General features: G+C 39.1%; 1 long non-coding RNA gene and 1 pseudogene across 3 annotated transcripts; one reads left to right on the top strand and one right to left on the bottom strand.

Annotated features, from left to right (window-relative positions):
- Positions 1-73772: 73772 nt before the first annotated feature.
- LOC143673295 (uncharacterized) lies at positions 73773-135888 on the bottom strand. Of its 3 annotated transcripts, XR_013170312.1 has the most exons (4): positions 135792-135888; positions 89245-89336; positions 82877-83020; positions 73773-74463 (listed from the first exon to the last, which is right to left on the bottom strand). It is a non-coding gene; the product is annotated as an uncharacterized LOC143673295 (long non-coding RNA). The 3 variants fall into 3 exon arrangements; XR_013170311.1 differs by lacking the exon at positions 73773-74463 and having other exon boundaries at positions 78426-83020; XR_013170313.1 differs by lacking the exons at positions 73773-74463; positions 82877-83020 and adding an exon at positions 87001-87287.
- LOC143673301 (UPF0561 protein C2orf68 homolog pseudogene) lies at positions 91024-99722 on the top strand (annotated as a pseudogene).
- Positions 135889-144179: the final 8291 nt, after the last annotated feature.

Genomic DNA, 144179 nt, shown 5'->3' with positions numbered 1-144179 from the left:
AGAGTGTTTAGGGCATCTGCTTTTTATAGAAAGAAAAGCTTCATTACCACAATCCACACTGTATTTGGGATTGAGTCAGGAACAAAAGCTAAAGGTTTCTTTCATCCATCTACAAAATTGCCCTCTCTATAGCATAAAACCTAAAGACAAAAAGAAGAAGCCTTAACAATGCTTTGCATTGAGCTTTCAGGTTCGTAGCAGACTCAGAGTGGGGACCACAGGAGGAGGTTCAGTCCTGGATGGGTGGTTTAGAATGAAACAAAATGTGACGAGGGAAAATTACAAGGTGAAAAAGGCTTTTATTCATACAATGGAACATAATTTTGTAGTAGACATTATTTAAGCTAGTATTGTATCACACAGTGTTCCTTTGCAAGATTTCATGTGTTGTCATGTTAAAATAAATTTCATTTTTTCCCAATCAATGAATCTCCCCACTTGCTATTACCTACCGCCCTTCCTAGTAGCCAGGGATCTGGCTGAACTCCATTACTAGCCTGGCATGAAAGTAAGTCAAGTTGCTGGTGTCTGTCCAAATGTTCAATCGAGGTAACTGGAAAATGTTGCCTACACATGGATAATTTTTAAATTCCATTTTCTGTGCCTCTCTCTCCATGCTCTGACATTACCTCCAGCTTTTTTGTCTGGCTAGAGGTTAATGGAACACCAATAATGTTAATAAGACTTTCTCAGTGCAAGTTTTTTCAAGAAAGAGATATAATAGCTGTTTTCCTTCCCTTTTAATCTTTGTCATCATTCTAGAGTTACAGGCTGAGACAATTAACAACTTGTGCAGCTCTGTCTCCCTGCTTAGTCACAGCCCAGTGGGGCAAAAAGCAGGAGCCTATTAGACAGGTTCACATGTCCACAGGTGCGATTGTGTGGATGGATGTAACACACTGCTCTTGCCAGAAGGCATAATGCTATTCAGAGAGAAACAAGGGAAATTAACAATCTGTTGATGAAGCTTTTCCATAGCAGACAGGCAGCAGGAGCTGTCCAGAGTACTGAAGAGGCATCATAAATCCCTCCCCTTTCCTTTATTTAGACTGGGGCCTGCAAGACAGCCACAAATTGAAGCATCCAAATATTTAGTTACTTAGGGTAAACTTATCCTAACCTCATAGGATCTGGCTAAAGAGGGGACATGACATGAAACAGGTTCTTTTTGGAGATATTTCCCATCCTCTTGGGCATTTGTCCATTTGGTGGTGCTTTGTTATTCTGTCCTCAGCTTTGGAAAGTATATAACCCATATGCACATGGTAAAGTAAAACATGAACTCATGGAGGCATTAGGATTGAGGAACATGAAAGTAAAACATGTTCAAGATTTGGTTTTGACTCAGCTGGTGTTAGGTTTTATTTTTATGAAAAGGTCTATAAATGCCTTCAGCAAATGCATCAAGAAAAATTCAGAGCGCTCAAGGGAGAGGGTTGAAGAATGTGACATTTCATTTTTATTCAGATTGTTGATATCTTTTGTATCTAAAAGTGGATTTTAATTAAATGTATCATGGTTCACAACCAAGCTATAGAGAAAAATATTAAATGCCCAAATCAAAATCAGAAACTGTAGCCATAATTTTTTGATAAAGGTCACTTTCTGTCAGAATCCAACCACTAATGCCTGTTAACCCAAGAGGTAATATAAAGCAAAATATTATTATGATGAAATAACTTGAACAAATTATGTGTTATAGATGTATAATGGGTTGTTAGACAAATTAAGAACCTTATATGTGTCCTTAACCTTTATAGTTTAGAGATATGCTTGGTAAAACAATCAAAGGTTTGTTGCTCACCTACTATGTGCATTTAAACAACTCTACACTTGATGAATCAGTGGCTAAAAATGAAGTGCAAGCCCTAGAACTAGAGCACCTGAAAAATGGACATCTTGGGTAATCAAGAAAGCAGATAATTATGTAAGTGTGGTGTTAACTAGAAACACAAAGTTCAAGGAAGAATAACTTTTATTTTACTACCAAATGTAGTGGCTGAGGGCTTCATTGAAGTGGTCATGAAGTAGCAATGAGATTTATATAATTAAATGGTACAAAAAAGGGATTTCCAGGTTCAGGAAATATAGAAAAGATATGGATGCCTATAAGGCACATGTCAGAGCCATTGATTGATGAGGGAGCAGATGCCAAGGGTAAGGAGATTTCCTTTGAGATAGCTGCAAAAGTTCAGGGATAGTTCTAAAGTAGTGATGAAAAGAATATGAATGTTAAGAGAAGCTCTGAAGGAACACATTAGGATTTGATGACAGATTTGATTTAGTAGAAGAAGAAGGATGAAGAGGACTCAAAGAAGATTTTGCGTTTTTTAGCCAGGGAAACTGAAATTATTATTCCACAAACAAACAAAGAAACAAACAAAAGGAACAATTTTGTAGGAATATAAACCTGTTCAATGGTGTCATTTTGAAGTAACAATACTTTATCTGGGTCCAATATGGGTCTGGCCAAATTGGACTATTCTAATATTCATAATTCCTAATTTCCAATTTGAACACTTGCTCCAACTGCTAAATAACACATATATATCATGTCAAGTTAGCAACAGTTTTGTCAATTTATTTTAGGCAAAAACTCATTGGAGAAAATGATATTTCATAGACCATATGGTTGGGTCTTATTACCAATGTAGGTTGAGACTGTCCAATTGGGAGAGGCAGGATTCTAGACAGCAAGGATGGCACCCACTTAGCAAACTCTTGAACACTCAGTAGAGCACCATGAAAATCCATAATGCAGATTGTCTGCTAGAAATATGATGGGGGCTAGAAATATCCTCAAAGAATTTGTCAAATACCTTAGATGGTAAAATCAGAGCTTAAGCTTTTATGCACACACATCCTTGTTTTCTAAAGAAATAAATGAACCCACCAGCAGTTTAAGGAGCGGGGCTGCAGGGCTTATAGCAATACATTACATCCAGATGGCAAATGGAATGATGGTAAAGCCAGGATGAGGAAGCAACTAATGATACTTCAAATAGCTAACTGCAAAGCAAATGTAAGCACAAATGACATATCCAGCATCCAACAATGGAGCACATCTCAAATTCAGCTGCTTGGGTGGGAGGAGGAGGAGATTGGAATGAAAAGTAAATATACACTACATAAACATAAATACAAACATATACTCCTTCAGAAGGACTCGATGCCTTTCAAATAGGCCATTCTTCCCTACTCTTGCCTCAAACAGTTCTATTCTGCCTAACCCCCTCAACATGAAATAGGCCATAGGCCACTTAATGCCCAAAGAAAGAGCTGAATTCTCTATGGATTTTCCTGAAGAGAAGACTCTCTCAAGAATGGCTGCTAATAATTCAGCAGGAAATAGATGCCTTCTCATTGATATATTTCAGTCATAAGCATCCATCCCATTTGGAATTTGAGGTAAACAAGAGTTCAAACTAAGAACTCTCTCTAACTCCAGGCCAGAGCACTCTTCTCCACCCAAGAGGAGGACAACAAAGGAAGCTTAATCTGTGCAAGAAGTGTGGCCACTTTTGTAAGGTAAGAGGGTGCACGAAAGGCTCTAATGTAGATAGAAATGCCACAGAACACATAACTAAATTATTAACTGGAACTTACAAGGGTTGAAGAATTTTGTTTACATTTCCATTAGAGGATACCTATCTGCATTAAAGCTGTTGCTCTCTTATAAGTGAGAGGGAGAGCAGCCTTCAAAATTGCCTGGACAAGCACTAAGATAATGCTTTTCAACCAGACAAAATACCCTCACTGATTTATAGAGCCATTGCTGTCTTTGTCAGTGTTTCTGGAGCTCCTGATACAGGCTGGGAGAAACTTCTCAACACAAATGAACATTTCTGGACCCAACCTATTTATCCAGACAACCTGTCAGCCTACTGGAGCCAGATCTCCTGTTGTCATGGACAAGACAGTAATACAATAGCTGGCTTTCTTTTGATCATGGCTACTGTTCACCCTTCCCTCTTCATAGTCACAGATGCTTTATTTAAGCAGTAACAAAGATCCTCAGTGACTCGGTTTCCATTTTCATGTTATCATTTCTTTCACTGGCTGCTTATTTATGACTGACTGCCACAGAGTGCTTTCATAAAAAGAAGCCATTATAGCAGAATGATGCTCTCTTGACATTGAAGATTGGAATCTACACAAATGTTCTGTAACAACTCATTTTAATGTTTGCCTACTTGTCTTAATTTATTTTTTATTTCTTATTCTCAACTTCCTTGAGACAGAGGGAGGTTTGCTGTAGCTCAGGGAGGCATGCCACAAATCTAGCTGAGACCACAGATGGCGTGGGTTGGGTCAAATACCTCTTTTTCAGGCTTGGAGTGGCTATCGGTATGCAGAGCACAACCACATGCTCATCAAGACTGTTAAAGGAAAGGGTTTAGGACTCACAAAGACACAGTAGCCAAGTTATTCTTGTTTATGGCAGGAGAAGGCTCACTTTAGATCAAGATAGAATTATACTAATGAAGAAATAAGCCTACAAAAAAGGCTTTAAAAAACTCAGATAAAAGCTGGTATACATTTCTTGATCAGTGTAAGGGTATACTTTGAGGATGAGCCAAGAGGTGAATTTGATGTGAATTAGTATGCGATTCTATTTTCATTCTACATCCTTAAAAGGAGGTTCTTCTTCTATATGACCATACATTGTTTAATTGTGAAATTAGAATTAGAATTAGAATTAGAGACACTTGGCAACACATTTACTTGGTGGGGTGTTGATGCACTTGTGATCTAAGAAAACATAATAAAAATTCAACTCTTAGTATTAAAATTGCAGTCAACAATCATTAATTCTCCAAGGAGGAATGGACTCTCTGTCTCCTGTCCTGAGTCCAGGGCATAATTCTCTGCACTGGAGCTTTCCAGGTAGATAGAATGGTAGTATTGGTGTAAAGTGGCCAGTGGTGTAAAGAGGTCATTTTACAAGTTAGACTAATGGTTTCATGATGATCCCACACTAAGCATTCCACCTATCCATCCCTAAGGCTGTCATTTACTTTCTTTTATTAATGGAATACCAATATATCCCCCTCACTAGATTTTATGTTCCATTGAGGCAAATATCATATCTAATTAATCTTCATATCACCCATGTTAATAAAGAGAGCATGTTGCAAACTGTAAGTGACAGAACGATGCACATTAAATACATAAATGAAGCATACCTTTCTACCTACACCAGGTAGGGAAATGCTTTGACTGTTTCTTGAATGCATAGCTCAGTATGGTTCTTCTGCTTAAAGCCCCTACTAAGCCTCAATCAACAAAAACTCATACCCAAGCACACGGCTTCAAAGCAACCTTTCACTTTCCTGCTCTCATACTTATTTTGCTTTCTAAATACATACTTGCATTTTTCTCTGATGTTCTGACTACTCTGCCTGTTTTTTGTCTGCATTAATTTGTCTCTCTAGCTCCAGAATTCTTCTTTCTGTATTCTCTAGTTAACTCCTCATCATCTCCTCCCCCACCACCACCATTTTAGCTCTAAGAATGCTTTTCCATTAGTAGCTTACTTCCTTGGAATTGTTTCAGGACTTGTTCATTAATTTTCCCTGTCAGGAAGCATTGTTGACAACTTCTCCATTTGGGGGATTCCTAATATTCTCACAAGCAGCAAGGACAACCAAATCAATAGGCTGAGCCCTCATCTTGGGTTCACATCTACAAAACTTATTCCTATAAAAGATAAGCTAAATCTACTCATAATTATGCCTAAGAGTCATCCCAGAGAATTTCTTTTATTACTCAGATATGGCCTCTCTCTCAAAGCCAACTTGGCAGATGAACTCACTACCCTCTCCAGCCCCTCTATATGAGACATGATTCCCAAAGGTGTAAATCTCCCTGGCAATGTGGAACAGAAATCCCAGGCTGAGCTGGGACCTGGTACCATGGGACTGAGAAAGCCTCTTGGCCAAAAGAGGGTAGAAAGAAATGAGACAAAAAAAAGTCTGAGTGGCTGAGAGATTTGAAACAGAGCCAAGAGTTTATCCTGGAGGTTATTCTTATGCATTATATAGCTATACCTTTTTAGTTTATGGTATACTGGAATGACTAGAGGGAAACACCTGAAACTGTTGAGCTGTGTTCCAGTAACCTTGAATCTTGAAGATGATTTCATAACTATATAGCTTTTACAACATGTCTGTGTGATTGTGAAAACCTTGTGTCTGATGCTCCTTTAATACAGGGTATGGAGAGATGAGTAAAAAAATAAGGATAAAAATATATAAATATTGGGGTGATAAAGGATAAAAAGTTAGGTAGATTGAAATACTGGTGGCCAATGAGTGGGAGGGGAAAGGGTAATGGGAAATATGAGTTTTTTCTTTTTATTTCTTTTTCTGGAGTGATGCAAATGTTCTAAAAATGATCATGGTGATGAATACACGATTATGTGATGATATTGTGAGCCACTGAGTGTAAACCATGCATGGACTGTATGAATGTGAAGATTCCTCAATAAAAATGCTTTAAAAATAAAAATAAATAAATAAATAAAAGAAGCATTGTTGAGTCCTGGAAGATCAGACCCAGAAAATAGGTGAATCATTGAATTTGTGAGTGAGAAGTTAGAATTTAAAAATCCAACTCTTCCATTTTATAGGTGAAGGAAAGTGAGGCAAGATCAGAAAGCAAATAGAATGTGTAGTATTAAATCTCAAAAAGCTTCTAGTCCAGTGGTTCTCAATTGATGACAATTTTGCTCCCATGCCATGGGACATTTGACTTCCATGACTGGGGGAAGATGCTACTGGCATTTGGTGGGTAGAGGGCAGGGATGCTGATAAACATCCTATAATGTATAAAGCACTGTTTGGTCCAAAAAATCAACAATACTAAAGTTTAGTTGAGTCCACTAATGCAGTGTAATGCCCACAGCAAAGGTTGAAATAGAAAAGGTAAACTTTGCATTAGTGGGTTCTGGAGTGTCCATTCTCCACAAAGCACTAACCTTAGAATGTGAGGTGTGCTCAGTTGTGAAGATGTTATGATTATGTATAAATATTAGTGAGCAAAAGCATAACCAGAGAAATCTAAATTCTTCAGGTACAGAAAAGTCTTGTCCTTCTAAGTCTTGCTTCACCTTGGGATTCTGAGACTCAGTCATGCATTCTTAGAGGACTGAACACATCACAGAGGGTACAGTGCCCAGTGGGTAATGATACCCTTTTTCCTGAAACTAGAACTGGACTGCCATATTGGTGAAGGAAGTGGAGAGCTTTGAGAGGAAACTTGACATAAAAATCAAGAGACTCATCTCTTAATTCCAGCTCAGTTGCAACTTTCTCATGACCTAGAATAAGTTGAATTACCTCCATTCTGGGACTCAAGTTCTCTATCACCTACTGAGTGTGCGGGCAACTTTGGACCATAGATTGGTAGCTTCTGGTTGTGATAATGTAAAAGATGCTTTTTCTTTCATCCAATCCTTTCTTAGCTCTAAGTGCCAGGTGACAAACAACCATTTACTGGCATGTCCCATTACACACTGGAACCCCACCAAGGAGTGAAAATAGGTAGACAAGGGGGTAGAGGAATTTAATAGGGCAGCAGAATCTTGTACAATTGTTAAGATCATGAACTTTGGAGTCATCATGCTTTAGAACTCTGACCTTTGACACTTATTAACTCTTGGCTATTAACCAGTTATTTAATCTCTATAGTCCTCAGTCTCCTCATCTGTAAGATAGGAATAATAATACCTACCTCATACAGTAGTTGACAGGGAAACTGAGACAATACACAAAAAGTGTTTAGGGTAGTCCCAAAGTGAGGGGTAAATAAATGGGGCTAAAGCAACCAGCCAATGTAATTTGGTCTCAGGTTAAAGGTTATGAACCTTATTTTTCTCTTCGAAGTCACTCTGTTATCCATAGAAAATAGAATTCTGAGCATTATTTTGAGTTTGGGTAATGTATTTAATTTTCTGTGAATGAGAAAAAATCATAAATATATTATAGTCTTAGCAGAATTCATTTATACTATTTTCAATATAATAATAATTGAAAAATACTCACTGGCATTATAACTAGTTTCTCTGTCTATTCTATTTCCATGTGTCCCTTCACTGTGATTTAGATTAAAACCCAAATGTCCCTGGATGAATATTGTTCCCTGTCTTTTGCTTGTGGCAGAGGAGAAAACCTTTCCAAGATTATAGTCCCCATGTCCCACAGCACCTCCAAGAGGTCACTGGCTCTTTCTTTGGCATGTTTCTCCAATATTAGTTAGTGCAAGTCTCTCTCTGATACCAGCTCTCTCAATTAGTTCTATTGTTTTCAACAGCTCTACAGCCACAGTATATGTAATATTTAATACCCAGGAGGGAAGTGTTGCACTCAGATGATTCTTTCATCATCTCTGCCCATTTGGAGCTCCCTTTAAGCTCATGGAGCACCACCTGCCTAGGAAAACAGTGGATTTAGATGACTTTTCCTTTCCTATGCAGATTAGGGCTTCCACAAAACAAAGTTAATGGGAGAAGAGGGATTTTGGGGGTAATGGGGAGTTGATCCTTTATAGATTATTTTGGTCCTATCATTTCCTAAGGTATTACATTGAGATTTGATTAGATTTCCACCTGTGATTGACACCTGTTAATAACCTGCAGGTTAGGTGAAGGATGCTCATATTGTCTTCCAGAGTTATCTGTAAGACTTTATTTTTCATCAGTTTTGTCACTCAAGGGCAGTGGTGAAGGATATTATTCCTTTTTTGTCAAGCTTTAAGATGTTGTTATAGATCTACTGATGCTGGACTGGGGGAAATTGCCCCGTACATCTACTTTCATGCTGGGTCTTGGGAACTATTCTGTCAGGATGCATGTAATATTTAAATAATCCATTTATGCACTTTTATTACTCTGGTTATGTTAGGTGAGAGGTAGGTTGATGGCAAAGCTATTTATTCCCCACATTAACTCTAGGATTCTTGGGTGGTTTTAATCCAAGTTTTTTTTAAATCAGACTTTGTACATTTAAAAAATTCTAAACCAGGTTCAAATTTTCTGAAGGTCAAGTTCATAGACTCGACCAAAATAATGAAAACACAAAATGGCTAAAGAACCTATCTCACAGTACTTGGAAAACCTTATACACAAAAAAAGAATGTTGATCTTAAAAACAAGCTCTTAAAAAGATTGATTTTGACAATAAAAAAATATTTAAGCCCTCTAGCCTCCTATATTCTGGAGCAGCTAGAAGGAAAACTATGAGAGGATCATACAGTAGCCTATGAAAAACTCTGGTTGTTGAAGAGTGCTTTGAAAACTATTGCTTTGTATATATGTTATACTATACAATAAAAAGAGTTAAAAATTTAAAAAAAGAAGTAACTATCCTGAATCTGGAATTAGATAGGGGTGTCCAAGAAATAGAGAGGTGGCTAGGGCCCAATGAACAAAGGGTAGGGGTGAGGGAATAAAATTAAAGAGGTAGGCAGAGGCCAGCCCTTCATGAGCAGTGGGAAGATATTGGAGGATCGTATACAGGTGAACAATTTGCTCTGATTTCTATTCTAGAAATCTGATTGCTTGTTGTAGGTTGTAAAATACAGCTATAATTTCCTCCAATCTTTGTATGCATACCCTTTTAGTGTGATAATGCCATTGCCTTCATCAAGAGGTGTTTATTTCTCCACCCATTTGAATCTGAGCTGAGTTTATGACTTGCTTTGATCAATAGAACTTAGTGGAAGTGATACTATGGGAGTTCCAAAGCTAGACCACAAGTAAGACACCATACAGCTTACATTCTTACCCTCTTGCCACCTTGAAATATGGAAGCTCAGATTAGAGGATGAGACCACCTTGAACTATTCTACCTTACTATGGCTGAATGAAGGGACACCAAATGAGGCTAGAACAAAAACCACCCAATTGAGCCTGACCCACATTTCTGATCACTGAAGGGTAAGAAAATAAAATGATCATTGTTTCACACACACACACACACACACACACACACAAATAAGCTCTTTTGATGCTGGGTGTATATGAGGTATAAAATGAGCAGAAAAATGAGTAACATTAAAAAAAATTAAAAATTCAACTGTTTCAATCTCACTTTTACCCAAATCACAACATCTTCAAATGATGTTCTAGCCATGGGTGAAAAAGAGCTGCTCTTTAAGTATTTTCTTCTTTCAGAGGGATGAGTAAGATTGAACTTTTTAGAATAAAAGGGGTCAGGGTCCAGTGAGCCACTGCCCAATGGAAGACCTAAGACTAAGGTGGGTATTTGCCCTACAGTTTCACAAATCAATGTCCCCTAGGTTTAGTAAATACTAGCTAAGGAAGAGAAAAGTTGCATCTTTCTCTCACATTGCAGTTCAGAACACTGCCTCCTGTCCTTTCTACAAAGTATATTCCCCTGTCACCAGCACTTCAAGAGCAAGCATCCAGGAAATCCAAGGGCAAGCAAGTTAAAGTACACTGAAAACTCTTTAATTACAAATAGCTCAAGGAAGAAAAAGCTGTCATCCTCCTGCCCATTGAGAATTTCACTGTGCTTACATCAGTCAGCAGCTCCCAAGGAAAGACACATACATCTTCCACTGGCTCCATGCCAGACCTGGGCAGAGCCTGGTATTTATAATTACCATCTGCAATTAGAGTATTTGTGCCCTTTTATCTTCTAGCTCTTAAGCTAAAGTGAGAATATGCTGAATGCATTTTAAAATTACTCCTTTAAAGCCAGATTTACATGCTGGGCATGTTCCCTTCATCATGCAGAAGAGAAAGACTTTTGCCCAGAGGTAAACTGGATGGGTATAAAAGTTTTTCTATCTGGTTCCATCTGCTTTATTTGGGATCTGTTTTACCACTTTTCCATGTGCTTCATTTCTTGGACCTACCCTTAAAGGAATGGAAACATCTGAAAATGCAATTCACTACAAGAATCTTTCAAATCAATCACCCTCTAATTTGTTTCCCTAGAGCATGATCATACACCTGAGCATTTCAAGAAAGAAAGGAAGGAGCAATGAAGATGGAGAGAAAAATAATAGAAGTGTATTTTGTTTTGTACTTTCTAATGGTTTCATGATTGTATATACTCATAAGCTACTGATGGATAGGTATACCAGAGATTATCACACTGAGGAAACTGAGTTCAAAGGGCACAAAGAGCCAGGACTTTAACTTTGAAAACTTGGAGATTTTCTGACTCCAAGTCCATTGTTATTTACACAATAGTGTAGAACGGTGACTTGGGAAGATAGCAAGGAGCCAGAGATAGGGCTGAAAAGTGTTTGAAACAGTGCCGGCAGCTAACTGATTTCCTATTGTATTAAAGGAAAAGTCAATTTTACTTGATGACTGAGGACCAAAGAATAAATTAATTATAAAGAATTTTTTAAACCACCACATGAAAACTATTTATGTCTCCCACCTAACCCAGAGAATGAGGAAAGCTGTTCATTTTCATTATCCAGCACAATGCGCTATCCTCTGAGTTTCAGATACATATTGGATTCTTCCTTCATCAGCATAAAACTAAATGCTTTGTCCATTCCTTTAAGAGCCATTCTTAGAGAAACCTATGAGTATTTCAGATCAAGCTGTGTATTCCTGGGGGAATCTAGACCTGTGCTTAGAAACAGGGCATAGTATTTGCTAGCATCTATACAAACCCAGCTTTTCCTTCTTTAGAAATGGACAACAGAGCTATGAGTTAAAAAGAATAATAATTTCTTATACTCACAGTTTGTAAGGAATTGTCACATGTTTTAGAATCATGATGCTCACAAAACCTTATAAACTAGATTTACCCCAGTGACTCCCACACTGATATCTCCATTGTGTACCTGCCCTCCTATGTTGAGATGCTCCTGTGAGCTCTATTTGAATGACTAACTGGCACCACATCTGAGCTCTTTCCCTCTGGTTACTGTCATGGTCCCCCAGATTTGGTAAATGGCAGCCTCCTCTTTCTAACACTCTGACCAAAATGTGGGATCATTCTGATCCTCTTCTTTTTCTCACATGCCATTCCCTATCCACAACTTATGTGATCAGAATTTCTATCAAGATTTATCCAGAATCTTGTCATTGTTCATTACCTCCACTGCACCAAACCATGGTCTCCCACCAATCTCTTGACTTTCTTCCATTTGCTTCTAACTCTTTGTTTTTTATTTAATTAATCTTTTTTGAAAAAATAGTTTTATTGACAAATCTTCACATACATATAATTCATACATAGTGTACAATTAATGTCTCACAATATCATCATATAGTTGTATATTCATCACCATGATCATTTTTAAAACATTTGTATTATTCCAAATAAAAGACATAAAATAAGAAAAGAAAATATTCATGCATCACACACCCTTACCCCTCCCTCTCACTAACCACTGGTTTTTTGGTTTTTGGCATGGGAAGGCTCTGGGAATGAAACCCAGGTCTCCAGCACAGTAGATGAGATTTCTGCCACCGAGCCGCTGCCCAAGCACTAGTTTTTCAATCTGATCAACTTATATTACCCTTTATACCCCATATTATTATTTATTATCCTTGTTTTTTTTTAACTCATCTGTCTATACCCTAGATAAAAGGAGCATCAGACATAAGGTTTTCACAACCACACAGTCACATTGTAAAAGTGATATCCTTATATATTACCTTCCAGAAACATATCTACTGGAACACAGCTCTACAATTTCAGGTATTTCCCTCTAGCCACTCCAATACACTGTAAACTAAAAATAGATATCTATATGATGCATAAGAATAACCTCCACAATAACCTCTTGACTCTGAAATCCCTCAAACATTGACACTTTATTTTGTCTCATTTCTCTCTTCCCCCTTTCGGTCAAGATGATTTTCTCAATCTCTTGATGCCAGGTCCTGGCTCATCCCAGGAGTTCTGTTCCATGTTGCCAGGGAGATTTACACCCCTGGGAGTCATGTCCCATGTAGGGTGGGGTGGGGAGGGCAGTGAGTTCACCTGCCCAGTTGGCTTAGAGAGACAGAGGCCACATCTCAGCAACAAAGAAGTCCTCTGAGGGTGAATCTTAGGCATAATTATAAGTAGGCTTAGCCTATTCTTTTCAGGAGTAAGTTTCATAGGGGCAAGCCTCTAGATTGAGGGTTCAGCCTAGTGATTTGGTTGTACCTACTGCTTGCTAGAATGTCAGAAATTCTCTGAATGGGGAAGGTGAATATTTCCCATTTTTCCCCAGTCCTCCAAGGGGAATTTGTAAATACTTCTTTATTCACTGCCCAAATTACTCTGTGATGTATCAGGGAATCACACTAACCTGGACAAACCAACAAGATCTTACTCCCTATTCAAGATTCCATGTACTTATGGTATTTAACTAAGCTGACCATACAAGTTAAATTAAGAAATGCACTACCTAAAATATAAATTTTGCACCAGATAAACATCTCTCCCTTTGGTCTCACACAGAGGTTGAAGTTTTAAAGTATGGGCAATATCATCTTTTACCCTGTATTTTGATCTACCCTACCCCTATCCAGATCAGTTTCATTCATCTATGTCATCAAAGTCTGATCACTTTTTTAACTTTTTAAACAGTTCCTATATTGGGTAGTGCTGACTTTCATAGCTTCAGAGATCTGAGTCTCCGGTGTCTCATGAATATCCAAAGTTTCTGAGAATGACCAGGTTTTATACAAACAACTCAGTATTTGAGAATTTAGAAATGATAATTACAACTTCTGAATATATGTGATTAGTGTAGGAGCTTACAGTTGAGGACCTTTTATAATAGGTCCCAACCTGAGAACCCATGCTCTCAACTTAAGTTCACTAAGTTTTTATATTGTAGTTAGTCTCTATGAGTGAGTCATGATAATATTTGTGCTCTGGTTCTGTCATTTCATCCAACAAACAGTCTTTAAGTTTCATTCACTTAGTTGCATGTCTCATGATAGATCTCTGATTTTAACCCATGGCCAGAGAGATCTTTTAAAGGTAACAGGTTGGGTCAAGTGACTGCTGTTCAAGAACCACTTTTAGTGGTTCTGCATTCCACTCTCAGAAAAATGGAACTCGAATACATGGGCTTTAGGGATCTTATGTTATCTGCACCCTACTCATATAATGGTTCCTTTTTATAGGATCTAAGAGCCACAAGGACAGGAAATGTGGTCTAATTTTATAATTCCAGTGCCTAGAATAGTACTTGACATAGAGTAGTTGCTAGATAAGTGGTTGTTGAATGAATGAATATGTAGGAAAGTTAGTCTCAAAGGTTAGGTTGAGAGGTTCAGAAAGAATGGTGGTTAGGAGTAAGGAATGGAAGGGATGGAGAGAAAGAATATTTAAGATGTTTTGCTGCAAATTATAAAGTAATCCCTTCCTGTCTTATTTTGCCAGTGTGCTAGGACAAATATCATATAATAGTTGGTTTGAACAACAGGAATGTACTGTCTCATGGTTTTGGAGGCTAGAAGTCCAAAATAAAAATCTTGGCAAGTGACACTTTCTCCAAGAATCTGCAGCATACTGCAGCAGGCTTTTCACAATCCTTGGGTTCCTTGGCTTACATCTCTACCTCCATCACATAACAATTTGCCTCTCTTTGTGTTTACTCCTCTTGTCACTGCTGACTTCTAGCTTCTATTTCCATATACAATTTCCTTTGCTTATAAGGACTTCAGTCATATGGATTAAGAACCTGCCTGAATCAACATGGCCTCATCTAATTAGGATCTACAAAGATCCTATGCACAACTAACAATAACATCTTTAAAAGGTCCTATTTACAAGTGGGTTCACACACACAATACATGCGTTAAGACTTAAACAGGTCTTTTGTGTGGTCCATGATTCCATCCCCAATACTTTCCTTTCATGTTTTCTTAGAACAGTATAAAATCTGAAGGTGTTTTTTATTTTATCATTTTATGTCACTGTACTCTGTGTTTGATAAGACACTCATCAAAGGTTGGGTCTTATAGGACTGCAGTTAAATTCTGTGCCTGTTATTTACATAAGATTGAGTGAGAGGTCAAGGAGCATATCACAAATCAACACTGAAACATTTGCCTATATACCAGTAACCCCCTTGTTCACAGCTGTTCACTATAGCCCTACCCTGTGGCCATCCAACAAGGGTATACACTTTCCTCGGTCACCAAGGAGACTTGCTTTCTTGGTTGCAGATCAAAAGCCTCATTGCCTGTCAGGTTACAGGTGAACTAGAGTGATAGGTGGTCCTGGCCTACCTCAGAGCAGTGGCTCTGGGGATGTTCCTCTAAGCCCTTTGGAGACATCACCCTATGTGCTAAGGGATTACAAGGCAAATGAGTACTGAGAAGCTGGTGTCCCTACAATAGAAATTCAGTGCCTAGAATTTCAATTCTGAGCCATCCTGAGAAGAGAATGACCACTTCGAGTTCTGCAATGGTTCAAAGCAGATATACTTAATGGAATGTCAGCCTCTGTTTCACAGATGTAAGAAACTCATCCTCTGTGCATCTTGGGAAAATAGTCCATTTTCCCAAGACTAAGGGACTCCAAATTCAGTGAAATTGTCAGTGTCTCAGGTCTGCTTTGAACTGTGATTTTTTCTAATCTGCAAATTTATAATATAATTTTGTGCTTATAGAAAAAAATTATAAGATCTCCCTTCTATGCTTCATCCAGAATTCACCAATTGTTAACATTCTGGCCCAGTTTCTTTACCACTTGCACTTATGTGCTCACTTCTTTTTTTTTAAATAATTAATACTAAATTTGAACTTTCAAACACATTTACTCCCGAAATACTTCTGTGTATGTTTCCTAAGAAAAAGGATCATGCATAATCACAGTAAATTCAGGAAATTTTAGCATCAATATAGCACTATTATCTAATTCATGATTTGTATAAAGATTGAATTGATTATCTCAATAGTAATCTTTGTAGCACTTTTTCCTCAAGTTCAGGATCCAATACAGAATCATGCATTGCACTTAGTTGTTATGAATCTGTAATTTTCTAAAAACTGGAATCATCCCTCAAGGTTTCTTTATATTTATCTTTCAAATTTAATTGTTTAGAGATGCAGGCCAGTGAATTTGTTGACTGTTCCTTAATGTAGCACTTGTCTTGGTTTGCAGATGTGCTGTCAGTAATGGCAGGCACACCTGAAAATATCCCCATCTTCTTATCTGCGCCTCTCATTAAGAAGTATGTGAGATAGGAGTATCACGTTACTAGTGATGTTAACTTTGATTACTTGGTTAAGGTGGTTTCTGGCAGATTTTTACTATGCACAGTTGAAATATTTTTCCTTTCTAATTTATAAGTAATTTGTTGTATGATACTTTAACACCATGCATGTATATATACTTTCCTCATCAACTTTTTATCTACTAGTTTTAGTATCCATTGGGGATTAATACTAATTAATACAGGTTATTGGGTCTGAAGCAATGCTTTAATGGACGCAAATGGTGATTTTGTGATTCCATCTTTTCTTCTACATTGTTTGTTGGGATTATATTATCAGAGTGATTTTCCCTTTTTTGCCATTATTCATCCATCCATCCAATCATTCATTCATTTATCTATTTAGTTTTGCATGGACTCTTTGATTCTATTCAATTGGTTTTAATAAGTCACTACTGTCATTCATTTTGATACTCAGATTGTCCAGTGGGATGCTTTCAACCCAGACCTGTGTCTTTTCTTATGTCCCCATTGTTTGTTGGTTGGTTTTGGGGGAGGGGTGCATGGTCTGGGAATCAAATCTGGTTCTCCTGTTAGAATGGTTGGGAGCATTCTAACACTGAGCCACCCATGCACCCCCCACCCATTGTTTTCTGAGCACTTCATTTTGGGGCCTATGAAGAAGTTCTGTGCTCATCTCATAAATTCCTTACCTCACCAAGGATTTTGGGGTGTTTTGAATGGCTTGTATGGTTTTCTTCCACCACATTAGTTTCCTTAGCCTGGGAGTTCAGGAGTTCTGACTACACTTCAGGAGAGCCTGGGATCAACCAAAGCTTTCACTGAACTTCCCACAATCATGGTCTTACAGGGCTCCCCACAGATCTCTGAGAGGAGTCCTACAATGTGCTTTTCAAGGACCAGGGAGACCTGGGCCCCAGTGAGTGGGAGTTTTCCTCTCTTTTTAAACTTTATATGACTGATTCTAGTACAATTTGCTAATTGTTGTTATACTCACATGAGAGAGGAGAGAGTGTGAATTTAAACCTAAAGTGTGGGTCAAACAAGAGGAAATGACTGGTTATTGGGTTCAGAGTGATCATCCTGATAATTGCTTTCAAAGTGAAAAAATGAGAATTGTAAACTGCACTAAATAAAAGTGTGAGAAAGCTACAGTTTTCAATGGAATGCTAGGCTAAAAAATTGCTTAAATCAGAAGTAAACCATGCTCTGACTCTTGGATAAAGGCCATATTGCCAATGATAATGATTATTAAAAATGTCACTGGAAAGTCTTCCAAGTCCTTGTCACATCTCCAAATAATATACAAGAAAGTGTGTCCAAAAGGGAATTGGTACTGCCCAGGATTCCCCATCCTTGTAGAGTTGGAGATGGATGGAATACCAAATAGCAGCTTTTGTGTTCTATCTGAGGTACCAAAGTTTGATGCTTCTCCAGCAGGTGAAAATGATCTTTACAAAAAAATCCATCACAGCCTGAGTCCCACCTCCCCTATTAGATAACAATGTCTGGGGTGAAAATTCTGGGCTACAAAGAACTGCTTTTGAATATGACTCTAAAATTAAAGGTCAGCATCTGCCTCAATGCGTAAGATGCTTTGTTCTTTCTGGAGAGTCTATGTCTGACAAGATATACCATCCTAGGCTTTGTTCATATCATAAGAGTTGTAGGAAGGTTCTTTCTACACAAAATTTTAACTTTTCGAGATTCAGTGTCTAGGGTTGAATTAATGGATTAAGTAATTTCTTTAATAATGAGTAATACTTCTTTAATAATAATCATCATAAGGGTTGACTTCCCTTTCACGGAGTTTACCCAATGGTCCTGTTTAAAAAGGATAGACAACTAGAAGGAGATGGAAAGGACCATGCCATTATCTCCTTTGGTCAAAGAGAGAATGGAGAGACACTGGCTCAGGAGCAAAAATCCTAATGGGATAAAAAGCAAAGAGGATATAAGGTGAAGAAGCAGTCTCCTAGAGGCCACTTTCATGGCCATTTGTCTTCACAAGATACTTTCTTCTCACATGAAACAGATTTTTACCATATCAAAAATGTCTCTAACCCACTCACAGTTTCTGAGCTTGGCATCACTACTCATCCTTTCAGGAGCCCTGAAGCTCTAAAAGATGCATGGATAAGGCAGGAAGCTGCCTGACAGAAAGGTCTTCCTGGCCCAGTCTCCTTCTCTCCCCAAAGTGCACTGGCAGCCAAGAATATACCAAGTGCTCTTCTTCACAGACCCATGCATGAATGGGATCCCACTACTACCCTCCATTGAGCAAATGGCTAACCTTGTTTTAAATTCAAGTATTAAAATAGTAGTAATTTGGCACTGATTAGCAGTGTTAGTCCCAAAGGCTAAAGGAGGATTGGAATTCAATGTGAAGCTCTAAACAATTACTTCCTTTAGATAATCACTTTTTTAGAGGCCAACTGTGCACATAAATATCACATAATGCCAGGCTGGCATGTTTTTATCAGCATCAACTCAGGCAACTTCCATGGCCATAAAGCCCCAGGCTCTGGAAATGGCTCATCCCTTCAGTCAAGCCAGGGACAGATATACTGGACAGAAATTTGCAGAGAAGAAGCTTGTGTGATATAGGCAGAACTCTGCTCTGAGCTCCACATTCCTTTTCTTCCTACCAGGGACGTGATCCTTTGCAGCTTTCTTGCGTCTAAGATATTCTTGGATATATATTATCCAAGAAGGACCTTCCATCCTTGATGTGTAGGAAACTGGAACTGCACATATTAGCAATATCTGACTTCCAAGAATGTAACTAGAGAAGCTATCCCCCATTCACTTGTGGGCTAATTCAACAAATCTTTATCAAGCATCTTCTTGGTACCAAGCCCAGGACTGGGCACTGGGGACACCAGGACTAATAATATATTTGAATAAATTTACAAAATTCCTATTTCAGGTGGGGAGATAAACCTGTTTCAGTGACTGAACTACATCCTCCCAAAGATTTGTCCAAGTCCTAACCCTGAGTATCTGGGAATATGACTGTTCTAGTTTGCAAAAACTGGCAGAATGCAATATGCCAGAAATGGAATGGCTTTTAAAAAGGGAATTTATTAAGTTTCAAGTTTACAGTTCTAAGGCCATGAAAATGTCCAAATTAAGGCATCCAGAGAAAGATACCTGTGGTAGTTAGATTCAGTTGTCAGCTTGGCTAGGTGAAAGCACCTAGTTCTGTTGCTGTGAACATGAGCCAATGGTACGTGAACCTCATCTGTTGCTGATTACATCTGCAGTTGGCTAGGAGGTGTGCCTGCTGCAATGAATGATGTTTGACTAATTGGCTGGTGCCCAAATGAGAGAGCTCAACATAGCACAGCACAAGCAGCTCAGCATACCTCATCTCAGCACTCGCAGCTCAGCCCAGGCCTTTGGAGATTCAGAAAGAAGTCACCCCAGGGAAAGTTGTTGGAACCCATGGGCCTGGAGAGAAGGCCAGCAGAGACCATCCTGTGCCTTCCCACATAAGAAAGAACCTCAGTTGAAAGTTAGCTGCCTTTCCTCTGAAGAACTAACAAATAAATCCCCTTTTATTAAAGCCAATCCATTTCTGGTGTGTTACATTCCAGCAGCTAGCAAACTAGAACAATACTTTAAAGAAAGAGTCATTGAAATTCAGGGTTTCTCTCTCAGCTGGGAGGGCACATGGTGACATCTGCTAGCTTTCTCTCCTCATTTCATAAGGCTTCCCCATGGCATTTTCCTTCTGCTTCAAAGGACTCTGGCTGTGTGGGCTCTTTAGGTTCTGGTGGCTCTAAAGCTTTTTCCAAAATGGTTCCCTCTTAAAGGGCTCCAGTAAGAAACCTCACCCTGAATGGGTGAAGACACATCTCCCATCTAAACAAAAGTTACCACTTACAATTGAGTGGGTCACAGCTCCATGAAAACAATAAAAACAGTCCAGTCCAGTGATATTGAATGAAGATTAAAGGACATGGCTTTTCTGGGGTATATGATAGCTTCCAACCAGCACAGTGACCTTATATAGAAGTAAGGTCTTTGCAAATGGAACTGAGTTAAGGGTCTTGAGATAAGCTAATCCTGGACTTAGGGTGGACCCAGGATAACAACTGCTGTTTTTATAAGGAAAGGACATGACATGAGACACATAGGGGAGAAGGCCACACACTCAAAGAAGACTGTGTAAAGACAGACAGAGGTGGGAATGCTGCTGCCACAAGCCAAGGGATACCTGGGGCCCTCAGAAGCTGGAAGAGGGAGGAAGGTTTTTTCCCCTAGGGGGTTTAGAGGGAGTAAGGCCCTGCCAAAGCCTTGATTCTGACTTCTCATCTTCAGAAGTTTGGGAATAAATTTCTGTTGTTTTAAACCACCTAATTTGTGGTATATATTTTTTATAGCAGCCACAGGAAATAAAATACAGTCAGTGAGTAGATGAAGTTCAAACTAGCATAGGAGCATATTAAAAGTATAGACAGAGACTTGTGGGACATTCTCAAAGGGTAAAATTGAAACTGAGGAGGGGATAGGAGGAAAACTTCACAGAAGAGATGACTTTGAGCTGAATCAGGACCAATGAGAAGTTTGCTAGCTGGAGAAGAGATAGAGAAAGGAAAGAGCCTTCCCAGAGGTCTGGAATTATGACAGGGAGGGATAATGCACTATATGCACAAGGGTGCAGGGGACAGTGGGGGGGAAGACAAGCTGGGAAATGTCATTTGGAGCAAGATGGCAAAGTGGGTGATGCTGCACCCGGGCTGCAGACTCCTCTGGCTGGTTTGGGAAGCCAGGAGAGGTTTTTCAGTAGGAAAGGAAAGAATCATGTGGAGCCATCAGAAATGAAAAATATAGGCTCAGATTTTTTTATACTTGTTCTCAGCCTTGGGTCTTACCTGGCTAACTTGAACTAAGAGGCAGCATAATTGCCAGGCCTGTTCCACTACAGCTGATCAAAGCTCTTTAGCTCTAGTCTGGGAAGCAATTCCCACCCTGCCTTCAATGCTCCATCCCAGCATTCTCAGCACTCCAGAGCACCGCTGCTGGAACACATGTGTATGAAATATACAGTAGATGTACTAAGTGAGGTGGTTTGCACCTAGCTATATAGTAGGTATCATTTCTATTTCAAAGACTACTTCATTTAATAAACAAATATTTATTAAGCCCCTACTGTAGGCAGGCACTGTTTTAGACATGGGGGAAGAGTAGGGTGGAGATGGGGGCTAAAACAAAACCCATGCCTTCATGCCCTCATGGAGCTTAAAATCCAGTAGGAAAAACACAAGAGTTAAATCTTACCAAGCACTTACTGATTGCCAGGCACTGTTCTGAGCATTTTATATGAATCAATCAATTGGCTTCTCAACAACAACTCAAGAAAGTGGGTATTAGCACCTCTATGACACATATGAGATAAATTACAGTCAGGTTAAGAAAATTGCTCAAGACCACCCTCTAAATAGCATGACTAGGATTTAAACTTCAGGTATCTAGACTCAGGGCCTGTACTCCTTTTTTAAGCTGCAAATTTTATTGAGATATATTCACATACAATATCATCCATCCAAAGTATACAATATCTCACAGTATCATCACCTAGTTGTGCAATCACCATCACATTCAATTTTAGAACATTTTCATTGCTCCATAAAGAAAAATAACAGATAGATATAACAAAAGAAAATCCCAAATACTCCTTAACCCTTACCACCCCCTCCCCCACCATTGACCTCTACTTTCGTTGTGGTACACTAGAACTGTTGATGAAAAATGTTAATATATTACTGTTAACTCTAGCCCATAGCTTGCAATAGGTAATTTCCCCCATATACCATTCTATTATTAACTCTTTTTACAAGTGTCATACATTTGTACTAGTTCATGAAAGAACTTATTTATATTTGTAGTATTAATAAGTGACATAGTTGACTCTAAACAATGCCTTTCAACTAAATTCACCTACAATAAAGCACAATTCTTATAATTCAGCACTACTACTTATAATCCCAATAATGAAATACCCTCATCTCTATTCATTTGCAAACATTTATGTTCAATTTCATTAAAAATTCTGTACATATTAAAAGCCTGCACTGTTAAGCATGAAGTGATTCTGTTTTGCAAAAGACAAAATTGAAGTTCAGAGAGGTTAAATAGCTATGTGAATATCACTTGGTGGTTCTGGCCTGTCTCAAAAGCTCATGCTTTGGTCACTTTGCTATAAATGCATGCATCCTAGAGATGTTCCCAGTGAGTAGGTGGTAGACTATTTCCAGGATAGAGTGTCCAACTGTAGGCAAGACACTAAGCATTATCAATTGTTATGATAAATACCCAACCTTGCTCTTATTCTCTATTGCTCACCAAATACCCCATCATATCTACTTAGATATCAGATTTATTCAACAAACTTTAGCCTTCAATGGGTCTGTAACTAAGAGACATATCCTCTGGTTGAAACTTCCAGAAAGTCTCTTTGCTTTACCAAATCATTCAAACCTGGGTATTTATTCATTTGCCAGTGAGTGGTTAGCAGGGATAGATACTTATTAGAGTATATAAAAGTACTATTGGAATGTCTGAAAATGCCTGTGGTAGAATAGGGGAGTGGAATGTATAGGGGTTCTGGCTAAATGTCAGTGTATTAGCTAGGGTTCTGTAGAGAAACAGAATCAGCAGGAAATATTTGTAAATATAAAATTTATAAACCTGTCTCCTGTAATCGTGGGAACATAGAGTTCAAAAACTGTAGGGCAGGCTGTGAAGCTGACGATTCTGATGCAGGGTCTGGACAAAGTCCGCAGGAGAGACTCACTGGCTGAAGCAGGAAGAGAGACTGTCTCTTCTGAATCCTCCCTAAAAGCCTTCTGGTGATTAGAATAAGCATCACTCATTGCAGAAGACACTCCCTTTGGCTGATTACAAATGCAATCAGCTGTAGATGCAGTTGACCTAATCATGACTTCATTCTATGAAATGTCCTCATAGCAACAGCCAGGCCAGAACTTGCCCAACCTGCAAACGTGCACTACCACCTGGCCAAGTTGACACTTGAACCTGACCATGACAGTCAGGAAGGATGAGTTCAAGTCTGTATATTGGTTTATCACTATTCGTACAGTCCCATTTTTATCTCCAGGCTGGTGAGATCTGGGGAAGCAGTTTACATCTAATTATATTGCATTCCCATTAACCAAATTATCTACATTTGACCACACTAAAGTTTGTTTCTTGCTGACCCATTTTTAGGTTTTTGAAATCTGCCTGGATATTTTCCTGATATCATTTCTTGACAATCCTTAAGACTCTCTAAGAGTTTTGAGATTAAACCATATACAAGCACAAATATTTAATGAGTGTTCTCAAAAAGTGGTCAGCTATCATGGGATTGACAATATTTTCCTGACTGAAAGGGGGAAAAGAAATGCAACAAAATAAGGTCTCAGTGCTAAGAGAGTTCAAATAGAGTCCAGAAGCTATTCTTGAGGTTACTCTTATATAAGCTTCAGCTAGGTATTGCAAATTGCCATGGTATGCCAAGCCCCAACCAACAATATTCCTGAAAACCCTAAAGAATACCTAGGACTCTGAGACTCTATAAAAGTTTCACTCACTATGTTTATTTTTCAGAAACTTAAACCTTCCAGATTGTTCCTATGCCAGAGAAGTTCTGAAACACAGAGGTACCAGTCTCCCCAAGAATAACAATTCACTGCATCCCCCTCCCCCATTAGGTTGACACCCCTTTTCAACAGGAAGTTAGCACAGTCATTCCCCAAATACCCCTAAAGATTGGGAGAAGAATCAAATGTGAGGGGGAGTATAACAGAGAAGAAATATTTTAACAAATAATTGTAACTGCTGAATCACAATATTGATATTTCTTGTTAGTCTCTAGTATATTAGAACAGCTAGAAGGAAATACCTGATATTGTAAAACTGTAATCCATATCAAACTTTGAAATTTGCTCTATGACTACTTGTTAAACTGTGCTTTGAAATTTCTCACTTCTCTGCATATATGTTATAGTTCACAATAAAACATGTTTTTTTTAAAAAAGTAGTCAGAAAACTCACAATGCTCCCATTCCCAGAAAGATGATCATCTGTATTTATGTTTATTTCTGACCTTGATATATCAGTAAATACTATGTACCATCTCCTTATCATTATTTTAAAAATATGTTCCTTAGAGTCTAGAAGGATCCTAGAGTTTACTCAATGCATTATATAGATATCCCTTTTTAGTTTATGGTGTATTGGAGTGCCTAGAGGGAAGTATCTGAAACTGTAGAACTGTGTTCCAGTAGCCTTGATTCTTGAAGATGATTGTATAACAACATAACTTTTGCAGTGTGACTGTATGATTGTGAAAACCTGGTGTCTGATGCTCCTTTTATCCAGGGTATGGGCAGATAAGTAAAAAAAAAAATAAGGATAACAAATAGATAAATAATGGGGGGAATAAGGAGTAAAATAAATTAGGTAGATTGAAATACTGTGGGTCAATGAGAAGGAGGGGTAAGGGGTATAGGATGCATGAGATTTTCCTTTTTATTTTTATTTTTTGCAGTGGTTCAAATGTTCTAAGAACAGATCCTAATGATGCATACACAACTAAGTGATGATATTGTGAGCCACTGATTGTACACCATGTATGTGTGTATAGATTTGTCGATAAAATATATTTTCTAATGTTCCTTTATGTAGAGCCTTGTCAAATTCTATGTACACTTGATCTTAGCCAGATTCTGAGAAGTGATCATCAGATGCCTATCAAAGAGCCATAATTTCCAGGATCCCCCTATACTTATACTCATCTACACAGCATTTGTGAGAGCACATTGGGAACAGTATAAACTTATGGCTTCTGGTAGTAACAGAGATAATGAGGAGGTGTCCCTGTCCATTGTCCATCTCAGGAGCTGGGGATCCTGAGTCCTAGGTCCTGCCCTGCTTCTAACTGGCTGTCTGACCTTTGGAGGAGGGGGGGTAAAGGGGTGGCTAATTGTCTTGAGACTTGAGGGTTCTTGTCCATGGGAGTGGTAGAGTGATATCACCTTTAAGTAAAATGGGTTTATGGAATGTTATCTCACTGGTTGGCAACAGAGTTGGGGCTTGAGAATAGGTGTTTTGACTTCTAATTCAGTTCTTGATTTCCAAAATATTAGCATTGCATTCTTTCTATACTTCTGGGCAGGGGGCCTCTAATTTTTCTATCCATATGGTTATTCAGGTTTAAAACTTTTCATGTGTTTAGAACAATTGAACAGTGGTTCTCCAAAGAGATTGAGGTGGGGAAAGCAGAGAACCCATCAGAATCCTTCAGGATCTTTCAGTCAAAAAATACTTGCCCCCCTTAATGGCCCTGACCTTTCCTCAACTCTCCAGCATAGCTCACAATTTATCCAGTTAGGCATCTATTAATTACCATATGATCCTGACATCTCCCAACCCCACCCCATGGAACTCCAGTGTAGGACATCTCATATATCTGCTTCCAAAGGCAAATTGGAAATCTCTTCTCTTTCTCATTAAAGACTTAGAAATATGCTCACTGACACTGCTATGACATTTTACTGCATGGACATCAAGTGATTCTTTTGTTCCCTAGATACTTTCCCCTTTCATTTGGAAATCACTAGCAAAGTGCTTCTGAAATGCTGTGCAAAGATGTTCTACAATGTTTTTAGTCTTCTTAAAGCAGAGATTATGTTTCCCCATGAATTCATCCTAAGAAGTGACTTGGACAAAATATTCCAATCTATAAGATCAATTTCCTGGGTGGGCCACGGTGGCTCAGCAGGTAAGAGTGCTTGCCTGCCATGCCCGAGGACCCGGGTTCGATTCCCGGTGCCTGCCCATGTGAAAAAAAAAAAAGATCAATTTCCTCCCAGACCAGCATGTACAGCACAAAACCCCCAAGGGCACAGGTGTGGAGGTCAGCCTTCCCCATGATACAATCCATAAAGAAGTTTCCTCATTTGCAGATCATCTATTGAGTATATGGTTTGGGATTATATTCATTTGGGTGACAGGAGATTCTTGTCCTTGCATTACCTTTGTGTTTCTGAGGCTTTCAAGTATTTAGAAATGATCACTAATATGAAGCAGAGAGCCGGAATGGAGAAATTCTCATGTTGGAAACCATGTCCTTGTTTATCAAGGTCCATATGTGTTTCCCTCAGATGTGTATTTGCCAGAGAGCTTTTTTATTGTTTATGCTGTGGAAATGACAACACATGCACATGCAAACTCTTTGCTTTAAAGATATAAACAAGGGATGTGCCTGAGCCAAGGGCAGCAACCTCTGAGAATGACAAATGAATTCTGGATGGTTCCCTGCCTCTCTCCTGTGAAGCTGTTTCATCCAGGACCATCTGGGCAGCTCGGCATGCTTGGCAGAGCAGTGCAGGGGTCCAGATGGATGGGTTCTTGGAGAGTTCTTTAAAAATCATTGCACCCAACCCTGAATGGCTGTATTCCAAAGGTCACCTCACCCTGAGTGGCATCTTTTATGATTCTCTCTCTGTAGTTTCTTATTGGTAGTCAGCACCCTGGTGCTTTCTGGGAGTGAGGGGCTTTAATTAATTCATTATTATTACTCTTCTAAGCATTAGCTCATCGATATCAACCTCCTTAGCTCATCTGGGGCTTCAGAAGATCAAATGGAAATAAGGAAATGGTGGAAACTGAGCAGCCTCTAAGCCAGAGGAAGGCTTTTGGGCTCTTGAGGGCCAGCTCACACAGGACTGTAGCATGTCAGGGATGAAAGTTTCCCACAGTGTTCACTGTCCTGTAGCAGCAATGCCAGCTGTGGCCACCACACCTTCAAGGCACAAAGGGCAGCCTCATCTCTGCTCTGCAGGTGCGAAACCCAAAGACTGGGAAGTCTCAGAGGGAAGGAAGTAGATAAGAGGAGCACCAGTGAGAGGAAGAATTAGTCCATTTCTCACCAACACTCCAGTCATGCCCTCAAGGAATAAAGAAGGCATTTTAAGAAAGTGCTTTTATCCTCAGATTCTCTTAAAGCCCAACTTTTCCTGAAGGCAGAACATTCAGCAGGGTGACATTTACAGTTCTCTCTTACTCCAGTAGTCTTCCATCCCAGAGCACTCAGCAAATTCCAGGGGTGGACCAGTATGGAAGCCTGGGGTCCTGGATCCCTCCTTTGCCTAGGGGCTCCTGGGCCCAGCTGATGTGTCTCACTGCAGGCTCAGTAGACTGTCCCCATGCTGGCAGTACAGTGCCACCATGAGCTGGTGACTTGCCATGAGGGACATGCACCTCATAAGAGTCACTTGACAATGTAGGAAATCTCATTAAAGCCTGACATTTGCTGAGCATTTATAGGGGGCAGAGATGGCCATTCCAATCACAGAGCCCCAAAGCGTGGCCCAGCAGGCAAAGTGAGGGACAGCTGAGCTGGCATCTCCAGCACCCCTCAGGCCCACCTGCCTGGGACCCTCCAATCTGGAAGCCTGCACACACTCCCCTTGCCTGTGCTCTCCCCTCTACCTTCCTCCATGGTGTCTCCTCCTACAGCAGTCACAGCTTGTCCTAAACCAGAGAGGAGACCAGAACCATCTCTCCATTCAGTTCCTTATGACCTGTCCTCCTGCAGGAGCCAGCAGGGAGCCCTGAGGATGCAAGGCTTTCCCTAGGAACCCACAGCATGGAACCATTTCATACCTGTGCACACCTGAGTGTGCAACCTAACCCACCTGTGGGCCAGGAATTGATGCAAATAAGGACGATAAAGCCCAATGGGTGGTATCCTTGATTGTCTAAGCAGATGGTTGGATTGGAAGGCTTTAACCACTGTTCACACACCAAATTCACACCCCCTGGTTATCAGAAACACAATGGGAGTGGGAGGGGGCAGCCCCTTCCTCTGGATGTGTGCAGAGAGCATCCAACCCACACAGGGCTACCAAATGGTTCACATCTACCAGAGGTGCTTATTTATATTTTAAATCCATGAAATCTCTATTTTCTCTAAATGAAATTATCTTATCCCTCCATCAGTCCCCAGGTTTAATTTGTGGTTAATGGATCAAAGCCTTCCCAGTGTCTCCATTTGAGCTTTACTACCTGAACCTTTCATCATTCAGTTTCTTTCTCTTTTTTCCCCTCCCTCCACACCCCATGGCACTGCATAAATGCCAGCACCTGCCGCATCAGCTCTGCACTGCACTTTAGCTATAGAATCCCTGGTTTTTACAAAACACTGTGAGAGATTTAAATTATCATCCTGTCTCACCACACCCCCCCCAACCCATAATGCTGTAACGTGACTAAATAAAGAAAAGGATAGGGGTAACAGGACAAGCACTCATGTATCCATCATCTAAATTTAGCAATGGTACATTTTGCCATTTTTGCTTCAGAATTTTTTAGAATGGAAACCTTATAGGTAGCCTCAACCCCCTACACTCCTGCCCATGAAGTCCATAGTGCTATGACTTCACATGCCCTTTGGATTAGGAAAACAGTGAGGCTGAAAGACCCTGAATAACTTGCCCAGCATACCCACCAAAAGAAGAATCTGGGGCTGGAATGCAAGCCCTCTCAGGTTTCTTAGCCACGGGTACGTGTGTGCATGGACAAGAAACTGACAAGGTGGTAGGAATGGAAAATGTGAAAAACCATCAACTAAGAAGGGAGTGCCTCAAAGAATGACAGGTAAGGGAATGCATGGTTCTTTTAAAATCAGCTCTTGGCCAGAAAAGTGACAGTCTGGTGCTCTACTTCTCTTGACCCTTCTCTTTCTCTCTTCTCCAACCTCTCAAACAGATAGACAGAGTCTGTGAATGTAGGAAAGGGCCACTTAGAACTGTCCAGGGCCCTGCCTCCTTCTTCTGTTTTGTTACATCATCTTGTATTTCCAAGCCCAAATGTATCCTTGCATGTCCTGTATTGAACTTTTTTCAAGTTATTGGTAATTGTGAAGTGCCATTATCCCAGGATTACAAAATCCAGGCACTTTGGGTCTCCTTTGCCCAGGTAGTAATAAATTGCACATCCTCTGTTTAAATCATAGGGCTATTTGAAGGATAAAATAAGCAGTGATCATTTACTTAACAAGTATTTAGAGTACCTGCAATGCATGCAGACCTGTGATAGGCTCTGGAACACAACTGTGAACAAGACAAATGGTTGTTCCCATGGAATTTATAATCAAGTGAAGAAGAGAAACAAAGAAAATGGCAAAACATGAAAATGTGTTGTATTTAAGGGGAAACAGAACCTGATATCGATGTGAGAGTAGCAGTTTCCTATCTCTTAGAGAAAAAGTCAAACTGAGTCCTAAGGGATAAGTGTGAGTAGGCTAACAGAAGAGGGACAACCATGTGCTTTATTCTCCACTGAGGAGACTGTGTAGATATGTGGATTTAGGATATGCAGGTTCTGGACTGTGAGGTCACCACCAGCAGATATTAGCACAGCATGACAAATCCCCTTTAAAGTTTCCCAGAACCCCCTCGAGCTTTGTTAAGCACTCTTCCTTTATGCTCTGCTAATATTTTCACTTATATACCAAGTTCCTTATTGCATCACAATTGTTCATTTGCGTTTTATCTCCCCTTCCCACTGCACTTTGACTGTACCCTCTCTGAAAGCAGAAACCAGATTTCCTCATCCATTCATCCCCAGCTCCTGGCAGTGGCTGCTGAATGTTGGGGGTTTAAGGAAAATTGACAGAATGAAAGATTGACAAACACCATTGGCAGCTCCACAACCTTTGACCAGGGCACAGAGGTTCCCAGACATCCCCATGGCAGTACAACCTGAATTTAGTGCTGCTCTTGCAGGTATTTTGACTCCAGCCTTCCAGAACCAGTCTCAGAGATCTGAAGGATATTTCTCTCAACCTCTCATCCCTTTCAAATGTTACTGTAGAACAGAGAAAAGAGAAAAGGGCATCCCAAGACAATTGTCCCTTTGTTCCTTCTTGAGTCAATCTATATAGTTGGCTCCCTGAGCTAAGTAATCTGCTCCACAAAATGAGCTCCTCCCCACCTGTGTAAAGCATGTCTCAGGCTCTCCCTGGCAGTGACAGGAACCACTGAAGAGTATCTCAGAAGAAGAGAATGAGACCGATCCACAGCTTCAACTTCAAACGAGGCTTCTAATGGGGGGAAACTTTTTGGCGTCTGACTGTGGACTCTGGGGTAGAAAAGATGTGAATTCTCAAGCCTACCAGCATAGTTCCTGACAGAACTTGCATCTTTGCAACCAGATTTTCATTGACACTAGAAAACAGGAGTAATCTCTGGAGCCAAAACAGTACAAAAGCAATGCCAATCAAAGTAAAGCAGCTCAGCCCATCTTTCCCATGAGCATCCATTGAAATCTTTGCATGCAAGGCCTTCTGCTTCTGGCCACTATAGAGTAACAGAAACCAGATTTACACTCCCTCCTGAAGCAACCAAAAAAGAAACACTCTATGAAACTCTGATTGCCAGGACCCTGGACATCAGTCAACAAAAGACAGTGATCCGTGAGAAATGGGAAACAAAGGAAGGGGTCCCTATGATTGCCTCAGCCTACTGCCTTAAAAGAATTTACAGGCAGGGTAAACATTGATGGGGCCTGAGATGAGATGGATCTGAAAGTCTGGGGAGACCATGGCAGCTAGATTTTGCAGCACAAACCACTAAAGACAAGAGAAAATTTAAGAAGTCTTCACAGAGTTCCCATCAAGTTCTCAGCTGCATGCTGATCAGTGGCTGCATACATTTGAGGACACTAACAACGTTGGGGGAAGAAGTACTCAAAATGGCACACAGTGCTCACACATGAAATTTCTTACCCACCAGACTGGAAAACCTCATGCTTCATAGGATTTTGGGTAGAATACACAAAAAGAACTTGCCTCAGGAGTGGGAGGTAATTAGACCTACATAGAGTATACATCCAATCCTGCTTAACAAATTTTAAAATCAAGACCAAAAGGGATCAACTTATTTCCAAGGTTGCATCTGAAAACATAGGTCAAGAATATTTATAGAAAAACAAAAATAGTCATTAAACAAGGTAAATCTCATAGTCTCTGTCACTCAATAAAAAATTACCAGGCATGTAAAGAAACTTGAGGAGAAAAAAAATCTGTCAATTGAAATCTACTCAGAACTGGTATAGATGTTAAAATTCATAGCCAACAACATTAAAACAGTTGTTAGAACTGTAGTCCATATATTCAAAAAGTTAAGCAGAGATAAGGAAAAATTTTAAGAGAACCAAATTGAATATCTAGAGATAAATAATATGTGAGGTAAAAAATAAATTAGATGGAAATAATAGCATATTAGTCTTTGAAGGAGGCACAAAGAATGAATGTGAAGATAAAGCAGTAGAAACTAGCAAAAGTGAAATGAATTAGGCCTAAGATTCTCCCTCAGAGAACCTCTTTTGTTGCTCAGATGTGGCCTGTCTCTAAGCCAACTTGGCAGATGAACTCACTGCCTTCCCTCCTATGTGGGACATGACTCCCAGAGGTGTAAATTTCCCTGGAAACATGGGACAGAAATCCCGGTTTGAGCTAGGACCCAGTATCAAGGGACTGAGTAAGCCTTCTTAACCAAAGGGGGAAGAGAAAAATGAGACAAAATAAAGTTTCAGTGCCTGAATGATTTCAGAGTTGAAAAGTTATCCTGGAGGTTATTCTTATGCATTATATAGATATCCTTTTTAATTTTATGGTGCATTGGAGTGGCTGGAGGGAAGTACCTGAAACTATTGAGCTGTGTTTCAGTAACCTTGAATCTTGAAGAGAATTGTATAAATACATAACTTTTACAATATGACTGTCTGATTGTGAAAACCTTGTGTCTGATGCTCCTTTTATCCAGGGTAAGGAAAGATGAGTAAAAAACCAAGGATAAAAAATAAATAAATAATAAGGGGTGATAGGTAAAATAAATTGGACAGATGGAAATGTTAGTGGTCAATAAGAGGGAAGGGTAAGGGGTATGGCATGTATGAGGTTTTTTTTTCAGTTTTCTTTTTACTTCTTTCTCTGAAGTGATGCAAATATTCTAAAAAATGAACATGATGATGAATACACAATTATGTGATGATATTGTGAGCCATTGATTGTCCACCATGTATGGAATGTATGTGTTCTAGTTTACTAGCTGCTGGAATGCAATATATCAGAAATGAATGGATTTTAAAAAGGGGAAGTTAATAAGTTGCTAGTTTACAGTTTTAAGGCCAAGAAAATGTCCCAATTAAAACAAGTCTATGGAAATGTCCAATCTAAGGCATCCAGGGAAAGATACCTTGGTTCAAGAAGGCCAATGAAGTTCAGAGTTTCTGTCTCAAGTGGAAGGGCACATAGTGAACACAGCCAGGGTTTCTCTCTCATCTGGAAGGCACATGGTGAACACGGTTAGGATTCCTCTCTTATCTGGAAGGGCACATGGCAAACATGGTGTCATCTGCTAGCTTCTTCTCCTGGCTTCCTAGTTTCATGAAGCTCCCTGGGAGGCATTTTCCTTCTTCATCTCCAAAGGTCGCTGGGTGGTGGACTCTGCTTCTTGTGACTATGTCATTCTGCTCTGCTCTCTCTGAATCTCTCTCATTCTCCAATGCGGTTTGGCCCAACCGCTAAACTATCGGGGACCCTCTACTCCTCAGCTTCTCACTGCTTGTTAGACAACACTGCCGCATGCAGAAAAGGGGCTCAAGCCGGGGGTCTGGGTCCAAGGGGCGCGCACAGGAGACCTCGCTGCGGGTCTAAAGGACTGGAGGCCGAGTCAATTAAGGCACGAAGCGAGGTAGCTTTATTGTTGGTAGACGCTTATGCCAGGGCCGCCAGTAGCTAAAGACCACGAGGCTTGACGAGCCCTGGATTATATACAGTTTGAGGAGAGGTGGAGTTAGGGCGTGGCCTCCAGGGGAAGGTAGCCAATCACACAGGGAGGACGGATGAGTGACTGTGACCATAGAGATGCTGTTCCTGAGTGTACCCGTAGCAGAGGATGTTGGGTAGGTGGAGGACTAAGGAGAAGGCCAATAGGGTTAGAGAGACAAGGCTGCATCATCACTAGTCACTGGTGAGGCTTGTAATTCAGAGGCTTAGAAGAACCGGATGTGCCAAAATGGCGAGGGAGGGAGAGAAAGAGACTAAGCCACCAGGCCAAGAATAAAATTATGCCACACTCCAAAATGTTTCTCTTTTATAGGACTTCAGAAATTAATCAAGACCCACCCAAATGGGTGGAGACATGCCTCCAGCTAATCCAGTTTAACAACTATTCTTGATTGAATCGCATCTCTGAAGAGATGATCCAATTACAGTTTCAAAGGGATTAGGATTAAAAACATGGCTTTTCTAGGGTACATACATCCTTTCAAACCTGCACAGTATGTGTGGAGATTTCTCAATTAAAATATTAAAAGTATATATATATCAGATTGCCTCTGTTTGCCATAGCACTGTTGTTTCAAATAAAAGATTGGAACAATATCAAGAGAGGATTGGCTGAATAAAAGATGATGTATCTTTACAACAGAATACTATGCAGCTATATAAAAGGAATAAGGGAATTTATAAGATACTGATATGAAATTATCTTCATGACTATTGTCATGTGAGAAACTCAAAGCTCACTACAGTATGTGTGTATAGCAGCCACCTTCATTTAGAACTGACAGAAATAATATGTATACATATATAATTAGTATCTCTGAAAGAATATACATGATAATAAAAGAAACCGGTGTAACTGGTTGACACATGGGAGAAGATCCTTCACTTTACACAATTATGTACTTCTTGAATTTTGTACTATATGAATAAATGTATTGCCTGTTAATAATAATTAAAATTATTTTTTTAAAAAAGAGTGGAAATACCTCTTTAAAGTTGAAAGAAAACAGTCAATTTAGTATTCTATGCTGTGCAAGAAAAAAAAAGTTAATGTAGCAGGTCTGAGACTGCTGTCCTTAGAAAACCCTGCCTGCGAGGTTGGTTGTTAGTTAATGTCTGGGAAATTGGCTCCTGGAGAATTGCCAGTTAACAGTTAACCAATAAGAGTGGGGGCTGTGTTTTATGGTCTGCCTTTGTTTCCTTACTACATTGATATAATAAATTGTAACTCTGAGAACAACTCTGTCTTCAGTCCACTTAGTCCTAAGTGGATAGTCCCTAAGTCCTTAGGGACTATCAACACATACAACCAGTGAAAATATCTTTAACAAATGAATGCCAAAATGAAAGCACTTTTAGAAATACAACTGAAAGAATTCACTGCCATCAAATCATCCCTACAAGAGATGTTAAAAGAAGTCCTTTATATAAAAGAAAATGATATCAGATGAAAATATGGACCTTTACAAAGGAAACTGGAAGTAATAACTACATGAACAAACATATAATTTTTCTTACTATCTAAACCTACTTAAAAGATAATTGATGGTTTAAAATAATAACAACCTAGTGTGGAATTTATAACATACATAGAAGTAAAATATATGAGAATAGTATAAACATTGGCAGAAAAGAAGTGGAAGTATACTTTAATAATGTTCCTATATTATACTTGAAATGGTATAATATCATTGGAAAGTAGATTCTGATAAATTAATGTGTATTATAAGTGATAAATTAACCTCAAAAATAACAGAACAAATAGTTTTAACTAATCAGTTAATCCAAACAGAACAGGAAAAGAGTGAAAGGAAAACAAAGAATTCATGGGATAAATAGAAAACAAATAGCAAGGTGACAGATTTAAACCTAGGAATAACTTTAAAATCATATTAAATGTAAATGTCTAAACAACTCAAACAGAAGGAATATAAAATCAGATTGCATAAAAAAGAAAAATTCAATTACATGCTATCTTTAAAGTTCAATTACATGCTATATTTAAAGAACCATAGTTTAAATACAAAGACACAAATAGATTGGAAGTAACAGAAATAGTAAAAAATAGAAGAAGGTACACCAAATGAAAGCTGGAATGACTATATTAATATTAGACAAAGAATATTTTAAAACAGACAATATTACCAAAGATAAGGAAGCTCGTTTCCTAATGGTAAAAGCAAAAGATCATGAAGAAGATAAAGCAATCATAAGTAGATGAACTTGATGACATTATGCTAAATGAAATTACCCAGAAACAAAAGGACAAATGCTGTTTGTTCTTGCTAATATGAACTAACATTAATGAGTGCACTTTGAGAGTTGAAGTTAAGAACATAGGCTATCAGGAGATAAGAATAGGGTAGAGACTGGGAAACTGGTGCTAAAGGAATACAGACTGTACAACAGGACTTACTGTAAAAATTCAGAAATGGATAGCACAATACTACCTGATTGTAGCATAATAATATTAGTACACCGAATGAAGCTGAATGTGAGTATGATTGAGGGAGAAGGGCTGGGGGCATGTATGAAACCAGAAAGAAAGATAGAGGATAAAGACTAAGATGGTATAATTTTGGAATGCCTACAGTAGACAATAATGGTGATGAAATGTACAAATATAAAAACGTTTTTGTGATGATAGGGAGAACGAAAGGATGTCAATATTGCAAGTTGTTGAGAATGGATGGTATACAGGAAAAAGTACAATTAATGCAAGTTAGGGTCTATAGTCAACAGTAACAGTGTAATACGCTTCCACTGAATGTAACAAAGATATTATACAAAAACTAAATGTCAACAGGTGGGGACATGGGAGAAGGGTATGAATTCTTTGTGGAAGAAAAGGAAATGTTTTCATATAGATTATGGTGGTGATTCACTCAGGATGGATTGTACAACGTGTGAATAAAACTGTTTAAAAATGAAAAAAATCATAAGTGCTTATGTACTTCATAACAAAGCTTCAAAATACATAAATTAAAAACTGATAGAGATTACTTCCTGGAAGATGGCGGCTTAGTAAGACGCGCGGATCTTAGTTTCTTCTCCAGGACACCTACTAGGGGAGTAGAAACGATACAGAAAGTGCCCAAAGCCACAACAGAGATAAAAAAGACAGTGTACCCCATCCTGGAACGGCTGGCTGGCTGAGAGAAGCAGCTCGGGTGAGATCGCCGAGGCGCGCAGGCCTTACCGGGCGGGGTGGCAAGCGGCCGGAGTTACTCCCTTCCCCCTTCCCGGGCCGGCTGGGAGAATTGGAGAGGTGGTCCCCTGAAACCAAGGCGACTGGCGCCCACACCACGCGCAGCCCCCGGACCAACTGAGAGAATTGGATCGGAAACCCCCAGGCCGCGGAGAACGGTGACGGGTGGGGGAGGCCCCTTCCAAACCCGTGACTCCCGGGGAACGTGCACTCTCTCGGGCGGGCCGCTGCCGCTGGCGCGCTCCCGCCACGCTTGTTGCCCAGGGCCGACTAGGAAATTCGGACGGGCTCTTTCCCTGGCTGCGGCGACCAGCAACCCTCCCTGTGTTCGGACACCCTCCCTGCGTTCGGACCCCGGGCCGGCTCAAGCTGCTTCGGCTAGCGAACCCCCAGGATGGCGAGAGTTTTCCAAAGTTTAAGGTCCCACAGCACCTTTTACTGGTGGGACCCGCAGACAAACGTGTGCCACGAGCGCCACCTACTGGGCAGGATAAGAAAAACAGAACCCAGAGATTTCACAGAAAAATATTACAACCTTGCTGGGTCCAACACCAAGAGAAATCTGAATAAATGCCCAGACGCCAGCAGCAGAAGATAACTGTCCACGCTCAAAAGATTGAGAATATGGCTCAGTCAAAGGAACAAACCAATAGCTCAAATGAGACACAAGAGCTGAGACAATTAATGCTGAATATACGAACAGAAATGGAAAACCTCTTCAAAAATGAAATCGATAAATTGAGGGAGGACATGAAGAGGACATGGGCTGAACATAAAGAAGAAATAGAAAAACTGAAAAAACAAATCGCAGAACTTATGGAAGTGAAGGATAAAGTAGCAAACATAGAAAAAATAATGGATAGCTACAATGATAGATTTAAAGAGACAGAAGATAGAATTAGTGATTTGGAGGATGGAACATCTGAATTCCAAAAAGAAACAGAAACTATAGGGAAAAGAATGGAAAAATTTGAACAGGGTATCAGGGAACTCAAGGACAATATGAACCGCACAAATATACGTGTTGTGGGTGTCCCAGAAGGAGAAGAGAAGGGAAAAGGAGGAGAAAAACTAATGGAAGAAATTATCACTGAAAATTTCCCAACTCTTATGAAAGACCTAAAATTACAGATCCAAGAAGTGCAGCGCACCCCAAAGAGATTAGACCCAAATAGGCGTTCTCCAAGACACTTACTAGTTAGAATGTCAGAGGTCAAAGAGAAAGAGAAGATCTTGAAAGCAGCAAGAGAAAAACAATCCATTACATACAAGGGAAACCCAATAAGACTTTGTGTAGATTTCTCAGCAGAAACCATGGAAGCTAGAAGACAGTGGGATGATATATTTAAAATACTAAAAGAGAAAAACTGCCAACCAAGACTCCTATATCCAGCAAAATTATCCTTCAAAAATGAGGGAGAAATTAAAACATTCTCAGACAAAAAGTCACTGAAAGAATTTGTGACCAAGAGACCAGCTCTGCAAGAAATACTTTCTCTGCAAGAAAATAAAGGGAGCACTAGAGTCAGATACAAAAAGACAGAAGAGAGAGATATGGAAAAGAGTGTAGAAAGAAGGAAAATCAGATATGATATATATAATACAAAAGGCAAAATGTTAGAGGAAAATATTATCCAAACAGTAATAACACTAAATGTCAATGGACTGAATTCCCCAATCAAAAGACATAGATTGGCAGAATGGATTAAAAAACAGGATCCTTCGATATGCTGTCTACAGGAAACACATCTTAGACCCAAAGATAAACATAGGTTGAAAGTGAAAGGTTGGGAAAAGATATTTCATGCAAATAACAACCAGAAAAGAGCAGGAGTGGCTATACTAATATCCAACAAATTAGACTTCAAATGTAAAACAGTTAAAAGAGACAAAGAAGGACACTGTATACTAATAAAAGGAACAATTAAACAAGAAGACATAACAATCATAAATATTTACGCACCGAATCAGAATGCCCCAAAATACGTGAGGAATATACTGCAAACACTGAAAAGGGAAATAGACTCATATACCATAATAGTTGGAGACTTCAACTCACCACTCTCATCAAGGGACAGAACATCTAGACAGAGGATCAACAAAGAAATAGAGAATCTGAATATTACTATAAATGAACTAGACTTAATAGACATTTATAGGACATTACATCCCACAACAGCAGGATACACCTTTTTCTCAAGTGCTCATGGATCATTCTCAAAGATAGACCATATGCTGGGTCACAAAGCAAGTCTCAACAAGTTTAAAAAGATTGAAATCTTACACAACACTTTCTCGGACCATAAAGGAATGATGTTGGAAATCAATAATAGGCAGAGTGCCAGAAAATTCACAAATACGTGGAGGCTCAACAACACACTCCTAAACAACGACTGGGTCAAAGAAGAAATTGCAAGAGAAATTAGCAAATACCTCGAGGCGAATGAAAATGAAAACACAACATATCAAAACTTATGGGACGCAGCAAAGGCAGTGCTAAGAGGGAAATTTATTGCTCTAAATGCCTATATCAGAAAAGAAGAAAAGGCAAAAATTCAGGAATTAACTATCCATTTGGAAGAACTGGAGAAAGAACAGCAAGCTAACCCCAAAGCAAGCAAAAGGAAAGAAATAACAAAGATTAGAGCACAAATAAATGAAATTGAAAACATGAAAACAATAGAGAAAATCAATAAGGCCAGAAGTTGGTTCTATGAGAAAATCAATAAGATTGATGGGCCTTTAGCAAGATTGACAAAAAGAAGAAGAGAGAGGATGCAAATAAATAAGATCAGAAATGGAAGAGGAGACATAACTACTGACCTCACAGAAATAAAGGAGGTAATAACAGGATACTATGAACAACTTTACGCTAATAAATACAACAATTTAGAGGAAATGGACGGGTTCCTGGAAAGACATGAACAACCAACTTTGACTCAAGAAGACATAGATGACCTCAACAAACCAATCACAAGTAAAGAAATTGAATTAGTCATTCAAAAGCTTCCTAAAAAGAAAAGTCCAGGACCAGATGGCTTCACATGTGAATTCTACCAAACGTTCCAGAAAGAATTAGTACCAATTCTCTTCAAACTCTTCAAAAAAATCGAAGTGGAGGGAAAACTACCTAATTCATTCTATGAAGCCAACATCACCCTCATACCAAAACCAGGCAAAGATATTACAAAAAAAGAAAACTACAGACCAATCTCTCTAATGAATACAGATGCAAAAATCCTCAATAAAATTCTAGCAAATCGTATCCAACAACACATTAAAAGAATTATACATCATGACCAAGTAGGATTCATCCCAGGTATGCAAGGATGGTTCAACATAAGAAAATCAATTAATGTAATACACCATATCAACAAATCACAGCAGAAAATCACATGATCATCTCAATTGATGCAGAGAAGGCATTCGACAAGATTCAACATCCTTTCCTGTTGAAAACACTTCAAAAGATAGGAATACAAGGGAACTTCCTTAAAATGATAGAGGGAATATATGAAAAACCCACAGCTAATATCATCCTCAATGGGGAAAAATTGAAAACGTTCCCCCTAAGATCAGGAACAAGACAAGGATGTCCACTATCACCACTATTATTCAACATTGTGTTGGAGGTTCTAGCCAGAGCAATTAGACAAGAAAAAGAAATACAAGGCATCAAAATTGGAAAGGAAGAAGTAAAACTATCACTGTTTGCAGACGATATGATACTATACGTCGAAAACCCGGAAAAATCCACAACAAAACTACTAGAGCTAATAAATGAGTACAGCAAAGTAGCAGGTTACAAGATCAACATTCAAAAATCTGTAGCATTTCTATACACTAGTAATGAACAAGCTGAGGGGGAAATCAAGAAACGAATCCCATTTACAATTGCAACTAAAAGAATAAAATACCTAGGAATAAATTTAACTAAAGAGACAAAAAACCTATATAAAGAAAACTACAAAAAACTGCTAAAAGAAATCACAGAAGACCTAAATAGATGGAAGGGCATACCGTGTTCATGGATTGGAAGACTAAATATAGTTAAGATGTCAATCCTACCTAAATTCATTTACAGATTCAATGCAATACCAATCAAAATCCCAACAACTTATTTTTCAGAAATAGAAAAACCAATAAGCAAATTTATCTGGAAGGGCAGGGTGCCCCGAATTGCTAAAAACATCTTGAGGAAAAAAAACGAAGCTGGAGGTCTCGCGCTGCCTGACTTTAAGGCATATTATGAAGCCACAGTGGTCAAAACAGCATGGTATTGACATAAAGATAGATATATCGACCAATGGAATCGAATAGAGTGCTCAGATATAGACCCTCTCATCTATGGACATTTGATCTTTGATAAGGCAGTCAAGCCAACTCATCTGGGACAGAGCAGTCTCTTCAATAAATGGTGCCTAGAGAACTGGATATCCATATGCAAAAGAATGAAAGAAGACCCATCTCTCACACCCTATACAAAAGTTAACTCAAAATGGATCAAAGATCTAAACATTAGGTCTAAGACCATAAAACAGTTAGAGGAAAATGTTGGGAGATATCTTATGGATCTTACAACTGGAGGCGGTTTTATGGACCTTAAACCTAAAGCAAGAGCACTGAAGAAGGAAATAAATAAATGGGAACTCCTCAAAATTAAACACTTTTGTGCATCAAAGAACTTCATCAAGAAGGTAGAAAGACAGCCTTCACAATGGGAGACAATATTTGGAAATGATATATCAGATAAAGGTCTAGTATCCAGAATTTATAAAGAGATTGTTCATCTCAACAACAAAAAGACAGCCAACCCAATTACAAAATGGGAAAAAGACTTGAACAGACACCTCTCAGAAGAGGAAATACGGATGGCCAAGAGGCACATGAAGAGATGCTCAATGTCCCTGGCCATTAGAGAAATGCAAATCAAAACCACAATGAGATATCATCTCACACCCACCAGAATGGCCATTATCAACAAAACAGAAAATGACAAGTGCTGGAGAGGATGCGGAGAAAGAGGCACACTTATCCACTGTTGGTGGGAATGTCAAAGGGTGCAACCACTGTGGAAGTCAGTTTGGCGGTTCCTCAAAAAGCTGAATATAGAATTGCCATACGATCCAGCAATACCATTGCTAGGTATCTACTCAAAGGACTTAAGGGCAAAGACACAAACGGACATTTGCACACCAATGTTTATAGCAGCATTATTTACAATTGCAAAGAGATGGAAACAGCCAAAATCTCCATCAACAGAAGAGTGGCTAAACAAACTGTGGTATATACATACGATGGAATATTATGCAGCTTTAAGACAAGATAAACTTATGAACCATGTAATAACATGGATGGACCTAGAGAATATTATGCTGAGTGAATCCAGCCAAAAACTAAAGGACAAATACTGTATGGTCCCACTGATGTGAACGGACATTCGAGAATAAACTTGAAATATGTCATTGGTAACAGAGTTCAGCAGGAGTTAGAAACAGGGTAAGACAATGGGTAATTGAAGCTGAAGGGATACAGACTGTGCAACAGGACTAGATACAAAAACTCAAAAATGGACAGCACAATAATACCTAATTGTAAAGTAATCATGTTAAAACACTGAATGAAGCTGCATCTGAGCTATAGGTTTTTGTTTTGTTTTGTTTTGATTTGTTTTGATTTTACTATTATTACTTTTATTTTTTTCTCTATATTAACATTCTATATCTTTTTCGGTTATGTTGCTAGTTATTCTAAACCAATGCAAATGTACTAAGAAATGATGATCATGCATCTATGTGATGATGTTAAGAATTAATGATTGCATGTGTAGAATGGTATGATCTCTAAATGTTGGGTTAATTTCTTTTTTTCCGTTAATTAAAAAAAAAAAAAGAGAAGGGATAATTGGAGATGAAGGGATACAGACTGTACAACGGGACTGGATATAAAAACTCAGAAATGGACAGCACAATACTACCCAATTTTAATGCAATTATGTTAAAACACTGAATGAAGCTGCATGTGAGGTATAGGTTTTTTGTTTTTGTTTTTTTTGTTTTTTTTCTTTCTATTATTGTTTTAATTCTTATTCTGTTGTCTTTTTATTTCTTTTTCTAAATCGATGCAAATGTACTAAGAAATGATGAATATGCAACTATGTGATGTTATTAAGAATTACTGATTGTACATGTAGATTGGAATGATTTCTAATTGTTTTGTTAATTCTTTTTTTAATTAATAAAAAAAAATGAGAAAAAAAAACTGATAGAATGGTAAGGAGAAATGGACAAATCCATAACTATAGTCAAAGATCTCAATACTCAACTCTCAAAAGTTGATAGAAAAAGTCGACAGTAAACCAGAAAGGATACAAAGAATGTAACACTATCAACCATCTTCTTCTAACTGACATCTGAAGAGCACGCTGCCCTACAGACAAACGCACATTCTTTTCAAGTGTCGGCATATTTACCAAGGCAGGTCCATGTTATGGGCCATAAAACAAATCTAATAGATTTAATAGGAGAGAAAACATGTTCTCTAATGATAATGGAATCAAATTAGAAGTCAATAATAAAAATATCTCTGGAAAATTTCCCAATTATTTGGAAACCAAATAACTCATATGTCAAAGAAGAAATAAAATGAAGAATTAGAAATCATTTTTAAACTGAATGAAAATGGAAACACAACATATCAAACTGCCACTAAGAGAGGAAATTTATAGCATTGGAAACTGGAAAAAGAAGAGGAAATTTAACCCAAAGGATGTAGAAGAAAGGATATAATAAAGATCAAAAAATATATCAATAAAACAAAAAACAAAAACAATAGAGATAATTAATAAAAGCAAAATTTTTTTGAGGTTGACTAAATTGATAAACCTTTATCTAGATTAATCAAGGAAAAAGAGAATGCACAAGTTTTTAAAAATGACATTGCTATAGTTAAAGAAATGTTATTAACAACCTTATGCCAATCATTTCTGTAACAGATGAAAAGAAAAAAAATTCACTGAGAGACACAAAGTACCACAGGTCTTTCATGGAGAAATAGATCACATGAATATTCCTATATCTATTGAACAAATTGACTTTGAAGTTAAAACCTTCCCCAAAAGAAAATTCATTCCCAGATTACTTCATAAGTGAATTTGCCAAATAATAAAGAAATCATGTCAATTACAGAAAACTCATCCAGAAAATTGAAAAGGAGAAAATATTTACAAACTCAATTCATGAGTTGAGCATTACCCTAACACCCAAACTAGCCAAAGATATCAATTTTTCTTAAATTGAGCTATAGAATCCATTAATTTCAATGAAAATCCCAGAGACTTCTTAGTAGGAATTGAAAACCTGATTTTAAAATTCACATGAAAATCCATGGCCTAAATCATCCAAAGGAACGTTGAAAAAAAAATTGGAGGACTGACACTATCTGATTCCAAGACTTATAATAAAGTTAAGTAATTAAACAGTGTGGTACTGTCAGAAAGAGAGAGAAATAAATCATTGGAATGAATAAAGAATCCAGGAGTAGGCCCACACATATATGGATACCTGATTTTTGCCAAATGTGTTACAGCAGTTCAATGGAGAAAAGGAGAGTCTTTTCATCAAATGATGCTAGAACACTTGGATATCCATATGCAAAATAATCAACTTCTATCTGTCCCTCATACCATGCACAAATTAGCTCAATATGGAACACAGTTCTAAATGTAAAACATAAAACAACAAGACTTCTAGAATAAAATATATGAGAAAACTTTTGTAAGCTTAAGTTAGGCAAATATTTCTTGAAAACACCAAAGAGTACAGTCCACAAAAGAACAAATCAATAAGTTGGATTTCACCGAAATTTGAAAGACACTAAGTGAATGGAAAAAAAGGGTGTGTTTGAAGAAAATATTTGGAAATTCTATAGGTAATAAAGGACTTATATCCAGAAAATGTAAAAATTTTCAAAATTCAATATAAGAAAACCAATAACCCAATGTAAAAATTTGAGAGACACTTCACCAAGGAAGACATACATACATACATATATATATGTGTGTGTGTATAAAATAAGCATGTGAAAAGATGTTTTCAGTTGATAGAGAAAAGCAAATGAAAATCATAGTGACCTTGTGATGGCTTAAGCTATTTGTACCTCCAAAAGATCATGTTCTTAAAGCTAATCCATTCCTGTGGGTATAGACCCATTGTGAGTAGGATGTAAAATTGAGAGGTGACCCATCTCATTCAAGGTGGATCTTAATTCTCTTACTGGAGTCCTTTCTAAGAGGCTAAACGAAGATGTAGGAAAAGCCCAGAGAAGCTCAGAGAGGAAATACAGAAAACAGAGAAACCACAGAAACAGAGAGGAAGCCACTCTCTGTGGCTGGAAGCAATGAAACCCAGGAAAGAAAGGAGAAGCTCATAGAGGTAATCATGTGCTGACCATGTGACAGAATTGCTAAGGACTGCCAGTAGCCAGTGTTTGGGGAGAAAGCATCACCTGTTGATGCCTTAATCTGGACATTTTCATGGCCTCAGAACTGTAATCTTGTAAACTAATAAGTTCCCAATGTAAAAACCAACCCCTTTCTGGTATATTGCATTCAGCAACTTTAGCAAACTGAAACAACCCCTCACTATACATCTATTTGAATGGCTCCCATTGAAAAGGTTGGCCACACCAAGCACTGGTGAGCATGTAAAAGAACTGCAGCTCTCACACTCTTCACTTCTGATGGGAATGTGAAATGATGCAGCTGTTTTAACAAAGAGTTTGGGCACAGGATCCATCCAGCCATTCCTCCCTTAGAAATTTATAAAAAGAAATGAATGTATATGTCCATAAAAAGACCTATATACAAATATTCATGACAATTTTATTCATAACAGCCCAAACTGGAAACAAGTCATATGTTCATCAACAGGTAAATGGATAACCAAACTGTGACATCCATACACTGAAATGCCATTCAGCACTAAAAAGGAATGAAGTACTGATACACAGGGATGAATCTCAGAATAATTATGCTGAGGGAAATGAGCCAGATAAGAAAAGAATACATAGTCCATGATTCCACTCATTAAAAAGCTATAGACAACACAAATGAACATACTCTGATAGCAGAACATCCTGGGGGTGGAAATGAAAGCTACAATGGGGCATGACAAACTTGTGGGGTGATGGACATGTTCTGTGTTCATTCTCTTGATGTTATGGTCTCATGGGTGTATACATGTGACATATGTCATCAAATTGTACATTAAGTATGTACAATTTGTCATATGTCAATTATACCTGAAATAAAGCTGGAACAAATGAAGCAGTTCAATGGGTTTTGCACCACATCATGCATGAGGTAGGGGGTGGGTAGGGTAGGCAAAGCTTGTTTAAGACAGACTAAACTGATAGGAACTCATACCACAGAGGTAGATGTGGGTTAGAGGGAATAGCAGTTAAGAGCCGGTATGCACTTTCAGACTTGCACTTTCTGAGGAAGCCTGCAAGAGTTTAGAACAGAAGTCAGGGCAGTCAGAAAGTTGATTTCTGGTTGTTTGGTGGCTAAGGACACAGATTGATATTCTGCCACCAAATAGGTCCAACCCTGCCAGGAAATTCTCTGTTTTGTTAGGACTCAGAAGGCATGACCCTAAAATGTTGTCTTGTGATAACGAGGGCTCACACCAAATCTGCTGTAACAGTCACTTAGCTCTGGGGCCATTCTTAGGTGGTGCCAGGCCTGAGGGTGCCATGCAGCTGGAATCTGAAACCAAAGCTGTGTCCTGGGCATGTAGTGGGAGGCAAATGGTTTCTATGACCACATTTATTCTTCCCATCTCCAATCAGGAGAAGCTGCCTCACCTTTTATTTTTGCCATTGCATTTTCTGTCAGAGGCTCACCATTTTTGTTTCCCACCTCCAGCCACCTGCATCTTCTATCCCCCATTCTGGTTCTTTACTCCCCATATGGCTTGTTCACTCCCTTCCCTTTGCCCTCTGTCTCACCATTCACAGTCTGCTCTCACACTGCCTCTTTCCAGAGGGCCTTCAACCACCTGGAGAAACAGCCACCCTTCTATCTGTCCTGGGAAATGGCTTTGAGCCCCCCTTCTGCCTGCCTTCTGGGACAGCTACAGGACCCTCCCACTTTGAGTAATAAAACCTCCTGCCTCCATGTCCTTTCTTAAAAGTCTATCATCTCTTCATTTCATATCTCATGTCAGATTGCCAGCAGCAACAGCCCTGGCCCCTGCACAAGTTCTTTTTCCTTAGTAGGCTTTCTGTAGAAACTTCAATAAAACAGAACTCACCCATTCAGGGGGAAAAAAAGAACAACAACAGAATAGCCTGGGGTTGCAATGACTTTACACATCAATTAGGCCTACGTATGAAGCTGTTCAAGTTGTTAATGATTCACCATGAAACATGCAGTACCACCTGGGACAAAGCACCTTACTAACCATTAATGAAAATGCAGACACAGAATATGAGATAGCTCCCGAACTCCTTTCAGCTGCCTTTGATAATACAGGCTCCTGTATCATCCCTGCCAAATAATGAAAACCTTAGCCTGAATTATATCAATGCAAATCACAGGACTGCCTGCAAGCTTGTGTATTATATCTTATCTGTTGGGCCAATAAAAAGATATCCCATTATCTGCTTTGTCCACCTAACTATTAATAAGGCTCTCCCAGGCTTTGCATCTTCCTCCTATAGAATCCCCACTTCCCTGTCCTGCTCACATGGTGAGAGCACTTCAAAGCCTGCTTAACTTCCCTGTTTACAGACTTAACTAGTGAAAGGTGCACAGGTTGGTTTCAGTACCTGCAAAATGAAATACGCATAAAATTTATAAGGAAGCTCTTCAGAGGTATGCCATCTTTCATCCCAGACATTGGATAGACTCAAGGCCAAGATGCCCAGTCTTGAGCTGCTGTGGCTTTCAGCCCTCAGCTGGAGGCCTCAGAGTTTTGGATGGGTGGGTGCTTGTACATTCATATTCTTTTGGACTTTGGTGCAATGGAGGCAGGAGGAAAAGAAGGACTGAATGGGTCATTCCTATTCCTGGACCCACATTCACATTCCTCTCTTCTTGCTCTGTCCATCAGCACCTCTCTTCTTCTCACTCTTCCCCACGAAGTACCCTGGTCTTATGCCTTCTTTGCTGGATGGGTAACTCTTGTGTGGACCTGGCTAAAGTTAAGGGCACCAAGCCCAAACCAGTGAGATGGAAGTTCATCCAGCAAAAACACTGGGGGTGCTCTTCCCCTAACCCCAAAGTCAGCTGAACTAGGAGGGAGCAGAACCTCAAGAAGGTCCTTTGGTTCAGAGCCTTTGTGCATAATTGTAGTTGCTGTATTTTACTTGTGTTTCCTGGAGTATTTTTTCCCCTTTCCAGCCCCTAAGCCTCTTCATTTATTCAATATTGTTCTGCTGCACATTGTACCCAAATGTGCTGATTCCTTTTCTTTACTGAAAGCAGTTTCACATTCATTTTAGAATCAAGTGAGGTGCACAGAATTGCACAATCCCTGGAAGGAAACTTCTGGAAGAAATGCTCCAGAAGGGATTATTTTGTCTGTTTAATCTCACTTGCTAGAACTGGGATTTCTCTCTGGTTAATTAGCAACACAGAGGTTCCCTTATGATAGATTTTCACACACTTATCTTCCTGACCTTTACAACAATATTCATCAAAACAGCAAAGAAATGTGATTTATCTCTGCTTGTAACTGAGGGCTTTAAGATAGGCAAAATGACTTCATCAATTAACAGGTGGTTAGCTCCTTAGCAGTTCAGATTTTACCAGAATCAAACCTGTTCACACCTGTCCCTCTGCCATTTTTTCCTTCAATAATATTAGCTGTTTCTTTGTGCTGGCAGCAGTTGTGGTGATTTCTCTTCCTTACCCTCTACAACTCTGCACTTTTCTTAATAGTTGATACAAATGGGGCTCTGCTTTTGAGACAGAAGAATTTCCTCTTTTTTTTTTGAAATGATCTGCTATACCTGTTCGTAGTGGTGACATTTTCTTTGTGGTTGGTCAACAGTCACCTATGGATTTTTGTTAAAAATTGCACCTTTTAAAGCCCTTTCATTAACATTATTCTATATATTGCACCTTTTAAAGCCCTTTCACTAGCATTAACCTATATAATCCCACAATCACTCAGAAAAGGGAATTAGGTTCCCAAATTACAGATGCAAAAGCTGAGGCTCTGTAGTAAAGTTAACGACCCCATTTGGATGTCTGGCATGGGTCTCTACTCTCCAACTTCTAAAACAGCTCTCATTTTCTCTATGTTGCTTCTTCTCCTCATCTCTGTTGCCTCTGCAAATAGCAAAGCCAAAAGTAGGCTTCCTTGTTTTACTTAGGAGAGAGCATGAAGAATAAGCTGGTTAGAACTACAAGAGAAACAGAGGTAAGCAGAATGTAATTACCCAAATTGGAAAGTGGCCATACACAACAGCTGCAGAATTCCACTGTGGGGAAAAAAGTAATATTGACCAAGAAATATCATATTACCCATCACAGACTGATTCTGATAGCTTACTCCTCATCCATATTTATTCAAAAGTCTAAGAATCTATCTACTTAATATGAGAAACTCATTACTGGCATTTGCAGATTCTCAGGGATATACTGTCTGAGATTGGGAGCAGGAGACAGCTAAGAAAAATTAATAATGCATACAGTAAACCCCATTTACTCTTCTATCTTGAAGAAGGGCTCTTGTGAGTCAAGGTAGTGAAGTAAAAGTCTGGAATGAAATCAAGGAGAGACAGAAAAAGATGGCAGTAAGAGAACACAGTGATTTCCTGCAATGGCCAAACCTCTAGTTCCAAACCCAAACCTCCCTCAAACAAGGCAGGGTGAACTGTGCTATACAGGGCCAAGCACATGACTCTCCTCTCTGTGCCTTAAAGATGGGGAGTCTGTAAGCATTTCAAGATATGGGATAAAGGGTCCCTAGAGTAGGCTTCCAGATTGAGATCAAAGCCCTTGCACATACCTGGGGTTTATAGCAGCTTGGAACTTAACAATTGCACAAAATAGTGAAGTTTTCTTGTGTACTGGAAAGGCTTGTAGAAGGCAGAGATGGGAATTCCAGGAAGAGGGGCTCCATGAACCAAGCATGTAGGCAGGAAAGAACAGGAGCTGCAAGGAAAAAGGGACAGGGAAAAAAGGGAGAATCTAAAAATAAAGAGTCAGGAAGAGGACATGATGCACTGGAAAAGAAATGGAAAATTTGGGGTGTGGATAGATTCTGATGGATCTGGCATGGAGGGTAGGGGGAGTGTATTTACAATTTAAGGAAAAAACACTGCAGTGTGTGTGTGTGTGTATGTGTTTGGTGGGGAAAGGGATTTGTTGTGTTTTTTGGGGGTGCTTTAAGGTGACATTATTTTTTAGCATATCAGAATGGTCATCAGAATTCTGCCTTTAAAAAGGTAAATGATTTAGTGTCCGCAGCCGTCTCGTTCGGCTTCTGATCCCCGGCCGGCGAAGGGAACAGGAGGGGAGAAAGAGACAGGCGCAGGCAAACCAACTTAAGTGACAAACACGGGTTCGAGGCACGCAACGGTTGTGAGCACAGACCTTTACTGGAGTTAAGCTTGCATTCTCTGTTACAGGTTCCACGCGGGACAAGATACCCCGCGGGGGAACAACCTCTATGCGGCCGTCAGGTACAGCTCCCTGTGGGTCGTCTCCACCCACCCTGTCCGGGTAACCTCTTATATACTGTGCCCAAACCCAATAGGTTAGTGCCACGTATACAGAGGTGATTGGAAGATAGGGTTGGTGGGCGCGTGCGTCATACGCGGAAACAGGATGCGGGCGCCATCTTGACTCACTCGATGGGCGGGGGGAACTCTAGAGCAGGCTGCGGCGTGTCCACTAGGCCAGACCCGGGAGGCGGCTCTCCACATCTCCCCCTTTTTTATTTTGACCCAGTGTCTCCATTGATGAGTGAGCTCCCGTGGGCCACTCAGGCCCACTACATGTTTTGGTGCTTTGGGGAGTCTGGACTAGGCTTGCTAGGCACCAACCAGAATGCCTCCTCATATAGAGACTGGAGAGCCCGTGAACTGGAAACAACGTGACTCTCCCTGCAGTGCTTCGCCTCGCAACTGGGTTATGAGGGGGGTAGGAGAGTGGCAACCAGAGTCGAGAGTGTCACTAGGTGTCTCTGTGCAATGGCCGGAGTCTAGCCTGGCCAGGACCGTGACTCTGCCTTAGAGATCATCCTTTAGACAAAAATTATGACTTCTGGTGCCGCCTTTTACACCCGGGACACGGCCATGGGCTTTGCAGCAGATCCTGTTTTCGAGCGCCCCGCCCTGAGTGGCCGGGACGGGTCATACGGTGAGGGGAAGGACTGGGTAGCGGGACGGTCGTTGCCAGGAGCATCAGGGGCGAGTGACATAGCCAACATGGTAGTGACACGTAATTGCTGCTGTGTCTGGAACAAGCGTTCTAACAAACATTTAACAGTGACTAAGCCCACTAATAGTCCCACTGCCACGAGGATCCAAGTAGTCAAATTGGGCCAAGAGAACCATGAGGTGACTCGGTTCCACAGACTTTGTACAGTCTCGCCCAGTTTGGAAAGGTCGAAGTCAACGGGGGTCAACTTGATATCCCCAAGCACTCGAAGGTCTGAATCCACCTGTTGGGAGAGGTTAGTAAAGGTAGGGAGGTTTTAAAGCTGGTCCCCTTTCTATACGATAGAAGGGTGACTAGCGCTCCTGTTGTCATCTTGTCGTTCGTCGCCATCATCAGCAGAGTTGGAGACCGGATCTGGTGGCTCTGGTTGGAGGCTTATCAATTTTCTGGGCAACAGTTCCTTGGCGTCCTCGGGCGACGTCACGGTTCTCACCAGTCTTTCCGGAACCCACACAGGTTGACGTCCTGGTTCCTGGGGAAAAACACAAACAGAGCCTCTGGCCCAGCTGAGCACTGGGTCAGGGCCTTGCCATTGTCCTGACAGGACATCCTTCCAACGGACTAGACCTCTATGTGGAGGACTCGGAGTAGTGTGCTGAAGAGCAGGTGTCATTCCTAGTGAATTTTCATTTAAAAAATTATATGTAAATAAGGCTACAGACAGTTGAGCTTTCGGGGACAAGCCGTGGCCTATTCCCCCTTTCTGTTTTTTGAGCAAGTCTTTAAGAGACCTGTGTGCTCTTTCAATGATTCCTTGCCCTTGAGGGTTGTAGGGGATACCATGTTTTAATTGCACTTCCATATTTTCACAAAATCTTTGGAAGGCTTTGCTGGTGTAAGCGGGTCCGTTGTCTGTTTTTAATATTTTCGGCTTACCCCAAGCTGCCCAAGCGGCAAGGCAGTGTGCAATTACTTGGTGGACTCTTTCTCCTGATTCGGCAGAGGCAAATAAAACTTGAGAACAAGTATCCACTGACACATGCAGGTATTTAACTTTACCATACTCTGAGTGATGGGTGACATCCATTTGCCAAATGTCTCCCGGGATGAGACCTTTAGGGTTAACCCCAACTGAAGGGACTGCTCTTTGTTCTACACAATTTCCGCACGCTCGGACTATATCTCTAGCTGTCGCACGTGGTATATTAAACCGTCTAGCTAGGGTACCTGCATTGATGTGAAATTTGGCATGGAACTTTTGGGCTTGCTGATACGGCGTCTGCACAGGGAAGATGTGTGGCTCTCGAGAGGCTACATCTACTATGTGATTTCCCTGTGTCATGGGGCCAGGCAGGCCTGTATGGGCCCTAATATGAGTTGTGTAAAAGGGATGTTGTCTAGCACGTATTGTCTCTTGAAGCTCGAGAAAGAATGTGCTCACTGTGGAGGAACATTTTATAATGCCCACAGTTTCTAAAATTTGTAGAGAATTTACGACATAAATGGAATCAGAGATAATATTCAGGGGGCCAGGAAACTCTTTCAGGACTGTAATAATGACTTGCAATTCAACCCACTGAGGTTTTTGTGGTTGAAAAAATACTGTTTTGGGAGTGTCCCCTTCCACACAATACGCCCCTGTACCGGAGCTGGAGCCATCCGTGTACACGGTGAGGGCGCTCGCTAGTGGCTTAGGCGAAGTCACTTTGGGAAAGATCACTGGATGTCGGGTAACAAATTGTAAGATGGGATCTTTTGGGTATTGATTGTCAATACCTCCTAAAAAGGTACATCGGAGAATGGCCCATTGATCTATACATCCAGTAAGTACCTCAAGTTGCTGGGAAGAGTAGGGTACCCTGAGGTTTTTAGGCTGTTGGCCAAAATGTTGTACGGCCTTTTTAATGGTTTCTAAGGCCAACTCTGCAATCGCAGTAGGATAGTGCTCCAAAATCTTTTTTGGAGAAACTCCGGGATGGATCCAGAGCAATGGTCCCTGTTGCCACAACACTGCCGTGGGCCCATTTGCCTGATTTTTTCTTTATGACAAATATAGGGGTGTTCCAAGGTGATGTGGAGGGAATGGGGTGGCCCTTTTTTAGTTGTGCTGACACTAGAGTGTGTAATGCTGAGAGTTTTTTCTGTGACAAGGGCCACTGAGGCACCCAGACCGGGGTCTTGGCTTTCCATCTTAGTTTTATAGGTGTGGGTGGGAATCTCCCCTCAGTGGCCCCTAGGAAAAACCCAGGCCTTGTTTATCAGAGTTGGAGACAGCATGTATAGGCACTGTGCGCCCCTGTAATGAGGCTCCTAAGCCTTTTCCAGGGACATATCCCATTCCTTTTAACAGACGTTTAGAAGTTGGAGAATAGCCGCTGACTAAAGTAACGTCCATCTGGGTTAGAATGTCTCTTCCCCATAAAGAAACGGGCAGGGCTAACACATAAGGCTGAAAACTACCTTGATGTCCTTCCTCATCTGCCCATTGAAGGGCAGCAGCACTCAGCATGGGTGCTGAGACCTGGCCTATTCCTCTAATGGTGTCCTCCGCCTTGCACGTCGACCAGGCGGAGGGCCATTCTTGTTGTCTTATAATTGATCGATCGGCCCCGGTATCTAGCAGGCCCATGAAGGGTCTGCCTTGTACCTTAATAGTCAGCATGGGTCGAGACTCCAGGGACATATGGAGGCCTTCAAAAACTTCTCCAGTAGACCCAAATCCCTTATCTCCTCTCTGTCTGGGTCTGCTCGGAAAGGATGTATGTAAGCTGGGCAAGAGCAGGAGCTGTGCCAGCTTATCACCTTTTGCGATGACCAGAGTACCCTGCTGAGACTGTACCATAACTTGGGCGTAACCTGTAAAATCTGAATCTACAATGCCTGGTATAACTGTTAGTCCTTTCAGGGCTGTGGATGCTCTCCCTATTATGAGCCCAACAGTCTTCGTTGGTAAGGGCCCTTTAAAGGAGGTCCCTATCAACTGGACACCCATGGAGGGGGTCAGTACGAGTCTGGAGGTGGCACAGAGGTCCAGTCCTGCTGATCCAGGGGATGCGCGAATTTGGACGGGTGTTGTGTCGCCGGATGGCATGCAGGGGGGTCCACCGAAAGGGTGGACCCCCTCTGCCCGTTTTTTGGGTCCTGTTCAGGACGGCCAGAAAGGCGCACACCCTGCGCATTGAAGGCTGACCTACAGTCTTCTGCGCGATGGGGTCCCTTGTGGCAACGGCCACATAGCCTGGTTGCCGCATATGGTCTATCAAATTGTTGGGTAGCAGGCGGTTGGCCTTTATTGGGACAGTTTCTTTTAATGTGTCCCGACTGGCCACAATGATAGCATCCCTTTGGTCTTGTTCCTAAGTCTTTGGGTTTCTTTGTAGCTACTTGTAAGGAGCTGGCTAGCATGGCAGCTAGACCTGCATTGGTTAACGGGCTACCAGCATCTCTACAGAGCCGAACCCAATCCGTCAGACTTTTTCCTCTGTTTTGTGCTAGGATAACTTTACATTCCTTGTTGCACTGCTCAAATATCATTTGTTTAACTACAGTCTCTGCCACTCCTGGATCTGAGAAAATTCTCTCAGCTGCAGTTTGCATCTTGGCTACAAAATCCACGAATGGTTCAGTGGGGCCCTGCTGTATGCTGCTGAGTGAAGCTTGAGCCTCTCCCTCACCTGCCAACTTTTTCCAGGCGCCTATGAAACAGCGGAAAATCTGTCCATAGACTTCTTGAGGGAACCCTGTTTGATTCTGGGAATGGGCACCTTTCCCCAATAGCATATCTGCATTCCACCCGCCACGTCTCCCCGCTGCGTTTTTTGCGGCTTGTTCCTCAGCCAACTCCTCAAACCATGCTTTCCAATCTATGTATCGGCCTGGTGGCAAAGAAGCACGGGCCAACTGATATATATCTGCGGGTGTATGATTCAGGGCGGAAAGGCTTTCAACCATATTCAATGTAAAAGGGGCATTGGGGCCATACTGATGGACGGCCTGCCTCAACTCCTTTAAAACTTTGTAATCATATGACTCATACTGATTATTACCTTGGGGATTGATAATTTCTGAAGCTGGTTCTGGCTTAAGCGGTTGGTAACCACCCAGCATACCGAAAGGTCTAAAGGTTGAAAAAGGAATCCAATTCCAGAAATGCCTCCCTCTATTGTTTGATGACGTGGGACCCTGAGGGCCTGCGTACGCAGGCGGGGGGCATGGCAGTAACTGCCCCTCCCCTGACCAGCCTGTAGGGGGTTCCGGGTCTCGCAAAGGAGGGCCACTGTAATTACCTAATTCGGCCACCAGAGGGAGCCCGTGGTGAGGGTTTTTGGCGAGATCACCAAAACCATTCACCGGAAGCCGCCGCGCCCCTGCAGCAGGCGCTGGCGGGGCGGAAGGCTGCGTGGGTGAGACAGGGGGCCTCCCCCAATCGATCAGCGGAGGCGCGTCTGCACCCTCGGTCTCATCACCATCTGACTCTGAGTCAGAGGTGTCTGAACTAGTGCTTGACTCTGGCGGCTTGCGAGGTGGCGGCTCACTCTTACAGGAGCCGTCTGCAGACGAAGCCGACCGAAGGGTCTTTAAGGGAGCTAACAAAGGTGAACTTCCGGACTGCCCCATGTTTGCAGTCGGCACTGTACTTTAATCACTCGGAGAGCTCTTCCGAGTCCCCGGGGCTACCTGAAAGCCCGCGGGCCTTAACTCTCACGTAATAAGAAGTACTCACCTTCTCGCGGTGATCAGGCACGGGAAGTCCGCTGCGAGCTCAGGATGCACGTCCTTCTCAGTTCAAGAAGAGACAGTACGGCTCTCCTTGCAGAAGAGGTGTCGAGAGAGGAGGTTCCCCGTATGGGCCACCACTTGTCCGCAGCCGTCTCGTTCGGCTTCTGATCCCCGGCCGGCGAAGGGAACAGGAGGGGAGAAAGAGACAGGCGCAGGCAAACCAACTTAAGTGACAAACACGGGTTCGAGGCACGCAACGGTTGTGAGCACAGACCTTTACTGGAGTTAAGCTTGCATTCTCTGTTACAGGTTCCACGCGGGACAAGATACCCCGCGGGGGAACAACCTCTATGCGGCCGTCAGGTACGGCTCCCTGTGGGTCGTCTCCACCCACCCTGTCCGGGTAACCTCTTATATACTGTGCCCAAACCCAATAGGTTAGTGCCACGTATACAGAGGTGATTGGAAGATAGGGTTGGTGGGCGCGTGCGTCATACGCGGAAACAGGATGCGGGCGCCATCTTGACTCACTCGATGGGCGGGGGGAACTCTAGAGCAGGCTGCGGCGTGTCCACTAGGCCAGACCCGGGAGGCGGCTCTCCACAATTTAGGAAAAACTATTGTGACAGATGCCTTCAAGAGAATTTGTATGTTTACAGGACAAAAAAGGCTAAAAGTCCCATTAACATGAAGGATGATTTTGTCATCACTAGTTTAGCTCCCATTTAACAGGAAGCTGAAGGTACTTGTGAAAAGGTTACCAAAAAAAAGTGAGAAACATTTTTATAGAGCACTTAGATGAACCTGTCTTGAAAAACTCCTCTAATTCTGGGTTTTTCTAAACAAGATCAAGCCTGAACAACTAGAATACCAATCATTCCTTTGGAAAGGTATCAAACTTTCTTTAGAGATGTATAAATGGCATTTTTATATTTATTTATTCATTTGTGTTTAACTCTACTTGAAATTGAGGTGTGTATTACTGGGATACTTTACTTAGGCCAGGAAAAAAAACAACAACATGAATTCAACTGTTTTAGTCCTAAATAATTTGATGTTCCTTGCCTTTTTTTTATTTTAAATAAGGATGGTTGACTAATGTTCTAGCTTGCTAGCTGCCAGAATGTTTCACAGCAGAGATGGGTTGGCTTTAATAAAAGGGGATTTATTTCATTAGCTCTTCAGAGGAGAGGCAGCTAACTTTCAACTGAGGTTCTTTCTTACATGGAAAGGCACAGGGTGGTCTCTGCTGGCCTTCTATCCAGGCCTCTGGGTTCCAACAGCTTTTCTCAGGGTGATTTCCTTCTGCATCACCAAAGGCCTGGGCTGAGCTGTGAGTGCTGAGATGTGGTATGCTGAGCTGCTTGGGCTCTGCTATGTTGAGCTCTCTCATTTAAGCACCAGCCAATTAAATCAAACATCCTTCATTGCAGCAGACATGCCTTCTAGCTGACTGCAGATGTAATCAACAATAGACGAGGTTCACATGCCATTGGCTCATGTCCATGGTAATAGAACTAGGCACCTTCACCTAGCCAAGTTGACACCTGAATCTAACTACTGCAACTAATGAATGGCCCAAAATGAATGTCAAGGAGTTCTATTTGTCTCTCATCCATTAGTCATTTCAATAAGAATCAATATAATGTTCACTATAGTCCCTATATATGTGACATCTGTAAGAGTCATAAAAATTAATTTGCTATATCCTCACACTATCATGGCATGCTGCTCCCCTGAACCCACTGTGAAGGTCAAGGGCACATGATGCAGGCCTGGTCTCAGCAAGGCTCATGTCAACTTAACATTTTAGCTTTCACCTGGGGAAATATAACCTAGATGTTGTGGTTGCTTCAATTCCACCCCTTTCCATTTAGAGTGAAGTTTCACACTTTAACAGCAAATTGCACTTTCTAGCCAAGTCAGGGGCTCTTATGTCAGGAAAATTGACCTCCAGTTGAAGTGTGAACAGTCAAGAGAGGTTTTCAAACACCAAGAAATTAAAATATGGGTTCTTTTTAAGACCTCTTTGCTAGAAAGTAGGGGTCCCTCTGTTCCATCAAGTTCAAGATATAGGGGATGAGAGTCTTTAGAATCTTATCACCCCAATATGTAGCTATCCTGTCTGTTGGCTGATAGCAGGGTTTTCTTCTGACTTGCAGCATGTTTCATAACCACTCAAAATCAAGTCTCTTCTTCATCTGGACATCAGGAACCCACTCAGGTCTCTGCAGTGATTTCATAGTATACAACTTGGCCTCCATAACTATTCCTCATACTCCTCCTGGATTTACCAAATTCCATTTATGCTTAAAAGAAAGAGCCTCCTCCCCCAGATGGCTTAGGTTTAACTGTAGTTCCCAGAGCCAAGTCTTAGAGTGAACCTTCTCTGGAACCTGCAGATGGCTTTCTTCAAATTTGCTCCCAGACAACATTCCAAGATGCTTTTGTGATGAACTTCCCTTTCCTGAGGTTAGAAGACAAGACTATTTCCTTCATAAGCCTAAAAGAGCATCTTACACTGATACATGAGTTTACCTTCTAGATAAAGGAACAAACCAAGCATATTAAGTACATAAAGTGTTTCTTAATTCAGGGAATTTCTTTCTAGAGGCATTTGTTCATTGTTGTATGGAGTTCAGTATGTATCTTTGTATTTCAGATATAATACTATAACAATTGTCAGTACTACAAAAAAATTGTGGCATTATTAATTAATTAATGCCACTGTGACATTAATAATTAAACAAAATGGGAAAACATTAACTTAAATAAATAAGACTCTCTTCTATTGTGAGTTCATTGAGCCTAGAAATGACATCATATTCACCTTTGCATATCCAGACATTAACACAGGACCTGACATTTAATACCAACCTTGACAATATCAGTAGCACTTATGTAGGGTTTCTTGCATATCAGGTACAGTTCTCAGTGTCTAAATATTTTAAGTAATTTAATCCTCACATCACTCAATGAAGTAGGTTCTATTACTATAACTAAGAAATCAGGATTTAAGGGATGATTTTGATTGCTGTTTCACTATACAGATATTCCTTTTTTGTTTCTGGTATATTGGTATAGGCAGAGGGAAATATCTAAATTTTCTGAATTGTAATCCATCTGCCTTGATCTCTGATAATGACTGTGTAGCCTTTATGTTCTGCCCCTGTGATTGTAAAAACCTTGAGACTAACCTTCATTTGTACCCAGTTATTCAACTTTAGAGTCTTGTGATCACTAAAGATAGCCCCTAATGTGTATTAATGAAGAGTCTTGGGTCAGCCCAGAACTAACCCAACCCAAGTTCAAAGTTATCTTGATAACCAAGACTGGATCTATTCAAAGTGGGCCCACCTGACATGTGTAGTAGCTTAGACTTTAGCTGACAAGTCACCTACACCTCATTCTGCCATTTTCTTACATACCTTCTGTGTCTAACAGTAATCAATTTGCACTTACTCAATAATTAGATCACCTCTAATAACATCATCTGAGGCTGCTGTGCTCATTATCCTAAACCCTGCCCATCTTTTAATCTAATAAAATGATCAGAATGACTGCAGTTTGGGGAGACAGATTTTGGGCTGCTAGGCCATCAGCTCTCCTACTAGATGCCTAATAATAAACACTTTCTCTCTTTGAAACCTCTGTGATTCAGGAATTGGTTATTGAGCAGGTAGGGCAAAAGAATCCACAGCCTTTGTCCAGTAACATTACTCTCTCCATTTCATACTTGAAAAAACTGAGATGCAGAGACTCGGCCCAAGATTACACCATTATTAAGTGGTGGAGCTAGATTTGAACCCAGTCTGTTGCCTCAAGGTATCTGTCTTTCTGAGAAAAGGCTAAAGAGGAATTTATCAACTATATATACCTGTCCATCAGCTCCTCTCTTCTTTGTATTTATTTGGGTTCTTATGCTGAGAAATAGGGATAATTAGTTAGAAGAGGAGAGGCAGGTTAGAACAGTTCTCTTTAATGGGAGCATCTGATCCTTTAGGGGCTGCGGGATTCTACCCTCCACTATGTCTGATTTTATAACTGAATGTAGGGATTGGATTTTCCTTAAGTAAGACTCTTCTCAATCAAATGGGCCATGATTATTCTTTTATATTTTCCCCTTACAAATGGAAATAAAAGGCAGCAAGTGTGATTTTCCTGTGGTAACTCAGGAGTCTTTAGCAAGAAGAGGGAAAGGAAGAAAAAAGTGAGTTTAAAGCAAGGGTGTGTGAAATCAAGAGAGATTGCTTCATGAAACAAAATCACCACTACTTCAGTAGGTGAAGAAGAGGAAAATGGAAACAGGGAGAATAGCAGATGTGCCCCATCTACATACTCATCCAGATTTTCCCTGTAGTCTCACCCATCCATTGCACATTCCCTAGATTGATATCCCTTTAATCTTGCTTCCAGATCTATACCTAACAATATACTAATATCTTTTTCTCTCTCTTTTTTCATTTAATCTAGGTCTCTTGTGTATGTATAACTGGTTTCAATAAGTGTTCCAATGTTACTGGACAAAATCATGTTCATTTCTTTTGACTTTCTTAGATCGTTCCTTGGTAAGGGCTAACCTAGGTTTTTTTCACTCAAATTAAGCCCTAATCCCATATTTCTCTCCCTCATTATCTAAAGAATATTGTACTTCATAATCTCCACCTCTACACAGATGACCTCCACATCTGGATCTTTTATGATCCCATATTAACATGCCTCCTGGACACACTTCCCTGGATGTTCCCAACCAGGAATTGAAATTTGCTTTCTCTTCTGGGAGAGGACAAATTATTCTACTGAATCACCAGTGTAGCTCTTATCTTCACTCACTTCCACCAGAAACTGAGTGGACCTGAAACAAAAATTACTTCCTTCTTCCCCCTCAACAACTTTTCATCATAATTTTCTTAATATTTTCCTTAAAATTCTCCAGAATGAAAACAGGGATTGATGTTTCACCTCTCCTTTACCCTCTAAATGCAATCTGTCAGTAAATTCAATCCATTGTTTCACAATCTTTGCCTTGTCCATCTTTCTTTCTGGTAGCCACGGCCCAAATTTCAAGCTGTCCTTGTAAATACACCCTGCTCCTAGTATTTAAGGGCATGGGTTCTGGGATTTGGCAGAATTGGTTTAGAGTTTCAGCACTGACTTTTATATGATCAATTAAAGAAAATAATAATAGTACATACCTCATAAAATGGTTGATAAGATTAAAGTTCTCCTCTATTCCAATCCACCATGCCCTATACCAATAGAAGAGTTTAACAAACATATTGTTCTTATAATATGATGTCATAATCTCAATCCCAAAAATTCTCTCAAATATCTAATAAATAAAATCATAAACCTGTAGTCTAGACATCAATATTACCCCAGCAGTCTTTCTCTCTTCTTCTTATTCTGGTGGGAAGGATGAATTTACAGTTTGTCAAGCCTATGTCCATGTCATCTTTGTTAGTTGAAAATCTACATGTCTTCAGATTTGAGCCCAAATCCCATTCAAACATTGTGCTGATATTCCCAGCTGTAATTTCTTTTCACTTCATTTTGCATTATTGTTGATATTGTTCATTCAATTCTAATTACACACATTTTACTATTTTTGTTACTAGACGCTAGGTTCTGACAGAGTTAAACTTGATCATATCTTCATCTTTAGACCTTGCGGTACATGACACACAATGTGTTCTCAATGATTTCTACTAAATAAAAGTGAATGAGATGCCTATCTCTATCAAAACACTGTGAGGCTGATAAATAAGGCAAGGATGTGAAGGGAATATGAAAGAAAGAACAAGTGTGCACCCTGGTGGGAAAGCATGGCATAGAGATGGCTGTTACCACACAGAGCATTATGGTGGTTACAGGCCAAGTACCCACTTTTTCTCTCCAAGGTGTGTTTGTGCAATGTAGCCTGGGCAGTTACTACTGGGGCTTTTTTCACATTCCCTGACTATAGTTACTTCAATGTGAATGAAATTGCTACCCTCCCCCACCAAACTAGCTCTCATCCCCTCTCACTCAAGACAGGTGAGAATTATTGGTACAACTTTATCCAATAATTCTCACCTGTCTTTGCCATCCCATTAAGTTTTCTGTCCCCACTGTATCACTCCCATCAGCATACATACTTGCTGTTATTTCTCCCACATTAAATAAAACTTCCCTAGACCCCACCTTCCCATTAGCCATTACCCTTTTTCTTTGCTCCCTTTGCAGCAAAACTCTTCACAAATGGCTTACACTTGTGTCTATAATTATCTCCCATGGTCTATTCTCTCTAAACCCACTTTTATCTGCTTTTATCCCCATCATACCATAGAATGTGTGCTTGTCAAGGTATCCAATGACTTCCATTTTGCTAAATGCAATGGTTGATTCTAATTCCCATCTTACTTGACCTATTAGTAGATAAGAGACAGCTGAGTACATCACCATCATTAATAAATCCTTATCAGTGGTTTCCAGGCACCATATTGACATGATTTTTCCCATCATGTCTTGTCAACTACTTCTTCTTAGGTTCCTTGGTTTCTCATTTCTCTAACCTATTTTAAAGTTGATGTTCCCCAAAGCTTAGTGTTTGGCCCTCTCCTGTTCTCTTTCTGCATTACCCTCACTTTGTGATCTTATCCAGTCTTATTGCTTTTTTTTTTGAAGGATGAGTTGGAATCAGCTTGTGGATGAGAGTTCCTTGGGAGGCAGGAAACCTGAGTTCTGCATCCTGCAATGTCACTTGTATGATCTTGCACAAGAATCTCTCCATATATTAAAAAAAGGGGGACAGGAAAACCTTATGCAAGAGCACAGAGAACCCAGGCCATGGTCATTTCTCAAACCCTAGGACCCCATCAGCAGGAGAGAAGACTCAGAAAGGAACTCTTCATGCTGCTCACCAACAGCAGCAGTGCTTGGGACTCTGGCCATGGTTTTATATTTGAAATGACAAGTGAGAACACTTGCTCTCTGAAGTCTTCTACCCTGAAAGCCACAAAGGTTTTCAGATTGGGTATTTCTCTTATTTCCCTGGGCTTTTGTACAGGTTTTCAGTGTTCACACTTAGGAAATGTGTCATGACTTTGCTTCAGTGGGTGCCTAGGGCAGAGAACAGGATCCTTCCCTCAGACGTTGGGCCTATATTTTGTTCTTGTTTACTTGTGACTCACTATTAGCATGTACTAAGTGTCTTTTCAGAGGCATACACTGTGCTAAAGCTACTGTTCAAATACAATGTGGTCACAGTCTTTACAACATGTGCAGCTCAGCAGGAGATACTGACCAGGAGATCCACGGTTATAGGACAGTCTAATAAATTAATTTAATTTAATTAATTAAATTGCTTTAATGCCAGCAACTCCAAAATGTATATACCTCTGGCCCAGACCTTGTTCCCCAACATTCCAAATTCATTACTGTCTACTTGCCGTTTCTTGTAGACATATCAGGTTCAACATATTCCACAGCAAACTCCTGATCCCCCCAAAATGCTCTTTACCCATAGCTTTCTCATCTCAGTTGATGTCCTTCCAATTGTCCAGGCCCCAAAATTTGGAGATCACCTTGTATTTGCTTTCTCTCTATCTGATCTGTCAGCCTGGTGGCTCTGTCTCTAACATATAGCCACAATCACCACTTAATCACTTCTGCAGCATCACCCTCATCCCAGGCATTTGACACTTGCTTGCATTGTGGTAACAGAGCCCTAACTGGTCTCCCTGCCTCTACCCCTCAACAATTAGAGAGAACCTTTTAAATAAAAATCAGACCACATTTACTCATCAGAAATAAGGAGTTACTTTTTACTGCTCAAAAATTTTTAAAAAAGCTTCTCATTTAACTCAGAGTAAATGCTGAAATGTTTACAGTGGACTACATGGCTTATCTAATCTGATCCCCCAATTGCTTCTCTGCCCTCATCTCCTACATTTGCTCATTTTTACACATTTTCTGACTCACTGCTCTTTGAATAACCTAGGTGTGCACACACTGTAGAGTCTTTGTTCTAACTACTCCTTCTACCTGGAATGTTCTTTCCCCAAGATTTACTCATGGCAAACCCCATACCTCCTCATGTCTCTACTCAATTTTTTACCTCCTCAAAAAGGCCTACACAGACTGCCCTGTTTAAAACCACAACCTTCTTCTGCCCTATTCCCAGTCTCCCTTTCCCTGCTGTAGTTTTTCCTTTTCTCCATATTACTTCCTTCTTTCTAACATACTATTACAAGTATCTAACCATAAAGCTTATTGTTTATTGACTGATTCTGTTCACTAGCATATAAGCTGTATGAAGAGTGAGAATCTTACTCTGTTTTATTCACTGATAAACCCCTAAATCCCACTACAGTGCTTGACCCATACCAGGGGGTCAACATTTATTGAATAAATGGAGTTAAACAACAATAAGCATATCAAATCCATTTTGAAAAACTCAATAAGCAATAAATTATAGCCTTCATCTTGAAATGTGAGCATACCCTACATTTAAAACAAGTCCTTCAAGGCATAAAGCAGAATATAATATTTATATTGCTTTCTGGAATTCATAAATTGTGATCCTGCAATTCTATCATGAACCAAACACAATAGAAGTATCTGAGGAGAAATGCTTCCTGTTGGTGATGATGTGTGAAGCCCAGAACATAAAAAAAGGAACAAGTTTTCTCATCCCTTTGACTCCATTCACAAGCTGGACATTTAGAACCTTGTGGGGTTATTAAAAGTTCATCTCACCAGCACCATCAGTCATTTTTCTCGCATAGACCTGATCAGCAATGTGGCGAGAGTGTTGCTACTTGGATTGCAAAGCCCTGCCATTTTCTCAACATTGCAATTTGGAACACCTCTTTAATTGCTTCCCCACCTGTCTCCCACAACTTTATCCCATCCTTTCTTTTCTCAGCCAACACCTAAACATTCGTGCATGCAATTCTTGGCTGGCTTCTCTTTGAAGTAATCTTCTGTTCCTCCTTCAAAATCCAGCTCAGATGCCAGCTTCTCTGGGAAGCCTCCCTGATAAAATTTAGCCAAACTTGTTTCCTTCTTCTTTACACTTCCACAGGATTATTTATGCAGAGATTGCAGAAATAACACATTGTATTGTGTTAATGTGTTTACAGGACTCCCATGTGAAGTCTTCAAGGACTCAAGGACAGGTGACCTTGCCTTATTTATCTCGCTACCCAGCTCCACCAGTGCATGGTAGAGTCAGACTATGACAAATGCCTGTCTCATGAATGATCTTGCAGAATTAATTACTGTATGTGGAATTTCACAATGAAGTAATTTTACATACACCAAACTTGGCATTTATAATGTTTCATGAAAAGATCCCAATTAGTGAGCTAGATCACATAAATTAACAGTTTGGCATCTAGAAAGAATTGCTATCAAGAGCACAGCAGCAGAGAAAGCATGGTATTGAGGTCAGCCAAATACAGAGGAAATTATCATTCTGAATCCCAAAGGATCAATCCTTATGCAGCATCCCCCTGTATGGCTGGGGAAGATTCTGAAACAGTCAGGGAAGCCAGGCAGGAAACAAGCAGGCAAGAGAAAGAAACATCTTAAGACTCAACAAGACCACAGGAAAGACACCACAGAACCAGACATACACAAGGCCGTAGAGTTCCATTATTTTCAGAGGGCCAGGGGTGAACACAGCAGTGTTTGCAGACATCAGAAGTTTGCCTGCAAATGAGGCATCAACTCAGGGGAGCCAGACAGTGATGATCAGATATACCTGCACAGTCATTCATTACAAGGAGGCATTCTGGTTGTACCTTAGACTTGAAGTCCTTAGAGGTTGACCTTTTGAAGCTGGGCCTTCAAGATTAGGCCCATTGATCCTTAAGAAAAGGAGAGAGAGTGAACAACCAAACATTCCTAGTTGGTTTGAGCCAACTCCTTTCCCATTTACCTGTATATGCTCCCTCCCTCCTCACTTGGAGCTCTGAGATACAGGATATGTTGAATGTCTTGCCAATGACTACTCCTCTTTACTAGGAATTGAAACAAATCTTCAGTCATGTCCTCTTTTTAAATATTTAGGGCTATTCTCACTTCTTTATTATGGGTAAACTTTTCCTTTTCAAATTGTTTCAAAGTATTCTTAATTGATATCAAAAGTCTAATGCCATAATTATAGGTAGGCCTTCACTATTATTTACCACCAAGTAATTTTAAGATACTTCCTTTTGGTTTAGTTTAGGGTCCTTGTATACAGAAACCTGTCTGAGCTGTCACTATCATTCCTGGGTACTATCAAGCTAGTAGACAAAAATCTAAAGTTACCTTAAGAAAGTTGCTGGAATATATTGGCTAATGACGGTCACATGTTCAATGTGAATGTGATGTTCAATGAGATAATCAGTCCAGCTAAGTTAATATTGTAGTTATGACTTAAAGCTTTCCGTATTTTTTTATATGAACCCAAGTATTTGGAACAGCAGGAGAGAGGGTGGGTACACTACCCTCTGTATCTGTTTTATTTCAAACATATCTGAGCCCATAAGAGAAAAACCCTACTGAGATGACCTATTGGTATTATCAAATATGCTTCTATTGTTAGCCATTCCTACAAAGTACTCATCCAAAAGTACCTGACAAAGATGTAAAAGTTGATGCCCTAATTTATGAATTCTGGACAAACTAAATTTTCAGGGAAACAACCTGAAAACTAAATGCTTCTCAGAGGCTTGAACCCAAATCTTGTCAGAGATGCCCACCTAAAATAAGAAGAAAAGAGTCATCTGTGGGTTTCCAGGAGAAAGACAACTGATACAAGTTTGTGGGGGTTAATGGGATATTATTCTGGCTATTTAAAATCATGGGGCATTTGTTTTGAACTGGGGCCAATTTTGAACCCCAGGGACATTTAACAATATCTAAAGACATTTTTGGCTATCAGAACTCTAGAAGTGCTAGTGGCAATCAGTGGGTAGGGGCAAGATATACAGCTGAACACCTGCCAATGCACAGGACAGCTCCACTCTCTACTACAGTAAAGAAGTATCTTTCCTAAAATGCAGAATAGTGCAAGATTAAGAAACCCTTCCATAGGGATATTAAGGAAGTCAAGATCAAGAAGCTAATACAGAGCTGTAGCAATCAGGAACTGGGAAACTACCAAAGAGAAGAACCAGCTTTATGAGCCAGATAGTGAATATGCTCCATATAACAAACCCGCAACAAGAAAGATTGAATTTTCAAGTGAACCCATTCTTAGAGAGTGTCAAAGAGAAAGGAAGTATACTTTAAAGAGTCAGAAAGAGTCAGAAGCTCAGTGAAAAATCTTGGGGTACATGATATTCAAGTCTCAAGGATCAGGGAAGGGCCCCCAAGGGTCAGAGTCCCTGAATTCTGCATGAGAAAGATCAAAGAAAGTAAATTTCTCCTGGTATTGAAAATTGCACAGCCCTCAACATGATAACCTGAAGTCCCAATCTGACTTTGTAGAGTGGGGAGATACAACATCAAACCAGAAAGAGATTAAATATGGAGGCAAACTCATAATGGAGGTAAGGGGATATGTGCCCATTTACCTCTGTGGGCCCAGCAAAACTATGCTAGTCTGGGTCTTCCAGGAACCAAACATGGACACAGGAATAAATGAACAAGAAATTTATTAGGAAAACTTCTGGGAGAAGCAATGGGGAGAAAATCAGAAAAGGCAGTTTGGATGGGTTGTCAGACTACCATGTGGTCTGATCCTAAGCGAAGGCAAAAGCAAGGCAGAAGGAAGTTTGGGATGCAGGTAGTTATAAGGAACATTGTGAAAGTTGTCATCCGTATAAGAATCAGCATCCCCAAGAACCAAGGATATGATTGGATAAGACCAATCATATCCTTGTCATACTCAATCATTGGCTCGGGGCAGCCCTTGGAAAGGATATCCCTCCATGCAAACACCACAATAGATTTCTCAGCCAATTATAGCTCCTTCAGTCAAAGGTCTGAGAAACACCTACTAGTGGCCACTACAAACACTGGAGCTAGACCTAAGTCACCTTAAGAAAGCAACCATACTCAGGAAAAGGCATCCATTTTCAGTTTTTTCTCTTTAATTCTTTTCTGTATGTCTTGATAAATGTGTTCTATTAATATCTCTTGAAAAATCTAACCCTACATCAACTGAATTTTCCCTTAGGGGAAAGGGCACTTGCCAATCTAAGTCAATAAAGCTAGGGCTTCAGTGACTCTAGGGAAGGTGGTGCATGAGGAGAGGTACAAATAGAGATAGGATGAGAACTCTGGAGATAAAGAATATGAGCAGTTGGAATAGATAGCTCCTATCCTTAGCTTATTCTTCTTACAAAAACTGTTTTGAATTGATTTGCCTTCAATGGCCTTTTTTGATAAATGAGAGAATATTCTGGTTGCTGGTCTGTATACACTGACTTGTTACACATTTTTACTACAAAGATGGTATTGTTGAAGAACATTACAGCTGCTCCAAGATGGGGTCTGCCATAGCAACTGTATTGTACCAATATCCAGAGTGATTTGTGACCAAGGACACATCACCATGCTAAGTCCTAGAGAGAAGCAGTAAGAGCTGAATTATTGGAAGCATTTTTGTCAAGAATGATTTGACATTGTTGCCCCAAGTACATGGCATGATTTCGTACAGTGATCTTCAAAGTGGTCTTCACCTGAGGTCACTTAGAGAGAAAGGGAAGAAATATTAGAAATTCTAATTTTATTTATCTTTAGCTTACCATTTTAAAATTATTTTTGCTACCATATACATGTATATGTATGACATACTTGTAATATACAATTTATGTGTAAATATAGATTGTGTGTACATGTTTAAAACTTTTTGCATGTAGTTTATAAAAAGAAGTTGGGGTACAAAAGGCAATATAATGGTATAATGAGGTTAATTTTTTTAACTGTAGAAATCTATGGCATAAAACAAATGACAATGGAACTATCTTAGACATCAAGTTGGTTGGCTTGGGGAATGGGGTACAGACACTTACCCACTTAACTGCAACAGAAGCCACAAGGCTTTGGACAATACAAGTAGAAAAATATAGGCTGCAGGACCAGGGGATGTAAGAAGTGAGCTGAGAGGCCTCATCTTGGAGAAGCAAGTGCATTAGAGTTGGACAAACCCCTAAACTCAGCCATCAGTGTAAGGAATCAAACAACAACGGGACAGCAGGCAGTAGAACTGGATATAGAGAAAATGTCCCAGGCAAGAGTACAGTATTTCTGATGAAAGGAGGTGGAACTGGAAGAATTTTCAGGGCCAAACTGAGTAAATGACCCACTCTAGCAATTTTAAAGGGGCACCCTGTGGTCATGGGTTTGGTCAGGGTAAGAACCAAGGGTACCATGTTGACCTGAGCATTATCTATTAAATAAGCAAGAGAGACTAAAGGAGTCTTAAATCCCCTTCCATTTCTGACATCCTATGTTTGAGGACCAGAAAGTCTAGGGTCACTACTTGTCTGTAGCCACTGCAGTTGGAGTTCCATGACATTTCTACTTCTGATGCTACAGAAAGACAACCTTCAATAATCTCTTTATTAGTAAAAAGAAGGTTAATGAAGAGGGGAGGTAAGGAATGGTCTGCATTTCTGTCTGTCTGTGTGTAAGGGTGGTAAGCAGGGGTGGGTTGGAAGGTAGGCAGTCTGTTTTGTAATTACCAACTATGCTTACCCCTCAAGGCTTTTGATGTTGCTGAGTCCCTGCAGTTGACCTTCTGATGCCCCATGCAGAAGTTTCCAACAGAGTTATCTGCCAGTAGATGATAACAACTGAAAGCCTCTAGACTCCACCTTAATACCAAGATGATATTTTGCTCTTAGTCAGGATTATCCCAGTGCTTTTTTGGCATTATTTCCTGGGTGGCTGGTTCTTCTGACCTCAGTCTCAGTCCAGGAATCTTTTTATTTGATGGTTTGGCACTTCATCTTTCTCCTTCCTTGTCCTTGGCCAGTGGACAAGGGGCCACTTGTCCTAGTTCCACTTTTGTCCTTACTTTTGTTCCAGCTCTAACTTCAGCTTGTTTGCTTCACACCAATTCTGCCATTTAACACCAAATGTTCAGTAGAAAGCAAAAGAAGGAATTTTGAGAGAGTAATTAAGATATTTTTTAGGTACCCGTTTTTTTTAACAAAATGGAGTCCAAGGACTGCAAGGATAATTCAGTGATAGAATTCCCTCCTGCCATATGGGAGACCCAAGTTCAATTCCCAGTCCATGCACTTTTCACAAAACAAACAAACAAGCAAAATAAAAAATTTCAACAAATGGTGCTGCAGTAACAGGATACTCACATGGAAAAATAATGAAATGTGACCCCACAATACAGCATATAAAAAAAAATGAAGTCCAATCATAGCCCTAAAGGAGAGATATGCTGATGGAAAATCCAGCTGTATAGCCAACATCTGGATATTGAGATGCTTTCATAGAGCATAAGCTGAGATGCTTTCTCTTCACCAAATAGTCTATCATCATGACTCCTTTCCCAGGTATCACCATTAAAAAGTAGCAAGGAAAGCAAATCATCATGAAGAATTAAAAATAAAGAGGGATAGAGAAAATAAGAATCTTTCACAGAGGAAAATAGAATCTGTATTGTATTGTTTTTTTATTTCTCCCCTTTCTCTGTTCTACCTAATTATCCTCCATTCCTTCTGCTCTTCAACCACAAACAGAAAATCTGGCTTTTGTTCCCAGAAAAACCTCTTGCTCTCCTAGGCACATGCACTCTAGCAGTACTTCTGAAAGATTAATCTTGTGGAAATGTCAACAGTCTCCTGAATCTCTAATTTATAAACAATGTGCCTGCCACAGGGAGGACTTTCCATGCTCTGCTGTGGCTGATTGGCTCCCAAGTATGCACCCACAGCTTCTGTGAAACTCAGCCCAATCACCCAGTTTCTAAAGCAGATGGAGGTGACCTAGGGCTGGGGGTGAACTTTAATTCAAAGCTAAAGCTGGATAGTGCAGCCCTATGTTTCTGAGAGTCTGCTCATCTGAAGCCAAGACTAGAGATCTTTATGAAATATTAAAATCTGACAAAAAACCATTTTTCTAGTGCCAAAGGAGAGTTAAAACAGTTCCCCATTCCACCCCAGAGGAGATAAAAACTGAGAGTGTGGGTGTGGTACAAGCAGGCTCTACTGCTCCCCAGGGACCTAGCTTCTAGTTTAAGGTCCACAGGGTTTAACTACCCAGAAGACAGGCCAGTACCAGAGATAGAAAGACTCTTATAAAGTAGGGTGTGCAGGAGAGGTTCTTGGTCTCAGGGTCTCTTAGAACTATGGGTTACTAATCTTCTCAGCTCAGGCTGGGTCTTTAACTGAGGCTACCAAGGAGCTTTGCATGTTGGATTAGGGCAAGACACAGGACAGGTGTGTGAACCTGGAACTTACCCCTTTTCTGATACCCAAGTACACCAAGGGCTTTCTCTCTATGGACTCCACTCAGAATAGGCTAAAAAGTCTGTGGAGAGCTGAGATGTTATAACTTCTTTTGAGCCTGTGCAAAGAAGAATCTACTCTTTAGGGACTCATTAATCAGTTCACTGAGTAAGAATTAGCCAGGCCCTCTCAAGCATGCATTCAAGAGAGTCAGAGAGTACTCCTCTTTCCACTAAAATATCTTCTCCATCTACACACCGTTCCCTGAAATTCTTTTAGTAGTGACAGGAACTTTAGCATCATTAGCCTAGGCCTGGTATTCAGAGGTAAGGAGTACTCCTAACCTGCCGGTAGGCTCCATATTGAACTCTTTTTGACCAATTCAGGACTCTCCCATCACCATCAAATGGCAGAGTTCACATTCTCTGGCAGGCCTAGTGAGCCTAGATGGGGAAAACAAACCATTTCCCAGAGCTCGCCATTAAAAAAGAAGAAAACCAAGCACTGTTTCATGCCTTCAGAGGTAAATGCAAGACTTCCTTGAAATATGCCCCTACACCAAAAGAAAGGTGGCAGGCATGTTAGTAAATGCTATACAGCTACTTATAATAAAAGCCATGCAAGGAATATTGGAATCTTATATTTTGTGCATGATTAACCTGTAAACCCACAGCTTCTCTAATAAAAAAATAAAAATAAATAAACCCATCATGGCCAGAGAAAGAGAGAATATCAGAAATAAGGAAGTGGACAAGAAAAGCGAGGAAGAAAATCTAACCAAAAATGGCATAATGAAATGAGTCAGTAAGACCTAGCAACAGAGAGTTGTTAGAGCACTTCAGAGCAGGTACACCTATCTTGTCCTTTTAATGACCTTTATAGACTGACCTGATAAGCAGGTAAGGTAGTTCTTTTTCTTATTTTAAAGAGAGAATTAAGGGCGGGCCATGGTAGTTCAGCAGACAGAGTTCTTGTCTGCCATGCTGGAGACCCAGGTTTAATTCCAGGTGCCTGCCCATGCAAAAAAAAAAATAGAGCAAGAGAATTAAGAGTCTTGAGGGGGTTAAAGAGTTTCCCCAAGACCCTGGGTTCATAACTGCAGAGGCAAAGCCAGAAGTCCTGTCTCTGTTTTTGAGAACCATACTTTCATACACTTCCACAAGGTGGTGGCAGGACTAATTGTCTCCTTTTTTAAAAAGTAATAATTTAACTGAAAGAAGGAATGAAATGATCATCTGGCTTTATTAAAAAAATGTATGTGCTAATCTTCATGGACATAATGGTGTTAAAACTTGTGACAGTTGCCCTTTCACTCCCCAGACTTCTCCCCAAACAAAAGGAGGGTAAAGCCAACTAGTGAAAAAAGATGCAGAATCTTGATAGTGGTTTTCACCATCCCTTTCCATCTGGTCTTCACCCAAGGAGGAATCCATCCCAGTGCCAAGTTAGACTGGGCATTCTCTTCTCCATGGGCAGAAGAGGGGGACTCCCAGGGAAATTCCTGCTTCTCCTAGAGCTTGTAAGCTGATGGGCTATTTTTAACTGCTATATTCTCTCTTCCAACATTCTCTGCTTTTTGAAGAGTGTGGGAAATCTCTTGGCACTGGGCTGTACTGAAGAATGAGGTTGGATTTTTCAGAGAAGTCAAAGGCTTCCTTAGGCTTGTCTTCCTAGGAATGGAATTGTCCATGTGTATTTTGGCTCCACTATCTTCAGGTTTCTGCAATTTTATCATCTTGTGGACATCATTGCATTTGTCCTTGATTATATCTGGCATGTCTTAGAATCTGGACTCTTGCTTTCCACTACACATTTGTCCACAGCTCTTTTGCATCTACCCTTTTGATTGTGCCATGACCATGTTCCCCATTGTGAAGGGAGTGGGATGGTGGTGGGAGTGGGAAGGCAAGAAGAGCTGGCTCCTTCACTTATTAGTGTAATAATACTAATGATATGCTCAAAGCATATCCATGTACATCATACATGGATATGCTTTGAGCACTGTAAATCCTATGTAGCCATGAATCAGTGTGGAGACTGACATTCTCAGTGATGATTTTCTTTCAGCTTAGTGCAGGACCAAGCCCAAACAGATTATGTGAACATAAATGTTTTCATGACATAGTGATGATAAAGGCAGGTACCTTTCACAGTGTGTAGAACAGAACAAATAAAGCTGACACATCCCTAGCATTTGGCATTGCACTACCTTGACTATATCCTTCTGCATAGCAAGAAGCAGTTTATTTCTAGGCATCTCCCAGCTCAGTTATAAACCTTGCTTGTAGTATGAGAATGCCTCTGAAAGTGAAATGAGTTCTGTTTTGTTTCTCTTCCCCCACCCTAATCCTTGGGTTAAAGGCACTCCCTTGTTTCCATGGAGATGTGTCTCCACCCATTCAAGGTGGGGTTGCTTACTGGAGCCCTTTAAGAGGGAACCATTTTGGAAAAAGCTTTAGAGCCACTAGAGTCACCAGAACCAACACAGCCTACAGAATGGACAGAGTCCTAGGTAAGCCATTGTAAAGAAAGCTAGCAGACCTCACCATGTGCCTTTCCAGCTGAGAGAGAAACCCCGAACATCATCTGCTTTTTTGAACCAAGGTATTTTTCCCTGGATGACTTAGATTGGACATTTTTACAGATTTGTTTTAATTTAGACATTTCATGGCCTTAGAACTTTGAACTTGAAATGTAATAAATCCCTCTATTTAAGGGAAAACAAAACAAGGTGCCCCTTTGTACACTAAGGTGAGAACTATGGAAACTAATAATTGGTTGAGGTTATGGAGCCCATTTTAAAAGGTTTCAACAGATTTTCACACTGGGAGACAAAGCAGCTCAGCCTTTCACTATCATGTTATTAAAATGACTTTAGGCAGATTATTTAACAACCTGTGTTCAAGAGTCAGTTCTGACTTTGGATAAGAAACTCAGATTCTCTTTGCCTCAATTTCCTTATCTATGAAATAAAAGAGATGGATTAGATGATCTCCAAGTTCCAAGGACCTCTACTTTTCTCAGTAATACTTTGATTTAGAAAATGTTTGTCAGGGATCCACAGATAACATCCTAGATCAAAGTGATCAGGTGCCCAGAGTGATCTTGGGCAGGGAGAGAAGGGTTACACATGTGTTCATATCATGAAAAGATTTGTGAAAATGCTGCTTCTTGGTACCTATGAGCCACTCTGTGATCTGATTAAAGCTCAGATCTGGAAAAATCTCATTTCTTCCAGAAGGAAACAATCACAAGGACACAGCACATAACTAGGGCTGCTTGCAATATTTTTATTGGACAAAAAAGTTGAGTGATGCCATTTTAAACTCCTAGATTAGATGCTGAGGAGATGCCAGTTAAGAAGCCAAGATTATTAGGCTGCCAGGAAAGATGGGAATTTCCAAAAACAATCTATCCCAATTCTTTTTTTCAGGGCAAGATTACACCTAAACTGGAATAGCACTGACTAGGAAGCAGGAATGTAGGACAGATCCTCTTCTTAACTCTTCCAAAAGGAATAGCAGCACAGATTCTGCAGACATTATGGAGCACCTATGACAGTCCTTGTAAAGACTCATAAGTTCTTGGTGTCTTTCCATGTAACATTTTCCATCAGAGTTCCAAGTTGCTGCCATTTCCCATCTGAACTACTGCAGCAGTCTCCCAACTAGCCTGTGTTTTAATCCATTCCATGTTTTAATCCATGCTGCAAAATTCAACAAGAGTGAGAGTTCCAAAATGTCAATCATGAGTCACACCTCCACTACATGAATCAATTCAGTATTCTAGAATGAAGACCAAAAGGATTAACATGACCTTCAAGGACTGCCTGCATCTTCTGATCCCTACACAACCTTCCAGCCTCATCTCGTACCTCTCTCCCTTCCTCCATGTTCCTTCACCCAGACAGGATAATCTGCTTCCATCTTTCCCACCATAGGGCCTTTGTAAGTGCACTCTGCCTCTACCACATGCCTTTGCCCTTCAGTTTGGAAAATTTCTACTTCTCATCCTTCAGATGTCAATTCAATTGTCGCTTTCCCAGGAAAGGCTTCACTGGCCTCCTGGCAAGATCAAGCCCCCCTTGTGGACAGTCATAGCCTCATACACCTCCCCAGATCTCCTTCATGATTTCACATTTGCATGTCTGTCTTTCCCTTGAGACTGTAAATGTGAACAGGGTCCCAACAATTTCTATTCAGGCATTGTGTTCTGAGGGCCTAACATAGCACTTGTCACATAGTAATGACTCAGTAAGTTATAAGTTGAATAAAGGAATGCACTTGGCACCAGAGGGCATTCAGAGATGAAAAAGGCAAGATTACAGCTGTTCAGAATTATGCAGCAATGAAACAACAACTCTGAAATAGAGTCAACTATGAAAAGTGGTGAGGTACAAGAAATAAGACCCTTTTCCTATTTCCCCTGATTCATGGAGCCTCCTTTTACCTTTCCAGATGAACAACAGCCCGTTTAAGTCACAACTGATCAAAAACTTACTCCTTCTTATGCTATTTGTGTTTTCCCATCCCTGATCCAGTATTTTACTTCCTCTGAACAACAGAATTCCTCCTCTTTAATGGTGTGGTTTGCACTTGTTGGGTATCAAGGGTATAACTCTAAATTTCAAATTATTGGGGCCTCTTCAACAGACACCCTGATTACATCTGCTGAGCAATTTTAGTTTGGTTTATGGCAATAGCCCATATTAGGACTCACATCTGTGTTTACTGAGTAGTTCACACGATCAGGCATGTCTGCCTCAACATGTAATGTGAGATCCAAAAGTATGCAGCTTCCTCTGAGCTGCTGCATATCTGTGTGGTTGATCGCTCAGAGCTGGTGTTTATTGACAAGCATGGATGCTGGAATGGATAATCATTATAAGCATTCTTTGCACATCTCCATCTCCCTGTAGCAAAGCACATCCCCATGCCTGTCTGTCCTTCCTCTGCAGATGGAGAAGCTGATGGGCAGGCATGTCTGGGGTCCCAGGTGCCTCTGAGGATTCAGTGGGATGGAACAGAATGCTCATAGTGTGCACAGCTAGTATCTGGGTGACTTCTCTTGCTTACTCCTCCATTTGTCCACTCACTCTTCCAGTCATTCATTCATTCCCTCAACAAATACACTTTGTGTAACTATTCCATGCCAACCTCTGTGCTGGTCAGATATGGTGGGTTGAAGATCAAAATAGATGTGGTCCCTGCCTTTAACATCTACAATCTAGGAAGGAAAGAGACACATAAAGCAGAGAATTATTTTGAAGTATATGGATTTACAGTGTTAGAAGGAAGATATCCATTACCCTGGACTTGTGTCATTGACAGAGAGACCTCACCCACTTTGGAGCACTGAGAGTGCTTTCCTAGGAAAACAGTATTTAGGGTGAATCCTGAAAGATGGAAAAAGATATTTTTGCAGGAAAAAATATGACAAGAGGATAAGAATTTCTTCAAGCTCAGAGAATATCCAGATGAAGCCCTGAAGGAAGGAGAGGAAATGGCATGTCAGAGGGACTGAGGAGGTTCCAGAGACCAGAGCCAAGAGCTGGGAGGTGAGTACAGGTGGGACATGCAGCTAGATGAGAAGCAGGGATAAAATCATGCCTTGGAGGCCATGCTAAGTATTTTAAACTTCATTCTAAAGGCAGTCAAAGGTCTATGTAGGATTCAAGCAAGAAAAAGGTAAAACCAGAATTGGATAACACCTATGCTGCCTATTTCACAATCTCTTGGTGATAAACAAATGAGACCAAAGACACATTTCCCAGGTAAGCCATAAAGCATGAAACTCTTGCTATTCTGGGTATCATCACTAAGCAACCTCCCAAGCATGGCAAAACAGCATTTATCAATTGCCTAAGTATAAAGGTTCACGAACGACTACTTGGGCCATTTCAGAGATTCTCTCCCATGAAATGTCAGATGTGCTGGGTTTCCATGTAGGATTTTATTGTAAATTTCACTGTCACTTGTCATGTCTATGAGTGCGTTTGCATCTATTGCTATCAGTGGTCTGTGTCCTCATACGTCGATCTGCCTTGGCCTTTCCAAGTGTCTCTGTGCTCATCAAAGGCCATGTCCCTGCAGCATAATGATAATGCTTTGCACTTACCCAGCACATTGCCCAGGGGTGTCTAAAAGCATTTTACAAACATTTAATTAAGTTAGTCTAGTGACTGCAGGGGAGTCCCCAGCCTCTCATCACCAAGGTGTCTAGGTGGGAGGGAGGGGATTGGAACAAGTATACACCTTCCTCCATCCTGAGCTCTGGGGCACACATCAAGTTCATGAATAAGAGCACATGGGGAGGCTGGTGCAGCTAGAAGGAAAGCCTGTCCTGTGTATGCAGCATCTGGCACAGGGGCATTTTGCCTACCCTTGGTGTGCCCATAGCAGAGAGCACCAAGAAGTGAATTCTGGAAGGTCAGAGGTAAAAGTCAAGAGGAGGGGCTTGCTTTCCTTAAGGAGTAGTGGGTGTGCTTGTGTGTGTGTGTGTTGACATGAGTGGGAAAGGGAGAAGCGAATGTATGTTCACACACCTACATGAGGTATACACTGAGCACAGCTCTGGCTATAGAATTTGTTTTCCCTCCATTCTCAGAATGACCTTGAATACTACTCCAGTCATGCAAATATCCCTGTCACCTGCTACAGATTTGAGTGGGGTAGAAATCCAGCCAGTGGGACCATACACACACCCTGCAGTGTCACCACCTACCCAGACCTCAGGAGAAATGCAGAGACAGTAAGGCCTCCCAGGCTAAGGGACAACTCCTAAGTTTTAGACTCTTACCAAGGAGGGATGGATGTCCCCGTGGTCTTAGTGACTGATGTGACTTTCTTAATCAGATCAGAGGAGTGGAAGAGAAAGGGAGAGCCACCCCAGGTGATTGCCCCCTGGGTCCTGCACTTGGATACCCACCCGGTCCCCTTGTCAGGAAGGTGCCACCTGGCACCTGGAAGTGCTGAAGTCCACTGCTACTGACAGGCTGGTTGTCAGCAGCCACAGGCCATCTGCAGCTGACACTCGAGTTCCTTGACAGGAATAGCTCTGGTTTGCATTCTGTCACTCCTTTCTCCCAGTCTCAGGCAGCTGCGGGCGATGGCACCAGTCCATCTGCAGACAGGGCTACAGGCAGAGGAGCTCCATCCAGCAAACAAGCCCAAGAGTCAGAGTCCAGCAGTGAGAGGCTCCCAGAGTCCCAGCTCTCCAGGACAGATGAGCAAGCTCATGCATTGGGCACCCACCAAAAATATCATGAAACAATGTTTTAAGGGACCAAAGGGGTGGCACTTGCCACCCTAGTTCTCCAGCAGAGAAACCAGGGTCCAGGGAGTTAAATGTCATCATGCATATCTCATGTAATAGGGGTCAAAAAGAAGAAAATAGTTGAATAAATTCTTATTTTATTAGATTTATATCTTGGGGGGCAGGAGAATGTCTTAATAGTATTTTGTTTAGAACCTATACTAGGGATGCAAAAAGTTCTTGTTCAAAAGGAATGTCAATATTGCAGTGTGTTGAAAATAGATGGTCATTCATATTTTAGAAGTTAAACTTTTGTGTGAGACTAAAGCAAAAAATGTTTATTTGGTATGCAAAAAAGTTCTTGTTCAATAAATGAGCAGGTGTACAATATCCCGCTAATTTTTATCACTGTGATCAAGGCACATATGAGTGGATACAGATCTATCTCATCTTCCTCCTTCTTCAAAAGCAAGGAGTGTCCTCTACCCGTCCCTTGGGAACAAGTAGCCTTCTCTCTTTGCCTTGTGGATAGGAGGTCAGAATGGGTTTTCTACAGTCAAAGCTCAGAAATTTTTACCTTGTTTTAATTTAGCTTAGGCTTTTGGATGGTTCCATCCAATTGGAAGCAAGAAACACACATTCCTAGAACCCACTTCACAGACTGGTAAACCAAGTTTTAGAGGATGGTTTGAGTCAACCTCATCTAAGAGTCTCATTTTTGGGCACTCAGCCTGGCCAGAGGGCTTGAGAGTAGACCCATCTCTAAATCCCATGATGCTCTAACATTGATGCTGTGCTGTAAGCATTAGGGATAAGTTCTCAGGGGCAGCCCTTGGAGACCCACTCAGAGCTGCTTCCTACACACCCAGCAAGACCCAGCTGCCCTAAGAAATCTCTTTCTGTCATTCCCCAGGCTGGGAGAATATGGCAGAGGGTACTAAGAATGGGAGAAACCATCAAGGACTGCAGCAAGACAAGAAACTTCAAGCCATTGGGTATCTGTTTAATCTCAGGTTGAGGGGATGCAGGCTGACCCTCCCAATCAGTTGTAAGATACTGAGGGCGTACAGCACAGCTGAGGCAGGGGGAGAGGACAGGCATACTAGTATGAATGGCAAAAGGATGATAAGGCTTTTACCATAACCACACACCCAGTCACTGTTCACATTTCTTTCTTAATGAGTCTGGGGCTTGGATTGTCCCAATGGCTAATGATTCTCCTACTGGATCCCTCTTGCAAACCAGGCAATCTCAGCAGATTCCTCCACATTACACTGCTGCAGGGTGGGAGTGGGAAAGAAACGCATCTAGGCATGGTTACAGAGCCTTCCCTGGCCCCAGATCCACCAGGTCTCACCCCAAAGCAAACATCCCAACACAAAGAGCCCAAGTTCCAGAGGGCACTTTCCTAAAGGGAGATGCAAGAAGGTGTGTGTTCCTAACATCTGGATGAGAGTGACTCCTTCATCCCATCCCAGGGCTTTCTGATCCTAACAGGGCAGCCTAACTGAAGTATAGGGGAATGGCTGGGGTTCTGTATCCAGGTTCACAGATCTGAGGGTGAAGATGTGCTAGCCTCATGGTTAGCTTTCCTGCTTGGAACCACAGGACCTAAGAAGACACAAACAGGAAGGGCTGAGTACAGGAGCAAACAAGGAAACAGGGTAATGACCAAAACTAGAGGGAGCAGCCCTCCAGATTAGGGACCTCTGGGTTACATGGCTACTAATGGTGGCAATCCATCCTTCCCAACCACCCCCATGCCCCCAAGGAAAGTAGAAGTGGGTTTTTACTTAAATGCTGCAAGTCCTAAACAGTGATTTTTAAAGTACAAAGTTGTTAAAACCGTGCTCTTAAAATGCATCAGAATTCCTTGGGATGCTTGTTAAAAATGCGTAACACTGTGGGGAGGAGTCTGCACTTGTAACCTTTCCCTCAGGTGATTCTGAGAAGAACTCATCCAGGGTGGACTTCCCCATTCTTTTCATCTTCTCAAAGGAGCCTCCAGGTCCATGGTCAGAAAGCCTGCCTGCACAGACCCCTTCTCTCCTGCTGCCTAAGACAACAAGCAGGTCCTCACCCTTCTTGCTAGCATCTCAAGAACTTTTTAAGCCTGTGGCACCTGCATGACAATTAAATCAAGAGCTGCTGCCCTTTGCACAGGTCATGGCTGGGGGCTCCTTACAATCTCCACTTGCTACTGTCCCTCCCATCAGAGATGCTGCCTAGAAAAGCAATTCATGGGCTTTGATCTCCCCCTGGAAGGCACTAAGTGACATCAACATTAGCCTTAAAATTACTCTGGGATGGAATCATGTTTTACCAAGAAATCAAAAGCTGCAGAATAAATTGGCATCAAGACCTAATCAGCTCAGGGTTTCATTATTGCATTAGCCTTCTCTCTTTAGACTCAGGGAAGGTAAGTGGCTAAGGAGCTGGTATTAATCCCTTCAGGAGAAAAAGCATCTTTTGAAGCAAAAGAAAATAAAAATATGTCTAAAGATGAAAAAGAAAGTGAGGAAGGAGAGTCCCAAGTATGCCACCACAATCAACAGTAACTCAAAGGGAGAGTGGGTTCTGTTTTCCATGGAAGCCCTTCAAGAAGTGACGTGGGCTCCTTCTGCACCTTCTAGAGGTAACTTTTCCTCCTCCAGTTTGTGACCTCTCCAGCCAGCTTCCTGGCATAATTAGCATAAAGAGCAGCTCCTGGGAGCCAGGAAGAGAGGAGTGACACCAGGCTTCTGTGCCCGGCCTTCCCTGGAGGCCCCCAAGATGGCACCTCCATATCCTGGCAAGGACTGAAGGGACGCACAGGCTCAGAACACAATGGGTTTGCATATGGGGAACCCTGCCCCAGACAAGGTCTCCCGCTCCCCCATAGTGTGATGGCGCTGTGTTTTGGGGTGCCCTGGACCTCTAGAGAGAAACATCACCTGACCCCTGACTTCCTTCAGGGAGCACTGCAATGCAGCTCCAGCAGACTTGGGCTCACTCCCTTCCCATTTCAAAGAGGAACCATCAAAAAGTCTAGGGTCTCCAGGGCTGGGGTCCCCACATCTGCTCCCCTGCTCCCCATGTCCCCACCCAGGGCTCAAGAAGAATGAGAAGAAGGGGAATTAGATGCTAGGAGGCCATGAGCAGGGGCCACCCAGGCCGGGGGCCTTGCACACACAGGAAAGTTTGTCTCTTCCCACCATGGACCACAGTGCCCACCTGGCTCCCTCGGTCAGACTCAGGCAGGACTGAGTGCTCACTCCTCACTGCCTTCCCCACTGAGCCCTGTGCTGCCAACCCCTTCCTGACGCTCACATTTGGATGAAAAGGAAGAACAGTAACAAATAAACCAAAAACAGAAGGAAAAAAAAACCCACCTCCCACTCTGAAATTCCCAAACTTAAGGACACAGAGACCACCTCTGCCTGGAAAAGTCCAATTTTAAAAAAAAGCATAAAAAAAAGAGTTTACACTTGGATATCTCCCCTTTTTAGCCAGTTTTCACTGCTTCTTTCTCTGTGATAAACTTCCATTTTTCTGAATTCACTTAACTAGCTTAGAAACACATACGAGGTTATGTTTTTAAAAGGAAAAATTTTAAAACCTCACCAAGTGATTGATTCTGAATATAAAGATGTGTATACCTATATAAAATATATAAGAATTAAGAGTCTTGTATTTATGTCTCTCCATATGTATGGGGTTTTAGTTTTAAGGTAACAATTAACACAATGCATTCTTGTCAATCTGGAAAGGAAATTTTGTACAGGGCTAGGGTTTAGTGTGGAAATCCCACACACCCTTAGAAGCTGCCTAAAATATTGGCAAGAACAACCTTAGCCACTTGAGCATTGTTTCAAGGATGCCTGCAGGCATTCAACTGTCTGCTTGCAAATGGTATGCATGTAATTAGCAAATCTATTAAAACACATTGAATTTTTAACACTTCCACTAAGCTTTTTTGGGTAGGATTGAAGCATCTTACCTATGTCCCTGCAGAATCTGTTCCCCCCCTCCAAAGAAGTAACAACTGTGGTAGGTGGCATCATTAGGTAATGTAAGGTAGATGCTGGGGAAAATCATGTGAACCCAGATTTCCCTTCCCCCCAGTGTGAATATTTCAAATTCTCTCAAGAGAAATTCACATTTCCAAGAGAAGGAATAGGAGGGAGAATTGGAGAAGATCCTGAATTTCAAAGGCATCATATGTCCATTTGGTGGAAGGATTAAGAAAAGGTGAAGGCAGTAGGAGGACCTTTTAAAGACAGGAAAAAACTGAGCAAAGGAATAAGGAGAGAAGGAAGCTGAAGTAGGAAAGAGAAGAGGAGAAAGGGTTTGGAAGGCACAGAGGCAAAGAGGAAAGCAAGGGGGAAAGAGAGGGAGAGAGGCAGGGAAATAACAGAGATTCCCGAGAGGTAGACTGATTCAGAATCAGAGAGACAATGATTGAAAGAAAGAGAAAAAAAAAAAGACGCCCATCTGTCCTGCGGGCCCCACAGAAGCCGCAAGAAGGATTTACGACTGGGAGTTCAAACCCCTCTTCTGCTCCCCCTGGGACACAACTGGTTAATGCCAGTCAGTACTGTGCACGGGAAAGGCAGTGTCGCACAGCGTGGTGCAGATCTCGAACCCAGCTCACCGGGTTGCCTGAGTACAGAGGAGATTCGGAGCTACAAGCATCCGTGTGTGAGTGAGGGAGCCAGCCAGCCCTTGGTGTGTGTGAACTCAGCAAGCCCACCTCCTCACTCACATGCATCACACATTCCCTTTCCTCTCCCCTTCCTCCTTCACTCTCCTTTTTTCCCTTTCCTCTGCTGTTCCCGGGCTTTAAGTTCCCCATCCCGGGCGCGGAACCACCCGGTCCCAGGTACCTGGGATGAAGAGCAGGGCAGTCGTGGCGGAGAAGACGACCCAGTACGCAGGATGGTACACCTTGAGGCCGTGCTGCTCTCAGCTGCTGGGCTTGCCACTGCTTCTGCTGCTGCTCCTGCTGCTGCCTTCCTCTGTGCTGAATTCTGAGCAGGTTTAAATACAATGTTTGCAAAGGGAGGGAGAGAGCAGAAGAGAGAGGGAGCAAGGGATAGCGCGTGAGCTATGGGAGCAGGCAAGGCAGCGTCTCTGATTTTTTCCTCGCAGTTACAACTGGTAAGAATCATCAACGCCAATCTGTGCAGCTCACAGCGGACCTCCTCCAGGGCTCACTCTCCTGGGTGACACACACAGACTCTCCTGTTTGAAGGTTTGATCCAGAGGGAGGCTGCCCCTGTCTCACCTCTCACCAGGAGCACTACAGAGCACCCGGATGGCCAGCAGTGTGGCTTGAGGCTCATGTAGGTGTGGGGGTGTGTGCCTGAGGTGCACACACATGGACAGGTTGCAGGGCAGTAGAGAGGGACCTGGCAGTGCTGGCTTAGACCTCACCTGAACAAGGCTAAGGACATGACAAGAAACGACAAAGTGTGCCTTTGCTAATTTCTTACTCTTATTCCTTCTTCCAAGCATCTAGGCAGGGATGCAGCTGAAAAGCTCAGACATTCAAATCTGCACCCGCTTCCCTACTGCTGCTGCTAAGAGCACTTGGAAGCCATTTGGTGTTTCCAGTAGGAAGATATTTAACACTTTTGAGAATCAGTTCCTTCCTCTGTAATACTAGGATAATAATAGCTACCTCATTGGGTTCTTGTGATGATTCAATAGAATGATAGAGCAGGCATTAAAATTATTATTTTTTTAGTGCCTTCTTTTTCCTCAAGGTCTTTATTGAGTCTCAGCCATTCTACATATTTGAAAGAAATGTTTTGGAGAAAATGTGAAGTATCAGTACTGACTCCTTGCTGAACAAAATGCCTCTCTTACCATACTTGCTTGGATACTTCCCACCTCTATGTCTCTATTTTCCTTCCATCATAATATCTGACATAGCCACACTTTATAGATTGTCAGATAGAGGATAATTGGCATTGGAGCTAGGGAATAGAAAAGTCAGGCATACCATATGTGGTTCAGTGGTGGGGTCTCCAGTCTCAGCCCAAGCATCAGAATGGGACTGAGCTGTTCCTGCCAGTTGTATCAGTTGACATGAAAACCATTATTTCTTTGGGTGACCCCATATCATCTCTTCTCTGAAAAAAGAGAGCAGTCATTGTTCTGCACCAGCATTTCAGCATGTAGCATCCTCTAACAATGGTTGCCTGAAACTTATTTTGTAAATGGCACTTCTTTTTAAAAATGTATTTGAGAATTCAGACATTCCATTAATTCATACTGGTCTTTACCACAATTGGTAGATATTTTAGAGGTTTACTGTTTATTTAGAAGTTCTCAAAAAATAAAAGGCATCATAGAATTGAAATGTAATATTCTTACAAATAGAAAGTTGTAAAACAATTAGAGCATGTTTCATTTGCATAAACTCTGTAACAGGCTTCTTACAGAAGAACCTCTATTGGCCATCTTAAATGATGGAGGCAGGAACCTGAGTTCCTCCCTGCAAAGTTTTTTCCCTGGTAGAGAGTATATGGACTCCTGGCATGGCTAGTGAGGAGGAACATCTTCAAGAGTTAAAGATGTCTTTTCTTGCTACAGAAAATGCTAATCATCCAATTTCTGAGATAAATAATATTTCTAAAAGTGTAGAAATGAGTTTCTGACAAATAGATGGTGGACATTGAGACATGCAAACCAAAGATAGCTCCTATGGACTTCCATTTGCTCTATCTAATTTTTTTCAATTCCTGGTCCATGCAATCCCCCCAAAAAGCATTCAACAAATGATGCTGCAATAATGGGATATTCACACAGAAAGAGAATGAAATTTGACCCCCACTGCACAGCATATCAATAAATTTTAAAAAGCCAACTTCTCTGAAACAACTAGTATCAAGTGAGATCTCTTTGTTGGTCTTCTCCTTCCAATACCTTTCTTTGAAACAGTTTACCCATCCAAGTTAAATTTCCTGCAAGCTTATCCTCATCAATCTACTTCTCTGCTTAAAAAAAACCCTTCAATTGTTCTTCATTAATTCCTTTGTCTTACTTTAAAGGTACTCCAGAGTGAAACACCAATGTTTCCTAACTTACATTACACCTCAAATGAACTCTTCAGTATCCAACTACAACCTTTATTCATAACATTATTAAGCATCCCGGGGCTCTTCATTTATTTCCTTCCATGCTCAACTCTAGCTCCATCCTTCATCCATTTTTAAAATTCTTAGCAACTGGTATGGTTTTCTGTCCCTAGGAAAAAAGTATCATAAATGTTTATTAAGAAGAAAAGAGCAGCCAAAAAATTCCTTACCAAGATCTTACATGGTCTTCTCTTTGTAGAGACCATATAATCCCCTACCTTTTTCCTAAGACTCTTCTCAGCAACTATAGTCAATCACTTCTCACCTTTTCTACCTTTCTCAAGAGAAAGGATATGGGTTAGAGATGGATTCAAACAAAAGAATCAGCAGCTGTAATGTAGATGATGTTCCCAGGAGAAGCAAAGGTGCCAAATGAGTTTTCCCTTTCAATGCATTTGGCTGGACCTGCATACCTGGTGGTGGAGACACATCTGGGAAGCAACCAATTCAAGCAAAGGTCCATCTCTCTGAGAGGGGAACTTGGCAAACCTGAGTTGCCATGGTAACTAGACTCCCAGTATCAACACTTCCTATTTATATTGCTGTTGCTTTTCAGTTTGAGCTTTACTTTTTGGAGAGTTTCCCCCCTTCTTTTTAACCTCAAAATGTATGAGAAGATGAATACTAGAGAACATAATATCTATAAGAATCTGGACAGCATGGGGGTTACTGGTACTTGAAACTGAAAAAAAGAAAAAAAGAACATGGGATATTGTCCCCAAGAGCCTCTGTATGGCCTCCTTATTTATTGAGTCAGTTGTTCATAGGCTATAACTACCATATCCTTTTTTTCAAAAAAGAACATCAAGAAACTTACATTTCTTGGGTCTGGTACTATTTTTAAGAGAAATGGAGTTTAAAAATGTTCAAAGCATCCATTTGCCATGTAGAAAGTCCCCAAGTCACTCAGCCTAGACTCTTGCCAGCCTGGAAATATCATCAATTATTAATGTAGTTACTGGGCCAAGCTATGGGTATAATTCTTGAAAGCAGGAGAAAAGATGATGCTCCTGGGGACCTCTGGGCCATGGAGCATTTGTGGGAGGTTGAATGTTATTTCCAACCCCTTCATGTGCCATTTGGTAGCTCCAGCTCTGAGTGACTTATCTATCTTTTCTACTTTGTCCTTCACTTCCATAAGTTCTGTGATTTGTTTTTTCAGTTTTTCTATTTCTTCTTTATGTTCAGCCCATGTCTTCTTCATGTCCTCCCTCAATTTATCGATTTCATTTTTGAAGAGGTTTTCCATTTCTGTTCGTATATTCAGCATTAGTTGTCTCAGCTCCTGTATCTCATTTGAACTATTGGTTTGTTCCTTTGACTGGGCCATATTTTCAATTATTTAAGCGTGATCCGTTATCTTCTGTTGGTGTCTGCGCATTTAGACAGATTTCCCTGGGTATTGGATCCAAAAGTTAGGAAGATTTTTCTGTGAAATCTCTGGGTTCTGTTTTTCTTATCCTGCCCAGTAGGTGGTGCTCGTGGCACACGTTTGTCTGCGGGTCCCACCAGTAAAAGGTGCTGTGGGACCTTTAACTTTGGAAAACTCCGAAGTGGCTTGGAAGAGTTCTAGCCGGCCCGGGGACCGAACGCAGGGAGGGTTGCTGGCCGCCACAGCCCAGGAAAGCGCCCATCCGAATTTCCTAGTCGGCCCAGGTGACAAGCGTGGCGGGAGGGCACCAGCAGCAGCGGCCCGCCCAGGAGAGTGCACGTTCCCGGGGAGTCACGGGTTTGGAAGGGGCCTCCCCCGCCCATCACCGTTCTCCCCGGCCTGGGGATTTCCGATCCAATTCTCTCAGTTGGTCTGGGGTGCCGCGCATGGTGTGGCCACCAGCCGCTGCAGTTTCAGGGGACCACCTCTCCAATTCTCCCAGCCGGCCCGGGAAGGGGGAAGGGAGTTACTCCGGCCCGGGAAGGGGGAAGGGAGCGCCACCCGCGCACCTCGGCGATCTCACCCAAGCGGCTTCTCTCAGCCAGCCAGCTGTTCCAGGATGGGGTACGCTGTCTTTTTTATCTCTGTTGTGGCTTTGGGCGCTGTTCTGTATCGTTTCTACTCCCCTAGTAGCTGTCCTGGAGAAGAAACTAAGATCCGCGCGTCTTACTAAGCCGCCATCTTCTCTGGAAGTCCCTGAGTGACTTATCTAGGTCCTCCCTGAAAGAGATGAGTGACAATACTGGTAGTATAGATGAAATCCTCCCTGACAATGTCTGTGTCCTGAGTTTCTGTGCCAGCATTTAAAGCTGTAATGAAAATGGAGTACCCTAACTTTGCCAATTATAGAAAGAATGCTGTTTGTCTCTCCTGTTAGCTGCTAAGTTGCCTTAAGGGTTTACATTAGAAGACACAGACAGAAGGAGAGAAGAGTTATTAAATTTTGAACATGACACAGAGAAAAATTAGAGATAAACAGATGAGAAATAGAACATCTTAAATCTCAGTTAAGAAATCAAGTTGATGAGATCATCAACAATCAAAAGTTACATAAATTAGCAAACTCAACACATGCACATGCTACATCTTATATATCACCTTAACACATTGCACATGTTATGTCATGTGCAAGAGGTCTTTGAATGCAATATCCAATGACCAGTAAACTACACAGATGAAGACTTCAAAAACTGTTTTCCTTCTGGCACATAGCTATGTATGCATGCACACATCATTTCCAGAGGATATGATGATAATCTACCAAGGTAAAGTTCTAAAGTGAGTCCATAGAGATAATTAGCTCAGGTGTGCAATGATAAACATGTCAAGATAAGAGAAACGTTTCTTTCCTTAAACAAGGAAATAGCCTCTTTTTTTTTTTTTGCTTATATTTATGTGTACCTGTTTATCCTCAGGTGCAAGCTATATGTTCGATTTTCTCTTTCTGGAAGCCCTCTATCCTCCTTCTAGATTATAGACTATCTAAGACTGCTACATCTGTCATCCTTGATTTTCCTTACTTGTCTTTGGATTGGTTCTGTTTTTTAAGCCCCATTGATTTACTGTTTTTTGTTTGGTTTAATTTCCTCATTTTGTTAAATCATATCTTTGAGTGGTTTCCAAAGAGAGAATACAGGGGATGCAAACATTTTGAGTATTCTGTAAAAATAACCTTATTCTATCTTGACATTTGATTGATAATATGACTTGGTATAGAATTGTCAGTTGGATAAAATTTTATCACAAAATTTTATAGCTCCATGCTTCCAGTGTTGAAATTGAAAATTACATAATAAATCTATTAGCAAAATGTCATTTCTTAAAATGAAAAAAATTCTGTTAATGGAAGCTCTAAAATTATTATCATTACTAGTTGCAATAATTCATGAAATGTTTATTGACAATTGGAAAAAAGAACACAAAATTATGATATGACAGGAAATGTTCCATTGTGAGTGAACAATATGTCTGTAGTCAAACTTCAAGAGTAAACTATCTCATAATTTGAGTTAATCTGTAATGGTCAAGAGATATCTAGTGATGGGAAAATGAAATCATGAATTTGTGAATGGAATTCTAGAGTTTAAAATAAACCCCCTGTTTTAGTTTGCTAGCTGTTGTAATGCAGTATACAAGAAACAAAATGACTCTTAAAAGGGGTAATTTATTAGTTGCTAGTTTATAATTCTAAGACTGTGAAAATGTCCAAATTAAAGCAAATCTATAGAAATGTCCAAATTAAGGCACCAGCAAGAGGTTGCCTTCATTCAAGAAAGGCCTATGAAGTTCAGGGTTTCTCTCTCAACTGGAAAGGCACATGGTGAATATGGTAACATCTGCTAGATTTCTCCAGGCTTCTGTTCTCATAAAGCTCCCCTGGGGGTATATTCCTTCATCATCTCCAAAGGTCTCTAGCTACATGGGCTCTCTGCTTCTCATGGCTTTCTCGTCATTCTATCTAGCATTTTCCAAAATGGTTCCTCTATTAAAGGATTCCAGTAAAGTAACCAAGACCCACCTGGAATTGGTGGAGTCACATCTCCATGGAAATAATCTAATCAAAAGATTCCAATCTATGTTATTGAATACAGATTAAAAGAAAGTTGCTCCCACAAGATTGAATCAAGATCAATACCCTAGAGAAGGGTCCATAATCCTTTCAAACCAGCATACCCACCATGAGTCTTCAAGTCATTTGTGCTATCCTCAGATAAAGACTCTCTTGGATTACCATCAGCAGCAGCAGCATCTTTATCATCAAGTTGTGTCCTAAATTTAGTGATGTAAAAGAAAAATTATTTCAGTTTTTATCTACAGATGCATTTCAATATCAGAGGCATTTTGCAATCAGGATATGTCTCCTGATGTCTTTCTTAAGTCCACTGCCTCCAAGAAAAATCAATTTCTTATTGTTTTATCTTCTGTGTAGAAAAGTGGCAATTTATACTGATACTATCTGGAAAAGTGTTTGGAAAATTTGGATCAAAGGAAATAACAACTGAGTAGACAGCAAATAGCTAGATGTCTACCCATATCACTCCTTCATTAAAAATTTCACCAATTTTTAAAACAAATTATCACAGAATTCTTGCCTGCCATGCTGGAGACTCAGGTTTAATTCCTGGAGCTTACCCATGCATAAATAAATAAATAAATAAACAAGTAAATAAATAAAACAAATGATTACTTTTATATTAGCTTTCTATGGGTTAAAGAAATTTTAAGTTCAATCTTCCATTGTAAGATCCATTTACATTTCAAATCATCAAAATGGGAGGGGGGTTGTGTATCTTAGAACCAGGAAAAGATGATTTTGTCTTGTTTGTTTTTGTTGGATTGTTTCTTCATGCTAATATGTTTATGAAACTAATTGAGTACAGGCCACATAAAATAGATAAAACATGGTTTATTCCTGGGTTTACTCAACACTAAGATGAAGTTCACATATACTCATAAATATTATAATATGTTGCTCTCAGTTTTAAAGTCATATGGATAGTGGGTGATGGTGGCACAGTGGCAGGGTTCTCTCCTGCGATGCTGGAGACCTGGATTCAATTCCTGGTCCTTGCCCATTATAGAAAAGAGAAAAAGAGCCATATGGATAGAGATAAACTTGGGCTGAATAGGATAAGGTGACAAGATATCAATGGCTTTCAAGTAGATGATGTTTACAGCAACAAGGATTATATCTAATTAGTTTTCCTTTTCCAAGCAGTTAGAAACCAACCTTTAGGTATTGATCAATTAAAAAAGAAATGTGAGACTGCCTCTTCTGTATAAGATATATTAATTGATACCAGACTAGCCCTAAATAACCCTTATAAAATTCAATTAAATAGATGAGGCAATTATTATCAGGTGGCCAAAAATAGACAGAACCAGACCCCAACCCTTGGGAGATAGGAGACTTACAAGAGAACCTCTGCCTGTGGATAGTTTCCTGACCTTAGCACATTAACTTGGAGCTGAAGCCTAACACAGAATTTGCACTGAGCTGAAGTTACAGAAAGAGTTTAAAATAATTGAAATAGTTGTGTTTTGCAGGGTAAAGAAGCAGAGTGGAGGAAGCTGCCCAGTTGAAAGGGCACAGCCTATCTATGGGTTTACCACAGCTCTTGGTGGAAGGCTGGGTTCATATGCCCAGTGTGCTGGTTTGAAAGTATTATGTATCCTAGAAAAGGCATGTTTTAATCCTGATCCAATCTTGAGGGAGCAACTTTTTCCATTAATCCTTATTCAATAATGCAGGCTGGAATCATTTGATTAGATTACCTCCATGGAGATGTGACACACCAAATTTTGAGTATTAACTTTTTTTGAATGCTGTATGGCAGGCATCACATTTCATTCTTTTTCAAGGTGAGCATCTCCATATCACAGCATCATTTGTTGAATTTTTGTTTGTTTGCTTCCTTTGTTTGTTTGCTTGTTTCTTTGTTATTTGGGGAAACACATGGGCCTGGAATTGGGCCTGGAATTGGACCTGGTTTCCCACATGGCAAGTGAGAATTCTACTACTGAACTATACTTGCACCCTCTGGGTATTAACATTTTTATTAGAAGGAGATGTGACTCCACCCATTCCAGTGGGTCTTGATTAGTTTGCTGGAATCCTTTAAAAGAGGAAACACTTTGGAGACAACCATGGGAAGCACAAGAGCCCACACAGCCAGAGACCTTTGGAGATTGTCATGGTCAGGTTCATGTGTCAGTTTGACCAGGTGGTGGTATCTGTTTGTCTGGTTGGGCAAGTGCTGACCTGTCTGTTGCTATGAGGACACTTCATAGAATTAAATCATGATCATGTTGGCTGCATCCACAGCTGATTCCATTTGTAATCAGCCAAGGGGAGTGTCTTCTGCAATGAGTGATGCTTAATCTAATCACTGGGAGTCTTTTAAGGAGAATTCAAAAGAAACAGACCCTCTTTCTGCTTCAGCCAGCAAGCCTTTTCTGTGGAGTTTGCCCAGACCCTCCATTGGAATTGTCAGCTTCACAGCCTGCCCTACAGATTGTGGACTCTACATTCCCATAGTTACATGAGGCACTTTTATAAATTTTATCTTTACCAATATTTTCTGTTGATTCTGTTTCTGTTTCTCTAGAGAATCCTAACTAATGAAATGAAGAAGGAAAATGCCCCGAGGGAGCTTCATGAACTAAGAAGCTGGGAGAGAAAGATAGCAGATGTCAGTATGTTTGATCTATGCCTTTTCAGTTGAGAGAGAAACACTGAATGTCATCAACCTTCTTGAACCAAGGCATCTTTCCCTAGATGCCTTAGTGTATTAGCTAGGGTTCTCTAGAGAAACAGAATCAACAGGGAACACTAAATATAAAATTTATAAATATATCTCACATGACCATGGGAATGCAGAGTCCAAAATCCACAGGGCAGGCTGTGAAGCTGATGATTCCAATGGAGGGTCTGGATGAACTCCACAGGAGAGGCTCATGGCTGAAGCAGGAAGAGAGCCTGTCACTTCTGAATCCTACTTAAAATGCTTCCTAGTGATTAGATTGAACATCATTCATTGCAGAAGACACTCCCCTTGGCTGCTTACAAATGGAATCATCTGTGGATGCAGCTGACATGATCATGATTTAATTCTATGAAATGTCCTCATAGCAACAGACAGGCCAGCACTTGCCCAACTGATACAGATACCACCACTTGGCCAATGACACATGAGCCTGACCATGACACTTAGATTGCACATTTCTATAGACTTGTTTAATTTGAACAATTTCATGGCTGTAGAACTGTAAATGTGCAACTTAATAAATTCCCCCTTTAAAAAGTCATTCCATTTCTGGTATATCACGTTAAGGCAGTTAGCAAACTAGAACACCCAGGGTGAGACTAGACAAGTCTTACCAAAGAGTGAGTCCTTCTGGTTGGGAATAGAAAGGAGATATCCAAGATGAAGTATTGTTTAGTGCATTGGAAGTCTTGCTCAGCTTGAACAGAGAGATATCCTTAATAACTTGTTAACTACCCAGAAATCCAAATAAGATCCTAAAAAAACTATACCTTAGGAAAAAGAACTAAGCCCCAGATTTAGGTCTCTCCTAGGCTCTCTGAAAAAAAGAAAGCCTAAAAGAAAAGACTAACAAAATTCTCAGGGAAGAGAAAGTTTGGAGATGGAGTATTGTCAAGTTAGAGTCCTGGGAAACATCTTGAGATTTCCACAGATTCTCCCTAAGGAAGGATAAATTCAAGTCTATTGAAGTTCAAACTTATAAATCAATGATTGAACTATGTTCTAGAATTAAAATGATCATTTTCAGGAAAGATTATAGAATTCAGTTTCTACAATTTATCATGAACAATAAAAAATTCCTAGATATTCAAAGAAATTGGAAAATATGACAAAAAAAGCACCATATGGAAACCTACCCTCAAATTGTCCAGATGTTAACTTTGGCAAACAAAAATATTTAAAGCAGCAGTAATACATAGGTTCAAACTAAAGGAAAGTATGTTTAAAAATTCAAGGGAAAATGTTTTCTTAATGAGAAAACATACAGCTAATGTCAGCAGAGAAATGGACATTATAAAAAATAAAGAATCAGAGGTAAACTCTAGAAGTAAAAGTTCAATAACTAAAAGTAAAAGCTTCATTGGATAGGGTACATAGCAGCAGATCAGGTGTGGTAGCAAACTTGGGGATATCTCAGTGAAAATCCAATGTTAGCAATAGATAGAAAAATGAAAAGAAAAAATATGAGTCTTAGGGCAGCATCAATAGTCTAGCCTAAAGATAACAGATATCCAGGGGAGAAGAGATGGAGCAAAAATAAAAATAAAAATTATAATAGCTGAAATGTGCCAAATTTTATTAAAAATATCAATTTACAAATCCAAAAATCTCATCAAACCCAAACAAGAGAAATACAAGGAAAACCACAGCTAGACTCATCATTGGAAACTTCTAGAAACCAAAGATAAAATCTTGAAGCAACTGGCAGAGTCAGGTAGGAGCATATTACATACAGGGAAACAGCAATAAGAATTATCAGACTTCTTCCTTAAGTTATCAGAAACAATGTAAGCTGGAAGACAATGGAAAGACATGTTCACAGTGCTGAAAGAAAATCAACTGTTGCCCCAGAATTCACTATCTTTGAAAAATGAAGTTAAAATACAGACATATTTAGGTAAACCAAAGCTGAAGGAATTTTTCCACAAGTAGACATATAATACAAGGAGTTCTGAAGAATCTTCTTCAGGTCTAAGGAAAATGAAACTAAATCAATACTCAGACCTACAGGGAAGAATGAAGAACACCAAAAATGATGAATAAATAGATAAATATAAAATATTCTATTTTTCCCTTCTCATTATTTTCTAAAAAGCACAACTATCTACAGGTTGTCCTCACTTTGCATGGTACTATGGGACAATAAAAATGACTGTGCAAGTTGTGAACCATGCAAAGTGATTTTAAAACTCTGTGGGAAAAAGAATAATTGTTCTGTGATTTTTAAAAATTTTTGTCAAAATATTAAAAACTCTGTTAGTGCTATAACTGTATAGGAATAAAATGAAAAAATAGAATAATAATTATTTAGTATACTGTAATTTAGAACATTAGAAACATTGAGGATTAGTATTTTATTTCTTTGTTAAAAAACAAAATATAAAGAATAGCTTGAACACTACTTGCCCTCTTACCTTCATATAACTTATGATTTAAATGAGCATCTTTTCTATTCTTTAGTAGATTGTCATACTCCTTTTTGAGTTTGAATCAATTTCTGTCATTTCAGTCTTTGGGCTTTCCACACAAAATAGCCTGACCTAATTATATGCTGTTTACAAGAGACTCATCTTAAATTAAAAACACAAGTATTTTGAAAGTGAAAGGATGGAAAAAATTCCATTCAAATAGTGCTGAAAGAGAGCTGAAATACCTGTACTCATATCGATGAACCAGATTTGAAGTACAAAACTGTTAAGAAAGGCAAAGAATGATACCATGTACTGATAAAAGGGCCAATTCCACAAGAAGACATCATTGAATAAATGATAAATACAGATGCATCTACTAGCAGAGCCCCAAACTATATGGAGCAAATATTGACCTGTGTGCAGTAAGATGTGGACAGTTCTATATTAATTCTAGGAAACTAAAATACAATATTTTCCCAAATGGATAAAACATGTAGACAGAAGATCAAAAAGGAAATGGGAGACTTGAATATTATAAACAAGTTAGATCTAACAAACATACAGACACTTCATCACATAGCAACAGGATATGTATTCTTCTCAAAGGCACATGAACCATTCCATAGGATAGACCATAAAGTCATCTTGAGGCAAATTAAAATAAAAGTATAACTTACCAGAACTTAGGGATATAGCAGAGTCAATTTTGAGAGGGAAATTTTTAGCAATAAATTCTTATGTTAAAAACATGAAGCAGCTCAAATAAGTGACCTCACCTCACACCTGGAAAAACTAAAAAATGGAGGAGCAAACAAATCACAAAGAGAGAAAAAAGGAAGAAAATAAGATAATTAGCACACAGATCAATGAAACAGAGAAGTAAAAACAATAAAATTAAGGAAACCAAATAAGCGGTTAAACATTTAGCTAGGCTGAAAAAAAATGCAGAGGACACAAATAACTAAAACTAGAAATGAAGGGTGGGACATTATATTGATCTTAAGACAAAAAATGATTATAAAAGAATACTATAAAAAATTATATGTCAACAATTTAGAGAATCTAGATGAAATGGGCAAATTCATAGAAACACAAATTACCTAAACTGAATCAATAAGTAGAAGATCTCAACAGATAAATAACAAGTAAAGAGAATGAATAAATAATCCAAAACCTCCCAGAAAAAGGGCACAGGAGCACATGGCTTCACTGATGAATTTTACCAAATAGTCAAAGGAGAATTAACACCGATCTGGCTCAAATTCTTCCAAAAAGTTCAAGAACAGGGAATCCTTCTTAACTCATTTTACAAGGCCAACATTACTCTAATATCAAAGCCAGATCAAGGTATCCCCAGTGTTCTAGTTTGCCAGCTGTCAGAATGCAACACATCAGAGACAGATTGGCTTTTAATAAAAGGGGATTTATTTTGTTTGTCCCTCAGAGGAAAGGCAGCTAACTTTCATCTGAGATTCTTTTTTATGTTGGAAGGCTCAGGGTAATCTCTGTTGGCCCTCTTTCCAGGCCTCTGAGTTCCAAAAACTTTCCCTAGGGTAATTTCTTTCTGCATTTCCAAAGGCCTGGGCTGAGCTGCAAGTGCTGAGATGAGGTATGCTGAACTGCTTGGGCTGTGCTACATTGTGCTCTCTCATTTAAGCCCCAGCCAATTAAGTCAAATATCTTTCATTGCAGCAGGCATGCCTCCTAGACAACTGCAGATGTAATCAGCAACAGATGAGGTTTACATACCTTTGGCTCATGTCCACAGCAATAGAACTAGGTGCCTTTACCTGGCCAAGTTGACAACTGAGTCTAACTACCACCCCTTGTCAACTTGGCAACTACATGCATCACCTTAAACAATCTTAAGGTAAAAAGAATTCTCTTCCATCTGTGGACCTGTGAATCTCAAAACAAATTGTCTGGTGCCAATATACAAAGGAAGGACAGTCACAGGATCCATATGTAGAAATTGGAAAGAAAACCTGCAGGACAAACACCACTGGATTACAAAGTCTGAAAGTCAATTATCCTTCAGATTTAGAAAGTGGCAGTCCCACCCTTTCCAAGGGTCTATGCAGTGGCCTGCCTCTTTCCAAATCAACCTCAGGGAACATTGAGAAGACCACATTTTCTTGGCTCACTCTCTCCAGGTATCAGGGCCACTTCTGGGCTCTCTGCCATTTCCAGGGCACACACTCAACCCTTCCATGAGGTGGCAGCCAGGCTTTCCCCAGTCCCCCAGGTAGCATGCTGTACCTTCTCCAAGGCCAGAGGTTGCACGACTCTTCCACTGCAATAAGGTGGGAAACTCATCCTTGTCCTTCAGTGTAAACTCACCCTCTCCATGTATGTGGGTGGGTCCACTCTCCTGGCTGAGGTTTCTTGGCTTCAGACCTGAGCTTTCTACAAACTCCAATTTGTCCCTTTGCATCCCCCTTTGTCCAGATTGGCAGTGGTTCCATTTACACCAACAGTCTCTTCAAGCACTCCAGGACTTTTCTATCATTCTCTTCACAGTTCCTCCAAAATCTTCCCCTTAGCCATCAAAAAAGCCATTCCAACATATCTGGCATTTGCAAACTGCAGCAGCATCCCACTCTCCAGTACCAAATCTATTCTAGTTTGCTAGCTGCCAGAATGCAACACACCAAAGATGGATTGGTTTTTAATAAAAGGGAATTTATTTTGTTAGTTCTTCAGAGGAAAGCAGCTAACTTTCATCTGAGATTCTTCCTTATGTGGGAAGGCTCAGGGTAATCTCTGTTGGCCTTCTCTCCAGACCTCTGGGTTCCAACAACTTTCCCCGGGATGATTCCTTTCTGCATCTCCAAAGGCCTGGGCTGAGCTGTGAGTGCTGAGATGAGGTATGTCAAGCTGCTTGGGCTGTGCTGCATTGCACTCTCTCATTTAAGCCCCAGCCAATTAAGTCAAACATCTTTCATTGCAGCAGGCATGCCTCCTAGCTTACTATAGATGTAATCAGCAACAGATGAGGTTCACATACCATTGGCTCATGTCTGCAGCAACATAACTAGGTGCCTTCACCTGGCCAAGTTGACAACTGAATCTAACTACCACACCCAGAAAAGAAAATCATAGACCAATATTCCTTTTGAATATAGATGCAAAAATCCTCTGCAAAATACTCACAAACCAAATCAAACAGCATGTAAAAAAAATCATACAGCATGATCAAGTGGAATTTATTCCAAGAATTCCAGGGTGGTTCAACATAAGAAAAACAATGAATCTCATACACTATATTAACAATGCAGAAGAAAACACACTTGAATTTACACTTGATGCAAGAAATGGTATCCCATAAATCTGTGCCATTTTTTGATAAAATCACTCAGAAAAGTAGGGAAAAAAGGAAGCTTCTTAAAGTGATAAAGAATATTTATGAAAAACCTATGATTGCCATCATGCTCAATGGTGAAAGACTGAAATCTTTCCTTTTAAGTTTAAGAACAAGAAAATGATGTCCATTTCCAATACTGCTATTCAACATTATACTGGAAGCTAATCAGAGCAATAAGGCAACAAAGAGAAATAAATGACATTCAAATTAGAAAAGAGGTAAAACATTTCTTATCTACAGATGATATAATTCTATATCAAGAAAACCACAACAAGGCTACTAGAGCTGATAAATGAATTCAGCAAAGTGGCAGGGTACGGGATCAACCTGAAAAAAATCAGTGGTTTTCTATACAGTAGTATTGGAAAATATGAAGGGGAAATCAATTTTAAAATTCCCTTTCTAATAACAACTAAAAGAATCAGTTATCTAAAAATAAAATTAACAGAGCTTGTAAAGGACTTATACATGGAAAATTATAAAACATTGCTGAAAGAAATTTTTTAAAAGACCTAAATAAATGGAAGGACATTCTTAGTTCATGGATTGGAAGGCTAAATACTGTTCAGATGTCAATTCTGCCCAAAGCAATAAGCAGATTCAACTCAATCCCAATAAAACCCCAATAACCTTCTTTGCAGAAATGAAAAAGTCAATAATTAAATTCATATGGAAATTAAAGAGCCCTGATTAGTCAAAAAAATCTCAAAAAAGAAGAATAAAGTTGGAGGTCTCACAATTCCTGAATTTAAAATATAGTACAAAGCTAAAGTAATCAACACAGTGTATAAGTGGCACAAGGACAGATACATAGACCAGTGGAATCAAATAAGAGTTTGTAAATAAACCCAAACATCCATGGTCAATTGATTTCTAACAAGAGCATCACACCCACTCAGTTGGGAAAGAATATTTCTTCAACTAATTGTTCAGAGAAAACTGGATGTCTACATGTAAAAAAAATTAAAATGGACCCCTACTTTACACATTATACAAAAATTAGCTCAAAATGGATTAAAGACCTAAACATAAGAACTCACTCTATAAAAGAAAACATAGGGGACCATATTCAAGGCCTTGTATTTAGGCAATGGATTCTTAGACTTTACAACAAAAGCATGAGAAACAAAAGAAAAAAATGGATAAAGTAAACTGTATTAAAATTAAATTTTTTTTTTGCATCAGAGGATATTATCAAGAAAGTGAAATAAAACCTACATAATTGAAGAAAATATTTGCAAACCATATATCTAATAAAAGGTTGACATCCAGAACATATAGAGACCTACAACTCAACAAGTAATAAAACAAACAACCCAATTTTAAAATGTGCAAAGGAGTTTGCAGACATTTCTCCATGCAAATGGTCAGTAAACACATGAAAAGATGCTCAACATCATTAGCTGTTAGGTAAATACAAATCAAACCACAATGAGGGGGGCAGCCCTTAGGGCCCTTGAGTAGGCTGCAGATCACTGCGCAGGGCTCCAGATGGATGCAGTGCTGGACCTGGGCTGGGGCTCTGCTGCAAGCCTGGCAGGCAGCTGACATGAGCCATGACTTCGAGTACCATATCTGATGGAACCAGCTCACCTAGTACTGCCCAGCCTCACTCAACCTTCCCCTGACTGTCCCTAATTCTCTCCCAGCTCCCATAAGGAAGACTCTGACCAGAAGGTGAAGCAGGCAGCCAAGGAAAAGGTGAGGAGACAGCCCACACCCATACCAATGTGGCCTGACAAGCCTGACATACAGGTGCACCCATTGGATGGCAAGATGACTCTACCCACCCAAACCACCCAGACTTTGAGGAGTCTAGTGAAAGCTGAGGTGGTGGCGGCTCTGATATGGAACCTTCTGGGCATGAGCTCTTCTGCTTAGAATATGAGGCAAACAGTAGAGAGGCCATGTCAGTTATATATCAGGATGATGATCCAAAAGGGTGAGTGAGGAGGTGTCAGCCCACATCCCTCTGGATCCACCCATGTGAGAAGTCCTTGAATTGCACAACCAAGAAGAGATTGCAGACCAGTTGAGCACATTGAACACATTCTCTCCAAGCTGGATTTACTGCAACACTCAAAAGAATTCTGCCCAGGGAGATCGCCCCTAGTTCAGACATGACAGAACCTCATCCTTGAGACCCATTAACCCCACCCAACCCTCAGAGCTGCTGTAGCCACAGAAGAAGGGTGCTACAGGACTACACATAACTATCTTCCTTACAGTCATTCTTCCTGGATGTCAGCCCGTGTGACCAGCCTAATATTCTGGAATTTTTCTAGAACTCTGGTTTAGCTAGCTTGATATTCTGGAAGCAGAGGCTCCAGGCAGAGCTGGGGTTTATGAAGCTTTCTCATTGAGAACTTATGCCACAGGACCGGTGGCCACTGCCTCTCCCCCCAGCCCCATGAGCCAAGTTTGTTATCTTATGGTTCTTTTTATGTGCAGGTTCCTGCTCACTTACATCTAGTGCCAAGTTTTCCTAGCCTTTTTATTTTCAGCTCTATTTCTTTGGTCTTTCCTTCCTCCCATTGTTCTGCCTCAGATAGCATCCATCAGTTCTCCTTCAGCCCTGCCCCCTCTTATGACTGCCCACCCTCATGTGACTGCCCTCTGGATACCAGTCACACAAGAACATTATCAATGTTGTGGCACCTCCAGCTGCCCAGGGCTTTGTAGGTAGGGAATACTGAGAATCTACCATTTTTGCAAGCTCTCAAGATAACTCCTGCCAGTAAAATGGGAGACCCTTCTTGTTTGAGGCCTACCTGCAGGGTGTCTCCCTGCCCTTCCATGGATTTTGAAAGTTTCTCACTTGCCCCATGGCTTTGTGCTATCTAGATAGAAGATCTAGGAAGAAGATGCCAGAACTGAGCTGCAAGGATCTCTTGTGGGAAAACCTGCCTTGGTTAGGGCTATGGAAGTTTAACTTATCACTTCATCTTCAGCTGGAAACAAACTATCCTCTTGTTTGTTTCAAGAGTAAAGGGAAATTTTCAAAACAAGCTTGATACTGACTCTCTAGATGTGGCTTAGCAGTCTTGAACATACATACAAAGGGAAATTCAACATTAGCAATAATTGCCTAATTATTTGCAGCTCTAACTACAACTAATAAATAAATAAATTAATTAAAAGTCCTGAGCATTGCCCTAAAGGAAAGGAAATGAGCCACTCCTATCTGCCCCCTCTTTTGCCCTGGATTTCCTCATTTCCTACCTCCTAAGAGTATATAAACTGAGATCCCTGGAATAAAGACAAACAGGAATATAACTGCTTCCACCTCATGAACAATTTTTCCTTAATGCTGGGTGAGACCCAGGTCTGAGAAGCCCACAAGACTCCCTATGCACCAAGGTTCACAGTCACTTCAGGTTTCTAGCAAGTTGGCCTAACCTCAGTGACTTGAAATGTGAGGTTTACATGAGGTCATGAGGCACTGAGTCTTCCTGAAACCAAAGCCCACTACCCCAGGGGTTTTCCATGTCAGAGTTTGAAGATCAGTCAGACCTTTCATCCCTCTCAGCAGATTTTTCCCAAACCTGAGGGTAATGTTGGTTTTTGCCCAACACCCCTAAGAATCTACCACTTCCAAAATGGGGCTACACCATTAAAACACAGCTGGCCACAGCTTGCAGTGTCAGAAGGATGCTGTGAAGGTGAATGAAGTGGGTAGGTTAAAAGGGTCTGGCGGTGAAGTTGGCTGGCCACCAGAGTGCTTTTAACCCAGGAGGCTGGACTTAGTTTAAACACCTTAAATTTGTCAGTCTTGAGCTCAGCTCTCCTTTGGTGTCTTTGCCCTCTACTTCTTTAGTAGGCCTGGAACTGCCTTTTGACTTAACAAAATTAACTATCCTCCAAAGCCTCCTGAGTCAAGGAGTTGATAACTCCACCCTCATTCTTCCCACAGGTCAGAAGACCAGTAATTTTAATCCTCCAGCTCTTCAACTGATGTTATGGCTTGGAACATAGGATTTCACTGGAATTCTTAAAGTCTCCTAATCTGGAAATGCTTTTTTGTTCTGTTTGTTCACATCTGGATCTCCCATTTCCTGGTTTTAGTATAGAACTGACAAACAAGATCAGAAGAGCAGTTTGGCACCTGAAACTTAGCTCCCTTTCCCATTTATGAGGAGGGAAGAAGAAGGCAGCATTTAGGGTGAGCTTCCTGCATCCTTGTATGTGTTTGTCTTGTAATCCTCACAAAGGAACTCTCAGTAGGAAACTGATGGAAACACCTTGCTTTTAAACTTTTTGCTTGGGCTATTGTGCTTTTGGACTACATATTAAATATTTTCCACTCAAGAAAACCTTCCATTTCTTAGCTAACTTATGCAGTGTTTATATATAGCACTAAGACTACTACTTAAATGAGAGATTGACTTCAAACTTGGCCCACTGGAGGGTTACACACACATTTGAGTGATGCCACCATTATCCCATATGTGCCTGAAATCCCATCTAGACATGGTCCTTAGAGCCAGCTTATGGGCCTTGTAGTTCAGGCTCATTGCTTATTCCCACCCATCATATGGGGTCCAAGATGGTACTGTCCAGTTTATTCACCAGACTTGATTCCATTCAACTTTCAGCAGTTTTGGAAAATCAGTGCTTTGCCATCTGGATTACATTCCAGATTGTTTCCTACAGTCTTCAGAGATGTCCCAAAAAGGACCAACCCTCACTGTGGTGCAGTGGCAAAAACATTGGACTGAGCAGCACTCTCCAGTGGGCTGCTTCAGACTCAACACTCACTTAACTAGATTCATTCTTGGCTTACAAAAAAAAGTCTGATGGCCTGATAGACATATCTTATGCCTTTCCAAAATGGAGTGCTCTTACTTACTGAGAATAAGTCTTAAATTATAAGGCTTGGTGTTTCCTAGGCCACAGTGGGTTATGCTATAAATTGAAAGAAATGGGTTTGCAGGGGCTTTGGGGCTGTGCAAGAGTAAACACAAGTTCAAGTTCTAGCCAGTTAGCAAGAATGGAAGTCTTTGAGGAACTTAATGCAAAAAAGTAAAAGAGGAATGTGAAGCTTTTTGTACTGAGTAGAATCCTCTGAAGCCCATCCAGCCAGGAGAACCATGAGTAATAACAAATTATTTCCCCTGAAAGAGACTCTCTATAAGAGATGTTCCATTTGTATGGTCCACTCTGAAGGGCATTGCCAACCTGAAATAAGACCAGGAGGGCTGGAAGAAGTCTTTTGGGCTGGTGAGTATCCAGCCTGCTGTGTATTTGGTAGGACCCATGGGTGATAGGGTAGTGGATCCCCAGCTGGCTCACAAAATCTGAGGTCTTTGCATGTGGAAAGAGGAATAAAGACATTACTTTCCTACCTCTGAGCCTTCCCTTTGTAGGGTCATCATGGAATGATAGCAATTATTTGAAACATGTTGAGCTCCCTAATTGAATTCCTTTTCCTAAACACCCAGAATCAGATGGCCAAGAAGCTATATGCAACCACCCCAAATTTCCACAGGAGCTGGAGTGATGTTAGAGGTGAAAACCTTCGGAATGAATGGCTCCTCTGTTTTCTTAGAACCAACATAATAAAAGGCTGGTTGTACAGGTCATGTTGTGGTATAAATGTATAAAAAGCCATGCATCCTTTCATTCTTTCTCCTCCAATGTTTTTGCTTTGTGGACAAATAAAATGAAGTGTGCAAATTATTTGAAATTTCTGGAAAGAAGATATTTTTTTAACCAATAAACTTACCATTTTTTATAGCAAAAAAGAAACCCAACACAATGAGATACCATTTCACATCTGTTAGGATGGTTATTTTTTTAAAAAAGGAAAATATCCAGTGTTGGTGAGGATGTGGAGAATAGAAACCCTCACATATCACTGCTGGGAATATATAATGGTTCAGTTACTATGGCAAACAGTTTGGTAGTTTCTCTGGAAGTTGAACATAGCTAGCAAGGAGCATGTAACAATAAAATTACAAAAGACATACTTTCACTGAGGTTCAGGGCAAAGGGAAGAACTCAAGCTGGAAAATGAAGCACACATTGAAAACACCCTGCTGGCAAACAAGCCCTCTCCCTAAACACAAAATAGTACTAGGGAAATTTGAAATATGTAACTCATTAAGCATAGCCATAGCAACAACTTCAAAGCCAGCTCAACTTCTCATTAGATTAACTCAAACCCTTGTACTAAAGTCTTAGCAGAAAGGTATGCTCATTTCTAGGTGTAAAGGTATTTACCTCTGTCTCTACTGTCCTATGTAAGATGTCTGCCTTTCAGCAAAAAAAGAAAAATTAGGAAGCATACAAAGAAAAGCAGCATGCTCAGGAGAAAAAGTAATCATCAAAAACAAACTCAAATATGACAGATGTTGGAACTATCTGACAAGGATATTAAAATATGTATAAGAAACATGTTAAGTGTGTTAATGGAAAAGGTAAAAAGCATGCATGACTCAATGAGTAATTTCAAAAGAGAAATGAAGTTATAAGAAAGAATCCAATGGAAATTCTAGAAATAAAAAGCAAAATAGCAGAGGTGGAAAAAAAAAACTTCTACTAGCTTATCAATAGACTCAACTAAGGGGAAAAATTCAAGCAACTTGAAGATATCAAGAAATTACTAAAATGTGGCATAAAAAAGAAAGAGAAAAGTTGAATTGAGGATCCAAACATTGAGAGATAAATCAAATAGTCTAACAAATGTGCAACTGGAATTCCAGAAGAAAGAGAGAGAACAGGGAAAAAATAAATATTTGAAGAAATAATGGCCAAGACAGGCACCTAACTACAGATTTAAGAAACTCAGGAAAACCAAGGGTGCAAATGCCAGAACAAACAAGAAAACAAACAAACAAAAAGCATATCTAGTTGTAGAATAATCAAACTTCTGAAAACAAATGACAAAGAGAAAATCTTGTAGAAAACCAGGGGAAAAATTTATTGTCTATAAAGGAACAAAGAGTTTTTTAAAAAAAAAACATGGCACTTTTCTTTTCTTTGGATATCTTAGAACAAAAAAACATAGAAGCTGTTCAAAGTTCCATACAAAAAAGAAATTGTCAACTAGACTTCTATACCCAGTGAAAATATCTTCCAAAGAATGAATGAAAAATAAAGACTTTCTATGACAAAGACTGAGTAAAATTCATTACCAAAAAAAATACACTATAAGAACTATTAAAGAAATTCCTTCAGATAAAACCTCCAAAACTGTCTTAAAATAGGCACAGTCAATAGAGAACATAAAATGGGATAAAAATTGTTCAATTAACCAAGAGTAGGGAGAATAAGAGACAATGGACAGATGGAACAAAGAGAAACAGCTTTTAAAGTGGTAAAATTTAAAAAAGCATATCAATAATCACATTATATGTGAATAGGATAATGGCATGACATACCAATTTAAGGTTGAATTTATTAGATTTGTTTAAACATAAAGAGGGGGATGCATCAGTATGTTGCCAAAAAGAAACCTACTTTAAATATAAAGATCAAGATAAGTTAAAAATAAAATCATCAGGGTGGCCCACAATGGCTCAACAGGCAGAGTTCTCACCTACCATGCCAGAGACCCAGGTTTGATTCCCAATACCTGCCCATGCAAAAAAACAATAATTAATAAGTAAATAAAATTATGAAAATCTGCCTCTGGGAAGATGAATTTAATTTGCTTTTCTCTCTTTCTGTCACTAAGCACAACTAAAAATCCCTAGAAATTATACTTGGCAAATATAAGAAATCTCTGGAAGATCAAGAGAAAGCAGCAGACCCCCAGCTACCTTAAGATCTAAAGAACAACATGGTGATGTGTTCCATGTGTTTTCTTTTTGCCTTATATATCTTAAATTTGGAGCTGAAGAAGCCAGTAACCCAGAAATACTAATATGCACAGACAAAACAACTCCAAAACAAACCTTATTCTAGTCAAGACCAGAAAAGTGACTGTCTAAAAGACAGAAAACTTAGTCAGCAATGCTTTATTCCACACAAACACCACTGAAAAAGCTGTGCCCACACTGCCACACATTCCAGCAAAGACCAAATGGAGAGCCCAAGCTTCCACCTTCAAGAGGTGCCTGATCATTCCTGCTGGTGCATACTAGAAAGGATGTTCATCCCTGCCAGCCAGTCAAAAGTTCCCCTTTCCATGCTTCCAGAAAGGCCATATGGGGTGCCTGAACTTCCACTCCAACCCATCAGCAACAAGGCATCACTCTTCTACCCCACTGCAATTATGGCAGGGAAGCCTAGTGGAGTGTCAGGACTTTCATTATTTCCCAGTGGCAACAAAGTTCCATCCACCATAGTGTCAGTGGAGACCACAGCGGGAGCAAGAACTTCCACCCCCAACCAGTGGTAATGAGGCCCCTGACTTGAGTGTCAGTGGAGGCCAAGTGAAGAATCTGGACTTCTGCCTCTACCTGGCAGTAATAAGGCAGCAGCCCCATCCCCACTCCTACTTGATTTTTCCTGCCAGAGCAGTATCAGAAAGATATTTTTAAAAGCTAAAACAGGAAGTTTAAATATTTTCAGAGTCACTTAATACAATTTGAAAATGTGATTTAGCTGAAAATCAGTTGCAACACCAATAACCAGGAAAATCTCAAAGTGAGTTAAGAAAGATGATGAAGAAAGGCCAGCAACAAGATGACAGAGATATAAGAATTATCTGGCAAAAGTTATAAAGAAGCCATGATAAGAATGCTATAATGAGCAATTACAAACATAGTTGAAATACATGAAAAAATACAGAGCCTCAACAAAGAAATAGAAAGTCTTAATAAATAAAAAGAGGATACGAAAAGCACCAAATAGAAATTCAGAACTCAAAAAATACAATAGCGACAAAAATAGTTCAGTTGATGGACTTAACAACAGAATGTAGAGGACATATGAACAATTAGTGAACTAGAGGATAGAATAATAGAAACTACTCAATCTGACAAAGATAAAATAGATTGAAAGAAATGAACAGAGCCTCACTGATCTTTTGGGGATATATCAAAAAATCTAAAATTTGTGTCATTGGAATTCCAAAAAGGCAGAGCTTAAAAAGTAGTCTAAGAAATTAGCTGAAAACTCATTCAGCCACTTAATGGCTGAAAAACTCTCATATTTGGCAAGAGACATAAATCTATAGATTCAAGAAACTTAACCCCAAACTGTATAAACCCAATTAATTCACACCAAATTTCATTATAATTAAAATTAGGAAAACAAAAGACAAAGAAAAATTCTTGGAACCAGCCAGAAAAAAATGACATCTTTACTACATGGGGGAACCAATTTGAATGACAGTAAATTTATCATTAGAAACCATGGAAAACAGAAGGAAATGCCACAATATATTTTAAATAACAACCCAGAATCCTATACCCACTGAAAATATCCTTCAGGAATGAGGGAGAAATCAAGATAGTCTCAGGGAATTCTCAGCAAGAAAACATAGAAGAAAATTTATTGCCAGCAGACCTACCTTAAAAGAATGGCTAAAGGAAATTCTGTTAACAGACAGGAAACAATAAAAGAAAGAATCTTGGAACATCATAAAGGAAGAAAGAACATGTAAGTAAAATATGGGTAAATACAATAGTTTTTCCTTCCCCTCTTGAATTTTCTAAATTATGTTTCATGGTTGAAGCAAAAGTAATAACACTGTCTTAATGTGGTTTGAAATGGATGTAGAGGAAATATTTAAGACAAGTGTTTTATAAACAGGGAAAAGTAAAGGGACATAAGAGAAGTTAGATTTTTACACTTCACTTAAATGGTGAAAGGATGACACCAATAAATATAATTTGTGCACATTATATAATATCTAGAGCAGCTACTAAAAAGTTTTACAATGAAATACATCAAAAGCACTATAGATCAATCAAAAAGGAATTCTAAAAAAAAGTTCAAGTCACCACAAGGAAAGATGAAAAAGAAAACAGAGCAATAAAAACCAGAGAGAACAAACAAACAAAAATAAACTAGCAGATTAAATCCCCAAAATATCAATAGTTACATGAAATCTACATGGTCTAAACAGATGCCAATTAAAAATACAAATATTTGGAAAAGTGGATTAAAAAACATGATCCAATTATACGCAGTCTAGACTTTAGACAAAACAATATAATCAGAAGTGAAAGGGTGGGAAAAGATACATCATGTAAACAGTAATCAATTGAAATCAGAAATAGCTAGGTTAAGATCAGATAAAGTAGATTTCAGGTTAAAACAAATTATTAGAAATAGAGAAGTTCATTACAAAATGATGAAAGGATCACTTTACCAAGAAGGTAGAACAACTCTAAATCAAGAGTAGAATATGTAGTCTTTTCAAGTATCTTTGGAACATATATTAAGGTAGACCACATCCTGAACCATATTTAGGATGGTTCTCAACAAATTTAAAAAATTTAAATCACATAGATTTGTTCTTCAATTACAATAGAATCAAACTGGAAATCAATAATAGAAAGATATGAAAATATCCAAATACTTGAGACTAAACAACACACTTCTAAATAATCCATTAGCCAAATAAGTCCCAAGAGAAGTTTTAAAAATGCAGTGAACTGACTGAAATGAAAATACAACATATAAAAACTTGTGGGACACTCCTAAAACTGAGCTAAAAGTGAAATAATTTATAGCATCAAATGCATGTATTAGAAAAGAGAAAAAGTATTAAATCAATAACCTAATGTACCACCTCAAGAACTTAGAGAAGGAAAAGCAAATCATATCAAAGCAAGCAAAAGGACAGAAATAATAAAGACTAGAGCAAAAAACGATTTTTTCTAAATAGAGAAAATTAATAAAACAAAGAGCTATTAATTTGAAAATATCAATAAAAATGACAATTTCAAACATTACTGACTGTGGTAGTTAGATTCAGGTGTCAACTTGGCCAGGTGAAGGTGCCTGGTTTGGTTACTGTGGACATAAGCCAGTGGCATGTGAACCTCATCTGTTGCTGATTACATCTGTGGTTGGCTAGGAGGTGTGCCTGCTGCAATGAACGACGTTTGATTTAATTGGATGGTGCTTAAATGAGAGAGTTCAACATAGCACAGCCAAGCAGCTCAGCATACCTCATGTCAGCACTCGCAGCTCAGCCCAGGCCTTTGAAGATGCAGAAAGAAATCACCCTGAGGAAAGTTGTTGGAACCCAGAGGCCTGGAGAGAAGGTCAGCAGAGATAACCCTGTGCTTTCCCATGTGAGAAAGAACCTCAGTTGAAAGTTAGCTGCCTTTCCTCTGAAAAACTAATGAAATAAATCCCCTTTTATTAAAGGCCAATCTGTCTCTGGTGTGTTGCATTCCAGCAGCAAGCAAATTAGAACACTGACAAAGGAAAAGAGAAGACAGATTATTAATATCAGGAATGAAAATGACATCACAAACCCTGTAGACATCAAAAAGGATAAGAAAATACTATGAATAACTTTACATATATATAAATTTGAAGGCTTAGATAAAATAGACTAGTTCCTCCAAAAACACACAGTATCTCAATTCATCCAATATGAGATAATTTTCTTGCTCTATAATTATTAAAGAAATTAAATTCATAGTTTAAGAAGCAAAACATGAAATCACCAAGCTCAACAGGTTCACTGGAAAATTCTAGTAAATGTTTAAAGAAGAATTAACACCAATTCTATGTAGTGTTTTCCAGAAATAGAAGAGTGAGGAACACCCCTAATTACTTTTTTGAAGCTTGCATTTCCCTAGCACCAAAACCAGAAAAAGATAGTATTAAAAAAAATAACTAAAGACCAATATCCTTATAAAATAGATGCAAAAATCCTTAACAGAATATTAACAAATAGAATTCAGGAATATGTATTTTACAGGGACACAAGGATGGTTCAATATTTCAAAATCAGAAAGACAATCCACCACATAAATATACTAAAAAAGAAAAATTCACCTGATCATATCAATTGATGCAGAAAAGCATTTAGAAGCAATCAATACCAATTCTTAATAAAAACTCTCTTCAAAGCAGAAATAAAGGGAAAATTTCTCCACTTTATAAAGAACATCCATGAAAAGCCTACAGTTAACAATGCATTTAATGGTGGAAGACTGAATGCTTCCCCCTAAAATAAGAAGCAGGGCAAGGTATCCACTCTCATCACTTTTATTTAAAATAGTGCTGGAAGTTTTAGCCAGTGCAATAAGGTTAGAAAAGGAAATAAAAGGCACATAAGTCAAGAAGAAATAAAAGTGTCTTCCCTATTTGCATGATATGATTGCCCATGTAGAAAATTACAAGGGCAATAAAATGAAACCTCATAAAACTAAGATGTGAGTTCATCAGGTCTCACAATGCAAGATAAATATTAAAATTAACTGTCTTTCTATAAATTGGCAATGAACATGAGGCCACTGAAATTTAAAATACAACACCATTTAAAATCACTCAAGAAATTACAAGGAATACTTAGTTGTAAATCTACCAAACATATGAAGACTTGCATGTTGAAAACTTCACAATACTGGTGAAAGGAATCAAAGCTCAAAATAAATGGAAAGGCATATCATGTTCCTGGAGTAAAAGACTAAACATTGTAAAGATGTTAATTCTCCAAAAATTGATATGTAGTTTTAATATAATCCCTACCAAAATATCACCAATTTTTTGGTAAAGTAGACAAGATTACTCTCAAATTTAAATGGAAAGGCAAAAGAACTAGAATAGCTAAAACAATTTTTAAAGAAAATAACAGAGTGGGAGGGATAGTCTACTTGATTTCAAGACTTATAAATCTACAGTAGTCTAGACCATGTAATATCAGTGGAAAGAAAAACACATAGTTCAATGGAATAGAAGAAATGGAGTCCAGAAATCACTCCATTCAAGTATGACCAATGATTTTTTACAAAGATGGAAAACCAATTCAATGGGGAACAGATAACCTTTTCAACAACATCCAAAGACAACAATCACAAAAAAACCTCAACCTAAGTCTCACAGCCTTTACAAAATTTAGCTGACAATGAATCACAGGCATAAATGCAAAGTGTAAAACTATAAAACTTTTAGCAAGAAAGACAGGAGAAAATGTTTAGCATCTAGGACCAGACAAACAAAACTTAGACTTGACATCAAAAGTACAATCCATAGAAGGAAAAATTGGTGAGACTTCATCAAAACTGAAATTATTTTCCCCATAAAAGGTCCTGTTAAGAGAGTAAATGCAAGCTACAAACTGGGAGAAAATGCTTGTAAATCATATATTTGACAAGGGACAAGTATCTGGAATATACAAAGAACTCACAAAATTCAACAGCATAAAACAAACGTGCAAGTAGAAAATGGGCAAAAAACATGAAGAGAAATTTCACTGGAGAGGATATACAGAATGGCAAATAGCTCATGAAAAGATGCTTAACATCATTAACCATCAAAGAAATGCCAATTAAAACCACAGTTAGATATTACTAATAATAGTATCAGAGTAACTAAAATGGAAACAGTAACAACACCAAATGTTGGTGAGGATGCAGAAAAGTGGGATCACTCATCATTGTAAACAGGAATATAATGGGGCAGCCACTCTGGAAACAATTTGGCAATCCCTTAAAAAAAACTAAACATGCAACTACATATGACCCAAGAATTGCATTTTTTTAAATGTATTCTAGAGAAATGAAAACATGTTTCCACAAAAATCTGTCCAGAAATGTTCATGTCCCTCCCTGAGTGAATGGTTAAACAAATTGTGGCACATCTGTACCATACAATACTACTCAGCAATAAAATCAACATGGTCTATTGGTACATACAATCTTTATGGATCTAAAAGGATTTATGCTGAGTGAAAGTTGATCTCAAAAGGTCATATACTACAAGATTCTATTTATATAACATTCTTGAATTGACAAACATTATAAAAATGTAGAAGAGGTTAGTCATTGCCAGGAATTAAAGAGGGGTGGGGTCAGGAGGAAAGGGGGTGTGTTAGTTTGCAAGCTACCAGAAGGCAATATACCAGAACTACAAAGGTTATTAAAAAGTGGAATTTAATAAGTTACAAGTGTATAAGCTCATAAAAATGTCCAAACTAATGCATCCAGGGAAAGATACCTTAATTCAAGGAAGGCCGATGGGTCTAGAACCCCTCCATCAGCTGGTTAGTCACATGGCTGGCATCTGCTGGTCCCTTGCTCCTGGGATCCATTGCTTTCAGCCTGTGTTCCTGTGGGGGCTCCTCACTTTGCTTCTCTAATCCTGGCTTTCATCTCTTGGCTTCCTTGGCTCTCCCCAGGTTCTGGCTTGTATAATATCTCATGGTGACATCTTCTGGGCTCCAAACATCTGTGTCTCTGTTCTAAAATTGTCAGCATCTGTATCAAGCTCTGCTCTGAAGTTTCTGCTGGCTTTGTCATTTCTGGCTCTCTCTCAAATATTTCCTCTTTTAAAGGATTCCAGTAAATAAATCAAGACCCATCTGGAAAAGGTGGAATCACATCTCTAATCAAAGGTCACACCCACAGTAGGGTATCACATCTCTGATGATAATCTAATCCAAAATTTCCAACCTACAGTATTGAATTAGGATTAAAAGCAACAGCTGCCACCACAAGATTAGATCAAGATTAAAATATGTTTTTTTATGAGATACATAATACTTTCAAACCAGCACAATGGGCAGCTGTAAATGTATAACATGAGGAACTACTGTGGTGATGTAAATGTTCTGTATCTTGTCTGTATCAATGTCAATATCAGAGTTCTGATATTCAACTATAGTTTTGCAAGATGCTATTTTTGGGAAAAATTTAATAAAGTATATATGGAGCCTCTCTGTATTATTTATTATTATATCAGCTTGTGAATCTACGATTAAAAGTTAGTTAAAACCAAATGATGTGCAAACAACAAGCACATAAAAATGATAATGCCTTGTGTGTTTAGAGACCCCAGGATCACCTCTAAAGAATTCATGGGACTCAGCTTATAGATGCACTGGTGGCTGAGGTCTATTAGAACAATTAGTAAAGATTCACATCCAGACCATAAGGGAAAAGGATACCAGAAAAGCCTGGAAGAATCCACATGTAGGCTTCCTTGTGCTCTCCCCATCTCATGAAGGATTGCACAGAACTCACTACTCTCCCAGCAATGAAAGTGCAACAACATGGACAATTTTCTATCCAGGAAAACTCATTAGAAATTCAGCACCCTTGGTTTTTACTTGTGGATGGTTACATGGGAACATTACAGAAAAATTTAGACTCCCAGAGGGAAATCAAGGGCTCAGCATAAACCAGATGTTAGCCAAGGACCCACCTTGCACACAAGCCTCTCTAAGAATGGCAACTTCAGTTGTAAAGCCTTTTCTGCATCATGCAAACACTAACCAAAGGAAAGTTGGAGAGGTTAGTTTAATATCAAACAGAGTAGACTTATGAACAAAGAATATTATTAGGGATAAATAGGGACATGACCTAATAATAAAGGGTTCAATTTCCCAAGAAAAAAATAAGTCTAAATGGGTATGCACCCAAAAACAAAACTTCAAAATATATGAAGTGAAAACCAAAATAGCTGAAAAGAGAAATAGCCAAATCCCCAATTATAGCCGAAGTCTTCAATAGTCTGCTCTAAGTAATTGACAGAACAAGTAGGCATAAAATCACTAAAGATATAAAAGGCCTAAACAACATTATAAGCCAAATTGACATAATTGACAAAGAATTCAGATTCTTCTTAAATTTACACAGAACATTTGCCAAAATGCATGATATTATTGGACATTCAAAAACACTTAACAAAATTAAAAGAATAAGAATCCTAAAAAGTATGCTTTCAGAGCATAATGGAATTAAACTAGAAATAAATAGCATAAAGGTAAATGGAAAATATTCAAATATTGGAAATAAAACAAAACATTATTAGTCTGTAGGTCAAAAAGAAAGTCTCAAAGGAAATTAAAAATGTTTTAAATCAAGTAAAAATAAAATTACAAAACTTATGGTATACAGCTACATTGCTTAGATGGAAATTTATAGCATTAAATGTCTATATTAGAAAATAATAAAAGTCCCAAATCAATAATCTAAGATTCCACTTGAAGAAATTATTAGAACCAGGCCAAACAAAAAGAGGGAAATAATACAGCTAAGAGAAAAGAAAATCAATGAAACTCAAGACTGTTCTTTAGGGGAAAAATATCAAATTTGAAAAGTTTCCAACCAGACTGACCAAGTTAAAAAAAAAAAAAGAAAAGACATAAATTAACAATGTCAGGAATAAAAATGGAACATCACAACTGCTCCTACAGTTAATAAAATGATGATAAAGGAATAGTGAACAACTTATACCAATAAATTTGACACCTATGCTGATAATGGAATAATTATTTGAAAGGCACAAACTATCAAAATCCTTTCAAAAAGACAAAGATAATCTGAATAGTTCTTTCCTTATTAAAGAAATTAAATTTGTAGTGAATACCTTCCCCCAAAAGAAAACCCGAGGCTCATATGGTTTCACAGGCAAATTCCATCAAACTTTTAAGAAATAAATAGTACCAGTTCTACGTAATCACTACCAGAAAATGTCAGAGGAGGAATTGCTTCCTGACCCATTTGATGAGACCATCATCACTCTAATACTAAGACCAGACATAAACATTACAAAAGTTTTTAATTTTGATACAGTTTAATTTATTAAGTTTTTCATTTTATGGATTGTGCTTTTAATGTTTGAATACTTTTCATCTAGCCCAAGGTAGCACAGGTTTTTGCATATCTTTTTTAGAGAAGTCTTGTGTTTTACATGAAATGTGCAAGAAAATATTTGTAGACCATATGTCTGATAAAGGAATTGTTTTCAGAATGTATAAAGAACATTCAAAGCACATTTAAAAAAATTAAAAACAGACAAAATATCTGAACAGACCATCAAACAGATGGCAGAGAAATAAATGGAAAGATGCCCCACATAATTAGTGATTAGGGAAATGCAAATCAAAACCACAATGAGATGCCACTACACATTTATTATCATATTCAAAATTGCAAAGAACAACCATACTAAGGGTGGGTGGAGAGTGTATCCATTGAAACTATCATACAATAATTTGTTTGTCATCAAACTTTTAAATGCTGGAGATTATGGAAAAGTATTTATTTAACTTATTATTTTGTAATAACTTTAGGCTTCTAGAAGAGTTGCAAGATACTACAGACTGTTCCCTTCTCCCCTTTACTGAGTTTCCCTTCTTGTTAGCATCTTACAAAAGCATAGTAAAATTAACAAAACTAAGAAATTTACAAAGGCACAGCATGATAAACTAAATCACAGACACTATTCAGATTTCAACCATTTTCCCACTAATGTCCAGCTTTTGTTCCAGGGCCCATCCAAGACCCCACATTGCATTCAGATGTCATGGCTCCATAGTCCCCTCCAGTATATGACATTTCCTCAGGCTCTCATTGCCTATCAGAACCTTGATGCTTTTAAAGGTAAGAGTCAGGTATTCTGCAGACTGTCCTGTTTGGGTTTGTCTGCTCTTGTCTCATGGTGAGATGGAGGTTACAGAAGTTGAAAGTGATGTGCCCTTCTCAGTACACTATATTGGGGTAAGAAGTTTACCCCGGGGTAAGAAACTATTAGTGGTGCTAACATTGACCCTTCAGTTTAGGTGGAGTCTTCTGGCCTCATTACATAAAGTTACTATTTCTCCTTCCAATAATGAATGAGATCTGGACTTTTCCTTATATCTCTTCCTTGACATTAAATCAGACTGAGATGGTCAGTTTTAGGTTTCAACTTGGCCAGGTCATGATGCCCAGTTGCCTGGGCAGGCAAGCACTGTCCTAATTGTTACTGAAAAGCTAATTCATGGCTGATTGATAAACAAGAAGGCTGGTTTATTAAATCATTAGTCAACTGATTGCATTTGAGGCTGATAACATCTACAGTCAACTAACAGTGTGTCTTTTGCAATGAGAGACTTCAATCCACTGGATTTAATACAATCAATAGCTGACTTAAAAGGGGAAAGAGAGAATTTTCATTTCTTCTTCAGCCAGCCAGCCTCTTTTGTGGAGTTCATCAAGGATGACACCGTCAGCTTGCTGCCTGGCCTACAAAATTTGGACTTGTGAATTCCCAGAGTTGTGTGAAACACTTTTATAAAAGTTCATATTTACAGATATCTCCTGTTGGTTCTATTTCCTTAGTGAACCTTAACAATTACACAGCCCTTTCAATCTGAGGTCTTTTTTTTTTTACATTCCTGAAAATTTGTATCCATTATTTCCTCCAAGAACTTCTCTTTTCCATTTGCATTTCTTGTTTCCTTTGTGGCATGCCTATTAACTGGATAGTAACTCTTTGACTTCTTACTTCTGTCTCTCTTAGCTTTTCTATTTCTTTGTTCTTTCTGTCTTTTTTCTCAGAAAAGTCCTAGGACTGGTGTTCCAAGTCTCTAATTCATTTCTGAGCCTTACCCATTTGTATTCAACTAAATAAAATAGTTCATTTTTATTCAAGTGAATAAGAAGTCATATCTAAATGTTTACTCTGCCCATTTTATATTCACTTGCTCTTTTTTCTTAACTTTTTTTATTGTATAGTATAACATATATACAAAGCAAAGAAATGAAAAAGCAATAGCTTTTACAGCACTCTTCAACAAGTAGTTACAGGACAGATCCCAGAGTTTGTCACGGGCTGCCATACACTCCTCTTCTATTTTTCCTTCTAGCTACTCTGGAATATAGGAGGCTAGAGGGTGGAATTATTTTTTTATCATCAAAATCTACTTTTTTCCTTCTTTTTTGTGAAAAATAACATACATATAAAAAAGCTATAAATTTCAAAACACAGCACCCTTATTTACCTTTCTGTCCAAGGTTACATTTACCCCTGGATCCTTTGCTCCTTCATCCTCCTGAAGTCCTCAAGTCCTACTGTTTTATCTTTTTCTTTCTTTTTTTTTACTTTCATTTATTGGGAAAATGATATATGTACAAAAAGCAATAAATTTCAAAGAATGCCACAACAATTAGCTATAGAACAGATTTCGGAGTTTGCTATAGGTTACAGTTCCACAATTTTAGGCTTTTCCATCTAGCTGCTCCAAGATATTGGATACTAAAAGAAATATTAGTATAATGATTCAGGAGTCATACTCATTTGTTAAACCCTACCTTTCTTTCTTAACTTTCCTCAGATGTTTTATTAGGTCTTTTATTTTATTGGGTCATATATCAAAACCCAACCCTTCCTGAGGTACATCTGATATATACAAAAATTTACCAATGTTAAAGATAGAATGGATTATACAAGTACACAATAAATTTATATATGAAAGCAGTGCATCCTGAAAGAGGTGAAAAAACCTAAACCAATATTATAGAATAATTTGGCCTCATCTTTGGAAAATACCAATTAAACAATATTCCTACTTACCTTATGCAGGAACATGAACAGATATTTGCATCGCAACACTATTCACAACACCAAAAGATGGAAATAACTCAAGTATCCAACAACTGATGAAGGATAAACAATAAACATAATTGAAAATTATTCAGTTGTAAGAAGTAGTGAATTCCTGATGTCTGCAACAACACAGATGAACCTTGAGTATATTATGGTGAGTGAAATAAGCCAGATACAAAAGGAAAAATATTTTATGATCTCATTAAATATGAACTAATAACAAACAAAGTCATACAGTTATAATCTAGGATATAGGTTTACAGGACATAGGAGAGTAGAGAATGGGGAGCTGATGCATATACTTTTCATTATATTGTTTCATAATATTTGGAAATGGATAAAAGGTGATGGTCCCACATTATTGCAAGTCTAATTATCACTGCTGAGTTATGTGACTGCTGTTTAAAGGGGAAGTTTAGGGTCATGTGTGTCACTAGAAGAAAAGCCAGATAAAACAGATAATGACAGTGGTCAGTAGTAAAAAGATAAGAATGTTCCCTCATGAACTAAAACAAATATATGTCATTATCATGAGATGCTACTAATAGGGTGATAGTTGGGAAAAACTATATCTAAAACAAACTATGGATTACAAGAACAATATTTTATTATTTCCTCAACTGCAAAATAGGCACCACACCAATGTTAAGTTGCAATGAAAAAGGACTATAAAGTGCATGAGATTTTCTTTTGGGAGGAATTAAAGTGTTCAAAAATTGATTGTGGTGATGAGTACACAATTCTTGTTGATTATACTGTGAGCCATTGATTTTATACTTTGGGTGGATTTTATTGTGTTCTAGTTTGCTAGATGCTGGAATGCAATATACCAGGAGTGGAATGGCTTTTTAAAAGGGGATTTAATAAGTTGCTAATTTACAGTTCTAAGGCCATGAAAATGTCCCAATTAAAACAAGTCTATAGAAATGTCCAATCAAAGGCATCCAGAGAAAGATCCTTGGTTCAAGAAGGCCAACGAAGTTCAGGGTTTCTCTCTCAAGTGGGAAGGCACATGGCAAACATAGTCAGGGCTTCTCTCCACTGGAAGGACACATGGTGAACACAGCATCATCTGTTAGCTTTGTCTCCTGGCTTCCTGTTTCATGAAGCTCCCCAGGAGATGTTTTCCTTATTTATCTCCAAAGGTTGCTGGCTGGTGGATTCTCTGCTTTGTGTTGCTGCAGCGTTCTCTGCTCTCTCCAAATATCTTCCATTCTCCAAACTGTTTACTCTTTTATAGGATTCACTAATTCAGTTTAACAACGACTCTTAATTGAATCACATCTCCAGGGAGATGATCTAATTACAGTTTCAAACATACAGTACTGAATAGGGATTAGAAGAAATGGCTGCCTTTACGAAATGGGATTAGGATTAAAACATGGGTTTTCTAAGGTACCTACATCATTTCAAACATATGATATACAATCAATACATCAATATGGTTTGTGAATATATCTGAATAAAATTGCTTTAAAAATAAAAGAAATAAACCTTGCACACAATAAGACAATGGAAAGAACTATTTATAAAGTCCTGAAAAAAAATAATTACCAAGGAAGACTGTTTGTATCTAGAAAAGCTCTCTTTCAAAACTGGGGGAGAAATTAAGATATTCTCAGATAAACAAAAATTGAGTATGCATCACCACTTGATCTGCCTGACCAGCAAAACTAAAGTGAGTTCTCAAGACTGAAATGAAAGGACAGTGGACAGATGACCAAAGTAGCACAAAAAGATATGGCTTTCCAGTAAGGTAATTATATAAATTATAATTACATATCAATTATAAAGTATTATAAAGTAATCCAGTACTATTTTATTGTATTTTTGGTATATAATCCATATGTAGAGTATAAAATGGAAATGCATTAAAGTAATGAAAACTGTATGGTTTCAGATTCAAAAAGAATAGACACATAATTTGTGATAAGAATTTTATAAAGAAGGGAAAATAGAGAAGTACAGGAACAAAGTGTGTGGATATACTGAAGTTAAGTTGGTATCAAATCTAAAGAGATAATTAGATTCAGTATGTTAAGTTAAACTCCCATGGTAACCACAAAGAAAATATCAGAAAAATATGCAAAACAGGAAATCAGAAGTGTTCCTAATGTTTCTGGAGTGTTTCATTTAAAAAGATCAACTAAACTAAAAAGGAGGAAATAATGAAATAATTAAGGTACAAAAAAGTATTACTTACAAAAACTAAATATCAAAATGGCAGAAGTCCTGAATCATCAGGAGTTATTTTAAAATAAATGTCTTAAATTTCTCAAGCAGAAATCACAGTTATCCCTTCTACATCATGACTTTCTCTATGATATATTCAATATATCACAGGTTAGCATGAGAAATTAAATGGAACTTTTAGTGCAATTTTGCAGAAGCTGTGTGTGACGCATGAAGGTCACAGACAATATGGCACATATTTAACAACTCAGAAATGCATAAAATTTCTGCATAGTATTATATAATATCAACTTGTTTTGTCTTTTAATGCAAATAAGTTATTGTAAACAGAAAAGAAAAAATTCAGACTTCTTTGGTATGAGAAGAGGACCAACACATTTTATGCAAATTTTCTATACTGGAAGGGCACTGCTTTCTCCCCTAACACCTGTGATGTGGAAGGGAGAACTCTATTCCAGTTATAGGTGGCACACCTTAAATTCAAAGACACAAGTAAGTTAAAAGTGAAATGATGGAAATCTATTCCATGAATATTGCAATCAAAACAATGTGGGAGGTGCAAGGGTAGTTCAGTGGTAGAATTCTCACCTGCCATGTTGGAGACCCTGGTTCATTTGCTAGCCCATGCACTTCTTTCTTTTGTTTGCTTGTTGGCAGGCAAACAAAAGAAATAAAACAAAAACAAACAAAAATTCAACAAATGGTGCTGCAATAATGGGATACCCACACAGGAAAAAAATGAAATTGGACCCCTGCCATAGAGCATACAAAATAAAAACAGAGTGGGGATGATTAAATAATTAGCAGACAAAATAAACTGAGTCAAATATTGTTAGAAGGAACAAAGACAGATCCTATATATACTGATAAAAGGAAAGGATCAATTACAAACATAACTAGAATATCTAAACTCAGTCTTCAAACATAGAATATAGGGTACATAGAAATAGCCAGGAGCTAATTATTTAATTACATGCAGAATTTTTAACGAGGTTGAACTTAAATGTTTGGAAATAGATAGAGGTGTGGGTAGCTTATTAGGATTATAAGTAATAGTTCTCTATTGTAGGTGAATTTGGTTGAAAGGCATTGTTTAGAGTAATAGTAAGTCACTAATTAACACTACAAATATAATTAATTTCTTGCATGAACTAGTGCAAATATACAACACTTGTACAAATAGTTAATAATAAATAGTATAGGGGAAATATCTACTGCCAGTGATGGACCAGAGCTAACAGTAATACCTTAATACTGTTTCATCAACAGTAACAGGTGTACTGTACCAATACTAGACATCAATAATAGAGGAGATAAGGGATACGGGATGTTTCAGGCTTTCTTTTTATATGTCTATGTCTCATTATCCTTTCTGGAGCAATGAAAATGGTCTAAAAGTGGGTATGATGATGATTGCACAACTAGGTGATGTTATGGTGAGATGTATTCTTTGGATAGAATATATGATATGTCAATATATCTCAATAAAATTTGAAGATAAAAAACATGAAAATAATAATTGTAAGACCCAAAATACATGAAACATTTACAGATTGATAGGAGAAAAAGGTGATTCTATATATATATTTTTTTATTAATTAAAAAAAGAATTAACAAAACAATTAGAAATCATTTCAATGTACATGTACAATCAGTAATTCTTAATAACATCACATAGTTGCATATTCATCATTTCTTAGTACATTTGCATCGATTTAGAAAAAGAAATAAAAAGACAACAGAATAAGAATTAAAACAATAATAGAAAGAAAAAAAAAACAAAAAAAACAAAAAAAAAAAACCTATACCTCACATGTGCTTCATTCAGTGTTTTAACATAATTGCATTACAATTGGGTAGTATTGTGCTGTCCATTTCTGAGTTTTTATATCCAGTCCCGTTGTACAGTCTGTATCCCTTCATCTCCAATTATCCCTTCTCTTTTTTTTTTTTTTAATTAACAGAAAAAAAGAAATTAACCCAACATTTAGAGATCATACCATTCTACACATGCAATCATTAATTCTTAACATCATCACATAGCTGCATGATCATCATTTCTTAGTACATTTGCATTGGTTTAGAAGAACTAGCAACATAACCGAAAAAGATATAGAATGTTAATATAGAGAAAAAAATAAAAGTAATAATAGTAAAATCAAAACAAAACAACACAAAACAAAACAAAAACCTATAGCTCAGATGCAGCTTCATTCAGTGTTTTAACATGATTACTTTACAATTAGGTATTATTGTGCTGTCCATTTTTGAGTTTTTGTATCTAGTCCTGTTGCACAGTCTGTATCCCTTCAGCTTCAATTACCCATTGTCTTACCCTGTTTCTAACTCCTGCTGAACTCTGTTACCAATGACATATTTCAAGTTTATTCTCGAATGTCCGTTCACATCAGTGGGACCATACAGTATTTGTCCTTTAGTTTTTGGCTGGATTCACTCAGCATAATATTCTCTAGGTCATCCATGTTATTACATGGTTCATAAGTTTATCTTGTCTTAAAGCTGCATAATATTCCATCGTATGTATATACCACAGTTTGTTTAGCCACTCTTCTGTTGATGGAGATTTTGGTTGTTTCCATCTCTTTGCAATTGTAAATAATGCTGCTATAAACATTGGTGTGCAAATGTCCGTTTGTGTCTTTGCCCTTAAGTCCTTTGAGTAGATACCTAGCAATGGTATTGCTGGGTCGTATGGCAATTCTATATTCAGCTTTTTGAGGAACTGCCAAACTGCCTTCCACAGTGGTTGCACCCTTTGACATTCCCACCAACAGTGGATAAGTGTGCCTCTTTCTCCACATCCTCTCCAGCACTTGTCATTTTCTGTTTTGTTGATAATGGCCATTCTGGTGGGTGTGAGATGATATCTCATTGTGGTTTTGATTTGCATTTCTCTAATGGCCAGGGACATTGAGCATCTCTTCATGTGCCTCTTGGCCATCCGTATTTCCTCTTCTGAGAGGTGTCTGTTCAAGTCTTTTTCCCATTTTGTAATTGGGTTGGCTGTCTTTTTGTTGTTGAGATGAACAATCTCTTTATAAATTCTGGATACTAGACCTTTATCTGATATATCATTTCCAAATATTGTCTCCCATTGTGAAGGCTGTCTTTCTACTTTCTTGATGAAGTTCTTTGATGCACAAAAGTGTTTAATTTTGAGGAGTTCCCATTTATTTATTTCCTTCTTCAGTGCTCTTGCTTTAGGTTTAAGGTCCATAAAACCGCCTCCAGTTGTAAGATCCATAAGATATCTCCCTACATTTTCCTCTAACTGTTTTATGGTCTTAGACCTAATGTTTAGATCTTTGATCCATTTTGAGTTAACTTTTGTATAGGGTGTGAGAGATGGGTCTTCTTTCATTCTTTTGCATATGGATATCCAGTTCTCTAGGCACCATTTATTGAAGAGACTGTTCTGTCCCAGGTGAGTTGGCTTGACTGCCTTATCAAAGATCAAATGTCCATAGATGAGAGGGTCTATATCTGAGCACTCTATTCGATTCCATTGGTCGATATATCTATCTTTATGCCAATACCATGCTGTTTTGACCACTGTGGCTTCATAATATGCCTTAAAGTCAGGCAGCGCGAGACCTCCAGCATCGTTTTTTTTCCTCAAGATGTTTTTAGCAATTCGGGGCACCCTGCCCTTCCAGATAAATTTGCTTATTGGTTTTTCTATTTCTGAAAAATAAGTTGTTGGGATTTTGATTGGTATTGCATTGAATCTGTAAATCAATTTAGGTAGGATTGACATCTTAACTATATTTAGTCTTCCAATCCATGAACACAGTATGCCCTTCCATCTATTTAGGTCTTCTGTGATTTCTTTTAGCAGTTTTTTGTAGTTTTCTTTATATAGGTTTTTTGTCTCTTTAGTTAAATTTATTCCTAGGTATTTTATTCTTTTAGTTGCAATTGTGAATGGGATTCGTTTCTTGATTTCCCCCTCAGCTTGTTCCTTACTAGTGTATAGAAATGCTACAGATTTTTGAATGTTGATCTTGTAACCTGCTACTTTGCTGTACTCATTTATTAGCTCTAGTAGTTTTGTTGTGGATTTTTCCGGGTTTTCGACGTATAGTATCATATCGTCTGCAAACAGTGATAGTTTTACTTCTTCCTTTCCAATTTTGATGCCTTGTATTTCTTTTTCTTGTCTAATTGCTCTGGCTAGAACCTCCAACACAATGTTGAATAATAGTGGTGATAGTGGACATCCTTGTCTTGTTCCTGATCTTAGGGGGAAAGTTTTCAATTTTTCCCCATTGAGGATGATATTAGCTGTGGGTTTTTCATATATTCCCTCTATCATTTTAAGGAAGTTCCCTTGTATTCCTATCTTTTGAAGTGTTTGCAACAGGAAAGGATGTTGAATCTTGTCGAATGCCTTCTCTGCATCAATTGAGATGATCATGTGATTTTTCTGCTGTGATTTGTTGATATGGTGTATTACATTAATTGATTTTCTTATGTTGAACCATCCTTGCATACCTGGGATGAATCCTACTTGGTCATGATGTATAATTCTTTTAATGTGTTGTTGGATACGATTTGCTAGAATTTTATTGAGGATTTTTGCATCTGTATTCATTAGAGAGATTGGTCTGTAGTTTTCTTTTTTGTAATATCTTTGCCTGGTTTTGGTATGAGGGTGATGACGGCTTCATAGAATGAATTAGGTAGTTTTCCCTCCACTTCGATTTTTTTGAAGAGTTTGGAGAGAATTGGTACTAATTCTTTCTGGAACGTTTGGTAGAATTCACATGTGAAGCCATCTGGTCCTGGACTTTTCTTTTTAGGAAGCTTTTGAATGACTAATTCAATTTCTTTACTTGTGATTGGTTTGTTGAGGTCATCTATGTCTTCTTGAGTCAAAGTTGGTTGTTCATGTCTTTCCAGGAACCCGTCCATTTCCTCTAAATTGTTGTATTTATTAGCATAAAGTTGTTCATAGTATCCTGTTATTACCTCCTTTATTTCTGTGAGGTCAGTAGTTATGTCTCCTCTTCCATTTCTGATCTTATTTATTTGCATCCTCTCTCTTCTTCTTTTTGTCAATCTTGCTAAGGGCCCATCAATCTTATTGATTTCTCATAGAACCAACTTCTGGCCTTATTGATTTTCTCTATTGTTTTCATGTTTTCAATTTCATTTATTTGTGCTCTAATCTTTGTTATTTCTTTCCTTTTGCTTGCTTTGGGGTTAGCTTGCTGTTCTTTCTCCAGTTCTTCCAAATGGATAGTTAATTCCTGAATTTTTGCCTTTTCTTCTTTTCTGATATAGGCATTTAGAGCAATAAATTTCCCTCTTAGCACTGCCTTTGCTGCGTCCCATAAGTTTTGATATGTTGTGTTTTCATTTTCATTCGCCTCGAGGTATTTGCTAATTTCTCTTGCAATTTCTTCTTTGACCCAGTCGTTGTTTAGAAGTGTATTGTTGAGTCTCCACGTATTTGTGAATTTTCTGGCACTCTGCCTATTATTGATTTCCAACATCATTCCTTTATGGTCCGAGAAAGTGTTGTGTAAGATTTCAATCTTTTTAAATTTGTTAAGACTTGCTTTGTGACCCAGCATATGGTCTATCTTTGAGAATGATCCATGAGCACTTGAGAAAAAGGTGTATCCTGCTGTTGTGGGATGTAATGTCCTATAAATGTCTATTAAGTCTAGTTCATTTATAGTAATATTCAGATTCTCTATTTCTTTGTTGATCCTCTGTCTAGATGTTCTGTCCCTTGATGAGAGTGGTGAGTTGAAGTCTCCAACTATTATGGTATATGAGTCTATTTCCCTTTTCAGTGTTTGCAGTATATTCCTCACGTATTTTGGGGCATTCTGATTCGGTGCATAAATATTTATGATTGTTATGTCTTCTTGTTTAATTGTTCCTTTTATTAGTATATAGTGTCCTTCTTTGTCTCTTTTACCTGTTTTACATTTGAAGTCTAATTTGTTGGATATTAGTATAGCCACTCCTGCTCTTTTCTGGTTGTTATTTGCATGAAATATATTTTCCCAACCTTTCACTTTCAACCTATGTTTATCTTTGGGTCTAAGATGTGTTTCCTGTAGACAGCATATAGAAGGATCCTGTTTTTTAATCCATTCTGCCAATCTATGTCTTTTGATTGGGGAATTCAGTCCATTGACATTTAGTGTTATTACTGTTTGGATAATATTTTCCTCTAACATTTTGCCTTTTGTATTATATATATCATATCTGATTTTCCTTCTTTCTACACTCTTTTCCATATCTCTCTCTTCTGTCTTTTTGTATCTGACTCTAGTGCTCCCTTTAGTATTTCTTGCAGAGCTGGTCTCTTGGTCACAAATTCTCTCAGTGACTTTTTGTCTGAGAATGTTTTAATTTCTCCCTCATTTTTGAAGGATAATTTTGCTGGATATAGGAGTCTTGGTTGGCAGTTTTTCTCTTTTAGTATTTTAAATATATCATCCCACTGTCTTCTAGCTTCCATGGTTTCTGCTGAGAAATCTACACAAAGTCTTATTGGGTTTCCCTTGTATGTAATGGATTGTTTTTCTCTTGCTGCTTTCAAGATCTTCTCTTTCTCTTTGACCTCTGACATTCTAACTAGTAAGTGTCTTGGAGAACGCCTATTTGGGTCTAATCTCTTTGGGGTGCGCTGCACTTCTTGGATCTGTAATTTTAGGTCTTTCATAAGAGTTGGGAAATTTTCAGTGAAAATTTCTTCCATTAGTTTTTCTCCTCCTTTTCCCTTCTCTTCTCCTTCTGGGACACCCACAACACGTATATTTGTGCGGTTCATATTGTCCTTGAGTTCCCTGATACCCTGTTCAAATTTTTCCATTCTTTTCCCGATAGTTTCTGTTTCTTTTTGGGATTCAGATGTTCCATCCTCCAAATCACTAATTCTATCTTCTGTCTCTTTAAACCTATCATTGTAGCTATCCATTATTTTTTCTATGTTTGCTACTTTATCCTTCACTTCCATAAGTTCTGCGATTTGTTTTTTCAGTTTTTCTATTTCTTCTTTATGTTCAGCCCATGTCCTCTTCATGTCCTCCCTCAATTTATCGATTTCATTTTTGAAGAGGTTTTCCATTTCTGTTCGTATATTCAGGATTAGTTGTCTCAGCTCTTGTGTCTCATTTGAGCTATTGGTTTGTTCCTTTGACTGGGCCATATTCTCAATCTTTTGAGCGTGGACAGTTATCTTCTGCTGCTGGTGTCTGGGCATTTATTCAGATTTCTCTTGGTGTTGGACCCAGCAAGGTTGTAATATTTTTCTGTGAAATCTCTGGGTTCTGTTTTTCTTATCCTGCCCAGTAGGTGGCGCTCGTTGCACACGTTTGTCTGTGGGTCCCACCAGTAAAAGGTGCTGTGGGACCTTAAACTTTGGAAAACTCTCGCCGTCCGGGTGGTTCGCTAGCCGAAATGGCTTGAGCCGGCCCGGGGTCCGAACACAGGGAGGGTTGCTGGTCGCCGCAGCCAGGGAAAGAGCCCGTCCGAATTTCCTAGTCAGCCCTGGGCAACAAGCATGGCGGGAGGGCGCCAGCAGCAGCAGCCCGCCCGAGAGAGTTCACGTTCCCCGGGAGTCACGGGTTTGGAAGGGGCCTCCCCCACCCGTCACCGTTCTCCGCGGCCTGGGGGTTTCCAATCCAATTCTCTCAGTTGGTCCGGGGGCTGCGCGTGGTGTGGGCGCCAGCCGTCTTTGTTTCAGGGGACCGCCTCTCCAATTCTCCCAGCCGGCCCGGGAAGGGGGAAGGGAGTAACTCTGGCCGCTTGCCACCCCGCCCGGTAAGGCCCGCGCGCCTCGGCGATCTCACCCGAGCTGCTTCTCTCAGCCAGCTAGCCGTTCCAGGATGGGGTACGCTGTCTTTTTTATCTCTGTTGTGGCTTTGGGTGCTTTCTGTATCGTTTCTACTCCCCTAGTAGGTGTCCTGGAGAAGAAACTAAGATCCGCGCGTCTTACTAAGCCGCCATCTTCCAGGAAGTCCCCTGATTCTATATTAATAGAAGACTTCATGATACTTCTTTAAATAATGACTAGCACACCCACACTAAAGACCAAAAGAAATAGAGAACTTGAATAATAATATGTATCAAGTAGGTGTAGCAGATAAATATGGTTGTATACAACATATACAGAAAGGGAGATTGTGAGAAATATGTAACAGAATATGTTTGAAAACAACAGAGTAAATATTTTTCTCAATTGCACAGGATCATTCCCCAGGACAGACTGTATGTTATATCACAAACATATTGGAATAAAATATCAATAAATTTTAAAAGATTGAAATTTTCTAAAGGACCTTATCTAAACAAAATGAAATGAAAATAATTATCAATAACAGGGGAATGTGAAAATTTACAAATATGTGGCAGTTAAACAATGCACTCATAAGAAACCAATCTGGCAAAGAAGAAATCATCAGGAAATTGGGAAATATCTTAAGATGAATGAAAAGGAAAATACAAAATACCCAGAGTTATGTCAAATATTAGATAAATTGATAAAGAAACAAAAAGAGAATATACAAATAACAAAAAATTAAAATAACTTGAACTGAAAGGGGGCATATTATTGCTGACTTTAGAGAAATTAAAGGGATTTTAAGAGAATATTAAGAATGATTGTATGCTAATAAACTAGGTAATAGTTGAAATGGACAAATTCCCAGAAACACACAAATTGACTAAACTTGACTCTGTAAGAAATATAATGTCAAAAGACCAGGAACTGATAAAACAATTATATCAGTTATCAAAACCCTCCCAATACAGCAATGTCTAAAATAGTATAGCTTCACTAGTAATTTCTCCAAAGAAAATATAGATAGTCAATGGTGCATGAAAAGATATCCAACATCACTGCTTATTAGAGAATGCAAATCAAAAGCAAAATGAGATATCATTTTCCATCCTCTAAATGGCTATTACTAACCAAGCCCAAAAAAGTAAATATTGATGAAAATACAGAGAAATAGGAATCCTTATACTATTGCTTGTGGCATTGTAAAGTGTGATAGACACTGTGGAAACCAGTTTGGCAATACCACAGAAAGTTAAAAATAGAATCCCCACTTGACAGAGCAATCTCACTTCTTGATATATACTCAAAAGAACTGAAGGCAGGAACACCAATAAATATGGTATACCAATGTTTATGGCAGCATTGTTCAAAGTAGATAAAAGGTGGAAGCCAAGTCCATCAATAAATTAATAAGTAAACAAAAAGTTGTATACATACAATGGAATATTATTCAGCTGTGAAAGTGAATGAAGCTGGTACATACTATAACATACATGAATCATGAAGAAGAAATGTTGTGTAAATTAAACCAGGAACAAAATGACAATTATTATATGAACTTGTTTATACAAAACAACCAAAAGAAGGAAATTTCATAATGACCAAAGGCTAATAAGTTATCAAATTATGCTAAGTTATCAAAGTCTGGAGGGGTGAAGAGGGAAAAGGAATTAATTTTTAATGGGTAGAGAGTTTCTGTTTGGGGTGATGAAGAAGTTGGGATAATGGATATTGGTGATAGTAGAAGAATATCATTAATGTAATTGATCCAATTGAAATGTCCACTTGAAAGTTCTTAATGGGAAATTGTGAGTAGTTTAATTGGTACCACAAGAACAAGTTTATAAAAATCACAATGACATATAGCACCTCACAATCACAAGAATGTCTACTATTAAAAATATATAAATAAATACCCACAAAAGTACAGTGAATTAGAAACACTTGCACATTTCTGGGGGGAATATTAAATGATACAACCACTGTGAGAAAGAGTTTGGAGGTTCCTCAAATAGTTAAACATATAACTATAATCTGACCTGGCATTCTACTTACATCCCCCAAAGTATGGATGAGAAGGAACTCAAACAGATAGTTGTATAGCAGTAATTATAGCAATGGTTTTGTAATAGCCAGAAGATAGCAGCACTCCAAATATGCACTAAGATAAAATGAGTGTATGTACATACAGTGAAATATTATTCAGCTGTAGAATGAAGCCCTGACACATGCTATAACATGGATGAACCAGAAGATGTCATGCTGAATGAAATGTCAAGTACATAGAGATGTATTATATGATTTCATTCATTTGAAATAAGTAAGTTCAGAGAAAATAGATTAGAGCTTACCTGATACAGGATATATGGACAACAGTGAATTTTGTGCACAATGGATACAGGGATTATGTTTAGGGTGAAGGGAAATTTCTGGAAATGGATGGTGGTGAGCACAGCCCAACACTGCTAATGTAATTAATCCCAATGAAGGTTATTAGGAGTGTTTGAGATGGTAGTACATATGTTGTATATATATTTTCACTATTGAAAAAAAGAACAATGAAAAAGTTAAGGACAATTAAATGTAACACATGCACCCAGATGGGATCTAGTAATGGAGAAAAGATGTGAAAAGACCTTGTTGGACATATGGAAAAATTGGAACACAGAATATGCCTTGTAACAAAATTAATGTCTTAACTTGTTAATTCTACATAAGGCAGTTACAATAGTGATTATCCTAGTTCTAAGGATATTTACATAGAAGTATTGTGTGCCAGGAAATAGTATATCCAAACTACATTCAAAAGTTTAGGAAGAAGGAAGACATAAAGGAAGGAAGAAGAAATGGCAAATGCAGCAAAATATAAAAAATGACAAATCAGGATATGAAAGTAAGGAGTGTATTTTAGTATTCTTTATTTTTTTGCATTTGCCCAGTAATTTAGAAATTATTTCAGTAATGTTAAAGAAAAAATTGAAATTGGAAGGGAATTAAACTGGTACACTACAAAATAATGGAGGATTTAATAATAAAAATACATACAAAACACAAATAAAATTGAAGATTTAAGTCTTTAATTGTAAGTAATTTTATCCATTATACCAAACTCTGCTGTCATTATTATTTTAATAATTTTACATTTAGAGTAATTACTTAATTAGAGCATAGCTTCACATAATGGATAAAACTTGATGTAACCATTTATTGCCTAAGAGAAGCACTTTAGATCCAAAGGCCCAGAAAGATTGAAAGCAAAAGAATGGTAAACAATACTGAGATATTGAATGCAAATAATAACTAAAAAATAAAATAAGCACACTAGAATAATAGACAAAATTAAAACAACCATAGTTATGAAAAGCAAAGAACTACTATGTATATGTATATATACATATATATAGTAAGTAGCTTTGTAGCCCCCTAGTTTTAGGATACATTGACATAAGGACTAAAAAGGTACATTAACAGAAAATTTCATATATATATGAAAGTATCAACTTACCAAGAATATATAAAAATTGTAAATTTACATGCCAGGAACCACAGAACACCAAAATACATGGGGGAAAAAATAAAATATGTCTATTTGAATAGACATAGAACAGTTCAATGCCCCATTTCACAAATAAATAGAAAAACTAGACAGGTGATTGATACAGAAATAGAGGACTTGAACAATACTATAAACCAACTAGTTCCAGGAGAATATACATTTTTCTAAAGTCCATGTGGAACATTCCCAGAATAGACCATATTTTAGTCTATAACATATATAAAATCATTGAAAGCATAAGCATCTTTTTTTCCAAAGTGAAATGAAACTAGAAATTGATAACAGAAGGGAAATTGGGAAGTTACACAAATATGTGGAAATTGAACAACACACTCAATCAACCAAAGGGACATAGATGAAATCATGAGGGATGTTAGAAAATACTTTGAGATATACAAAAATGAAAACAACATAACATACAGGATGTACTGAAAACCTTGCTAATAGAGAAATTTAGTGATAAACACCTAAATAAGTAAAATAAGTTTAATTAAAGGAATAATAATTTAAAATTAATACCGGAATGTACATCTTAAAGAAACAGAAAAAGAAGAGCAAACAATCCAAGTCTGGTAGAAGGAAGGAAATGAAGATTAGATCAGCGATGAATTACAGAACAGAAAAAAAATAGAATCAACACAATTAAAAGTTGCTCTTTGAAAATATCAACAAAATTGAAAATCCTATACTAGAGAAAGAATAAAAGAGAGAAGAAACAATTTGCTAAAGTTAGTAACAAAAGCAGTGACATTTCTAACAACCTTACAGAAATAAAATGGGTTTTAAGAAAACACTATAAATATTTCTGCCCCAAACCCATTAGCTGTTTTTGAAAACCTGGGCCAATTCCTAGACACACCTTGCCCATTTTATAAAATTTACTCTTAAAAATTCACTTTTTTAAAAAAAATAATGCATTTTTTAAAAGCAGGTATTATAGGTAATCATGTATTCTATTTTTTATATTAGTCATAGTTTTATGTCATTCTTTATTTTCCAGCTTAGCTATTGTGCAACATTTTTAAAGAAGTTCATAATCTCTTTGAATCAAGGCTGTATTAGTCAATGCAAATATACAGATAAACAAAACAGTCTGTTGTGCTCCCTGTTATGTTTAAGCTTAGTTTACAAAAGATAGTTTAAAGTAAAAAATGACAAAGTTAACTTGTATGGAAGGACTTCATTTTTGAGGTGAGACAATCTTCTTGGAAAGACCAGATATGTGTGGTGAAAGATGAAGTATTTATCTGGGCAAAGTTCTAGAAAATTTGATTGGTATACAAAGAGATTTAATAGGAAAATGCACAAAATTCCAACAACAACAAACTGCTCTTTGAGAGTGGAATGGACTTCAGGCAATAGGGGTGGACTGGATGACAAAGAGTGACAGAGAGTAGTATTCAGGGTCTGAAGACCATTGAAAGCCCTGTGATCCTTCTTCTAAGACCATTGTATATCCATTGAAGAACAACATGATGAGATATATATGTCCAGGTGAGCCCACTAGTTTTAGGATACATCGACATAAGAACTAAAAAGGTACATTAACAGAAAATTTAGAAGAATATTGGTGAAGTTTAAATATTCAAAGATGAATGCCTATAAGCCTTAATGAAAGAAATGAGACCTGTATCATAGGATGTAATTTGGAAAATGAAATCAGGTATAATTTAGTCCCCTCTCCTTGAATCCCACCTATAGATAGTACAGGTAACTTACTTGGGGCCTTACTTGAATCATCTTGCAGGAGATCCCCCTAGACCAATCTGGTAAAATCTGGCACAATTTGAGGATTAAAATAAATAATAGATGAGAATACCTTGAATAAAATAGAATACATGAATCTTGAGTGCTATAATCCTGAGTGCTTGCCAGTGAGCAAGCAAGCCTTTGGTAAGGCAGAAGGCCAAATAAAATATAGGAGTACTGTTGGCCAAGGAAAAAATGATTAGTTGGAAACCATTAGAGTGGTGGTTGATTGGGTTGAGAGGACAGTAGGTGAAGGGTGAATGGAGACCACAGTATTGCTATAATCTCAAAACATGTCTTCATAAAATGTCATTATATTACAAAGTGAAAATGTGTTTCTGCATATGGAGGAACCTGAAGAAATTTTATCAGATTATCAATCTCACATCACCCATGGGTGAGGAAAGTGGATTTCCAGTCACTCTTGAAGGACTACAGTGAGTAAAGCATAGCTTCAAACTAGGATTCTATTGGAAATGAGGGCTTAAACCTCAAAAGGGAACACTGGGCAGATGAAGGTAGGGGTCATATGTACTCCTTAAATTTGTCAAAGATGTGAAAATGAAAGAACCTCATGAAGAGCTGCATAATGAAGTTGACTGAAAAAATAGATTTTTTGAGATTGTTTGTGAAGGATGTAACAGTGGGTAGAAGTTGAAAGGGTCTGTGAGTGAGTTTATAGCATTGAAGCAAAGTTGATTTCTGATTTGAAGTAAAGGGATCAGAGGTTCTTTGTACCCCTTCTTGCAATTTTTTGTACATTTGATATTATTTCTAAATAAATTACTTATAAAACACCCATGTCCTTCTCCTAACATCCCCCAAAACCCTACTAGACTGTTAACTGGAAACCATTCCCTATATAAACTATTTTTTATGGGATGAACATCAATGTTACATGACTATTAAGAACATGATATGTCTTATCATTCACTCAGAATACTGTTTATGCTTTTCAATATTTTATGATTTTCTTCACATAAGACTTTTCTCATTAAATTTATTTCATTGTATATGTTGCTGTTGTGAACAGACCATTTTCTTCAACTTTTATTTCTAGTTGTTTGCTAGTTGTTTTCTAGTCTATTGCTAATGTGGATAAAAACTGTTATTATTTTCCTATGTAGCCATTTTACCTAATTGTCTGGTTAAATTTAGTTTTGCTCTTAAACTATAGAATTTTGTGTTTTCTAAGTCTACAAACATATTATTGGCAAAGGAAAACCAAAACATAACAATTATGTAAAGCTTTTATCTTAATGCATTTCTTTATCAGAAGCAATACAATATTCAATAATTACATTAAGTAGCAAAAAGAAAAAGAAATGTTTACTAAGAACAAATGTTCTAAATGGAAAACTTCAAGAATATTTTTCAAAAAGTCATCAGTGCTCTACCTTTATTTTTTTTTCTCCAGTGCAGATACCTGGGCGATTATTCCTTTCTTCATATTGAGCAGGGGACTTTCTATTATAAAATATACAATTATATTTCTTTCTATGATGGCGGAGTTGAAAACAATCTCAAAAACATTATAGTTTATCTTCCTGTATAATGCAAATATGAAAATTAAAGTCTTTGCAATTTTGTAAATAAAAAACAACATCCATGTCACTATCATGGCACTAAAGTATTTAGAGGCTGAATCTACCTAAGGGCAATTAAACCAGAATTTTGAAGCAATCAGCCTTTTAGGAGTCTAGATGTTATAAAGTAGGAAATGTGTCAAGATAATCTTAATAGCACTGTCTTTGGTGTCTTGAATGATTTGGGCTCTTTGTGGCAACAGTGAGGTGTTTGTATTCCAGTTTTATGCAGAACTCCTCCCTCTGCTGTTCTGGAGACTGCACTTTAACCCATGTTGAAAACCATTGAGAAAAACACATGTTATATAAATCCCTTCTCCAAACTAGGGACATGTTACTCCAGAATTTGTTTTGCTCACTATATCTTCAAGAAGTGGATTAGATTCTAGTCATATTTTCTGGTTTTGACTTGTTTTTGCCTGTCTGTGCCTGTTGTTTCAGGGTATTATCTATTTCTTTCACCTTCAGGGTCATTTGATAGATATAGTGACTTTTGGTAGATATTAGGGGAATGAAGTAGTGACTTTGATTGCAGCAGGGATTTTCCAAGTGGAGAAAAAGTGCTGTGGACTATGAAATATGAGTGTTTATCTATATGTGCCAAGCTGGGAGGGTAAAAAATGTAATCAGGCACTGATTCTTGTTGAAAAGAGATTACAAACATTTATGTGACTTATTAGTGTGAATTTATATACTGCACCAACAGAAATTAGTCAATAAATCTAAAAAGAAATCCAAACAATATGTAAAGATGGATAGTTATGTTTCTGACCTGGCAAAGCCCTCAAGCAGATATTTTGCTAAAATATTTATTTTAAATTACCCCCTTCAATGTAAATCATTAGGGTAATATTTAACTAGACATAAGAATATGTTTTTAAATTTGAAAGTAGAGAAAGAGAAAAGAAATTGAAAATGGCTCATCACCATTTGAAATATTGATTATTACAGGAAATAGATATATACAAAATGATGAGATGGTAAACTTACTGATTTCACCTTCCCATGGAAATAAGAAAATTAAACTAAGTGCAGATTTACAGTTTCAATTTTCCACAGGAGAAATTTACTTTCAATGAACACATCTGAATTACAAGAGAGAAGAAAAAAGAAAAAATAGCCTCTCACATGTCTCTTCAATAAATTGGTAATTTAAGTCCTGCACAAATTTCATCTTAGGTAGTTTTAAGCAGTATGCAATACTAGCTATTGAAAGTCACAATATTGTCTTGAACATCAAAAATGAATTTCTGTTTTTACATGAATTTTACTTGGGACAAGCTTATCCTCACTGGAAGTTTGCATATTTATTAAATTCACCTAGCAAACAGCCATTTTAAAGTGTACAATTCAGGGGCATTTAGGACATTCTCATACTATGCAAGTATCACCTCTATTGATTTATCTACATAACTACTATAGCATCAGTCACACCAAAACTAAAGCATTTCAGTAAGGTAAACTTAAAAGTAACTTAAAATCATCACTTTTTCACCTCGGACTCTGATATGGCTCAGCCAGGACAGGTCTGTTCCTCAACTGCTCCACTGGAAGGCTCGAATATTTGCATATCAATGTCAGTAGTTTAGGTTACTTCTCCCCTCTCTCTGAATCTCTGTTAGGATTGTCACTAGGAAGAATCCTGGTTCCATAAAATTATCCCAGATTCTGACCTGGCAAAGCCCTTGATGAGCAGATACTTTGTTAAAATGCCTATTACTAAAAAGAAAGTAGAGAATGAACTACACGGAAAGAGTACAGAAAATGAAGGTTCTGTACTCACTATTTAGAAATAAAGTCAGGCATGAACAGAAAACTACTTACTTGGACATGCCCCAAGGACTCCCCGAGCTATGGGCGCCTCTCCGTGGGTCTGGCGGGAAGAAATTGTTTTGTCTTTCTTGCGGTTTCCGCACCTGGTGAGGTGATGAACAGGAAGGTGTTTCCGGCACAGTTTGGTCAGAAAAGGCATTTCCATGCACCCTCTGCTGGCAGGCGGTACACAGTGCAGGAAGCTTTAAGCTCTGCCTCATTGTGAAAATGTGACCCCAATGACTGAATAACGAGACGGTGTTCAGACTGTTCAATACTCAGAGAGTGACCATGGATGAAGTGGACTCCTCAGCACAGTCAACACTGACGGTTCACAAAGAAGGGCCTGCTATAGGGCATGCGCTCACGAGCCCTCTCTCTATACCCATAATCCTTTGTCCACATCACACTTTTGTCCCACTCCAAATGTCTGGACATTTACAGGATAAAATCCTGTGTATCACAAAGGCTATGTATCTGTGACCTTCATACTCCCTGCATGGACCCTGTTTAGCCAGAGTTCCTCCTACCTCCATTGCACCAACTTTCTGCCCTGTACAGTCAAGAGATATCCACAGTTTTTCTGATGAATTTATTGGACATCAAAGTAGGTGAGCTGTTGAGGATCTGATTGCCACGTGGAAGCATGGAAGTCTCAATCCTATATTCCCATCTTAGGGTGCACAGAGATTTCAAGGTTGAAAAAGCCTAGCAGGGGGCTGCTTAAGCCATAAAGAGTAGAGACTGAAGTCTCTCCTCCACAGCCTACTCCTTGGAACCTGTCCCATGGAATTCCTGCCTACTGCCCCCTGGAATTGGGGTTAGAGTAGTTCTGTGGTGTAAGTAAAGAAACTTCTTCTGTCTTTCATTCTTGTGAATTTCCTATGTTTGCTGCTATTATGTTATGTAAACAATGAACACTTAGAATTCCAAATCTTGTTCTATGCTGATAAAATAAATGTTTGTTAAAAGCTTTGTATCATAGTATCTGATTCACCTCAAGCTTCTTTTAGTTCATAATATCCACACCCTACAAGATCTAATCAAGTGCCTGAGTGTTGGTCACTACCTGACACTAGCTAGACTGTCTTACACTCTTTCTGTGTCTCTGTAAAAAATCCATATATGAAGAGAGGGAAAACATAACCTGACTCAGAGGACAACTAGGAGGTTTGGGTGGGAACAAATTAAAGAGCTTAGAAGAGTACCTGTGCTCTCTTTTCATTCTTTTGTGGTCTATTCTGAATTTTGAAAATCCTGTGAGCAAGTCTCAGAATGATAATTTGCCATATGAGTCTCACCTTGATACATTTTGCCACAATTCTTGTCAGAGTTGAGCTTTGTGTCATTCATCCATGTTTTTCCACCTGTCTCTTTGCAGTAGTGACAAGGCAAATGAAATCACTTTTCTATGTATCTGCTGTTGGTGTGTGAAATTAGACTATTTCCAATGGAAAGCACCTGGGATAGTAGGAATGACTCATTTAACATGAAGATAAATTATCAAAACCTGTAGTTATAGAAATGTTGCAGCTGGAGTTTGCCGAGTCCATAATACATGGCTGACATGTAAAATCCATATTCCTCTGTGCTTTGGTCCACATATCTCCAATCTTGTCTTTTAACCAGGAATTTTGGTTACCGAGTTTCATGATCAGGTTCATGTGTCTACTTGGTCAGGTGGTGGTGACTGGTCATCTGATCAGGCAAGCACTGGTCTGTCTATTGCTATGAGGACATTTTATGGACTTAAATAATTATTATGTTGACTGCATCCACAGCTGATTGCATTTTTAATCAGCTATAGGGAGTGTATTCTGTAATGAGTGATATTTAATCTAATCACTGGAAGGCTTTTTAGGAGGATTCAAAAGAGTCACTCTTCCTGCTTCATCCAGAGAGCCTGTCCTGTGGAGTTCATCTAGACCCTTCATTGGAATCACAAGCTTCACAGCCTGACCCACAGAACTTGGATGCTTTCATCCCAATTCTTCCCCAGCTGACCTTTCCTAAAGGTTCATTAAGGACCTTAATTGGTCACCAGCTTGCAGGCTGCTCTGCAGAATCCAGAACCTGGATTCTGTGTTCCCATGATTATGCAAGACCCTTTTATAAATTTTGTATCTATGGATATCTCCTGCTGATTCTATCTCTCTAGAGAAACCTAGCCAACCAGAAATAGTTCATAAGAAGCAGAATCTTACAAGTGGGTATCTATGATTGGTTTTTTACTCAGACTGGACTCAAAGACATGAAGAACTAGAAAGGTGCAGGGTGGTGATTGCCACCACATCCCCATTCAGCTCTCCTATTTGGCCTGCGCAGGAAACAGATGGGGTTTGAAGGATGACAGTAGATTATCATAATCTCAAATAGAGCATAACTCCAATGCAAGCTGCTGTTCCAGATGTGGTATCATTGTTTGAGCAAATCAATACACCCTGGCATCTGATATGTAGCTATTGATCTGGCAAATGTTTTTTTCTCAATAGCTGTTAGTAAGGATCACCAGAAACAGTTTGCTTTCAGCTGACAAAGTCAGCAATATACTTTCACTGTCCTACCTCAGGTGTATATCAATTCTCCAGGCCTACGTCATAATCTTGTCCACAGGGAACTTGATCAATTCTCCTTCCTACAAGACATCACACTGGTCCATTTTATTGATATCATGTCATTAGATCTAGTGAGCAAGAAGTAGCAACCACTCTAGACTTATAGGTAAGGCATTTGAGGGAGAAAGGGAGATAAATCCAATAAAAATACAGGGGCTTTCCACCAGTGAAATTTCTGTGTCCAGTGGTGTGGGCCATGTTGAAATGTCCCTTCTAAGGTGAAGGATAAGTTGCCACACCTGGCTCCTCTTATGACCAAAAAAAAAGAGGCACAATGCCTAGTTGGTCTCTTCAGATTTGGGCAATAACATATTCCTCATTTGGGTGTGCTACTCAGGCCAATTTATTAAATTACCAGAAAGGTAGCTAATTTTGAGTGGGGACATGAACAAGAAGAGGCTCTGTGACAGGTCCAGGCTGCTGTACAAGCAGCTCTGCCACTTGGACCATATGATCCAGCAGACCCAATGGTGCTGGAAGTGTCAGTGGCAAATATATGCTGTCTGGAGATTTTGACAGGCCCCTATAGGAGAATCACAATGCAGACCTTTAAGATTTTGGAGCAAAGCCTTACCATTGGCTGCAGGTAATTACTCTCCTGTTGAGAAACGTATTTTGCCCTGCTACTGGGCTTTAGTAGAGACTGAACACTAAACCATGGGCCACCAAGTACCATGAGATCTGAGTTGCCTATAATGAGCTGGATGTTGTATGACCCACCAAGCCATCATAAAATGATTATATATATATATATATATATTTCATATATATGTATATATGAAATAGGGCCAGAGCAAGTCTTGAGGGCCATTACATGAGGAAGTGGGCCAAATGCTCCTGGTTTGCACTCCTGCCACATTATCTTCTCCTTCCCAGACCAGAGCTATGGCCTCATGGGGAGTGCCTTACAGTGAATTGACTGAGAAAGAGAAAACTCAGGCCTGGTTTACAGATGGGTCTGCATGATATGCAGGTACTACCTGAAAGCTGACAGCTGTAACACCACAACCCTTTTCTGGGATGTCCCTGAAAGACAGTGGTGAGGGGAAAGTCTTCCAGTGGGCATAACTTTGAGGAGTGAACCTGGCTGTTCATTTTGCTTGGAAGGAGAAGTGGCCAGAGGTGCATTTGTATACAGATACATGGGCTGTTGTTAATGGTTTGGCTGGATGACTAGGGACTTGGAAAGCATGATTGAATAATTGGTGAAAAAAGAAGTCTGGGGAAGAGGTACATGGATAGACCTTTCTGAGTGGGCTAAAAACATGAGGATATTTGTGTCCTGTGTGAATGCGTGCCAGCAGGTGACTTCAGTAGAGGGAGGTTTTAATAATCAAGTAGATAAGATTACCTGTTCTGTGGATACCAATCAGCCTCTTTCCCCAGGAACTCCTGTCATTGCCCAATGGGCTCATGGACAGAGTGGTCATGATGGTAGGGATGGCGGTTATGTAGAGACTCAGCAACATGGACTTCCACTCACCAAAGCTGACCTGGCTACAGCTACAGCTAGGTGCCCAACTTGCCAGCAGCAGAGACCCACATTCAGTCCCCAGTATGGCATCATTCCCCAAGGTGACCAGCCAGCTCCATGGTGGCAGGTTGATTTTATTAGATCACTCCCATCATGGAAGGGGCAGTGATTGGTTCTGACTGGAATAGACACATACTTTGGATTAGAGTTTGCTTTCCCTTCCAAAAGTACCATCCATGGACTTACAGAATTCCTTATCCTTCATTATGGTATTCTACACAGCATTGCTTCTGATCAAGGAACCACTTTACAGCAAATGAAGTGTGGGAATGGGCATATGTTCATGAAATTCTCTGGTCTTGTCATGTTTTCCATCATCTAGAAGCAGCTGGATTGATAGAACAGTGGGATATTCTTTTGAAAAATCAACTAAAGGGTGGGACATGATGGCTCAGCAGGCAAGAGTTCTCGCCTGCCATGCTGGAGACCTGGGTGCAATTCCTGGTGCCTGCTCATGCAAAGACTAAAAAAGAAAAATCAACAAAAGTGGCAACTGGGTTGCAATACATTGCAGTGCTGGCGCCATGTTCTCCAGGGGGTTGTGTGTGCTCTGAAGCAGCATTCATTGTATGATGCTGTTTTCCCCATAGTCAGGATTCATGGGTCCAGGAACCAAGGGGCGGAAATAGGAATGGCACCACTCACTATTAGCCCTAGTGATTCACTAGGAAAATTTTTGCTTCCTATTTCTGTAACCTTAAGTGCAGCTGATCTATAGATTTCAGTTCCAGAAGGGGGAGTGCTTCCACCAGGAGAAACAGCAATGATTCCTTTGAACTGGAATCTTAGACTTCCACTTGGTCACTTTGGGCTACTCATGCCCCTGGATCAACAAATCAAGAAGGGGTTAATTTAATGGTTGGGGTGATTAACTCTGACTATCAGGGAGAAATAGGACTGCAATTACACAATGAAGATAAAAGTTTTCCTGGAATGTGGGAGATCCCCTAGGGTGTGCTTTAGTACTACCATGATTTGTGATTAAAATCAATGGAAAACTGCAGCAGTCCAATCCAGGTAGGACTACCAATGGCTTTCAAACTTCAGGAATAGAGGTTTCAGCCACCCCACCAGGCAAAGAACCATTACCAACTGAAGTCCTAGCTGAGGGTAAAGGGAACATGGAAATGATAGTGGAAGAAGGTAGTGATAAATGTGAACTATTACAACCTGATCAGTTACAGAAATGAGGGCTGTAATGCTGCTTTGTTCATCTTATAGTATTTAAGTTGTAATATATCAAGTTTAAGAGTGAATATTACCCAGGAACTTGTACCCTATTCTGGGGAGATTTAATGCATTTCTGATTGTGTGCAGGAGAGTTGAGTATTGTTAGGTGGGGAAAAATGCATCTGTTATTGTTTTCTATTTAGAAATTAAGTATGATTTAAGGTGATGTGCATAGCTACCAAGTTGACAAGGAGTGGACTGTGATGTTCATGTTCATATGTCAACTTGGCCGGGTGATGCTATCCAGTTGTCTGGTTGGGCAAGCATTGGCCTATCTGTTGGTATGAGGACATTTCATGGTCTCAAATCATGATCACGTTGGCTGCATCCACAGCTAATTGCATTTGTAATCAGCAAAGGGAAGTGTCCAATGCAATGAGTGGTGGTTAATCTAAACACCAGAAGGCTTTTAAGGAGGATTCAGAAGAGATAATCACTCTTTCTGCTTCAGCCAGCCAGCCTATTCTGAGAGTTCATTGAGGACCTTCATGAGCATTACCAGCTTGAGGTCTGCCCTACAGACCTTGGACTCTACCTTCCCCACAGTTACGTGAGGCATTTTTTAATAGATTGCCTATGTATAGATATCTCCTGCTGATTCTGTTTCTCTAGAGAACCTTAGCTAATACAAGGGTAAAGGATGATATTGTCTATTTTCAAAAATCAACATCTAGGGTGGTGCAGTTAGCTCAGTGTTAGAATTCTTGCCTGTCATGCAGGAGATCTTTCTTTGATTCCCAGAGCCTGCACATGACAAAAGAAAAAAAATTCTATGCGAGACCAATGAAGAGATTTTTTGTGCAAAATTAAAATTATATGTAATACATGCTATAATTTAACCCATATTGTCAATATATTTAAACAAACTAATTATCTGGTACCTAGAATAGGAAATGAGATCTTGTTACCCTGTACAGGTTGCTATAGTACCCTAATGCATCCAAGAGTATTTTGGGCAAAAATTAATAAAGTACTTGCAAAGTGCCTTCAGGGACTGGAGAAAAAAATGTGGAATATTAAACTTCCCCACCTGGGGTAATTCTGATATTCTCTCAAGCATTAGGGACTCCCAATTTAATAAACCAAGCCCTTGATCTTGAGGTTTGCCCTTATGAAACTTATTTCTGTAAAAAAAAAAAAAGGTAAACCTATTTATAATTATGACTAAGGCTTATTCCATAAAAAGAGAAGCTACTGAGACTGTTTGAAAAAGAAATGATATGAATAAACTTATAACAAGTCAAAATGTTGATTTACTAATCAATTAACTATCCTCAAAAAATAGCCAGAGCCAAATGGATTTCCTAAGGAATTCTACCAAGTTTTTAAAGAAAATTAATAAGAATGTCTAACAACACTTCCAAAAAAGAGAAGATGGAGAACACTTCTTATTTCATTGGGCCAATAACACCTGATAATGAAATCATCACAGGGAGCTCAAAACTATAGATCAGTATGTCTTATGAATATGGACACAACTATTGACAATAAAATACCAGTAAGATGAATCCAGTAACATATAAAAAGTATCATGGGTCATGATAAGATTTATGCCATGAATACAAGCTTGGTTTAATATGGATAAAAAAAATGGATGCTTTCCATGTAAGATCATGTCCAAGACAAAAATATCCATTTCTGCTTCTTCTGAACAGCATTATACTGGAGGTCCTGGCCATGGCAATTAGGCAAGAAAGATAAATAAAAGCAACTCCTTTTCAATATTTTTTCAATTTTTGGTTTTTCAAATGTGGCCCCTCTCTCTAACCCAAACTTTACAAATAAACTCACTATCCTCCCCACTATGGGTGACAGAACATTCAGGAGCATAAGTCTCCCTGGCAGTGTGAACATGCCTCCCAGGTATGCACCAGGTCTTGGCATTGTGAGGAAAAGTGGCTTCTTGACCAAAAGAAGGAAGAAAAAAGAAACAATATAATGATCCCACAGTCATACTCATTTGTTAAACCCTATCTCCTCTGTTACACTCCTGCTTCTCTTTAAATAACATATATACATAAAAGCAAAACCTGCACATTCAATTTGATTGTCAGTGAAGGATCTGTACAGCAGGAACTTGAGGGCAAATTGGCTCAGAGGAATTTTATCTAGAACATGGAGACAGTATGAGCTTAAATGATGAGACAGATTGTGAGGAAAGGGAAATATTTCTGGTAGAGGAGGTTTAACTTATAATCAGTAATAGAATTCATAAGCAATCTTGAGATAACATTTAATTGGAGGCATTAGACTTAGGGGAGATAACATGATGTTTCAATTTAATAGGACAGAAGGAGTAAATTATGTGTATCTATGGAGTATTGGAATATAAATTATACTGTAATCAGGAAAATTACATAATCCATCTGCTTCATTGAAGATAATTCCATTTGTAGAAATGTGTGAGATTCAAAAGGCATGGAGAATAATGGGAGTATTTCTGAAGTATGCAGGTATGATTTAATTATCAATATATAGCAGGGTCACCAAGTATATTTGAAAATCACTAGAAGTTGTGACTCTGGCTTTTGTTCAGGGTTAATATCATAGTCATGTGTATTATCAAATGTAGTCATATGAAAATGCAGGTATTTGGAGCCACTGACTATTGGGATTTTGATTGAGAGATGTGGCAAATAGAAGGAGATAATGTTGGTCTTGATAAGTATTTGTTGAAGTGAATAACTGGGGATTAAACTAAGCAATAAAAGGAGTAGCTGCAGAGGCTGATGTTTGACAAGAAGAGTCCAAATTTTGTACAGATTCTGGGCATGGAGAGTATTTGTGTCAACAAACTAGAAAGGGAGGAAGTTGTATTTCCAGGTAGTGACTTCTGATGATTGATGTGAAAGGGACAGTCTAGGTTAAACCTAGGAGAGGTTTGTAACTTTCAAGGAATCTATGTTTTGCAGTTAGGCAGAGAAAAATTGAAATTCTAGCTATTTCACTGTTTAGCCAAGTAATATCACATTATTAAAGATTTATGAACCTCTGATCATGTCATTGTTAAATTGGCAAATG

Source organism: Tamandua tetradactyla, unplaced genomic scaffold (genome assembly GCF_023851605.1).
Source record: "Tamandua tetradactyla isolate mTamTet1 unplaced genomic scaffold, mTamTet1.pri scaffold_91_ctg1, whole genome shotgun sequence".
In the NCBI taxonomy this organism is placed as follows: Eukaryota; Metazoa; Chordata; class Mammalia; order Pilosa; family Myrmecophagidae; genus Tamandua; species Tamandua tetradactyla.
Note: the sequence above shows the minus strand (reverse complement) of the source record. Positions and strands in the feature narration are given on the sequence as shown.